This window comes from Peromyscus maniculatus, chromosome 11 (genome assembly GCF_049852395.1).
Source record: "Peromyscus maniculatus bairdii isolate BWxNUB_F1_BW_parent chromosome 11, HU_Pman_BW_mat_3.1, whole genome shotgun sequence".
Lineage (NCBI taxonomy): Eukaryota > Metazoa > Chordata > Mammalia > Rodentia > Cricetidae > Peromyscus > Peromyscus maniculatus.
The window spans coordinates 51,890,910-52,035,088 of record NC_134862.1 but is presented as its reverse complement, the minus strand read 5'-3'; positions in this window follow the sequence as shown (position 1 = coordinate 52,035,088).

The window sequence follows — 144,179 nt, the reverse complement described above, 5'->3', positions numbered from 1 at the left end:
TCAGTCCATATACTGATATGTGTATATATGTTTTCACTATTGATCATTTGGTTAGCCAATCAGTGTGCTCTTCCCTGCAGAAGATTTTTTCCCTAACTCTCAGCATTTCCTAGTTTCCTACAGTTCTTTTTGTAGGGTTGAGGCCTATTGAGCTTCCCCTCTCCACATTAGTATGTCTTGATCCTTTTAACTTTAATATAATTTTCATCATATCAAGTATTACTCAACATGTATTGAAAATCTCCTCACCTTTAAATGTTAATCATTACATTTTTTCCCCTTTTTGTTATTAAACCTTAGGGAACGTTTTGCAAATGTCTTATTCCTTCAAGTATGAAAAAGTACATAATCATTAGATAATCTCCTTTGTCTATACTTCAATAATGTGGGTTCTTCATCATTGGCAAAATAATATTTTCTAAAGAGCTAGTGGCAGTACATGACTACTGGAAGAGAGGACATCTTTACTTTATTGGTGTAGCTCATGCTAGGTTGTCCATGGTTCTCCATGCTGCTGCAAGCAACCCTAATAAAACGCCTGTTGCTAAACAACCATTGGAAATTACAGGGAGAATCTTTAAGAAGAAGGGGCATTCAATGGGAGTGGGGGTGGCATAAGAATATGGTGGTTGAAAATCAAAATACATTGTATATAGTCAAAATACATAGTCAATGAATAATAAAAAAATAAAGTGAAAGTTGAATTTAAAAATACATGAACATACTATAGTATCCATTGAAAGCATCCCTAATAATTGTTATAAGTAATCTAAGAACACAATAATGTCAAATCAAAGATTTTGAACAATAATAATTTTATCTCATGTACAATGTTATGTATGTCCCTCATAGTATGGCTAGAATAGGCTGGACTGGAAGTCTACAGTTTGGGTTAAATCCAGCTCTTTATGTTTCCTTTTCTTTCCTAATAGAATTTTCTTGTAACTTTACTTAGTACATAAATTATGTTTTATGTAACTCAAATTAAATCACTGAACACTAGGTGAAGCTGCCTTGTCTATTTCTGCCTTGCTATCAGGAGATATAACTCAAGGCCTTACTTATACTAAGCTAGCAGCATACCACTTAGCTGAAACCCAAGCCTGGAAGAGTTTTCTTACATCCAATCATCAATGAATAAGACAAGTAACCCCAAATTTGCTTTTTGCAGTTTCCAACAAAGTTGTACTTATTACCATGCTGTTAGTGAATGAAAGTACATGGCCAAACCCAAATCTCATTTTAGGGACACAGAATCAAGTAAAAGGATACAGCAGGAGTATTTACTGCAGTCAAGGGAGGTGGTATCAGCTGTGCCCCTCTTGCCCTTAGGGCTGGCTCACCCATGCCCCTGTCTACAAAGTCATTTCTACTATGCTGCTCAGGCAAGATGGAAGGACTGTATTCCTGAATGCTGCAGCTGGTGGGGAGTGGGGTCAGGTCCCCCATCTGCTGCAGATGTTGAGAGGCAAGGGAATTGGGAATCTTTTCCTCACTCAAGCTACTGAATAACAGAGGAGGGGCATGATCTGCTTTCCCATCCTTACCACCCTCAGCGCCAGCATGCATATGCCCCTTCAAACAAGGTCAGCTCTATTATGCTGTCCAGGTGAGGTGTGGCACCCTCTCTCCTGAGTGTTTCAGTTGCTGAGGGGTGGGACCAAGTCTCTATAGTCCTATTCTATCCCTTGCCCCTCACTGCCTGCTACAGATAAGCAAGTTGACCCTCCCTGTAGGTAGAAGATCCTCTCCCTTCTGCCTGATCCCAAATACTCAGCAGCCACTTCTCAAATAATTGACTCCAAGGCTTAATATTACTTATAAATGCTTAGCTGGTAGCTCAGGCTTATTAATAAATAGCTCTTACACTTAAATTAACCCATAAATCTTATCTGTGTTTAGTGATGTGGCTTGGTACCTTTTATCAAAATGACATCCTCAATTTACTTCCTCTGCATCTGGTTGGTGATACTACCCTTCCTCTTGCCAGAATTCTTCTGCCTGGGTATTGGCTAATCATTGTTTTATTAAACCAATTCTAGTGATGAATCTTTGCAGTGTACAAGAGCATTGTCCCAAAGCACCTCCCCCTCACCAGCTGCATCAGGAAAGTGGGTGTTGCTCCTTGTCTAGGCAGCACAATACAGCTGACCCTAGTGGCAAAGACATGAGTGAGATTGCCCTTAAGGTATGAGAGTGGGATAACTGGCCAGACCACCCTTATCTGCCATGTGGTGGTCAGGACAAGGAAACAATGCCCCCCCGACCCTGCCACCTGTGATGGGCAAGAGAGCTGACCCTCCCCTTTACCTGCTGCAGCACTTGCACTCAGGAAAGTGGACTTTGCACCTTGCCAGAGTAGCACAGCAGAGCTGACCCTGTTGGAGGAGATGTGGGTGAGCCAGCCCTGTTTTTGTGAGCATGGGAGCTGTCCCTGCAGTCCTAAGAGCAGGAGGGCTGTCCCTGCCCCTCATCAGCTATAGTTTTGGGAGACTGGCCACTACATGTGGCCTGGGCAATGAAGTAGAGTTGGCCTTAACGGTGTAGATGTGGAAAAACCAATCCCGAGGATATGAAAGCAGAACTGGCTCTGCCCCTTGCTCATCACTGCAAGTAGTGAACTAGCCAGAGTAATGCTGGAGAGCTCACCCTGGTGGTGAAGAACCAGTAGGGCTGATGGGCTGACCAATTCTGCAACTACCCAAGCCTAGAACTAGAGTTACGTGTTGGCCCAACCCAACATCCACCCCACCTATGATCTGCTGGAGCATGCTGGAACATATGGGTAAGGAGTTGACAGTCCATGGACCCAGGACTGTAGGATCTCCATGACACAGGGCAGCAATGGGATGTCCAGGAAGAGTCCCAATGAGGGCCCAGTGTAGATGGTGTAGCAGAGAATCACTGGCCTTGAACCAAACCAAAGATTCTTTAGGATGAAGGCCTGCATGTAAAAATGTATGGATAAAGGGGTTTATCCACTGTTTCGCACTGCAGTTTCCATGATGAGATTTTCCCTTTCTCCTTTTTCTTTCTTTCTTTTTTTTCTCTTAAATTTCACTTTGTTTTATTGGGGGAAAGGGGAGATGGATGGGATTGGGAGGCATGATATGAAAGATACAAAGGATTAAAAAAAGTTAAAAAAAAGGAGTGTTCACTTATGAAGTTACTCTGAAGAGAGAGAAGTTAATGCCCTTTATTTAGCCTTAACACATGATCTCTTAACTATAGTTCTTCAGAATTAGCTTCTTTTTTGCATGCACTCTTAAGTTACCAATATTCTCCATACTGAATTCAACTGTGCTTATTCCAGACAATAATGGTCAATATTGAGACCATTTCCGAAATACCAAAGTAGGCAAATAACTTTTTGTAACTGGTCAGCATTCAAATTTGGTCATCGAATGTTTTCTCTGCATTTAAAATTGGTATCGTGTGTGTGTGAGTGTGTGTGTGTGTGTGTGCATTTTAAGTGAACTCAATGAGACATTAAAAATATACTGAGAACCTCCATGTTTGAATTTATTTTATTCACTGGCATCTTGGGTTTCCTGTGATTTCATACTTAGCATATGATTGCAATCACATAGTACCATAGTAAATTAAACATAGCTTATATGTTTCTCTGCTTATTTTTATCTGTGCATGAGAATATATTTTAAAATTTCTATATGCATTTAATGCAGATAATATTGACTTAGTAATATTTTTAATATATTAAACCTTTTAGATAAATCATACCCAGTGTCTTGTATATGTCATTACTAAATGTTCTTCACACATTTTTAGTTTTAGTAAAATCATCATGGTTGTTCAATGGCAATAATCCATAAAATGAGAGATCTATTTTTACATTAGCTTTATTCTTATTTAAATGTGGTAAGAGGACTGCATATTTTGAGTGAAGTTGTACAGTATTCACATATCTTAAAATTTTCATTTAATATATTACATGCGGCTATTCTAATAGAGTATCAACATTTGACTTAATGATTTTGTGGAAACAATGTGAAATGAGTCATTTTGGTGATTTTGAATAATGTTTTTTAGCTTAATTCATATGCTATATTCAAATAGGTAATTTTATAATTATCAAAATAGCACTTTATTTTCCATTAAAGTTAATTAGTAGGTTCAATTAATACTTTGGAAAATGTCACTCCATTATAATGAAAGTAGAATGCTTTTAGCATTAAATTTCATGCTGTCTGTCTCACTGAAGCTTCTTAACCTAAGCAGCTCCATTTTAGAAATGAGCTCAAATGTATAAAACATGTATTCATCACGATAGGTGATGGAGATGTGTCCATTTTCATATCTTCTTGCCACGCAGCTGTCAGATTATGGAGTAACTAAGACTACCAGAAAATAGTATGACGATCAAAGAACTACAATTAGAACCAATTATTCTACTTTAGTTTTCCTTAGATGTTTTTTCATTCATATTTCAAATTACAATAAAGACAAATAGGAATTTAATTTTAAATGTATGTGCCATTGTAATTTAGTATAGATCATTTCCCATCTAACAAACTAAAGGACTGAGTACTTTATACAACAGAATACCTTATCATATATAATTTACCAATTGAGATATTACATATGAAAAACAGGTGAAGATTTACCTCTAATTTGGTTTGGTAAAGTGGGTCTATTACATTAGATACAATTATATGATCTTTGGGAAAAGAGTTCAGATGTGATTGAGTGCACAAAATAATGAAGTAATTTAAGATTTACTTAAAGTCATTAATAATAAAAACTAATAGTTAAGGTACAAAGTACATGTCTAGTAGGGATTTATTAATAAAGAAAAGGGAGAGAGGGGGAGAAAGAGAGAGAGAGAGAGAGAGAGAGAGAGAGAGAGAGAGAGAGAGAGAGAGAGAGAGAGAGACAGGTGTATCATGGTTATTAGGTGGGTATGTGATAGCTATAAACTGAAAAGAAAATTTGCATTCAAAGTGAAGGCAAAAGAATATTCCCATTCAAAGATCTGTCATAGTTTAGCAACAGGTATGAGAAAGGCCTGCTTATTATACTGGAGTTCCTACTGTTTCATATCATTCAAGCAAATAAATTTGTAGCACAGGTGATATGAAAGAGAAATGGGAAAAGGAAGACAGGACACACAGACAGTGAGGGAAGATGGTGGGATAAAGAACACTAAAATGCTTGAAAGATAATAGGGTATCATAATATTTTATATTTAGTTAAAGTTACACATATATAAGTGTGTGTGTGTACATACATATCCATTGAAGTTAAACCACTTGGGATAATAATATTCCCCAATGTTCCAGAGGTTGTCAAATAAAGAAAACCCAATGTCAGCTTTAGGAAACCTCTTTTTGAATTCTTGGTCTGGAAAGCTCAAGAGAAATCCCCAATATAGGTGACGGCCATTGCTCTTGGTTGCCTCCCAGAAATAGAAAGTAAGACCCTATTGCTGAGGACACCATAGATTTTTGACACAGGACTTTGAGGAAACAAAGTGGAGCTGCCCTGGAAGCCTCCTCTTTGAGGATGGGCTCTCATAGTATCTGAAGGAGCCATGCAAGCTTCCAAGAGAGAATAGCTAACTACAAACAACAATGGGCAGAATGATAGAAGTTCTTAAAAGGTATAAGAGCGACATTGACATCCTGGAAGCAACTAAGATGTGTCTAATCAGACAGTCAATAGGAGAGAATTCATGTCTGGTACTGTAAACCTAGCCCACTTCCCATGAATAGTAAGGCCCTAGACACTAGAAGAGAACTTAACTACCATTACTTTGCTAAACCAGTATAACTCGTAACTACAATCTACATATTTATCTGTATACCCATAGATAAATATTTTTCTGTGTACTCCTCACCAAAGAAGCTTCTTTTTACAGCATATAGAGACAATTAAAGAAAGACACACTGGTCAAAATGGAGAAAAAAAGTGACTATGTGGAATCCAGATACATCTTATATATCTATAATATAATCTTAGTTACTGTTCTATTTCTGTGATGAAACACCAGACCAAACAACTCACAAAGGAAGGTATTTAATTGGGAACTTGCTTACAAATTCAAAGGATTAGTTTATGAACATTATGGCACAGTAGATGTCTAATAGGCAGACATACAGCTGAATCAGTAGCTGAAAGCTACTGTCTGATCCTTAAGTTCCAGGCAAAGTGACCCAGAGTGAGCTTTTGAAATCTCAAGGTACACCACCAGTGACATACCTCCTCCAATAAGGGCATCCTTCCGAAACAATAACACCAACTGGAGACTAAACATTCCAACATATGAATCTGTGGGACTTGTCTCATTCAAATCACCATACCACTTCTACATATAAGGTGAAGGGAATTGTGGGGAAGATGGCACTGGAAGAGCCACAGGATAAGGCCAGGACATCTGCTACAAGACACTGTCTTTTATATATGACAAAGAAGCTATACCCAGGGAATCACAATCACATGGTTAACTAAACAAGACCTAAAAAATGATATGAACAAGAGTCATGCCAATGGGGATAGGTGAATTCTTACCAGGCTTCACCCCTAGAGTAATAGTTACACGCAAATGCAATTAATGGTTGCTGAAAGAAGGACAGTCAGTCTTTTCTAGGGATGAGCCCCCTGATAGAGTAGACGATACAAAGAGATCATCCCTAAACACTTAAGAACAATACTAAATCATCTCAGAGGTTGTTTGTTAATAAACATATGTATGTATATACTATATAAACATTTATTTATATACAACACTTTTAATTACAAAATAAAAGGCCATGGATTTGGTAAGGATTAGGAAGGGTACAGAGGAAAATTGGAGGGAATGGTATAATTACATATATGCAATTATCAAAAAATAAATATTTAAAATAATAAATTAGAAAGGCATCCAATCTTTTTGTTCAGTTAGTCTTATTCTAGTAAAACCAATTATTTAGATTGTTGTTTGTAAAAATATAACTAAGATAAAAGCAAACAAGACATACTTAAGAGGGAGAATAAATTCATGATCTAGCCTTATCCTTGCTACTAAAGTGTCTGAAGATTTACAGTAGAGGGTGAGGCAGTATTACTTCTTTATTTTACTATTTACTTGAATTCACTCTAATTAAAAGAAGATAAATGCAGTGATGTGCCTTGAGCAAGCACTCATGGACTTTAAAATGCCTTACCAGCAAAGGAAATAACTTAAATGTCCTTGACTGTTCAATATTTAACTTAGGTTGACTGAAAATCTGCTTATATGCAAAGAAACAAACTGAACTATCTGCCAAGTCTATATTAGCTCAATGATTGGTAAGTGCATAAAAATATTTAATGTATTATTGGACTAACTTGCTCAGTTGTCTCCTTAAAAATGAGTTAAGCACATATTTTACACATAAACTGCAAAGCTATCAGCAAAATCTGACTAAATGCTTTGAGGCTACCACAATGGAATACATGGGACAAATTATGCTAAAGGATATAAACAAGAGAAGTCATAGCAGCATTCCTTAACTCCCATTCAGTATTTAAAGATGTCTTTTTAAATGGCTGGGGCATAAAATGGCAATAATGTGAGAGAAGATGATGCAGTTTTATGAGTGTCCTGGTACAAGACACACTAGGCTCACAAAGTGCAGTTACTGGCAGTTATATATTTCCCATGGCTTCCATAAAAGTCTTTGGTTCTATGACTTAAAGTGTTTATTAACATCTGGAGAGTTTTGTACATGAAATGAAATGAATAAATGTGGGATGAGTCAATTACACTGAGTTTATTGGCAGGTGCAACAGAATTATGTATAATCCTCAAAAGGCATCAATATTGCCATTAATAACCATCATCCTTGAAAAGCACAGAAATCAAAAATGAATTAAGAAAAATAAAAAACAAAATTAAAGCAAATTAGTAAATTTAGACACATAAATTTCTTGGCATAATAATCCTATCTATTAAACATAAATTTTTATAGTGTGAAATGTTGAACCATTAGTTATTAAGTATTGATTAATGTGACAGTTTGCAAAATTTATACAGCTTTGTGGCTCTGAGATGCATTTCCTGCACATAATTCTATCTTTGTTCTTTTCAATCTTTCTGTTTTTCTTTCTTGATCACTTCTTTTACTTTAAAATACCACACATTATGTAAGTATTATGTACATCCACTACTAGTAATACAAATATGAAGTTGGTCTATTAATCCTGAACTTCCAAACAGAAATGAACATATACACAAGTGCACTCACACCTTTCCAACATTCCAGCCACTTGTATTTATATATTTAATTTGATAATATTTTTCTGATATTTTATAAACCTTTCTATATTTTAAGAACCCCTTTTCTATGCTCTGACATAAAGTATATGAATCTCAACTATCAGACTCCTTCAAAAATTGTATAATCTTAGCTGTGCTTGATATTTGCATGAAGCCATGCATTAACCAACTTCAACATTCTGTCTACATTTCAATGTTCTACATATTTACTTCTGGTCTTAATTTGCAAACTAACAGGTATTTTGTATATGCTTGCTTAATTTCTTTAGAATTTATGATATATAGTTAAAGTTTAAATAACAGATTTCTAGGCTCACACTTATAATTTTAGCACTTGAGAGGCTGGGGAATGAAGATGTTTTAAGTTTCTGGCCAGCCTAAACTACATAGTAAGTTCCAACTCACCCTGGGTTACAGTATAAGACCCTGTCTCAAAAGTCAAACAAATATCAACAACATAGAAAGTTATATTCTAAGCGTTTGCAATGAAACAACACAGGCCTCTGTGAATTGGAGTAGAATAGGATTTTGTAGCAATATGAAGAATTTGAGTGCTTAAATTATCTGGGTAACAGATTTTCCACACAACATGTGATAACAAGAACCTTGCTAGTATTGGGATACAAATACAAAGAGTTCAAATTTCTTCCATGGGAAGGAAAGCATTTGGTAGATATGCAATTTTATAAATGAAATTCAGCCAGGCAGTAAGTCATACAGTAAAATAAAGATTATCTTCCTCCAGTAAAATTAACAGGGATTCAGTGGATCTCACAGGGGCTTCACATATAACCTTTTGACATTTTTAATTCTATCATACCTCCATTTAGCTGAGGAACTCAATAATTTTGAAGAGTACTATAAATATTACATCAGTTATCTTAAGGACATGAGTCTTCAATATCTGCTGGAAGGACAATTCAATTGCTAGGGGCAAATGAGTGAATAAAGTATTGGGATGCTAAAGTATACAAATTAATTAAAGGAACAGTAAGAAAAACAGAACTATGAATTTTATATTTTGATAATATGAAATTTTGATTTGCATTTTCATTATTTTGATGATGGTAAATTATATATGAATTAATCATTCAGTTAAATCTATACATATTTCCATTTCATAGTCAAATTTATAAATTCAAAGCTTTATAACAATAGTCCTTTGTAAATAAAATCAACTAAGTTGTAACTAAGCATTATCAATGTGCTATGTAAATCTCACTGTAAACATGTAACATAAATTTTATTTTCATTAAAATTTGAGTCAAATGGAGGCTGAAGTGGATGCAGCCACACATCACAATAAAATACAATTGTTGTTGTTATAATCTCAGAGTTACAAGTGAGATTTTCTTATAATCCTGTCTCCTTTCTTCATTCCTACTTTTCATTCACTTAAGGAGAATAATTTGGAAAGGTCACTAAAGAGTACTATGGCTTTGGCAAGAACATTCAGTGCATCAGACACAACAGGAAAACTCTTCTTGCCCAGAGTTTGTAGTCTGTTGTCCTTTCAAACTTGGAAAATCGTCTCAATGAAAGTATTTTGATAGCTGTAGCTATAGATAGAGCACAGATTCTATTGTGACATATAATACATCTTCAGATAATTTGTATTTCTAAAGCTATTACCAGCCATTTACCAATTTTGGGGAAAATCATAGTACCTACACTATAATCAGAGTGCCTTCGGAATCTCAAAGTGATCTTGTTTCCTCTCCATCTGTACCCAGTTAGGCTCTGAAACAATATATGATACCTGAGTGTCTTCTAGTGTGCCTACCACTCCTAAGAAAGCTCATTTCCTACTATAATTTTATGTGAGTGGAAATGCCTAAACATAAACTAACTTTTATGTGAGTTGCTTGCTGTTTACTCTCTGCCCTTTATCTCTCATCTGGGCTGTCCATCCTCCTTCCTCCACTGCTGAGGGTCATACTCAGAGTCTTAGGGATGCTAAATATATATTCTACCACTGTATTATATCTGTACTTCATCAGCTTCAATTTCATATAAGAAAGTGACTATGAAAGACTGAATTGGTAGAGAAAATGAAAGCAAAAGTTTAAAAAAAAAAGAACAATTTTTTGGCACAAGGGAATGTAGTAAGTATTCTGACCGAAGAATTAAACAAATTCCTTGTATTAAGAATAACTGAAATACGTTTGAAAATGGCATTACTTAGAAAGGTGGTTTAATAATTGTTACTAAAGCATTTGTGCCATTGGCAGCAGAATAATAGGTAAAGGATTTGATAATCATGGCATTCTTGAATTCTCAGCAGCTTTGATCACCTGAACAAGATGTACACAGAGCTAGGTTCCTCAGCATTTCCTCAAGATGGAGGGACTCAAAAGCCTCTGTGCCTCCCCAAATATTTATAGGCAGCTCATGTTCAATGAGCAAGGAAGAGACACGTTGTTTAGTAATGTAGGCACTGGTAATTTGATCAAGTTCCTCCAATTAACCTCTTATCCATTCTATTTTGAGAAATCCTAACCAAACAATTTGGTTCAAGCAAACACAAAAAGATACATGAAATTCGAAGGGGAACAAACTGGGAAAATGGACAAAATGGGATAATAATGGGTGAATAAGATGAAAATAAATTATAAACATGTATGAAAATGTCATAATGGAATCATTATGCATAACTAATACATGTTAATAAGATGTGAAAATGAGTATAACTCAGAATTACACCATTTATCTCATTCATGCTTACTAGAAATATGTTTTCATCAAAAATGATTTATATCTATTTCTGAATTCATGCATTTTGTTTAATTTTTATTTTAAACCAATTTATATAATAAACTTAAATATAATCCTCCAGAAAAATTTTATTCATTAATAAAGCAGTAATTTTAATATTTGATATTTTTTAGGTTCTCACACAGATTAATACATCATTTTCTTTATCCTCAGATGTGCTGTGCCATATTGGCAAAAGGAGACAGAAAAAAAATCATACAAAATAAGAAAATAGCATATACAAGTTTTAAAACAGCAATAACCCTTGAAGAGGTGACATTGTAAGAATCTTCTCTTTAGAAAACAGAGTCAAATAAAGCTAGATCAATGCAAGGATGGATATTCTAATATGATTTTTATGAGACCAATATAAGTTGTCTTCGCATTAGAAACAGGAAAATATACCTTGTGTGCTTGAAAAGTTGTTCTTTAGCCTTGGCCAATTTACCAACATGATCTCACTACATTGTTAATTTCTGGGGAAAATATTAAGCCAACAATTTATAAGTTTTTTGATCAGAAACACAAGAGCAAGTCAATGCATGTCTTCTAGGTATGATACACACAAAAAAGGACAATAAACAGAGAAGGGCAAAAGGTTTTTAGATGCTTAAAAGTCCTTCTGAAGTAGAATATTCAATTTATTTAAAAATTATACTTGATAGCCTGGAGAGATGCTCAGGATTTAAAAGCATTTGCTGATCTTCCTAAGAACCTCTGCATGGTTCCCAAAACCCACATGACAGCATACAACAGTCTGTAACTCTACATCCAGACAATCTGATACTCATCATGTTTGAAGATGTGATCTTCTTCTAGTTGAAACCCACCATGCAAACTGGGAATGGTCGATAGCTTTTGAAACTTCAAAGTCCAACTCCAGTGCCATACTTCCCCCAGCAAGGCCACACCTTCTAAACCTACACAAACAGGGCCACTAACTGTGAACCAAGTATTCAAATACCTTGGTGTATTTGGTCATTCTCATTCAAACCACCATACCCTTGAACATTGCTCTTTTTCAGTTATGTCTTGGCTATTCTGAGCCCTTTGCATAATATATGTTAGGATCAGTTTATCAATTTCTTTACAGAGTAAATTGCTGGGTTAAATTAAATGATCATTTGATCACAAGTGCTAGTCAGTAGTTCCAGTTTTTATAGGTCTGAGACCAAACAATCTCTCAAAACAGTAAGCAACATAGCAAGTCTTCCACACAGACACATAGATACACACACAGACACACAGACACAGACAAACACATACACCTTATGCACACAGACAAAGACAGACACACAGACACAGAGGCACCATACATACACATGCATACACATACACACAGACACACACAGACACAAACATACACACAAAAAGTGGAAAATGGCATGTTGCTATCAATAAATATATTTCTATGCATATTGATGAGACTTCCTTAGTGTCTTTCAATAATATAGTTCTCATTGCAAAATATAAAAAATTATTAAAATGGCCTCTCTGATAAAAAAGAAAGAGTCTCATGCTCTACTGACTGATATTGCTTGTTGTATTAAGGCAACACCACATAGTTAAAAAGGGAGGTTTATTTTGTGGGGTAACTTACAATTAAAGGGATAGCTAGCACATCTGGATCTCAGGTCTTAAGGGCTCCTGTCTGGGTGCTGCCTTGTAGAGGTGACAGCTACCAAAGCCTCAATGGAGGTAGTACTTCCAGGTCAAAACTGGAACAGCTACCCACTACAGGATACCATGGTTTAAAGGTAGAATACCATGGTTTAAAGATAGAACTTTCGTAGAACTACAGAAGGCCTATGAACTCATGGAAGCTGAACAACTCTCAACTCAATTACCATTAGGTCAAGGGAGAAATAAAGAAATTAAAGATTTCTTATATACAGCTATAGTAATAAAAACAACATGGTATTGGCATAAAAACTGACATGTGGAACAATGGAATTGAATTGAAGACCCTGATATTAATCTGCACACCTATGAATTCCTGATTTTTGACAAAGAAGCCAAAACTGTACAATGGAAAAAATAAAGCATCTTCAACAAATGATGCTCGCATAACTGGATGTCAACATGCAGAAGATTACAAATAGATCCTTATCTGTCACCATGCACAAAACTTAAAACTTACACAAGGTGTACAGCCTTGATGCACGGGGAGGGGACCTGCCTCAACTGAATGTACCAGGCTTTTCTCTCAGGAGGCCTTTCCTTTACAGAGGAGGAAATGGAAGGGAAAGGCTGGAGGGGGAGCAGGAAGAAGAATTAGAGGAGGATCTGTCTGTGGTTGGTATGTAAAATGAATAAAATATTTCTTAATAAAAAAAAAAGGCCGGGCGGTGGTGACACATGCCTTTAATCCCAGCACTTGGGAGGCAAAGCCAGGCAGATCTCTGTGAGTTCGAGGCCAGCCTGGTCTCCATAGTGAGTTCCAGGAAAGGCGCAAAACTACACAGAGAAACCCTGTCTCAAGAAAACCAAAAAGAAAAGAAAAGAAAATGAATGCATAACATAGACAAATTTATGAGAGACTATGAAAGCAATGCAAAGAGGAAAGTACATGGCACTAAATGCCTGTGTAAGAATCTGGAGAAATCTCACACTAGAGACTTAACAGCATACCTGAAAGCTCTTTAACGAATAAAAGAAACTCATCCAGGAGGAGTAGACAGCAGGAATAATCAAACTCAGGGGTAAAATCAACAAAATAGAAACAAAGAGACCAATACAAAGAACCAATGAAACAAAAGTATCAGTTCTTTGAAAAAAGCAACAAGATAGACAAGATAGACAAATCCTTATCCAAACTAACCCAAATGCAGAGAGAGAGCATCCAAATCAACAAAAGCAGACATGAAAAGGGCGACATAACAACAGACAGTGAGGAAATCCGGAGAATCATTAGGTCATATTTCAAACACCTGTAATCTATAAAATTGTAAACTCTAAAAGAAATGGACAATGGAATTGAATCAAAGACCTTGACATAAATCCACACACCTATGAACACCTGATTTGTGACAAGCCAAAACTGTACAATGGAAAAAATGAAAGCATGTTTAACAAATCATGCTAACATAACTGGAGATCGGCATGTAGAGGGATGCAAATAGATCCATATTTATCAAGTCCAAATAGATTGAAGTCCTCAACATAAATCCAGTTACATTGAACCTGATAGAAGAGATAGTAGGAAGTAGCCTTGAATGAATTGGCATCGGAGACTACCTCCTGAATATAATACCAGTAGCACAGACACTGAGATCAACAATCAATAAATGGGACCTCCTGAAACTGAGAAGCTTCAGTAAGGCAAAGGGTACTGTCAATAAGACAAAACAGCAGCCTACAGAGTGGGAAAGATCCTCACCAACCCTACATCTGACAGAGGATTGATTTCCAAAATATATAAAGAACTCAAGAAACTAGACCTTAAGATACCAAATAATCCAATTAAAAAATGGGGAACAGATCTAAACAGAGATTTCTCAACAGAAGAATTTCAAATGGCCAAAAGACATTTAAGGAACTGCTCAAAAACCTTAGTCACCAGAGAAATGCAAATTAAAATGCTTGTGAGATGCTATCCTACACATATCAGAATGTCTAGGACCAAAACCATTGATGACAGGTTATCTTGGAAAAGATGTGGAGTAAGGAGAACACTCCTCCATGGCTGGTATGAGTGCAAACTTAAACAGCTACTTTGGAAATCTATATGGCAGTTTCTCAGAAAACTGGCAATCAATTTACCTTAAAACCTGGCTATATCAGTCTTGGGCATATATCCAAATGATGCTCAATCATACCAAAAGGACACTTGCTCAAATATGTTCATTGCAGCTATATTCATAATAACCAGAATCTAAAACAACCTAGATGCCCCACAACTGAAGAATGGATAAAGAAAATATATTATACTTATACATGGTCTATTACTCAGCCATAAGAAAAATCTCATGAAATTTGCAGGCAAATGGATTTAACTAGAAAAAAAAAATCATTCTGAGTGAGGTAACCCAGATCCAGAAAGATGAATATGGTATGTACTCACTCATAAAGGACATAAGGAGGAAAGTGTAGGATAACCAACCTACAATCCACAGTCCCAGAGAGAGGCTCAATAACAAAAAGGGCCAAAGAGGGATGCATGGATTTACCTGGGAGGGGGAAATAGAAGAGAACTCCTTGGTAAACTGGCAGCAGGGGCGGGGCCATGGGCAGATGGGAACTTGAGAGAACTGATTGGGCACGTTGAGGGTGGACAGGTGACAGTACTGAAAGAGACAACTTGATTGGTGGGTGGTTCATTTCAGGGATGGGGAGAGACCTGGTGCCAAAGAAACTCCCAGGAATCCTCAAGGATGACCCCAGCTAAGACTCCTAGTAATGGTAGAGAATGTGCCTGTAATTAGCCATCTCCTGTAGTCTGATTGGTGACTACCCTAATTGTCATCAGATGTTGTGGAATAATTCTCTTGTACACTGTAATGATTTGTCACTCAAATTGGTTTAATAAAATGCTGATTGGTCAGTAGCCAGGCAGGAAGTGTAGGTGGGGCAACCAAACTAAGAATGCTAGGAAGAAAAATTGTGGAGTCAGCAGTTTCCAACCAGCCACAGAGGAAGCAAGATGAGTTTGCTGCACTGAGAAAAGGCACCACGCCATGTGGCAAAACATAGATAAGAATTATGGGTTAATTTAAGTGGAAGAGTTAGTCAGTAATAAGTCTGAGCTACTGGTGAGCATTTATGAATTATATTAAGCCTCTGAGTCAATTATTTGGGAAGCGGCTGCTGGGTATTTGGGAACATGTAGGTGGGAGAGAAACTTCTGCCTACAATCAGAGAGACTTTATCCAATAACTGATGGAAGCAGACGCAGGGATCCACAGCTAAGAACTGGACTGAGCTCTGGGAGTCTCCTGAAGAAATATCCTCCACAAGGGTCAAGGTCATGACAGGGGAAATCACAGAGACAGCTGACCTAAGCTTGTGGGATCTCATAGACTCTGGACCAACAGTTTGGGAGCCTGCATGGGACCAAGCTAGGCCCTCTGCATGTGTATAACAGTTGTATAGCTTGATCTATTTGCAATCCTCTTAGCAGGGAGATCAGGACCTGTCCCCTGGCTTTTGAGAACTTGTTTTTCATGCTGGATTACCTAGCCCAGCCTTACTGCAGGGGAGGAGCTTGGTCCTGCCTCAACTTGATGTGCCATGCTTTGTTCAAGTCCATGGGAGTCCTGCCCCTGAACTGGGAAGGAGGATGAATGGATAGAGAAAGGGAAGATGGGAGGCAGGGGTTGTGGGAGGTGGAATGGGGTGGGGGACTTGGGGAGTAGAGGGTGGGGGGCAGGGAGATGGAGGTGAGCATGAAAAGAGGAGGAAGGGGAAACTGTGGTAGTATGTAAAATAAAAAAATGTTAATAAAATTAACAATAAACACTGTATGTGATTTTATTTGTGTATTTATATGGGTAGAGTTGGAAATGCACACACACACACACACACATATAAAATAAAGTATGTCAACTTCACTGGTTACTGCATATTCATGATTTTATTTTTCATTTTTAGGTAGCATTTCACTATTTAGCACAGGCTGTACTCATAATGGTGGTTCTCCTGCCTCTGTCTTTCTCATTCTAGGATTACAGGAATGCACTAGCACAAGTAACTGTGGCCTGCATTATCCTTCTCCTCTGCCTTAACACTCTCTTTAGGAACTCAATTTCACTAGTAAGTGCAGAACTATTTCTAATTTCTGTTCTATGTCTATTAGGAAAAACTGGCCAAGTTACTATAGTAGATTTAAGGCCAAAAAGTTAGAGACTGCATGCACCATGTCTTTCACATCTTGAGAGCTGATTAAATAATATTTAATTTTTTATTTCCGCATATCCCCCATTCTTGCCTCTCAGCCTGCTCAAAACCCCATTATAGCTAGGAAAGCAATTCAGTAATCAACCTACCATCTAACCTCCTTTTGTGGCTTTATTTTTAAATGAGCATGTCTTGATTGAATGATATAGAGGAATTTATGATAATAATAATAATTAAGTACTTAATGTTTGACAGATACTGCCCAATTTTTTGTACATAAAACTATTTAATTCTCTTGGTGACTTCTCTGTATAGATAGTATTATATCTCCTTAGAATAAAAGAAAATTAATACATCAAACAAATAGTTTTTTTTTTCAACCACAGAAACATTGACAGGCAGATCAGACTTTCCTCTGTGAAATTTGCCTTGTGATACATTCTGGCATATGGCCCTGGCTCTTTGAAGGATACATATCACTTGAAGTAGAACCAATATATCCCCTAAAAAGAGAGGATTTTTCATTATATTTGAGTAAAGTTACCTTGATATACCTTTAAAAAAATATAGGGCCATTTCTGTTCATTCTAATTGTAGTCATATTACTCACATGCCATTTACTTATCACTACTGGGATAATTGAAATAAATATTTCATATTTAATCTGTTTTATAGACAATATGATATAGTTTCTCAAAACTAAATGCTATACAAGGACAGTTCTTGGGCATGTTGAATGTGATCGAATTATGTCAGTTATACTGTATCCACTTCTTAGAAGAGATATAGTGTTGGATAAGGAGGGGGATCTCTGTAGTACAGAAAAAGAAAAATCTTACTTCTTTTTAATTATTTTTTAATTTTGGAGATTTTATTCTGAATACTTTTCATGAAACCTATATAGGACCTTTAAAGTTGTTTTAGTTAGTTTATAGTCACAAAAGCCAATTGATAGGCAAAAATAAGATGATTTGCTGAGGAATTTTCCTAAGCTATAGTCTATTGTGAGATCAAATGATGATACTCAGTCTCCATCCCTCAAGATCTGTTCTGCCTTTGTGTTGTGAGCAGCAGTCTTACACTCAAATGAATGAACAATGTCACCATGTCAGGGCAAACACAACTGGTTCTCCCTAATTTTTCCTTCTACAAATCTCAGGTGAAATCAGGTGAAACCATTAGTCCTGGATTTTAGGAAAGTTTGTGGATACTTCAGATTCACAGGCTAAAGCTTCTAGCACACTTTTTTATAGTAGATGTTAATATGAATAGATGGGAGTCAGTACAATTTTCCAATCAGTCACCAGGTTGAACACCTATTTGGAGAAGAGACTGATGCTCACTTTTATTTTGTTTTCACTTATCTTTGGTCTTTTTTTCCATGGGGCAAGATCTCATTTTGTAATTCTCATATAAAACTCATAATGTAGCACAAGCTGGCCTCAACCTCTTTGTGATCCTCTTGCCTTAGCCTCATGAGTGCTGAGATTACAGGCAGGAGGCCACAAGCCAAACTTCATTTCAGCTTTATGTTTAGAGGAATCATAGAGCCAGTGATGATTCAGGATAAGAGTATTCTCATAAATAGCATCAACTTGTTAAAATCAGAAGACAAAATAGATTGGAAGATGAAGTTCATATTTAAGGAGCAATAGCTGGCAAGTTTATTGTGATAACTTCTCAATACCAGAAAACTGAGTTATGATAATCATGGAAGTTGAACTGATTTCACTGTTAAAAACAAACAAACAAAAACAAACAACCCTCCTTCACTTAGAGAAAAGGCTCAGACCAAAGAACAATAAACATATTTGAAAATAATGTCATAGAACCATGCTAGATACTCATTTCCTTGGAGTTGTTCCCTAAGCATGTGAGTGCATAGTCCCTGGATATAGTTATGATTTCCCACTGGGCTATAAGTAATTCTTACTGACCTAATGATAAGTCTCATGGATTTTGAAGTAAATGAAAAGTACTGGATTTGAACAAAACTCATTTCATCTGTACTGCAGTGATCTTCTTCCTTGCAGCTAAAGCAAAGTGTTTATATTTCAGAATAATGAATTAACTTCAGTGACTAACTTGTCACCTCAATTTACCCTACCTTTCAACCCACAATAAGCACAATTCTACCTGTCCGTCTTCTGCAAGACTGACTGTTGTGCATTCCATGTGTAAATGAAAGCATATGGTACTTGTTTACATATTTTGTACCTGATTTATTTTACTTATCATAATGTTCTCTTGATTTATCCTCATGTTCATGGATCACTGTACTTCTCTTTTTGAAGGTTGAACAGAATGCCATTATAGATATATGCCACATTTTCTGTATCTATTTTTACAATTAGACCATAGAAATAAATCATCTGAGAAACTATAATAATTAACTTGGATTAAATCCTGCCAAATTGCATACATATATCATAAAAACAATTTCTACTCCCTAGATATAAGCAATCATAATTTGTCAATATTGAATAAAACAAAAGTGGACAATTAGTTCAATTTTACATGGTCCACCATCAAAATTTAATAGTTACCTTTTATTTAATTTGGTAGATTAGATCATTAGTGGAAAAAGAACAAGTCTGTTATATGATTGACAATAACATAAGATGGAGGAAGGGAATTTCTAGTGTCTCTGTGCTTGGTACCTGAAATGTCATGCCTCCTCTATCTAGTAATGGATCTTAATAGACAATATTCAGAACTTAGCTCTTCAAAGTTAATAAGCCTAGAGATAGGGTTAGGGAAAGTTTCCTTGAGTAAAAGCTACAGGAGGAATACAGTTATTAAATAGGTGGGGTATGTTAAATACATATTAATAAATAAGATACATGGTAAATACATTGTTGGAAATGTCACTAAATAAGCAATGATAGTTTCATGTGAAGACTGAGAAAAGGATCTCAGTCATCAGGTTCAGAAGCAGTGATGTGCTATTAAATACCAGTGCATCATGGTGTGTAGCTGTGTTGCCATTATCCACCATTAATAACATCTTTGTATCCCCTATCACTAGAAGCAAATGATACCTCTCTATCAACTGCAAGAAGCAGGCTAAAATTTACATGATTCACTCACTTGGACCATACAGTGGTAGATATACTATTATTTTTAATTTTCCAGTTAGGCCACGTTCTCATATGACACATAACATCACTTTATCAGTTATTTTTCTAGGGTTCTGTAATGAAAAATGTATTCTTAATTCTTTATCTATTTTATATCACTTTTTTGGGATCTTCCCCTTTTTATCTGCAAAGAGCATGCCTTTGTTTCAGGAATAGATAGATAGGATTTGCAAAATGGCTAAAAAGAGAAAGAAGGAAAACAATGTGCTTTTTGAATCTAGAATTGTTTCAAAACAATACTCTAGAAAATTAAGCATTTTCAGAGTTTCATAATATCACTTCTCGGCCTTTTGGCTAAGATCAAGTGCAGAGTTTCATAATAACTTTATATTCCATTGACATATAAAAAGATTTTTTTGTTATTAAGTCCTGGAAATATGATAAATCCAAGCCATGGTAGTGAGAAAACATGATATGTTTCAAGTTTAATATAAAGAAATAAAAATCAATAGATTTTAGTGTCAGAAGATTTTTGAAAAATGATAAAAATTCAGTAGTAAGATATATGCAGGCTGATCTTGGTATGACTGGAGAATGGGCAGAGTTCAGGGTCATCCATGAACAAGAAGAAAAAAAGAAAAGAAAAGAAGAGGAATTCTGACCTATATCATGCATGGAACCATAGGAAGAACCTTCGGCATGGCTTTATTCTACCATAGGAACCTATCACTTGCTAGCCAATCAACTCCAGCAGCCGAATTTTGGCAGAAGGATAACTATGTAAGTCTGTTGCAGTGCTCAGGTACACAGCAGGCTACTGAGAGAAAAAAGATAATTAGAAGTTGGTCTGTCTTTGAGGCCATGAAAATGAGCCTGATTACTGTGATATGTCAGTTTCTACTAATAGGCAACTGGTTTTGGTTTTCATGGACAAAGTTTTGGTTTCTTAGAGCTATGTGGTAAGACACATGGATCCAGTCCTACCTCCTGTTTCTACTTTTGGGGATCTGAATTGCATGACAAACTGAAGTTACATCACAACTTTGAAACTCTGGATCTCTGTCCTTCAAAGTAATATTTGCTGTTTTGAAACTTCCCCAAAAGCAGGGATTACGAAGCAATGCTCAGAGTTGAGGAGATTTTCTTCCCCAGGGAAGAGCACAATAACTGGTTATCCAATAGCAAATGATTGGCCCTGAAAACAAAGTTAAAAGTAACATTATGCAGACTGAGCAGGTTACACTTAGGAATGTATGTGTGTGTGTGTGTGTGTGTGTGTGTGTGTGTGTGTGTGTGCACGCACACGCGTGCATGTGTGCGTGTGTGTAAGTTAATGCACGCATATGCACACAATAATTTAAGGAATTAAAATTAAAGCCATGAATTTGAAAGAGAACAAGGAGAGGTTATATGGGAAGGTTTGGAGGGAGATAAAGGAAACGAATATAATTATATTTTAATTTCAAAAATTTTAACAAAAAGTGGAGAAAAAAGGAGGAGGAGGGATAGTGTCTGAAAGACTGGCTAGAATTCTGAAGACAAAATGATCCCTAATAAGGAATATTGCCTCAGCTTTTAAACTAGATGACACAAAATACTGTTACCTTTATTTTTATCTAAGTATGTGAAACAGTTGTGTGGCACATTAGCACTAAGGCACAGACATGTACTGAAATGTGATCCAGAGAATCACAGAAAAATTTCCCTTATAAACAAGAAATGGGTGAGGCATGGTGATGAAAGCCTTTATCCCAACACTCAAAAGACAAAGAGGCAGATTTCTGAGTTCCAGACTAACCTGATCTACAAGAGCCTGTTCCAGGATTGGCATTTCTACCCAGAGAATCCCTGTCTTGAAAACTTAAAACAACAACAAAAATATAAACAAAAACAAACAACAAAACAAAAAAGACACAAACACTCTAAGGACAATTTTAATTTATTGAATCTGGGAACATCAGCCAAGAAATTGAGTTTTCAGTTTGGTGATGAAATTTACCTTGGTCATGAGGGTGATGAGGACTATTTCAAAGTTGAGGTAGGAACCATATGGAAGGACTTTGATTGGTTCACTAGAATGCCTCCTGGTTTATTCTTATACCTAATAACTGAATAAGTATGACTAGAACTCTGTTGTGAGGAAGGTATGGTTGCCAAGGGCTCAGAAATAATGAAGCATCTTAGAATCTAATGAATCATTCTCTGTTCTGCATTTATTCTGTCTTCATTGTATTGGAACCTATAATAATGATATCATCAAAGTACCCTTGTAAGAACTGGCAGTTCCTTTTCTTGGCCTAACTACTGCTGATATAGCCATAGAATTTCAGTGCTCTCTAGTAGCACAGTAAACATGACAGGTAAACACTCATCCATTACCTGTTGATCTACTTAAAAAATATGATGAATGTATGGTCCTCTTTCCCCAAGAAATTAAAAACTTTTAAAAAAAATAACCATAGAGGTTTTCTCTTTCCTCTTCCTACCCCACAGTGCCCACATTGTAGCTAAAACCTTTTTTAACCTGTGCACAAAATACTTTTTATCTAATTGCTAAACATCATTTTTATCCCCAGTATAATTTATTTTTTCTTTATTTTTTCATTGAAAATAGATTCTTTTCTCATAAATATACCCTGATTATAGTTTCCCCCACCTCTACTACTCCAAGTTCCTCCCCATCTCATATCCCCTCCCCTCAGAATCCATTCCCTTTTTGTCTCACATTAGAAAAGAACAGGTTTCTAAGGGATAACCAAATGTGACCAAATAAAGTATAAGAAGAAGTAAAAACTTTCACATCTATGTTGGACATGGTAAGCCAACATGACAAAAAGAGTCACAAGAGCTCGCACAGGAATCAGAGACCCACTCTTTCTCAGAGTCAGGAATCTCATAAAATACTAAGCCAATGGTTATAATATTTACTCAGAGGACCTGGTGGTCACCCGCTAGGCCCAGTGCTCGGTGCTTCAGTCTCTGGGAGCTCATCTGCAATTTGTTGTTTCAGAGGGCCTTATTCTCCTTCTGTCCTCCATCCCCTTTGGCTCTTACAGTCTTTCTACATCCTCTTCCATGGGGGCTTCCTGAGCTATGAGGGATTTGATGGAGACCTCGTATTTAAACTCTCTTTCTATGTAATGTCTGCCTGTGACTATCTGTTTCTGTTCTTATCTGCTGCCAGAAAAAGCTTCTCTAATGATAACTGAATAAGGCACTGATCAATGAGTATAGAAAAATATCATTAGGAGTCAATTTATTGATTATGGTTTAGACCATTAATATTTGGTTTTACCCTGTCTCTGGCCTATCTAGTCTTTTGGATATCTAAGCAGTGTCAGGTATGGGTTCATTCTTATGGAGTGGGATTTAAGTCAAATCAGACATTGGTTGGCTACTCCAACAAGTTATATGCCACCATGGCTGCAGCATATATTGCAGGTAGGACAGATTGTTGGTCAAAGGATTCGCAACTGGGTTGGTGTCCATGTTTGTTTTTTGGTAGCCTGCAGAGTATCGTTCTGTACCAAAAAGCCTAAAATGTAGAGATGAAGCCTCCAACATTATATCTCTTTCTTAAAGATTGCTAAATAAAGATGTAGAAGTTCAAGGCCAAAATTATTGATTATAAAAGGCCAATATTTCATAAAACAGGTATTTATTTCTTAGTTTCCAGTTGATGACATCTTCATCTTCATGATAGAATCTAGCTCTACAATGACCCACTGTAGCTGGAGAGCTTCTCTCCAGCCCCGCTAAGCCCTGTCAGTCCAACAACCCACTTATAAAATAAACACACAGATGCTTATATTGTTTAAACTGTTTGGCCTAATGGTTCAGGCTTCTTGTTAGCTGTACTTATATCTTAAATTAACCCATTTCTATTAGTCTATAAGTTGCCACGTGGCTTGTGGCTTACATCTCACTTGTCATGGCAGTGGCTGGTATTGCCTCTCTCCCTCAGCCTTCCACTTCCCAGAATTCTTTCCTCCTCTGCTTGTCCCGCCTATACCTCCTGCATGGCTACTGGCCAATCAGCATTTTATTTATATAGAGCGACATCCACAGCAACCCACTAAATACTCAGGCACAGGTGGTAAGATTTATACAATAGCTAAGTAAATGCCTAGTGTATTCCAGAAAATGTACCTTACACTTATACTCTCTTAAAGAACTTCCTTATATCTGAAAGGATGGCTCAAACAAGAATGAATGAGAGAGACAGATACACACACAAACAGAGTGGGGGGGGGGGGTGTTCAGCCACTTTCTCTCACACCTTGTCTGTCTAGGATGCACTTCCACCTCAAAGGTGAGAACAGATGTAAACCTACCATACATCCAATTTGCTCATGAGGGATCAAAGGAAGACTGTATGATGCTCATGTCCAAAGCACAAAAATGGATGCATCAGTCCTCCCTTGCCACCACTGCAACCCAACAATGTAGACCAATAGGCCTAGTTTAGCCTATGTTATAAGAGAACTGTGTTGTAACTGAAGAACTCAGGACCCGGGATCCTGTGTCATTGCAGCAAGTAACAAACACGTCAACAATGACTCCAGAGAGTATAGAATTAGTTTTAAGTAGCCATGCCACGGACTAAGTTCCCTAAATAATTAGATATAAAACATCTCAAGGTCAGAGAACAATTAGGCTTCCGATTGTACTCACAGATAAAGACATGCAGGGATGCTTGAGACTCGTGGTGAATTACTGCTCCCAATAAACAGTTTTTTCCACCCCTAAATATGAATAGCAAACAGACCTATAGGGCATAAATCATACACTATGGTGGTCTTGTACATATACCATTCTGGGCTTGTCCTTGTGGGCCAGCATTGACAGTTACAGCTGCTTCTCCATCTGCATCCCCTCTCTATGCATAGGCATCGTACCTGTCATACTGCCTGCAGTTCATGAGCAGGCATGTGAGTCACACTCACACAGACACATTCTTAAGAGAAACACAACTCTACCAATGAGAGATTGTGACAGAAAATTTCTCAGAATGACACCACAGTCTGACAGTTTATTTTTTTCTGCCAGCCTCTCCTGCCCTGGTCCTTCAGAAAGATCACACATACACAGCATGGTCTGAAGGCTTACTCTGGATTTTCTGTCTCTCAACTTGTCAATTATGTCTAAAATTTTTTTCCAGAGGATATTTCTATTGAGGAAAAATGTATTTTTATGAAGGTTACAGGGTAGCTTATGTTGTACCAGAAAGTCAGAGCCATTACCAAGATCCATTGACCCTACAGCATGAGGCAAGAGATTGCCTTTAAAAACTGAAATGGCCAAACCAAACCAAACACCCTAAATAGCACCTTTCATGTTTTTGATGCGATTGTAAAAGTATGAGAATTACATTAGCTAGGGCATGTCCAGAGATGTGATCCAGATGTTCTGTCTGTGAGTAGAGGAGACAGTCAGCAATACCTTTCAGTGGTTCCTGTGAACAGAGCACAGTAGAAACAGCATAGCTTCCAAAGCTACAAGGCCATGTTTTTTGCTCAACACACACACACACACACACACACACACACACACACACACACACACACACACGATTGGAGAAGTATAGACTAGAATTTTAAACTGTCATTGAAATTAGTTGTCTTTTCTATACTTCTAGTGTCTTTGTGAATTAGGACTAGTAATTAGGCTGATTGTAGCAATTAGAGAGAGATTTTCTGTTTCCTCTTTAAAATTCTACACCAAATTATTTACTGGAATTGCTGTAGAGTTTAGAAAGTAAAATGTTACATATGCCTTGTGAAGGACATGTATGATAGTCAATGATAATGGAGTCTTATTATCTTATTGTATTGACTTCTAGAACATCTTTTTTTTTTTTTTTTTACTGACTTCATAACCTAATATATACCTTTAACTAGATACCCAATACTTTTATGCTGCTTGATGTATTTTCTCTTTGGCTGAATTGTTGTCCTTGCTGGACTGTGTTTATAGCAATCAAATGATATACAGCCAAGCCATGAACATATATAGTAAATGTTTGGATTTACTTGGAGGAATCAATGTCTAAACCTTATGACCTAGGTCTATCAATCAGTATTTGAGCTTCAAGTTTTTTTAAGTAATATAAAATATTATGCTTACTATATATATTAAATTACAATAAAGAAACAAAAATTGGATATGAAAAAGCACAGCTGAATACAGTGTAAGTGTAAACAGTGTGTAAATGTTACTGTTAAGTATCTTTCTTCTGTTTTTTAAAAGATATAGAATCTCAATCTGTGTTTCATTGCCTACCTCACTTCATTTTACCCATTACCAAAGGTCCCTCCTTCTTCTCTAGACTTACTGGAAGTACCTGGAATGCACCAAAAGCCAACTGTTCTTTGCCACAAACACAGGATTCCTCAAGGAACTTGGGTAGTAGCAATATGACATGGTCCTTATAGTCTACCGGGATTAAAACCACTTAGGATTCATCTCTACCCAGGCAGCACATGGTGATTCATTATAAGTGAAATTTCACACCCCAGCCCTAGACTCCTTGATTTAGACTCTCAGGAGTAAACTCTAGTAGCACAGAACCACAGATCTAGAATTTAACATACAGCCCAGGTGATTGGATACACTCAAGGTGACCAGATACATAATACAGATAGAAAGGCACTGTTATTCAGGACAGTCACTGAAGTGTGCTCTTTACTATGTCTCTTGCACATTAAGCTATAGATGATCTGTTTCAGGATATCAATTAAATGTGTGTGTGTGTGTTTATTTGAAATATATGATGCAATCATCTCTGAATTTTCTTGTGGTCACTGTGTATCACATAGTTTATAAACCCTTTATTACTTTTACTATCCTCAAAAATTTTCTAGGAATAAGATTTTTGTATATGAAAAACAGAAAATATTACCAATAAACTCTAACAAAAGAGAGAAAATTTGATGTTTGTACATGTTGTCATGCCTTAATTATGCCAAAAGATCATGCCAATGTTTTGTCATTAATATGTTCTTAAATATGTTATCATATAATATACGTTTAAATACAATATTATACCATAGTAGATGCTAGGTAGTAATAATTTTTGTTATTGGAGAATCTATTTATTGTAAGTAAAATAGAGAACTTATCTTACAGGAAGAGATGTGTATAAATAACCACTGATATGATTCTTACAGTTAGTGATTAATTACTTTCAGTTAATGATTGGTAAGCATATTTAGATATATTCAAGACTCATGAAAAATTATTTATAATAAAATAGCCAAGCTTCACTTGGTTGTTTAATTGTTGTGTTTGCAGCCATAGAGGTAAAGAAATCTTGCTTCATGTGTATTTATTTCAGATTATGAAGTCAAATCTTAGACATATTATTAGGAAGATTTCCTAGATGATATCAAAGCTATTGGTAGCCCATGCATTTTTATATCAATTAAACTCTACTAGTTCTGTAAAAATATAAAAAACAACATTTTACAGGCAGAAAATTGCTTACACGGTGTCATAATTAAGACTGACATTGGCATCTAAATACCATAATGGTAATTTATATTTTTGTATTTTACATTCAGTGTTAATGATTAAAACTGACATTTGTGTCTGACTATAATTAAATATTTATATTTAAATTTTTCTCTGAACATCTACAGGAGAACTCATGTTTTTCACTTGTCTCATTTAATCAAATAATTATAGATTAGGCTTAGATCAGGTTGCTGTTCAATATGAAGATTTCCTGGCTTCACATTTTGTGAAAACCTGCTTTTTAGTCTGCTGACATTAGAACATAGAGAATACTTTTTCTTTCTGTAATCTAGTGTCAAAATCACCTATTACTTCCAATCAAAGTATTGGACTGGGAGAAGGCATTTTATGTATCCTGGCATTCTTGCCTATTTTATTCATTTCTTTTCCAGGGGAAAATGAATGGAAATTATAGTTCAGAACATCCGAGGTAAAATATTTATATCAAGTGTAAATGTAGACTGCAATATAATATAAGCAGTGGAAAATTTAGTTATGCTCTTTTTATTTCTTGTAAACAGCAGGAGACTATGAGAGAAGAAGCCAAGTTCATCATAAGAGGAAAATGATCCTGCCTGTGCATGCATAAGGCTTGTCATGCCTACCCCAACACTGAGTGTCCTCTCATTCCTGTCCAGCTCTAATCCCTGTTACAAACTTTAAAGGAAAGTCTACAAACTGTCAGAGATTTATTCCTGGAGTGCCATCAAAATTCTTCATTTTTTTTCTTTTATCTTAGGGATTCTAGCATATAAAATCATATACTTTTATTTGTGTGCTCTATTCTTAGCCCTGACAAAACAGATTTGTGAAATCATCAGATATCTCCCCTGGCAATACTGAGACTCCTTTCTGGTGAAGGAGGGTGAAATAGAGCCTGATATTTAAACCATCTTCTTTTTTAAACATTCCTTATAAAGCATATACACACAATTATAGTTTCCTACTAATCTCTTTCCCATAGAGAATTATCTTTTCCTGTTCAAATAATCCTTACACAATATCTAACCAATATGAATTCTCTTTCCCTTTCCATTTATCAGTAATCTGTGTTCTTAAGACAATGTCCTTGAGTTTATACTTACCATTTGAGAGTGGGTATTCTAGGTAACTTAGAAATAACTCAATTGCTTTAACTCTATAATCAAGGATTACATTTATAAATACTCATCACATATTTATTTAATTTACTTTTAACAGTTGTGCTAACACGAAAAAAGGTCCAGCCAAAATATATGCTAATAATATTGAAAACATTTTATAAGAGACTAAATATTAAATTTCATCTTTCAAATGTATTTAGGCAGTGTTCAATAGCCTTCATTGTATTAACACTGTAAAAACACATAAACAAAAGCAAATTCACCAGAAAAACATCTTAAGATGTTACTTTTAGCTTAATAATGAAAGAGGATAGAAAAACGTTATCTGAAATGGTTTCTCTACTGAGAACTAGCCCCAGTGGGCTCTTCTTGGGGACAGACACTCTGTTCCGTATTTGCATATTTACAAAACATATACAAAGACAAAAGAGCACATATCATTAACCTGTTTACCACCCTTCAGTAAAAAATTCTATTAAGGTCTCTTTTCTACAGATTGCCCTGTGAATCATAGGGTCTTAAACAGACTAATGGTGTAGGGGAAGAGTGTTGACCATGGCACAATAAGAAAAGAGTTACCATACTCCAGGTCAATCTGTGTCTCCCTGGAAGCAATTGTTCCTCTATCACCATGGCCATCTTGCCAGAAAGTAGATTTGGGGGCAATCTTCATGGGAGGAGGTAAGAGATGGCAGGTTGATGTGTTTTCTCACAGATGGAGCTTTGTTCTCAAATGGCCCATATTTGATCCCTATCACCTCATCCTGAGGCATTCTTCTGTTCTGTAACCATAAAGAACAAAGGTCATACCACATCTGAACTGGCAACAATTGTCACAGCTTGCACAAGACTTGACATTTAAGTCTATTTAAAAGATTGCAAGCCTTGTAGAAACCCACACAAGAAAAAAAATCATAGTATGGAGAACGGGAAGATAGTCTAGAAGTCTACTCCTAGCTTAGGAGCAATTGGAATTTGATAGATGCTGGGAGAGACAGGATTACTTTTCTTTACCAATGTACCTCCAGTAGGTTGATTTTTACTAAAAGGTCGGCCCCAAACCCGAGAGTCTTTGGAACTCAGTGAGTTGAGAAGGGGAAAGAGGTGGGGGGAGAGAAAACAATGTGACTGGGTAGGAAGCTGTGGATGGACCTTGGGCAGGTTGAAAGGGGAGAAGAAATATAAACAAAGGGCACTGCATGAAATTCTCAAAGAATTAAGAAAAAATAGAAAAGAACAACAATAATTAGTTCCTCAGGATGCTCTTATTGCTCATTAATGTGTCCACCTGCAATCCTTGATGTATTATGGGCTAGATTGGCTATAAGGCTCACTTGTCTTGATGCTCTCATGCTGTTTAACAAATTCATAGTAATGAAAGAAAAGACAATTCACCTGAATATTGTGAACATGAGTCCTATGCCTTTTAATAGGAAGTTAATAGGAGATCTCTCAGTTGTTGGATTCATTCTCTTAGCTTTTTAAAATACATAACAAAATACTTCAGTATATTTATGTCTTTTTTATATTTGGAGGGTTAAATTTTTCCTTGGGTTTTAAGAAGGTATTTCAGAAACACGCAATATTCAGAGTGAGAGACCTAGGAATGTGCAGAAGGCTATGGGGATCAAACCAACAAGGAGTATGCAGCATTCTCCATGGCTTCTGGTTCACTTCCTTCTTCCAGGTTCCTGCTTTGAGTTCCTGCCTTGACAATCTTTGGTGGTGGACTGTATAATATGTAAGATGGAATAAAAATTTCCTGCCTACATTGCATTTGGTCATGCTGATTTATCACAGCAATGGAAAGCCTAAGAAAGAGAGTGGTGGAAGAAAGCACCCAACTCTGACTTCTGTCCTCCACATGTAAGCAAACCAATATGTACATAGAAATGAACAAACATAAAATGCACACATGTGCACACACACACACACACACACACACACACACACACACACACACACAAACACATGCAGAGGTAGAGAGAGAGAGACAGTGACAGAGACAGCGAGACAGAAAGACAGAAAATAATAACCAGTTTCATCTCTATAGCAAGTAAGTACTTTGTGGTATTTTTGTTTACAAATGTGGACTATAAAAAGATCCAACATACAAAGGCACAGGTTTTCTATCCAGCCAGCTCACTCTTTAGTTGTGTCAATGGTTTCTGCAAAGAGATGTAAAAGAGGTGACTTCCAAGGACCAAGTAAACTCATCTAAAATATTAGGTGATGGAAAGGATATACTTATGTCTGATTGCCCATGTCAAAGATAGAGAGAGGAAATCAGAAACACAGTTCTCTTACAAACTCTTCTCAGAATTATCTCCTGACATTTTGTCTTCTGTATTACAGGGTAGATGGGCTTTGCATACCATTGATTACTTGGCTTTTAAATTCTCTGCTCACATATATACTGTAGACAGATGGGTGATTTTTTGTCATGCACATACAGTTTGAGTTTTCAATGTAAAAGCAAATAAATCAAGAAGGTTTCTCTTTTATCTTGTTTGTCATATTATCTTTTTCTTATTTGAAATTTGGACAAATGTTTCTTCCTTCAAGTTAAGGCAACATTCTTAACTTTAGTCTCAAAGGAAATTTAACAAAGCAATATCACTTTCTGACTTTAATTTTTTTTTCTGGTTTTATCAGTCCATTGTGACACAATAGATACTAAAAATGGCAGACAATATATTTTAAATGCTGTTAAATATTTTAAGGATTGTTAAAGCGTTGTTTTGCTATAATAAATAAGCCATTTCTCCAGAGCTTACGTAGGAATTAAAATGTGACACACTCTCTGCTGTGGGATGGTCTTTCTGTACATTGTGAATATGGGTTGCTACTATTGGTTAATAAAGAAGCTGTTTTGGCCTATGGAGTAGAGGGATAAAAGCCAGGCAGGAAATCCAAGGTACAGAGAGAAGAAAGGTGAAGTCAGGGAGACACCAGCCCACTGCCCAAGGAGCAAGATGCCAGCAGACCAGTAATATGAAGGCCATGTGGCAAAATAAATCTTAATAGAAATGCGTTAATTTAAAATGAAGGAGCTAGCTAGCAAGAAGCTGAGCTATTGCTAGAGAATTTCTCTCCAGCTCCTAGTGTCAAGTCCCGCCAATCCCAGAGTCCACTTATAAAATAAACACACAGACTCGTACATTATGTAAACTGCTTGGCCATTAGTTCCGGCCTACCATTATCTAGCTCTTACTCTTATATTTAGCCCATTTCTATTAATCTTTACTTTGCCACATGGCTGTGACTTACTGGTACTTTACATCTTCCTTGTCCTGGTGGCGGCTCCAGGCAGTCTCTCCTATCCTTCCTCCTTTCTTCATTCTCTTCTCTGTTAGTCCCGCCTATACTTCCTGTCTGACTATTGGCCAATCAGGGTTTATTTACATATAGCAATATCCACAGCACTGAGCCATAGGCCAAACAGTCTGAAATTAATATTAAGCCTATAAGTGATTATTTTAAAAGCAGCAATGGGACTGCGGAACTTGAGTGGGACAAAGAAAACTTTCTGGCTACATTCCAAGGAGGGACAGAGAAAAGTCTTCAGCTACATTTAGTGTACCAAATTGGAACTCTCGAATTTCCATAAAGACTAAAAGAGCTTAAAAGGGGCCTTCTAAGCACACAATAATGGAGCTAAAAACAGCTTCCTACTTGTGTCTCTCATGTGGGCCATGGTACAGAGATGCAGTGGCATTCAGGCTTGAGCACAGCATTGTGTATTCCTTCTGCGGTATGCAGAAGTGTCTCCAAGCCACACAGCACACTGCATGGTAGAATTAGCTTTTTCTCATACAGACAAAAAAAAAAAAAAAAAAGATTTGTGGGCTGGCTGCATGCTACCTAGTAGCAGCATGGACTCAAGAGTTTGGGGAGTAAGTGTGATTCTCCTGGGTACCTGCTCCATGTTGGAAAGCTGAATAGGTGGAGTCAGTAGCCAAAGCCACCACTTTGGTCCAGCTAAGTCCACTTAGCAGTTTAAAGCAATGATCAGAACAGGATTACAGATACACAATAAAGACACATTGAGATGGAAAAAAACCTCTAAATGGGTTATAAAATGTTTTTTTAAAAGTATATAGGCTTGAGAGAGAGAGGAGAAAGGATATAGATAGTCATAAAAATAAAATAAAGCCTTAAAAAACAAGATAATATATAAAAAAATAAGCCACATAAAGATGGGAAATACACAGAGTCTGGATTGTATATACCAATTCAGGACTTGACCATAATTCTAAATTTTCTCAGGATTCCTATAAGATTATCATTACCCTCAATCAGCAAGAAGTACTATAGAAAACTATGCCGAAATTCCCAAAATATTGCTTATGAAGGTTTGATTTCATTTAAAGTGGGTTGCTTGTAAATGCTTAATGGCCACAGTAAAACTCTTTCTAAAGAAAAAAGGGGGATATGATATAAAAATGGGAAAAAAGGCAGATTATTGAATCTACTTTAATCCAAAAACAGCAACAACAACTGTTAATCTTAAAATACTTTACATTAGTGTGGGTTTTGGTTTATCAATACAAATTTAGGTCAATTTTGTTATACTATATGTATGTTTCTACTCTTGTTTAAGTATTATGTTTATGTAGCTCATTTAAAAATATAATGCATACTTAAAAACACAAATTAATAGTCATCTTTAATAGTCAAACTTATATTCTTGTTAATTAGCTTTTCTAGATATCCATTATTTCAGTTAGGTAGATAATCTTCAGACACTTCAAAGACCTACAGAATATGCCATTTAAAATGATTTAAGAACTTAGACTTCTCTGGACAGTGAGACACATCTGCTTCTAGCAGCACCATTTACTTCAAAGAGAATGATGGGCATTGAAGAAACTCCTTATGGAGTTTACTTACATTCTAGAAAAGGCTAGCCATTTGGGCAAGAAACTGCTCTTGCCTGGACTGCTTGACAGTGTGTTGTATAAACTGGACATGCAGGACTCATAGGAAAGTGACCACTGAACTTTGCCAAAACAAAATGGGATGGTCCTTCAGGTTTATACTTTGCAAAAGAAACTGCCAGACATTCTTCAGGACACAGAGGAAAGTGACTGACAAACTTTGCCATTAGGTGGGACAGTCCTTCAAGTTTCCTGCTTCACTGAAAAGTATGCCAGAGACTCTAGGACTGTAGGCTGAAGATGGATGCCGTAATGTTACAGAGGAAATCTGAGTGATTGTCCAGGCAGCCAGATATCTCTGTCATTTCTAGAATTTTGGAACTTGCTTACAACATACTTCCTGTTTACTAAGTAACATAATATCCTTCTGGGTCTTTGATGGAATTGAAGACTAGATAGTTATAATTCCAGTTTTCCTTAGTCATAATAAAAGATAAATTAGATATAAAACTTTAGACTAACAAAATAGGATAGATGATTGCATGTTTTCTTTAATTTTGCCAAATACAAATAGACTAGATATTGTAGCTGTAATTCTTGCTTGATAGCTGTTTTGTTATATGCAATTTTGCTATGTTGAAGTTAAAACCTTCCTTTTTAATTAGACAGAAAAAGGGAAAGGGTGTGAAATGGTCTTTCTGTATACTGTGAATATGTGTTGCTACTATTGGTTAATAAAGAAGCTGTTTGGGCCTATGGTAAGGCAAGATAAGAGCCAGGCAAGAAATCCAAGAGAGACACAGGGAGAAGAAAGGCAGAGTGAGGGAGACACCAGCCCATTGCCCAAGGAGCAAGATGTCAGCAGACTGGCAATGCCATGACCACGTGGCAATATATATACATATATTAATAGAAATTATTTAATTTGAGGTGAAAGAGCTAGTTAGCAAACAGTCTGAGCCATAGACCAAATAGTTTGTAATTAATATTAAGCCCCTGAGTGATTATTTTAAAGTAGCTGTGGAACTGTGGGATTGGGAAGGGACAGAGAAAAGTGTCTAGTTACAACATTCTTTCTCCATTTAGTACCTGTGGCAACAGGCTTAGAGAGACTTGTTAGATTTCATGAGTATTTTCATTATGCTAGATATTACCTTCAATGCTGTTTACATTCTGGAGTGTAGGGATGTTCTAGTCTTGTGAAGGTAATAATACATTATTCATTGACATAAAAATAAGTAGACTTAACTTTTGGATACTATAGTTTTTATTCATTATGTTGAACACCAGAAATAATTATGTTTATATGGATAAGGAGCACTCTGAACAACAGAATTTTTAAAGGAATGAATTACAAAGAAATCAGCAAGTACCTTGAATTAATTTGCATTAATAAGTTAATGTTAGAGTAAATATTATTGAAACCACAGAATTCAGACTAGGCATTGTAAGAATATGGTGTATTTGGAATTGGGGAAGGGTGGGTCCAGACAGTGCAGCCACCAGTTTGCTCTCTTATGACCTGTCTACCTTGCATCATCCCTTGCTTATTCTTGCTAGTAACAAAGTTGTCTTCCTATTCTTATTCCTTTGTGAACTTGAATTAATCCAAATTTCCTGCCTACTGAGGGTATTAATTATAGATTACTAAATATTTATTATTTATGGGTACATTTCTAGCAATAATATCTCAATTCCCACATGCAATATCTCTTTTTATTATTTTCCCTTGTCTTTTTCTGCCATCACATATTCTGATAATAAAATATACTACAAAACATTCAAGCTGCTTAGTACTTTCCACAGTGTCTACACACCTTCCTTTTGGGATTTCACAGCAAGCTGTGTCTTATCTTGTCTCTTTTCTCAAGTGTCTGATGAGAGACAGCTTTGCAATTCTCAAGGCACACAAAACTTTATACCATTTTTAGCTCAAAAAAGTTCCTTCTGTAAAACTTAATAGAATATAAAGCCAGCAATTCATTATAATTAAAGTAACCCCCAAAGCTGTAAGGAGTGATTTCTGATTGAAAATGTGTCTGCAGCATTTCAATGTACTTAAGCTTAAATGTCACTGTGGGATTTTGCTATTCATAACCACTTATTCATTTATCCTTTATCATTACCAGTAAAACTAACAAAACGAGAATTTAATACCTGTCTATCTGTAGTCTAACCATAATGGTATATCTATATAAATTTGTTAAATATTCAAAATAAAAGTGTAAAAATTCTATCCCTATAGAGCTTCCATTAATGCAAAATACTAATAATGGAAGACAGTAGTTGTCAATATATTATCAATAAGAAGCTTAAAAAGTCTGTAGCTAGAGTTTTCCTGCCTTGCCCACAGTCAGGACAAATCTTTGTCACCCGCCAGTCCCACAGTCGCTCAGACCCAACCAAGTAAACACAGAGACTTATTATTGCTTACAAACTGTATGGCCATGGCAGGCTTCTTGCTAACTGTTCTTATAGCTTAAATTAATCCATTTCCACAAATCTATACCCTGCCATATGGCTCGTGGCTTACCTGCATCTTCACATGCTTCTTGTCCTGGCTGCAGCTGGCAGTGACTCCTTCTGCCTTCCTTTTCTTTCTTTTCTCCTCTCTGTTAGTCCCACCTATACTTCCTGCCTAGCCACTGGCCAATCAGTGTTTTATTTATTGACCAATCAGAGCAAAGCATTTGCCATACATAATTTGTACTGAAATGTGGTTTTAATTGTATGTTAATAAATAAAGTTGCTTGGGGGTCAGAGCTAATAGCAAGCCATAGTAGAACTGGGCATTTGTGGTGCACACCTTTAATCCCAGCACTTGGTAGAAGAGCTAGGTAGATCTCTGTGTGGTCAAGGATACAGCCAGCATTGGAGATACACGCCTTTAATCTCAATACCATAGAAGACCTGGAGGACTGTACATACAGGCAGTGATGAGGCAGTCATGTATTTGGGTTTACAACCAATGAGAAGGCAGAACAGAAAGACTATATAAAAACAAACACACAGGAAGTAGGCCCCTTTTGGAGAGGTCTCTTGGCTAGCTGCAGCAGGTGGTAAGGCTCTTAGATCTGATCTCTTGGCTTTCTTCTTTGCATTGGTTCTGTGTTTCTTATTTAATAAGACGGTTGGTTACATCTACAAAAGTCTTTAGGTGAAAGAGTAGCACGATATAGAGGAAACTGGGAAGGCAAATAAATAATGGAATTAGAAGGCAAGCAAAGCTACACTGTGGATGAATTGAAATAGGGCTGGAATATCAGAAGAAATTAAATATGAAAGGATCTAAACAAGCTTAGGTAATGTAGAACCTTAGAAGCCAATGGAAAGATTTGAAACCAGTCTGTGAATCTAGAGAGAAGTTTTTCCATCTCTCTTTTGTGGTGTGTGTGTGTGTGTGTGTGTGTGTGTGTGTGTGTGTGTGTGTGTGTGTTTTCTGAGACAAAGTACTATCATATAGCTGAGGTTGGTCTTATACTCATTATGTAGGCCAGTTTGATCTCAAACTCATCTGTTTTGTCTCTGCCTTTCAAGCATTGAATTTACAAGTATAAGCCTTTGACCTATGCGTTCACCAGTTTTAAAAGCGATCATTCTGGCAGTAGAATGAGAGATGGTTTATGGAGGTATACATAACAGATGTGTGGAAGTTTCCTCCAGCCCTAATCTTTGAGTAGACGGTGCCTCAACAAGGAGTGTAGCTATGAGAGTAAAAAGTGGTCAGACTCCTGATGTAATTTGAAGTCAAAGCCAAAGTAATTTTGTAATGGATTAGATGTGTAAGATGAGAGAAACAAAATAACCCAGGGTGATTCATCTTGACTTTAGACCAATTATTTTTATCTACTGAGAAAATGTTTTATATGAAAAAAATTATGACAAAATATAACTGATCTGCAAGGTAATGAAAACATAGCTTGATTTTTTAATCAAGCTTCCAATCCAATTTGAGAAAATAAAACCAAATGAGTAGTAATAGAACCTCAGCTATTGGAGCATCAAAACAATATTTAATGTTGACAGTGAACACAATTGTTCCATGAGAAGGCAAGGACTTCAAATGTCAGGGATAGAATTTGTTAAATTACCATAGTATACTCCATGCTTGGAGTACACAAACCCCTCAATTAACTAAACTTTTGAGAACAGTAGGTTAAAGAATAAATATGCTCAATGGGGAAATGTTTAATTTGTTTTCTTCTGAAAATAAAAGCAGAGTATTTAAGGCTGATATTTCTAATCTAGAAGAGAGGCAATGGGGAATATTAGAAATTAATTTTATTCATTTTATTAAAGTGTTATTTTTTCAAATATATTTTTATTGAGAATCAACTATTCTATGTCAAAGACAAGAAAGAAAAAGGTATAGCATATATACTTTTACTACTATTATAAAATACATCATAAAATGAACACTTTAAAGCAAGATGGCAATCTCTTTGGTTGTTCTACAAGTTCTCATGCATGTATGTGCATACATGTAACTATATTTGTGATTATGTTTTAATTTGTGCCTAGACCTACTGCTTTCACATGTAACTTGCTTCTGTAAAAAAGAGAATCAACTCTCATAATTTCAATAGATTTAAGGCAACATGCAGTGGGTAAGATCAGGAGCTATAAGATATCAAGAAAAATGGAATTATTCTGAATTTGTAAGCAATATTTTATGAATATTAATTATTTTGTATTTCTATTTGATGTCTGCTGTTTGGATTTGAACTCTCTGATACATTTTGGGGTGGTTAACCAATTATCAACTTGACTAAATCTAGAAATCTCTTGGGAGACACACCTCTGAGCATGCTTGTGGAGAATGATCATGATTGTGTTGAGATAGGAAGTCCTTCCCACTGTCGGTAGCACTGTTCCATGGTCAGAATCCTGGACTGTATAGAGGTATGTGGGACTTGATCGTATTTCTATCTCTCTCTGCTTCCTGAATTCAGATTCAATGTGACCAGCCAAATTTCTGCTCCTGCTGTCACACTTTCTCACTTGCTGTCATCCTTCCTCACCAGGACAGACCCGAAGCCAGCGGTGACTCTTTCTCCCTAAGATGCTTCCCTAAAAATATTCTGTAGCAGCAACCAAAAAAGTCCATGGAGTGTACTTCTCAAAATAAAAGCAGGAAAGTGTTCCTTTCTGAGATGTGCTGAAGTGTAGACAAAGGCTTCACTTTCCTCCAATCCCAGTCTCCTCAGTTAAACTCGTAGGAGATAAAAACAACTTCCCCCACATCCCGAGTTCATACTAAAATGTCTGAAGAACTCACTCATGTAGACTGCTCATTTCTGTCCCTGACACATTCAATCTCAAGAACAACTGCTCTTTGGGGAAAATTTTCTCCCACCCTGAGACTAATGATTCAAACCTTGAAACCATTGCACTCAGACTGCCCATAGATATAACCCACCAATACTGCTAATGACCAAGAACATTGCTTTAAACCTTCCCCTCAGTCTCCAGTTTATCTGGCTCATTTCTAGCTCCATTATTTTAGAACTGACACCTTCTGATTCTAACCTAATGGTATTATCTTGACTTCTTAGCTACGGCTCAATGTGCAAACTTCCTAATTTCTTATTATTTATCTTTGTTTTCTTTAGTTTTGTTTAGAAAATGAGCTCCACATGACTCTTATTTTCCTTAGCCAAAGTTTCTATGTGAGCCACATCAGTAATGGGAGTAGAGGAGTAAAAGCACAGAAAAGCAAGCTAAAATACTCCTGGATTTAACATGACTGTAAGTAGATTGTATGTTCTCTAGGTGTCCTTCGAATTTTAGAAGTGTCCATGGTATTCTTTTGTGGGCTTCTATGAATTTAACATTTGTCAAGGAAGATCATTGAAATAGAACTTCAAGAGTTGGGATTTTGTTTTGTTTTTTAATGACAGGGTTTCTCTCTGTAACAGCCCTGGCTGTCCCTGGAACTTGCTTTGTAGATCAGGCTGGTCTTGAACTCATAGAGATTTGCCTGCCTCTGCCTCCAGAGTACTAGCTTTCAGACATGTGCCACCATGCCTAGCTAAGAGATGGGAAATTTAACATACAAAAGAAATGAGTTCATAATTTATTTATTCCACAAATATTCATTTATTAAGCATCACTGTCATTTTTATTCTCACAGAATTCAGGTACCAATATGAATAAAGTATTTCAGACTCTTTTGTCTCCTGTTCTTTTCTGTTTCTCATTTAGTAAAACATTGTAATGGGCTGTATGTAATAGATCTGAAATTTTCCTGAAGTCAAGTTATTGACTTAGATGATATTAAAAAATATCATGGCCAGGCGGTGGTGGCGCATGCCTTTAATCCCAGCACTCGGGAAGCAGAGAAAGGTAGATCTCTGTGAGTTCGAGGCCAGCCTGGGCTATAAAGTGAGTTTCAGGACAGGCGTCAAAGCTACACAGAAAAGACCTGTCTCAAAAAACCAAATATATATATATATGATAACACAATATCAATGTTATATAAAATCTTATTGGATATTTAGATTCCATCTACCAGACATCTTTCCATCTAATTATCATTATTACATTATTTTTCAAAACATTGAATATATTTTAAGAGTAAAGATGATGAAAGAAGCAAATAAAAGCAAGAAGACCCGACATTCTGGAAGGTATGATAAAATGACAGAGTCTTTGGAACATTATGAGGACCACTTATGGGGCTGTATTTCATGAGGAAGAGCTGTTAAAACAGGTCATGATGAAAACTACCAACTAATCGAAAGCTAAATGATCCAATATACCAATGATATATTTATGGCTATCTAAGTTAATAAGGAACTATTAGTTTGGTTCTAAATTGTTATATTCTCTTGTAATTTCCCAAGGGGGAAAAAGTTCTTCAACTTACACAAGCAGGAATCAACTTTTTCAACAGGAAGATCGTGTTAAAAAAAAAAAAAAACTGAAATAAAGCACTGAATATAGATATCACACTGAAAGTCTAAAATTGGAAATGATTTACTTCCTAAAAAAGAAAAGAAAGCTAATTTATTCTTGCACTTCCTTGTTTAGAGACATTGCATCTTACTGATTTATTTATAGTCATATATAAAGTTTCAGGGAGACACAAGAGTTTGCTGTCAGAGAGAAGCAGCCAGCACTTACCCAGAGCTTTCCACGTCCAAAGAGAAAAGTGATAAGTCTTACAAGAAGATAAAAATGATTAAGAGTTGGGCTCTTCTTTCAAGCAGTTCATGGTATAATGTGACAGAGTTTTCAAAATTTACAGCAGTGGGAAATGAGCATTTGATATGTACTCTATGAACAAAATTTTTCATAATGCTTCCGCCACACACACCCTGCAGAAGTAGCAGATAGTTTTTAGAGAGAGAGGTGAATTCTGTATTGTAACTTTAAGAATGTGTGTGAATCCAGAAACATGGCAGTAATCAGAGAGAGGGGACTAGAAAGAGAAAACCGTAAGTTCCTCTGACAAGAATAATGAGGAAAGGTTTAGTGTGACTGGTTTATATGCTGATGGTTGAAAGATTTAAGAACCATGTTAGAGTCGGTCTTTGAAGCTGTCATGTGATTTAGAAAGTCCAAAGTGATGCTTTAGGACAGGAAGAAAAAAAAAACATTTCAAAAGAATGCCCAAAGGGCCAAATTTTTGGATGGAATTATACTAGTAGCTTAGAAACAATAGAATTGCATTTGTTGCTTATTATAATTGATTGGCATCAAAGAAACTATCCTGTGTTTCAAAGAACTCCAACTAGTTGACAGTTATCCTTTTAGCACCCAATGGAAAGAACAACTTAGATGGGGATGCTCCCGAAATCTAAAAGCTAGAATGTCAAACAGGAAGATGTCCAGTGAATACTAAAGGGTTCATTTTGGACACTCTATAGGAAAAGCTTGTACTATTTTAGGAGACACACTTTCTAAATTTAAACTAAATAACTATATGTAAAATATTTACTACACTGCAAATGTGAACATCAAAAGTACAGCAAACTTAGATTTAATACAATTTCCCTTTTGATTTCTCTAAAACATCAATGGACATTTTAAATTGAAAAATGTGTTTTCTGTGGTACCGTATTATCTCAGTCTAGGGGAGGGGAAACATGAAAAAAATATGCTGTTTGAATAAAAAATAATTTAAAAAGTTTAAAAAATAAAGTGTTTGTAAAGAGGACAGGTTCACAGTCAAAATGTCCATCTCCTTCTCTCTACCTTAGAGTCCTCCTATTGGAGCTGCATGGCAGCTACTCTTTATGTGGCTAATAACAACTTGGAAGAATTTTCCTTTCTGTGTTTGTAATGTCTCTTTGTTATCATTATTCTCACTGTCTCATGTATAGCAACTACACTGTCATCAGAAATAAAAATAAAAACAACCATATCCTGATGCTTGAGTTTTAGGTTTCTCAGATCTCACGACAGTAATTTTATGGACTCTGTGATTCAAGTCACTCTACAACTATCTACAGAATATTTACCAAATATTTGTGGTCATTCTCTTCATTGAGGCAGCAGTGATGATGCAGATCAACCAAGTTCATTAATGGAGTTTAAACACTATCAGGAAGAATGGCTTTCTGTTTCATTTTTCAGAGTTTTCTAATTATACATGTTTTAATATTTAGTTTGGTTTTAACCATAACTGTTACTACATTAGATGGTCTTGTGCACTCCTCATGTGTTTCAGTTTAATTCAACTTAGTTATGTTAATGTCTTTCTAGATAAAGTAGTGTTAAAAGTCTGAAAAATAAAAGTAATTTCTCCATATTAATTTAGAATCTATTTTACTTGACTTGTCTCCTTATTACTGTGTGTGAGATGAAATGTCACATGGAACAACATAAGAAACCAGGATGCACCAATTGTAGAATCTGCTTAGGTGCATTTTCCTTTAATTTTGAAGTTCCCCATCCTTTGACTATAATTTAATGAAATATTTATAAATTCTAAGCCAGTTTTAAAATTTATGTTATATTATTTTTTCCTTTATTATCTTAGCTATGACAATGTGAGATGTACCCATTACAAATATTACTGGCATACATCAAAATAAGTTTTCTTACTTTTAAATATCTTTTAAAACTTCCAATTTTGTTTTTAATTTTATGTGGGTGAATGTTTTTCCTGTGTGCATGCTTGCATGCTTGCGTGTGTGTGTGTGTGTGTGTGTGTGTGTATGTTTGTGTGTTTGTTTACATATTTTATACTGAGAACTTGATTCATAGAGAGAAAAAGAAACCTACCTGAAAAGATAAGTGTGGTGATATATTGTGCACCCCAATAAAACTTATCTGGGGGTCATAAGACAGAGCCAGCCACTAGATTAGACATAGAGGACAGACAGTGATGACACACACCCTTAATCCCAACACTTAAGATTTCATGCCTTTGCTTGGGAAGTACACATGCCTTATTCCCAGGAAGAAATATGGCAGGACACAGAAAGGTATATAAGGCATGAGGAAACAGGAACTTGTTCTTTTTTGGTGGTGGATTTCATAGGGGTAAGAAATAGTGGCTCTCTGCCTATCTGTTCTTTCAGCTTTTACCCCAATATCTGGCTCCACCTTTTTTATTATTATTATAAGACATTTTAAAATTCCTGTTTCAGATAAGCCTCAGATTTTTGGAGAGACACTCTCTGGAGTGGATTAGGCAAAAAAAGCGATGGAGAATACTGTGATGTCTTCTTCAGACCCCTACAAATATGCTCACAAACAGAAAGATACACACACATATAAACACACATACACTTTCTTGTAAGTACTGGAGAAAAAAATAAACAGCTGTGATATGTGAACGATAATGCAAGGTGAGAAGTTATTATAAACAACAACAGCTGTTGAAAAAAAAGCATGTTACTTAGTGCTTTGGATAAAGGAGAAGTAGCTTTTCCCAGAACTTACAGATGACAATTAGATGTAGTGACTCTGCCAGAAGATCTGGAATACAGAGAAGTTTCAAGGTCCAGCACAGGATTCCCTAGGAGGAGATGATGAATCACATAGTCAACATCTAGAGATTCTGCCTTCCACTGGCTGCTCTGCATTACAATAAAGAAAATTACTCTGCCTCTCAAGATACTTTGAGGCATCCAAAATTATCTGAGAGTTTTCTCTGAAATTGGTGCTCTAAAAATATGGAAAAAGTCAGATTTTCATTTGGTATTGTCTTCAGTGAAAGGATTTTAGAATCTATTTTTTCCTTTGTTTTAATGCTTTTGCCATTAAGGAAAAGTAAACAAGAATGGTACTCTACTGAAACCAAGGAAGACCATTAACCATTGGATTTACTCAGAGAAAAAGTACTGGGTACAATTTTTAGCTATCATAAACAACATAGTACAATTTTGCATACCATCATAAGGTGTTTCCATGATGCTTTTCTCATTTATGCCTTTGCCATGTACTATCTGAATAACTTTTCAAATCTGCCTATCATTTTATATTTGGTCTTTTTCTAAATCTTTCTAGTCTTTTTTGAACCTGTTATTTTCAAATCTCGTCAGGGAAGTGTTAGGTTTTGGAACAGATAAGCAATTTTAACCGGAAACATTTTCAGTCCTTTACCAGCAACTTAGATTTTTCAGAGATATTCAATGGGTGTTTCATATCAAGGTAACATTTTTAAACCTTGGCTTTTTCTTTAAATGTGTTTTCTAAGAAAGTTTGCTTGTTTTGTTGGTTAATTTTTGATAAAATTTTCACTTAAGGAACTAATCCAGAAACCAACTACTTTAAATTACTTGAGTTGAAATGGACTCACGATGCCTAATCAAGGAAGAGAGTCTAAGAAAACAGAAATTAATGCCACAAGCACCTAAATGACCCCATTTGTAACACAGTCAAATTTCTTCTTTGAGAATTCCGGCTTTTTTAAAAAAGCAGAAAGATATATAGAAATATCTAAATTTACTAACAGTCATTAATCAGATCTAATGACAGACAAAGGGTGATAATTTAACATATTGAACTTGAAGATGTGTCAGCAAACATCAAGAATAACCATGATATTAGCATCCTGTTGTTAAGAAAGTTCTTGAGATTCAGTCTTGAGACAATGTTAGCAGTGTAACTAGAGTTTTCTTGCCTTGCCCACAGTCAGGACAAATCTTTGTCACCCACCAGTCCCACAGCTGCTCAGAGCCAACCAAGTAAACACAGAGACTTATTATTGCTTACAAACTGTATGGCTGTGGCAGGCTTCTTGCTAACTGTTCTTATAGTTTAAATTAATCCATTTCCATAAATCTATACCTTGCCATGTGACTCGTGGCTTACCAGTATCTTCACATGCTGCTTGTCATGGCAGTGGCTGGCAATGGCTCCTTCTGCCTTCCTGTTCTTTCTTTTCTCCTCTGTTAGTCCTGCCTATACTTCCTGCCTAGCCACTGGCCAGTCAGTGTTTTATTTATTGACCAATCAGAGTAATTTGACATACGGACCATCCCACAGCACTAGCAGGCTCTGGAGAGCTGGCCCAGCTGTGAAGGATGTTGAGTAAACCTGCAGAGAACCCAAGTTTAGTTCCCAGCACCCACATGACCACTCATAACCATGTGCAACCCTTGTTCATGGGGTTCTGACAATATAGGACACAAGACATGTTTGTGATGTGTATTTACATATATGCATAGATAGATAGATGATAGATAGATAGATAGATAGATAGATAGATAGATAGATAGATAGATAGATAGAGATAGAGAGATATGGGTATATATGCATGCCTATATTTATACACACACATATAATTTTGTAAGATTTAACTGTTGTGTTTTGAGTATAAAGAGTGAATTAAAACTTCATTTCACTCAGCAAACATTCAATTCAATAGACTACCAGAGTCAAATGGAGCATTAGATGACATTTTCTTATCAGAAAAATAAGTCCCAGGGCTAAGAAAATCATGACCTAGAAATAAATGGCATAGCTGGAACTCTAGGGCAGGTCTCCCAGCTTCCCAGCCAATGTTTACTCTCTCTGAGCAGACTGCCTTTCTGTGGAGCAGTCACACATGTTCTTTTGAGAGCATTTCTGCTCTACTGCAGGTTAAATCGAGCTTTGTTTCATCAGCTCAACAAAGAAGGATCCTGTCCTTCCTTTGATCATGATTCGGGACTGAACACCCTTCCTTACTCTGATTTTATTGGAGAGATTTGCTTTGTAGAAAATGGAAAGTGCAGATGGAATCACAAGCTGCATGTTGTTTGCTTGCTTCCAGCTGAAAAAGAGCTCTGAGGCTTTATTTTTTACAAAACATGTTTCTCAGGGGAGAAAGCAAAGGAATTTGTAATGATTCCATAGCCTTTGCATATACATATATACGTATGTGTGTATATATGTATATGTATATATATTATATATATATATAGTTTGAGACTATGAGGTCAATGCAATTCTTGAATTCAGAATCTTTTGCATTTCTGTTTTTTTGTATAATTCCTATAAACTGATTAGATTCAGTCCTCATGTTCTATTGGTAACCTAGGTTACCAACTCTTAAAGATTCAAAGTTTTATGACTTTTTAAAAGTAAATCATATCTATAAAGGGAAAAGAAATTCTGTCCAAGTGAAGATGACTTCTGCTTCAACACCAGACAGAGGTTAATACCCTGTGGCTAGATGTTGCCCCTGTCTTCTCAACCCCCTTCTCCTAAGTAAAATTTTCCAGGCACAAATTGGAAGCTTTAGGTTCTTATTTTCCTAATGTTTGCAAGACCACATTGGTGCTGATCACACCACTTGCTTTTCTCCCTAGCTCTAAAACATTGCCATGCTTCTTCATGGGTTACATGTGTCCAGCAATTGATTTATTGGCCACTTAAAATGCTTCAGTTTCAGAGACATTCTCTACACGATGCATTACTCTACTGTTCTTCTTTAATTGGTTTCAGTTAAAAAAAAAAAGTATGCATGTCTGTTAAAGGATTTACCCAAAACTTTAGAATTTTACATTCCCTTTGGAGAATCTCTGGTCAAGTTTATTTTTCAAAGATGTATCTGAACATACTTTGAATAATTACATAAACTTCTAGGAAGGTTGTTAATTTAAATTTAACTAGTTACCTCCAAGGGGACATATGGGCAGTACAAGGAGTTCTCAGAAACTGGTTGTAATTTTTTTGTGATTTTTGTCATGTCTCTGCCTCCTTCCATGTATCATCCAGTCTGAATTCCCACTGCAATGGCTCTGTTTCTTCCACTATCATTTTATCTGCATGATACTAATTTATTCCAATGACTACAGTCTTTCTTGATTTCTTTATCTTTCAGCTTTATCTTATAATGAAATGTACACACTTGAGAGTACACCAAGTTACATGCACACATGTTGTTATAGAGGTATGCAGAAATCTCTACATTTATTCATGTGTATTTCATGATCCAATTTCAGAGATTCTTCCCTGAGTTCAGAAGGAGACTGAAGCATTGTTTAGCTACCTACTCCCATGGTTCTTATTTAGAAGCCCAAGAGTGAGCAATACCACGTTCTAGGACCGTAAGATTTCTGTAGACCATAAGTGAGCCCTGAAACTCTTCTCACCAATATCTGCATTCCAGTATACATATCATTTAAATATCATTACCAAAAGTTATTTATCTTTATTCACATATTTTATGTTATAATCTGTCTTGTTTTTATTTTCTTCCTAGAATCTTTTGGGTTTTGAGCAGTACTTCAACTTTCTACCTACAAGTTTGTTAGAGTAAGCTTAGATATCATGATTTTCTTTTTGTTGTTGTTGTTGTTTTATTTTGTTTTTTGATAGGGTTTCTCTGTGTAACAGTTTGGCTGTCCTGGAACTTGTTCTATAGACTAGGCTGGCCTCATACTCATAGAGATCTGCCTGCACCTGCCTCTCGAGTGCTGGGATTAATGGCATGCACCACCACTGCCTGGTTGATATCACCATTTTCCAAAGGATTTTCGTTATTTCCTGAGGCTATCTTCCATATTTCAATGAAAAATGGAGACATGCTAAAAAATGTAGAACTTCCTAGGTGAAAATTTACAATTACCATCTTACTGTTATGTAATTGCAATGACATATGGTATAGCTAGGAGGTAAGAAAGCAATAAACTATTGAAAGATGTAAATGCATGATGTGCAGGTAAGTGTAATAAGTACTTAGCAAAATAATTATGACGAACCAATTATGAACGGGATGAGAAGGAAATTGGATCCATAAGTTTAAGAGGATTTAGAAGAAAAGAGAGGAAGCACAAAAGTCCTCATACCCATAAGATCACTAGGGAAACAAGGAATGTTAATTCTTGCTTAAAAAGAGTAAATACCTATGTTCTGCCCAGAAGAAGGAGAATGGATATTGTTAACAACCTGGTGACCATTGATATCTGTAGAGGCAGACATCACCTACCTATTTCTATTTATAGAAGCAGACCTCACTTACCTATTGCTGTCTGTAGAAGCAGACCTCATTGTAAGTGAATGTTTCTTGTCCCAACCAACAGACTCAGAGGCTGAATACCAATTATAAATATTCAGCTGACAGCTCAGGCTTATTACTAGCTAACTCTTACATTTAATTTAACCCATTTCTATCAATCTATGTATTGCCACATGGCTCATGGCTTTACCTGTCCTTTACTAAGTTTTGCTTCCTGGGCAGCTTGCTGGTATCTCTCCTGACTCCACCCTCTTTCTTCCCAGAGAATTGTGTGTCTGGCTATTCTGTCTATACTTCCTGCCTGGCTACCAGCCTGTCTTCTTTTTATCTAATCAGCTTTTAACCAATGAGAGTAATACATATTCACAGTGTACAGAAGCATTACTCCATAGCACCTCACCTATCTTTTGCTATCTGTAGAGTCAGACCTCACTCAAAGCCCCCAGAATGTTTATCCCAAACTCTCCATCACCAGACCATTATCTTTAGCTCTCAACTAATAAAACTCATCCTTAGGGCAGATGTCACATGTACTTTATAGCTTGCTGATCTCTATGCTTTCGTGGTCAGAGACCACACTAATTTCTAGGCCTATCAACTATAGTGTCTATCTTCATGGTCTCATGTGCTTTGCAAAGGAGTTTCTGTGAAATCATACCTTAAACTTTATTGTGCACTTGGAGTGCACCTCTACACTCCTTCCCAAAGTGTACTATGTTTAAATATACTGGCAATAAACTGCCTGGCACTGGACTCTTTAGAAGTTTGATCCAGTCTGCTAATTAAGTGGAACTTAACCAAGTTTCATTCTCACATCTTTTTTGGTTTGTTTCCCTGCCTGCCTTGACACCTACAGGAACCCCAACAATAAATGATAGCCAGCAAACATTTAAGACTCAAGGAGACTTGGAGATGAGAGACTAAGATGGCTTCTTCTACAAGGTTATGTCAGCAAAGGACCTAGTGGGCCAATAATGTGAAACTATATTCAGGCCTACTATAGACCTGCCAGAAGTGACTACATTTGGGCTTATGATCTATAGGTGATCCTTGAATCTGTACTTCTGGGTGAATGATTGTAAAAATCAGTGATGATCCTCTCTCTTATTCCATTATAAACTGCTTCCTCCCAAACTACAATTTTAGTTGCTCAGAAGCTACCCCTCAGCAACCCCAGGAAGGTTGTTCCCATAACAGATGACCACATTCTTTCAGCCAATCTAGAATAAGTACATTCAATTTCTAACACCTGCATGGAAACTCAGACATAGGCCCACCACTTCACCCAGAGGCCACCTGAAAGAGCTTTGTTTGACCTCTTTATGGAGTAAGTAACGTTTATGTTTCTAAGTATTTAGATCATGGTAATACAATTTTGTTGTTCAAGGTATTCCATGTATTTCATGAGTCAGTCATCTACTTCTCTATCTAACAAAAGCAAATGGCTTTACAGAATGGACTATTTTAATTAAAGGGAGCATCTGGGCCATGTGGATGCTGCAACAAACTAATCTTTGTGTACTGGTAAGGATATAGCCACTCATCTTCCTATTTCTCACACACATTTTTCTAAAGCAAATGTAAAATATATTGTGAATATGAAATCATTACAAAGGAGGGGACTGACCTGTATAGTCAACAGTTTGCCTAGTTCTTGCATAAAGTATGATGGCATTCAGTACTTCAATCCAGGATATTGGCTTTCTGGAGTTCCTCAGAAATAATATAATTGGGAATAAACAGAAAATAATTCATGTTCTCAATTAGATGCTATGATCATTGGAAGTTCAGATATCTATTAGTAATGTCTCATAAATCCCCTTTCACACATGTGAATGTGTGTGTGTGTGTGTGTGTGTGTGTGTGTGTGTGTGTGTGTGTGTGTAGGTGTCTTCTGTTCTGAAAGATTCAAATATTCTGAGGACAAGTGCATAGTGAATCTACCTCCTACACAGCCTAGGAGACTCCAGTGTTAGCAAGTTATGCCAAGTTGGTGACAGTGTGGTACAGATAAATTGCTTCATTGCTTTCAGTTTTTGTGCCCCATGGAATTATTTCAGCTTCTTATGTTCATTAATGGGTGGTTGGTATATCATTAATATTTTAAATGTAAACAAAATATTAGTTCTAGATCTGTTAACATCATAATTCACACTGTATTTTTTTCAATATACCTTTGTATCTTTTCACTTTATATTTTTTCCTTTTATTTTATTTTATAATACCATTCAGTTCTAAATATCAGCCACGGATTCCCTTGTTCTCCCCCAACTGCCCCCCTCCCCTTCCCCCCAGCCCACCCCCTATTCCCACCTTCTCCAGGGCAAAGCCTCCCTCGAGGATTGAGATCAACCTGGTGGACTCAGTCCAGGCAGATCCAGTCCCCTCCTCCCAGATTGAGTCAAGTGTCCCTGCATAAGCCCAAGGTTTAAGAACATTAAAAATAATGGAGATGTGTAGACAAGTTTTTTACTTATTAACTTTCATTTCATATTTATCCCAGGATATAACAGATACACATATGCATAATGGTTACTATGAATTGTCAGATTAACAGGACTAAGAATCACTTGGAAACAATTCTTTGGACACATCCTTGATTAGATTCTCTAGATTTGTATTAATTGAGTGAGGAAGGGCTACCCTAATTATGGACAACTGTAATCCATGCACTAGGGTATCAGACAGCATAAAAAGGAGAAATTAGCTAAGTGTCAGTATTGAATACTCTCTGCTTCCTGCTTTGAATACAATGTGACCACCTGCTGTCTGCTCTAACCATATCGCAGCCTCCACAGGATGACCTCCCCTCTCCACCCTTGAACTGTGAGCTTTTTGTCACTGTCAGACATTTTGTCACAGAAGAGAGAAATCTGACTAATACAGAAAATTGGCGTTGTAAGGTAAATTTGTTGTGATCAACTCAAACATGTGCCTCTGTAGGCTATTGGAATTGGTTTAGAGAAGGGATGAGAAGGTTTTAAGCCCAGCTTTATGGACAATGATGATGAGAGTTTGGAGGACCAGAATTCCTAGAAATATGCTAGTGGAATCCCAGTTCTTTTCCGAACTGGGCTACTTAGCTACATGTTCGGAGATACAAATGAAGCAGAAATCAAAATGAATGAAGTACTTTTTGACAAAAGTAATTTCTAGACAGGATAACATTCAACCTTCAGCATGGGTATGGCTCTCACAATTCTTACATAAAGCTATAGTGAAAGAGAGGATATTCTAAAACTGTGACATTTGGAAAGAAAATCGTTTTAGTGGCCAAAAAGAAGGATGGTAATATTTACTCTGTATTATTAAGTATTGGGCCTATGTACCTTTTTTTTTTTAAATAAGGTGCTCATAATGAAAGTTCATTTGTTTGTTTGCTTGCCTGCTTTGTTTTGTTTTGTTTTTATTTTTTAAAGTTTTTCTTTAGTGGGGACTGCAGGGTGAGGGGAGGATATGGAGTTACTGGGAGTTAAGTATAATTAGAGTGCCTGATGTGAGCAGTCATAATTACTAAAGAGATCAAGGACAGTTAAAGAGAATTGTTTCTTCAGTGTAACAATAAAAAGGTATTGTGAAGTAAGGTACTATCCATCAAATGTTCTACCTTGTGAAAATGCATATTATTATACAGGAGAGTCTAAACTGAGAATGTCACTGATGAGGTTCTCTGCTGTTTTATAACCCCCTAAGAAAGTGTGTTTGCCCAGGCTTTGCACACTAGCTGATGCAACTGTGGTTCCAGAAGGTCAGAATAAACCATGAGCTCATGGCAGAATCTGGCACCATCATCCACATGGCACTGCTTTGCTGGAATGAAAGCTGCAAGATATGGCTACCATGGAACCATTGTATCAAAGTTCCTTACTGAAGGAAGCCTCTGCAGCAGGATCAGTGTCCCTTGTATGAAAACATTAACATGTCATTAAAGGGAGCTGAATGTAAAGGCTACTTTGCAGCAGAGACCCAGGGATGTCAGAGATACCAGGAGCAAAGGAAGCTTCAGGCTTGCCACAATGGAGATCCAGGCAAAGAAAGAAACTTGTATGCTGCAGGGCCACCCAGGACTTTTAGAGGCCATATGATTCCATTAAAGGCCTCATATTTTAGATATGGCGCTGCCAGGTTTGGTGTTTTATTTGCTATGATTATGTTTTGCTTTGATTGATCATTCCTTACTATAACATCATTCTTCTCTTCTTGAGTAAAAATGTTTACTCTGTATTATTGAATATTGGGCCTATGTAACTTTTTAAAAAAAAATAAGGGGCTCATAATGAAAGTTCATTTGTTTGTTTGCTTGCCTGCTTTGTTTTGTTTTGGTTTTATTTTTTTAATGTTTTCCCTTAGGGGGGACTTCAGGGTGAGGGGAAGATATGGGGTTACTGGGAGTTGAGTAAAATTAGGGTGCATTATGTGAAATTCCCAAAGAATCAATAAACAAGTTATATTTAAAAAGATTGCATTGATGGGGTCATCTTTGTGGATTTCTGAGAGCTTCCCTGGCACCCTGCCTCTTCCTATGCCCATGATGTCTTCATTTATCATGGTATCTCTTTCCTTGCTCTCCCACTCTATCCCTGTTCCAGCTCCACCCTCCCACTTCCTTATCTTCTCACCCCCCATTCTTTACCCTCCATTTCCCACCTTCCCACTTCCAGTTTGCTCATGTAGATCTCATCTATTTCTCCTTTGCTGGGTTATCTATGTGTCTCTCTTGGGATCCCTCCTTGTTAGCTAGCTTCTATGGAGCTGTGGGTTATAATCTGGTTATCCTTTGCCTTCCATCTAGTATCTACTTATGAGTGAGTATATCCTATGTTTGTCCTTCTGAGTCTGGGTTACCTCACTCAGGATGATATTTTCTAGTTCTATCCATTTGCCTGAAAATTTCATGGTATCATTGGTTTTTTTTTTTACTCTTGAGTGACACTCCATTGTGTATATGTGCCACATTTTCTTTATCCATTCTTCAGTTGAGGGGCATCTAGTTCGTTTCCAAGTTCTGACTATTATGAATAATGCTGCTGTGAACATAGTTGAGCATGTGACCTTGAGAGGGTACCTGGACTACTCTGCTCTGGTGACTGGTCTAGTGAATACCCTAACAGTCTTCATAGAGCCTTTATCCAGTGACAAACAGAAGTAGATGCAAAGATGCATGGATGGGCCCCAGGCTGAGCTCCGGGAATCCAACCAATGAGAGAGCAGAGGGATATTGTGGGCAGGGGATGTGGAGATCATGGTGGGAAAATGTGAAAAGATGACCAGTCACACTAGTGGAAACCCATCAACTGTGGACTAATAGCTATGGAGCCCCCATAAGACTAGACTAGGCCCTCTGGTTACAGGAGACAGTTGTTTAGCTTGAACTGTTTGGGGAGCCCCTAGGCAGGGGGATGGGGATTTGCCCCTGGTGAATGGGTGGGCTTTTTGGAGCCCAGTGCTTAGGTTGTGACATCTTGCACAGCCTTGGTGCTGAGGGAAAGGGCTTGGACCTGCCTCAGCTGAATGTGCCAGGCTCTACTGACTCCCCATGGGAGACCTCAATTTGGAAAATGTGGGGCTAGGGGGTTAGTTGCAGGGAGGGCTGGGGGTGGAGGAGGGAAGAGGTGGAATCTGTGATTGGTATGTAAAGTGAATAGAAAATTTCTTAATAAAAATGATAAATAAGAATACTTTGAATCTCTGAAGAGACTTTAGACTGTGAACTTTTAAACAGTGTCTGGTAGTGTTAATACTGTGAGGAATTTTGAAATTGTTACATTATAAATTGTCCTTGAGTTTACAGAGGAAGAGAATGAAAGATTATGACTTAAAAGAGAAATATCTGGGCTTTAAATTGACAAGGTTTGGATTTGTGATTGGTAACATTGGCAACTTCACAGTATTTAGAATAACTTAGGAGTCAAATGCCTGGACATGCTTCATGGAATTTTCTATGTTGGGTTCATAGAAAGGAGAAGATTTCCTGTGATGGTTAATATTAATAATTAACTTGAAAAACAAACAAACACACAAACAAGATTTATCTAACTCATAAGCCCCCCAGGCTCATCAGTAAGTGATTTTCTAGATTTGGCTAGACCCTGGGTTTTTCTATTATAAACCATCTAGATTGGTATAGATTGTGGACATTTCTATTAGGGATGATCTAGATTATGTTGAGATGGGAAGACTTGCTCTAAACGTTGGCAGCACCATTCCATAGGCTGAGGTCCTCAGCTACATGACAAAAGATTAAAACTGAGCATCAACATTCATTGCTGTCTGTGGATCAAATCTGTCACCTTCTATTTTAGATACCATAATTTCTCTGACATGGTAGACTGTACCCTCTGGAATTCTAAATTAAAGGGAACTTCCTACCTTCCTCTTTCTTCCTCTTCCTCTTCTCTATCTTGTCTTCCTCTTCTGCCTCCTCCTTTTCTTCTCTCTTCTTTTCCTTCTTATCCTCTTCCTCCTTTTTGTTCTCTTCCTTTTTCTTTTGTCTGAGACAAGGACTCATTATGTATCCCTAGCTGGCCTTGTCCTCATGAAGATTCACCTCTGTCTTTCTCTACAGTGCTGAGATTAATTTTGTGCCATCATGTTAAGCTAATGCTTCTTTCTTCCAGTTCTTCTAAAAAATGTATTTCATCACAAAAATGAGACAACTAATATACCCATCCTCAGTGTGGATGATGCCATTCAATGGAGCAGTGTCTCAGAATTTTCTTGCCTATAAGGAGAAAGCCAGTTGGTTATCAGCCTTCATTTTTTGCTGGTTCCTGACTTGGGGGTGCAATGTGACTAGCTCCCTCATCTTGTTGCCTTCCCATCCCTGAGATGATGTGAAGGATCTCATCAAACTAGGAGCCAAACTAAGCCTTTCCTTCCTTAAAATGCCTTTCTCAGGTATGTGATCTCAGTGAGAAAAATAACTAATACAATATGTTAGAGCTCATTATTGTTATTATTGCCAATCATATGAAACATGATCTCTCATTTCAGCCAGTATGTTCATGTGATTATTTTGTATTTGTTTTTTAGAAGAATGCATCTTGATTCAAATTATAAATTCACGGCTAAATGGTTATTCAATTCTAAATTTATTCTCAGAGGGAAATTATTCATCATAAAGATCATATATGATACATTTTATACTGCATGGACAATGAATGACTTATGAGCCCTATAATGAAAGATAATTATTTTTTAGTCAAGAACCCATCAGTTATTGCATTATAGTGTCTTCATTTAGATTGCTCTTAAAAGTTGAAGAACAAGAGTTAATATTACCTCATTCCACTTTCAGATACAGGTAATTAGAAAAGGCTTATCATTTTGGTTATTACTTTATATTATGAGTATATTATTATTGCTTTCACAAAGTAAAATGCAGCCTGTTGAGATGAATTTATTACACATAACTGAATGCTGGCAAAAAAATGGCCCATAAGCTTTCCTGGAAGCTTGATGTCATTTCTTTATCATTATACTTGACAAGACAATCTTTCGAACAACACTTAACAAATCCATAACACAAAATTGTGTATCTGTGTAGAAGCTCTTCTTAGAAGGTACACTAACAGGATGTGTATCACATACAAGTAAACAGATGAAAAATGGTTTTGGAGTTACCAAACCTGTGCACTCCTTTCTGAAATGAAAAATGTTCTTGAATAAGTCTGTACTGTATCAGCAAATTTTGTTGAGGAGGAAAAAATAAAAACAGCAGCAGCTATAACTGAGTATTATAAATTATAGTTTCTCTTACAAATGAAGAGTAATGAATAATCTTATTTAGGGTGAAATAGAAAAACCTAATTGGAGAGCTTAACTGCTAAGCTAATAGCATTGAAATGAAATGAATAGATTTTCTGTATCTTAAGTTTTTCTTTTATAATAGGCTCATTAAAAATAAAATGCATAAGATTGTTTTAAAACTAAATTTATAAAATGCAATTTTAGGAAGTAGTCTAGTTTAACTTGATTAATGGATTTTCTTCTTCAAAATATGCTTACTTTCCTCAAATCATCTAATGCATGAATAGATACTAAGGTATTATAAATTCACAGTTTTCCAAGTGGGTCAGGACATTTGGAGGGATGATTTTTTGAAGGAATGTTAGGATATCTGAATGTATATCAGAACTTTGTGACTAGATAAATTAATACAAGAAATTAGTGGGAGAGAGATTGAGAGAGAAGGCTGAAAGTCAGTTTTGTACATCACTCCAGTCTTTTTCTACATATACATTTAGACTTAAGATATCCCTTGTACAGGGTGGTAGGGCTTCTCAAGGGAGAACCGCACCCTCTTTTTCCAAAGGAATAACCTGAAAAAGTCTGAGAAGTCTCTGTGAATGGCACAGCAAGAGAAATATTTCTATCACAGAAAGGAGATATGCTGATACGGTCCTTAGGTTTTAGGCAAGAAAATTAATTTGAATGTGTCATATTTAGTTTTAATTCTCAACTTTACACAATAGAATCACCTGGGATGGGGACTGTCTATAAAGGACTGCTTAAGTTAAGTTGTCTATGGCCTTCCTATGGTATAATTCTTAACCAATGGAGGAGACTTTCCCATTGTGGGTGCACGATTTCCTACTCAAGTTATTTTTAACTGTATAAGAATAGTAAAAGTGAGCTGAGTGTAAGCACATGTGCATTTCTGTCTGTTCCTGAAGATGGCTGCAATATGAACAGTCCTTTTGGGTCCCTGGATTGTGATTTCCTTGCAATGAAGGATCATAACCTGGAACTGTGGGCTAAAATATAACCCTTTCTAACCTAAGTTGATTTTGTCAGGGTATTTTATTATAGCTACAGGAAACAAAACCAAGATAGTATGTGATTCTTATCTTCATAAATTTGGTAACTGAATAAATTTTTGTTACTTGTATATGTCTCTTTTGACTGCTATACTGAATAAAATGAGCATTGTCACTTAAAACATACATTTATTCTTTTGTAGTTCTTGGTAACAAACATTGACATGATGATCAGATGGCTAACATTAACGTTTCATCGGGGCTATGAATTTGAATAGATTGTCAAAGAATGTATGCCTTCCATGTGTACTTCAGCTTCCAGTGCCTACCATCCTCTCTTAGATATTGTGTCCCATCTCAAAGGAAACCATCTTCAAACTTTACTTCCTTATGTCTTAAAATACCCCCCATCTTATCATAAAAATACATTGGATTTATTTACAACACCATTATACAATGCGGAATAATCTCCCTACATTTAGATTGCTCATTCTGTTGTACACCAAAATCCCTCTCTATGAGGAATACTTTTTGAGACATTAGCTTTTAACCTACTGGATGGAATCAACATGATGGAATGATTATTCTTGTTGTCAATGTCACTTGGTTAAGAGTTACCATGGAAACAGTGCTGGGGATATTTATGAAGGTGTTGGCAGAAAGAATAGCCTATTCTAAATGAGGGAGACATGATCCCAGGACCTGAGGTTCCAGATGAGCAAAAGGATAAAGACATATGACCACTACCATTTATTTATTTATTTATTTGTTTGTTTATCTATCTATCTATCTATCTATCTATCTATCTATCTATCTATCTATCTATTGATTGATTGCCTGACTGTGGATGCACTTTTGCTCCTGTCAACAGGCCTGCCTTGCTGTGATAGGCTACGCAACTTCCAATTATTAGCTATAATAAACCATTTCTTCTTCAAGTTACTTCCTATCAGTAATTTTGCTCAAAACATTAAAAAAATAGATTGTCAAATAAAATAAAGTGTGACCTAGCACCTATAACAATTCAGATGAAAGAACGGATTTAAAAGGTGTATGGAGGCTGCGTTATTTTTTTTTCTTTGAAGCAAAAAATATTGATATTTGACAAGAGACAGAATTATGAAAACACTCTAGAAGACTAAGTTTGAAGTCACCTCACTTTTAAGGCTTCAATAAATTAGAGTACTATTTGTCATTTGTGTATGTGGTCAAAAATACTAATTATTATTATTGAGTCCACAAATAATGTAAATCATGTGACTTAGATCTGAATAGCTTTGGAGGAGAGCCGATTACTTCCATGTGGGGGGCATTCCTGCCATTAAATGAGTCATCGAATAATTGGTATAAAAGCTGTTCAACATGCAATTTTAAATCAGTGCTTTTAAGACTTATGGAATACAAAGGCTCCTGAGAATTTAATTTATAAGAGTTGTTAGAAATAGGTCCAATTTTAAAAAGATGTAGTGCAGAGGTGAATGAAGACTGATGTTCACCATGTTTGAGAACCTTGACTGGCTCTTCATCATTGCAATAATAATAATAATAATAATAATAATAATAATAAGTCAATTAAACTAAAAAAATCTCAAGAAATGTACTTGAGACAAATGAAAACAGCTTTGTAATATTTAAATAATAAAATATTTGTGTTGTGATAGACTCTGTTCCAGCAAGAGCTGTTATACAGCTGCATTTGAAACATGTGTAAAAGCTCGGTGTGAAACTAAAGACGGTCCAAGATAAAACTGTTTATTTATTTGACAAAGAAATCTCATTTGTAGTATCTCTGCTAAGACAAAGTTTCAAATTTTCATATATGTATTCTATTTCAGAAAGAAATGATAAAAAATACATATAATGAAGTAATTACCTATTGGTAAGATAAAAGAGAATGGAGAGTGTGAAGCACATTGGGTTTTCCACTTGTAACATTCCATGATTTTCACTTTGAAATATGTTAACTATTGACATAATTTAGAAAGTAATACAGGAAAAGAAAAAGACAATTACCAAAATTTGAAGACACACTGAAGCAGACTACATTCCAACAAAATCAGTTATAACAAACAATTTTCAAATCATGCAAGTAGATTGTAACTCTTAACATGGACATAAGTAAATATATACTTATAAAACTTGAACTTCTTTAAGTCTTAGTTTACTATTGAGAGTAATATTACCATTTAAATCTATGACAGCATAACATAAATTAAAAAGGGGAATACTATTTTAAGAACAATATTTTAAGAATGAAATTCAGACCAGAATGAAAATCATTCTAAGTTTAGCTAAATCACTCTAATGTTAAAACTTAAATCCTTTTTAAATTAAGAAATATGTAAACCTCTTGTATATGCATTGAAAATATCTGGAAAGCTGTAAGCAATGATATAATAATAATATAGAATGTAAACATTTAAAATATCATTTCTAAACACAATGTTTCCTAAAAATCATTTTGTCTGGAAGGTGAAATATTTCTGCTACCAAACCAAAAAAAATTGTACACTAAGTTATAGAAAATACTCAAACAGCAAGAACTGTCAGAGATTATGTCAAAAAGGCAGAAGAACAAACAGATGGAATTCTTGCTATCTGAGACCAGAAAAGTTTCAGTATCTTAATGAATAATTACTGATACTTACTGAGATACATAAAATACATGAAGTCTAATGAAATTATTTATATGTGAAAAACAAAAAAAACCTCAGTATATATTCTCTCTGGTTGTTAAAAAATGGTAGATAGAAAAATATCTGGCTATATAGTAAATTAAGGAAAAGGTGTCCTCTAAAATGCAACAGGCCGAGTCAATTATCATAAAGGCATCATGTAACAGACAGGTAAGCCAAATTAATATGTTTTTAGTTGAAATAACATTATATAATTTTCCCCCATCCTTTTCTCCCTTCAACATCTCCTAGCTACCCTTCCTTGAATTCTGTTTGTATCTATATCTGTGCATAAACATACAATTTGCTGAGTTCACTTTTGTTGTTGGTGTGCACATGGCTTCAGGGCAAAGCACTCCACACTGGACAACCACTAAAGGGGCACATCTCTGGAAGAGACCAGTTCTTCTTCCAGCAGTGATTAGGGGTCTATAGTTCTTTGTCTAGAGATGGGACCCTGAATCATTTCCCCTTTCTGTTTCAACATGTACATTAACATTACCACTGTTTCAGTTTTCCATAGACAGATATTTCTAGTGAAGTCTGTTTCATAGCCTGCTTCCTGGTATTTTGGCTCTTACAAATTTTCTGCTTCATCTGTGATATTCCATGTTTCAATGATTCAGGAGCTATGGTGCATAGTTATCTTTTGGGGCTGGACTTCACAGAATCCTTTGATTTCTGCATTGTGTCCAGTTGTGATTGTCTGTGTTGGCCAGCATTTGGTGAAAGGAGAAATTTCTTTCATTAGCCGTTGTAGCTACAGTTATCTGTGGGTATAAGGATAATATTTAGAATGCAATAATGAATTATATTGCTCTATCAAGGTGTAGTAGTAGATTATATTCTAAAGTCCATGATCTCACTAGCCCCAGGATGCTGACTAGGTTTCCAGTATCAGGCATGATTTCTCTCCTATTTAGTAGGTCATAAATTCAAGTATATAGCTGTTGGTTATCACTTACATCCTAGTGTCACTTATTACATACCTGGCCATGCAAGTAGATTCTATTGTTCATAGATATTGCAGGTGAGTAGGACTGTTTAATTACTTCCCTCTCCCTTGGCAAGTTGCATATTATTTTCCAGACACTAGACCACAAAAACAAAATTCTGAGGTCATATGCTGCCAGAATTGGATGAATCCTGGGTCCTAAGTGTTTGGTATCTTCAGCAATAGGGACCCACCTACAATGCCTGAGAGACAACCAAAGACTATAATAGATTATATGAACTGAGAGAATTCAGACTTAGAAAGACAAATGTCCTTGTTTTCCTTCAGATATGAGTATACAATATCAAGAGACCACAGAAAAGACTTATTTTAATAACTTGGTGGAATAGATAGGCATCTAGTGTAAGGCCAAGGAAAGAATGGAGGGAAGAAAAGTTCCCTACATATTTTTCATTCTATTACTGAAAAAATTGCAAGCTAGCAAGCTAATTTCAAAATATAGATTAAACAGTACAAATTTTGAGCTAAATTAACTTGCATAGATGGACAGTATTGCACCATAATACATGGAGTAATAAGTAAAATTTGCAGTACAAGGCATGGAACACATAACTACAAGTTATAGATCAAGGTATACACATAGGTCTCAAAACAATACAGGCTCTTTTTCTCTGTCTTACCATACCTATTTGGTAAGACTCTATTGATGAAGATATCACAAACTTCAACACATGACAGAGATGAATCAATCTTAAACTGAGTGGAAATTTTTCTCCCTGTGGGCTAGCTTTATAATGCCTGAAATTGGTATGAATGCTACTAAGAGAAGAAAAATAACAATGGTCTTATTCTTCACTAGACCCTGCTTGTTGCAATGTCAACACCCAGGACAGATGTTCCTACTGGTACAACAGTGACATGAATGTTATGGAAAAAGCAACCACTTTATAGTTGGACTAGTGATTTTATATACAGCAGAAATTTCACCCCAGGTACTATAATCCTGGCCAAAGGCCCAAAACCTAGGATATCTTAGCCATTAGGGTAGAAACTGCTACTGCTATATAATTATGCTGTCAAATACCCTTAGATATGTTTATGGTTATAGTCATAGACATGATCTACTCTCAACTTTGGTCACAGAAGAGTTTTAGAGTGGGCAACAGTCAATGGAGACATGCATAATTGTTCAGGGTGTTCAGCATAAAAGACAAAGTGCTGACCTCTAAATTGAATATCGAATATCTATGTCAACTAGCACCCAGGCCTGAGATTTACTGTAGACAAGGAAGTAGAAAGTTTATGATTACATAGCCATATCATTTGCTGAGGAGCTACTGTAGGCAGAAGTTTCTGTGCTACCATCACCTGCCAAATGAACACTGCGAGGCTTATATTAATTACAAATTATGAACCAATGGTTTAGGCTTATTTCTAACTAGCTCTTATAGCTTAAATTAACCCATACTTCTTTTCTAACTTCCACCGCGTGCCTCATGGCTTGTTACCTCATTTTGTATATATTCTGTTTCCTCTGCATCTGACTGACAACTACTTTGACTCAGCCCATCTTCCTCCCAGCATTCTCAGTTTGTCTGTCCCACCTATACTTCTTGCCTGGCTACCAGACCGTTAGTTCTTCATTAACCAATGAGAGTAATATATATTCACAGTGTACCAGATCATTCGACAGCAACTGACAGTTGGTAGTTGCTGGGGCAGAGAAAACCATTCTATTTGGAGGATGTGGCCACAGATAGACTTTTTCTTGTTCCAGTAGATTACTTGACACAAGAACTGGATGTAGTAATTTATCAAAACAAATAAAATGGATGTGAAGTGGGGAAGAATTCATGCTGGTGGTATATGAGGGGATTTGGAGAGGTGTTTAGAGCATAAACCGGGTCATATTTAATTCTATAAAATTGTGTGAAATTCTCAAAAGCAGGAAAAATCTTTATAAAAAACGAAGTGTCTGGCCTTCTGTATCTTACAACAGTTCCCAACAGAAAATCCTTCTGTTTTTGTTGAAAGGAAACTCAATCAGTGAGAATTTGAATGGCAGCAGTATTCCTTGATTTACTTTTCTCAACTCATAGTAAAATCTTCAGGTAAAAATTAGGTTTTGAAATAACGACAGACAAAGCAAAAGTGAATGATGGTGAATCAAAAAGAAAGAAAGAAAGAAAGAAAGAAAGAAAGAAAGAAAGAAAGAAAGAAAGAAAGAAAGAAAGAAAGAAAGAAAGAAAAACCAAACCCCCAAACTAAAAGTCTACTCACAAAAGTCTTATATCTTCTATTATTAGGTATGGGAGAAAAATGGAAAAAATAAAATATTTCTAAAATTCTCACATATAGCATTACACAAACGTCTTTATTTCTAGAGTACTTTTTCTAAATGCTTTTGGGTTCATAGTCAAAAAAAAAATCTTTCCACAGCGGAGCCATGCATATTAAGTTTATCTTTTTTCATTTTCTTCAAGTTTTACAACTTTAAGTCTTAAGCTTTTCACTTCATTTTGAGTTGCCTTTTATATATGGTAAGAGATTCCTCAGTTTTTTCAGTAAAGATTTGAGAGTCAAGAAAACACTGTTCTAGGCACTGTGACTATAAGTATAAAGGTGGCCTATTTTCTTAAGACGTTCACAGTCCATTGAAGAGTCTTTTCCCTTAAAAATTAAGGTGAATTTTAGTATTTATTGATAACGTTATGGTACTTATTCTTTCAGTTCTTTACTTTTGATTATCATGTCAATGCTATATCTGATAGAATATTGACTAATGTAGCATTGTTAATTGCATCCATAAAGAGTAAGTCCATTCTTTGGTACAGACTTATACCCACATTTCCCACTACCAGTTAGGTTGTTAGATACTGATGATTGATTCTATAGTAACCTGTAATAAAGTGACATGGGTCACTTCTGAGTAAGTGCATGAAAAATGAAGATGCCAGTACCAAGTCATTTTTCTGCCATTAGTCTCTATTTCATGAAATACTGACTTCACCTGATTTGGAAGTGATTATATGAATCAGCACACATTGTTCTGCACCTATGTTTTTTCTAAAATAAAACAGTCCTTCTGGGAGGTAAGCTCTTTAGGACATAGAAATTGTTAAAAGTTATATGAAACAACAGATTATTCTAAGAAGAGATATAAAATTCTGTCTTGCAGAGAAGCTCCATAACCTCAGGGAGTAACCAACTAAAAATAACTTAGGAAGTACCTGAAACTGACCGGATTCACATCCTTGAACATATATAAGCTATAAGAACTGATTAGAGATACGAGCAGGTGTAGATGTAACCAATCGTATTATTAAAATAAGAAACACAGAGCCAAGGTAAAAGAGAAAAGCCGAGAGGTCAGAGCTCAGAGATAAAATCTTACCTCCTGCAGTGCTCCTAGCTTCCCCGAGAGAGGGAGGTACTTCCTGTGTCCCTGTTTAAATAATCTTTCTGTTCTGCCTTCTCATTGGTTGTAAACCCAACCACATGACTGCCTCATCACTGCCTGTAAGTACCGCCCTCCAGGTCTTAAAGGCATATGTCTCCAATACTGGCTGTATCCCTGAACACACAGAAATCTACCTAGCTCTTCTAACCACCACGCTCTTACTATGGCTCTAATAGCTCTGACCCCAGGGCAACTTTATTTATTAACATAAAATTAAAATAACATTTCAGTACAAATAAAATATCACCACATTTCCCCTTTTCTATTTTAATAAAAAGAAAAAAGGCAAAAGGTTATAACTAACAAAAGAAAAACTATATACAAAAGTACAATAACTATATACAATATATACAAGTAACAAATACCTAAACGATGTCTAGTCCATTTGTATTTGACAAATCAGAGAAAATAATTCCCTTATCTATCCTATTTTAGTAAGTCCAAAATGTATCTAATTCACTTTCTATCCTAATTAATCTTCAACTATAACTAACTAATCTTCAACTCCCTCAGAGACCCAAGAAGGAAATAATATTAGCTAACAAAAATAAAAACAAGAAGTGCACAAAAGCAACTTCCAAAAATTTTGTGAGTTGACAGAAACAGCCAGCTGCCTGGACAGTCACCTGAGGTTTCTCCACAGTGTTGGGGCATCATCTTCAGCCTATAGGCTTAGCGTATCTGACAGACTCATTTGTGAAGTAGGTTGTACACAAGGTCAACAGTTCAACCTCACACTGGGTGAGAGCAGTCCATGTACCAGAAACACCTGAATTCCACTAGTGTCATGTCATGATTCAGGATTTTAAATTCTGGAAATTGTTGATGGTTTTTGAATTCAGCTGTCCATTCTTCTTGGCTGTGTATATATGGCTTCATCTAAGCATGCCCTTCTCCACATCCCTCTATTAAATGCCAGTCTACTATTGAGAGGCGTGAGCTTTCAGTTGCTGTTCCATTGCACAACAGAAGCCATCGGCCCACTGCCTGTTCAGCTGCCTTCAAAGAAAAGGGCACTGTACCTTTTCCAGATTGTGAAGGCCACTTCAGGGATGGTGCCATATTGTCCTGGCCTCAGAAGATGCCTTCTGATAAAGCCATAACCATACTTGTTTTGGCAGGAATCGGTAGTCCTTTGTTTCGTGTTCTGTCTGTCCATTTTGTCCTGTTGATTTGAGGATACTTTGTTGTCCAGTGGCTAACTTTTGCCACAATGAAAATTAACTCCATATGCAGTTTCTTCAATGCCCATATTTTCTCTGAAGTAGATTGGTACTGCCAGGAGCTGACATGTCTCAAAAAAGAAAAATTTCTAAGTTATTAAAATATTTTAAATGCCATATTCGTTAGATCTCTGAAGGGTTTGAAGATGACCTGTCTAAAATATATCTGCTCAATTTTTAAAACATATCTAATATGACTACAATTTCTATTGTAATGTCTAACTACTAACTTTCATTTCTTTATATCCTAATAGTTGGTAATAATGTAAAGTATTTAAAACTAGTAATTGTCTTTTTCTTTTCTTTCTTTTTTTTTTTTTTTAAACAAGAACCTTAAATCTAATCTCCTTTGCTTAGCCTTTTTCCTAACCCTTGACAACAACTTGTAACCAACCCCCCTAAACAATTGAAAATTATCCCAGACCCAAAACCCATTAAAAGAACCAAAAAACCACCCGCCCCACACCACTTCTTTGGCAATGTGGGTGTCATATTCTTAAAATTGCTTCCTGCTGGGTATGGGTGAAGTTATCTTTATCCTGAAAGAAAAATTTAGGTTAATTGTCAAATTCTAGGAAAGGTAACTATATCCTTCATTATTATCCAGTCTGTGTATAAAGCCAAAGTTCAGGGTTTATCTCAAGTCCTTATTCAAGTAGTCTTTGAGACTGGATCATCTCAGCTAGTCATCTCAAAATTGTTCTGAGCACCTTGTAGTTCAAAGCTGATCTGTAGATGATGTTTGTCAGCTTAGTGATATTATTATTGTCCACGTGGAATTGTTGTTGTTGTTGTTGTTGTGGGGCCCCATCTTCTTTCCGGAGACTTCAGTTGATGTTAGGCCTGGCCGTGATTTCCTGCAGAAAACTGATAAGAGACTCGAACACAAAGACATATATATGCAGCTAATTGAAGCCTTTTTTTTTTCTAGAATTAGTTAGTACTCTATATGACCATTCATATCTTAACAAAGTTTAAAATGTATATGTATCTATTAATCTTGTAAATTTTGATATAAAATTTATACTTTAAGAAAAGTTTAAAGAATCAGAATAGAATCAAAGAGTTGAGATTAGTAATAGAATAGTCCCTTAATTAATTTGGCTTTTGTCCTGTCCCATAGCAGAAAATGGCTCTTTTATTCTGTCATGATACAGGGAGTTTGTATTTTCATTTTAACAACATGCTTGAGTTTAAAGAAGGAGAGAGCCATTCTCCAACTCCAAAGTCAGCTTTAAATTTTAATTGAACTGGGACTATTAGAAAACCAATAGTGTTAAATCTTTAGAGAAAAGCAGAAACAAACATTTAAGAAGACATAAAATTTTTTAGATAATATATACCCATATGCCATATACTCCAATATACTCTGTTTCCTGGGATAGATGATTTGTCCCTTTTCTTCAGTTGTCTCATTTGTCTTGTGTCCTTCAGATTCCTTAACCTTCATTCTCCTAAAAGACAAAAACAAAAACCTTCCCCCAAGACTAATTTTGGGGATGTTCCTTTTTGGCAAGTTATTATCTGATGAAATGAAAAGACATGTGTTACAGGTACAAGTTAGTTTAAATTGGATGTTCATGCTGGTTGATGAACTATCACCTCCTCTAATTAAGAGGTTTCTCTTGTTCAAATCGAACCTTTATCAATTTTGATGGTACCCACAGCTTATCTTCTCCTATAGAAACAAAAGCAAAACCTCGTCCCCAACGTAATACATACCCTGGCTTCCATTCTGAGGTCAGCACATCCTTAAAGTATATAGGCTGATTTAATTCTGTAGTTTTTTCTATTACCCAATGTCTCTCTGCAGCTGTTGTTCCTTTCTCATTGGCATTCAGAAAATTCAAAGTTAATAGAGCATTATGCAGTCTATTTCTGGGGCTTTTTGTTACTCCTTTCTGTTTATTTAGCATATCCTTTTGGTAACAGAGTAGGCAAAGGAATTCCAGATTGTAGAGAGCCCATTGGCTGAATTACTTTGTTAATTGCTCTAAGGTCTGTTACCATTCTCCATTTACCAGATTTCTTTTTAATAACAAATACAGGAGAATTCCAAGGGCTGGTTGACTGTTCAATATGCTGAGCATTTAACTGTTCTTCTACCAGCTCTTCTAAAGCCTGGAGTTTCTCTGTTGTTAAAGGCCATTGCTGAACCCATACAGGCTTGTCTGTTAACCATTTTAAAGGTAGAGCTGTTGGTATTTTTGGAAGATTATCAGTTGTTGTGCCCTGTTCCTGTATAATATGGATGGCTGGTGACCACTCAAAATAATGCCTTCTAATATTTCTCTCAGAAACATGTGCTAGTTTATGATTTGTTTCTGAGATTGGAGGGATTTTAATCTGAGTATTCCATTGTTGCAACAAGTCTCGACCCCACAGGTTCATAGCTATGTTAGCAACATATGGTTTTAATTTTCCTCTCTGTCCTTCTGGACCTATACATTCCAGCCATCTTGCACTCTGTTTCACTCCAGATAATGTCCCAATTCCTAACAGTTGAACGTTTACCTCCTGAAGAGGCCAAGCTGGATGCCAAAATTCTGGTGCAATTATGGTAATGTCCGCACCTGTGTCTATCAGACCAGACAACAAAACACCATTTATTTTTATGGTTAATTTTGGTCTCTGTTCATTAATAGAAGTTTGCCAAAAAATTTTCTTTATGTTTTCTCCTGAATTTTCTATTCTCTCTTTTTCATCATCCTGACCAGCCTGATTTATTCCAATAGTCATTTGGTTATTTAATCGCTCAGAGCAGGGATTTCCTCTACAGCTGCAGGAAAGGTTTGAACTGGTTTTGCTATGGGGGCCTGCATGAGGCCCCTCCGGGAGTTTCCCGAAAACTGAGGCAAAGGATTACCCTGTCTGTCCTTTGTTGATCTACATTCGTTGGTCCAGTGTTTTCCCTTACCACACCTTCTGCATACTCCAGAAGGAAGGGGCATTCTGTTGCCATTGTTCCTTGAAGAAACATTGCTTCTAGGATTGACCTGTTTACAGTCCCTTTTAAAATGTCCTTGTTTTCCACACCCAAAACATCTAACACTCCTCAAACCTTTTGAAATTACTTCTCCTACCCACGTATCATGCTCATCAACCTCAACATTAATTGTTTCTCTAATCCAATCTTCCAAAGGTGCAGATCTTGCCCTTAACGGCCTGATTATTCTTTTGCATGCTGCATTCGCATTCTCAAATGCCAAAGCTTCAATTATTGCCTTACTAGCTTCTGATCCTGAGACCATTCTGTTTACTGCTGAAGCCAGTCTTTCTAAAAAATCTGTGAAAGATTCTTTAGGGCCTTGCATAACCTTTGTGAATGACTCATGTTTTTTTCCTGGTTCATCAACTCTGTCCCATGCATTCAAGGCTGCCATTCGACATAAAATTACGGTTTGAACATCATATAAACATTGTGTTTGTATTGAAGCATATTGGCCTTCTCCAATAAGCTGATCCTGACAAACTTGTATTCCTTTATCCCTCCATTGTGTTTCTACGTTTCTAGCTTCCTCCTTAAACCAAGTCAGAAATTGAATTCTCTGGCTGGGTTCCAGAACAGCTTGTGCAAGGTCCCGCCAGTCCTGTGGTATAATTCTATTATATGTTGACCAAGAGTTTAACATTTGCTTTACATATGGGGAATGCATGCCATAAGATACTATTGCCTCCTTAAACCTTTTAAAATCCATCAGTTCAATTGGAGCCCAGATATTTTGTGTAGCCATTTGATCAGGCATCTGCTGTACGGTTACAGGATAAATTAAGGGTGACTGTGTGAAAACAGGCTTTCTTTCTGTAGCCTTATGATCCAAACTTGAACCAACTTCACTGTTAAAATTAACAGGTTTTTCTAAAGCTGTTATCCTGGCACTTAAATCAACTATCTTTTTAAATAGTAAAATGAGAATAAGTATGGTGATTAACTGCATAATTCCCATAATACTAATCTTTTCATATAGTTGTTCCATTGTCAGACTGCCTAAAATTTCAAACAAAACCCAATTTTCTTCCAATGTACACAGGAAACCCATTTTTTTTTAATGTGGAAAAAATTTGTCTTTTAAATAGTTTCCTTTATGACTTACCAAATCTGCGTAGAACAGTAGAAATCCGAGCGAATTTCAAAACAGCCACCTAGAGTCCTAGGTGTAAATCCAGAGAGAGAGAGAGAGAGAGAGAGAGAGAGAGAGAGAGAGAGAAACAGAGAGACAGAGAGAAAGCAAGAGAGAAAGCAAAAGCGAAAGTGAAAGTGAAAGTGAAAGTGAAAGCGAAGGGGTAGCCGGCTAAAGCTTAAAGCCAGCCACTTGTTCCCTCTGAGCCGAGTCAAGGCTTGGCTTTACAGCCAGGGGCCCTGTTTAGCAGGGCAGGCCTGAGCTGTTTGTAGCACTGGCTTTAAGCAAGCAGCTCACAGTCCGGCCTGAGCCCAAGCAGACCTGGGCTGGGGCTAGGGAGCCGGCTGCTCCGGCTAGGGAGCCGGCCCCAAGCAGTTTTTAATGGATTCTTGTCACGTTGGGCGCCAGATGTAGATGTAACCAATCGTATTATTAAAATAAGAAACACAGAGCCAAGGTAAAAGAGAAAAGCCGAGAGGTCAGAGCTCAGAGATAAAATCTTACCTCCTGCAGTGCTCCTAGCTTCCCCGAGAGAGGGAGGTACTTCCTGTGTCCCTGTTTAAATAATCTTTCTGTTCTGCCTTCTCATTGGTTGTAAACCCAACCACATGACTGCCTCATCACTGCCTGTAAGTACCGCCCTCCAGGTCTTAAAGGCGTATGTCTCCAATACTGGCTGTATCCCTGAACACACAGAAATCTACCTAGCTCTTCTAACCACCACGCTCTTACTATGGCTCTAATAGCTCTGACCCCAGGGCAACTTTATTTATTAACATAAAATTAAAATAACATTTCAGTACAAATAAAATATCACCACAAGCAGGTGAGCTAAGCTCCATGGAAGGAGCTCAAACCAGCCAAAAAGATGGGAAAAAATCACAGAGCAGGCCAGATTTCTGTAGAGGAACAGACCATGAGTTGTCTAAAAGAAACACAACTCCAATCTGTTGTTGAAATTTCTTCAAGTTGTGCAGTGAGGTCCAAGTTTCATGAGCCATTATCATTGCTTCAGTATGTTTTGGTGACACCACCGTCTTGGAATCATTTCTGCTCCTATAAGACCATTCACTCATTCTCCTGTAAGTAACTACCCTCTGCAGAAAAGGCAGTGGTTCACTGTGCTTGACCTTGGTGGTATCTTTCATTTGCTCTTTTATATCCTGTCTGAGTGAGTAGAAATCTGTTCACATCTCCCAAGGAAGGATCTCTCAAAACATATATAATTCCAAGAAAATAGTTTCTATGTTGAGCAATTGAGAGTACAGAGGTAATTTGCTAATGTAGTATAACTTAGTTCATTCAATTATATCAATGATCCATTATAGTTTAATTCAGGTAACTGTTCCTTTTTTAATACAATCTTAGTTTCATCATTCACTTAGCCTAGAAAAGATAATTTTCATCTACAATTCTTGGTAAGCTCATCTAGGAATTACTAATATCAATTATGAGTCATAACTTTATCAAAAGTTGAGACACTAACTAGATCTAATTTTCTGATTATCCCTGAGTCCTCTTGCCTACATAGTCATCACAGTCACCAGCCACTTTTATTTCTTCTTTAAGGCCTTGATTAGTTCATCATTCTTACTCAGTCACTGGAAATTATGAGCATCAATTTGCTACTTCCAAAACTTCACTTCCTGTATATGTACTTTGTTTCCTCAGAGATTTAACTTCTTTTACTAACTTCACTTTATATTACTAAGATCTTAGTTCCAAATTTATATATGCATGCATAGATATAGATAGATATATTTGTATCTATGTTCACAACTGCATCTGAAATCCTGATTCCAAATTATCACCTTCCTATCTTGTATTCTATCAAAATAGTTCTAATCCACGTTCCAAGATGCACATAAAATTTTAGACTAAAAAAATGTCATAATAAAATCATAGGATATTTATATTTCTTCACTTTTTGTCCCCTAAATCACACACACACACACACACACACACACACACACACACACACATATATATATATATATATATATATATATATACATATATATATATATATATAGTTGGCAATAGACTATAGAAAAATACATTATCAGATAAAGTTGAAAACAGTCTTTTAGCAAATCCAGACTTGTTAATGGCCCATATAGATCCTAGCCAAATATTTGGAATTAATAGTCTAATTTTGTGTTTGTTAACTTTATTTGAAGATTATCTTCCTGGAAGTGTAAATATACTTCTTCTATTTCCTGGTGAAACTGAATCACAAAACATGTACAATAAGAGCACAGAGAAGCTACAGGAACACCAGAAAGTACAAGTAAAATCCATGGCCAGATTATCATGTTTCTCACAAATATATGTGTTGGAGTATGACTCATTTCTAACTCTGATGAAGTAAATTGATGGCCCTATTTTGAGTGATTTCATATGATGTGATGATGGCTTACCCTAGAATTGAACTGCTGGTCCTTCAGAGACAAAGGCTTCTAGGTTACTGTGACACAAATCCTATTAGTAAAAAGATAATCTCTTGAAGAAATGTATTCTGCCACAGAGATGGATAGAATGAATATGTTAGGTGCTTCATTATGTATAGATTCTAATCACAACACCCCACTAAAGCAGATCATGCACTTTAAATGTTCAGTGACACCAATGTTTGGTCTGTCATCCAAATGCACATTTGGCTATGAAGGAATAGATCACACACAGAGATTCATTTTTAAAATCTAATTTTATATTATATGTATGTCTGTCTTGCCTGCATATGGGTTTGTGTATCATGTTGTGTGCCTGGCACCCATGAAGGCCAGAGGTAGGTATCAGATGTCCTTGAACTGGAGGAAAAAATGAGTAATTCATGGTTTGGGAGCTAGGAACTGAACCTGGGTCCCATGTAAAAACAGCCAGTGCTCTTAACTGCTGAACCATCTCTCCAGTCCCTAGTGACCTTTTTTTTTTTTTTTTAACACAGGCTATTTTATCTGTAGAATCCTGAAGTCTGATGATCTTGAGGTTTTATGACCTTTGGTCATAACATCATCATCTGGATAGCCAAGTGCTCTTACAGCATTAGGGTAAAGTGGGGATTGTGATACATTTTGAATTTGTAGAGTTGAGGCATGAGACTTCTTTTTACTCATTGTACTACCCTTCATTTTTCCCCATGAAAGGCAAAAGAATAATATTCCAATTATACACAGAATATATGAGGAAAGAGAATGATTTTCCTCCACTGCAAGGAGATTGAGATAACAGAAAAGGGCAAAAAGTAAGCGAAACCAGGAGGCAGTCATGGGCAAGAAATAAATAAGATCACTGGCACTGTGAAAAATTGGTCTGTTGCCTTATATTTTATATTAGTTTTATTCCTTTTACCAGTAATAGTGGTATTTGGAAATCACAAGAAATAACCACAGTCGATTTTCCTCAGTCCAAAGCACTATTCATTGAGCTAATACATTTTCCATTTGGTTGACAGAACAAAAATCACAAAGCCAGAACTGAAAGAAATTACAAAAGCATGGTGATAAATAGACACAAGCTGGCTTGCAAGTTAGAGACTTGCAAAGCTTTGTTCAACACTATGGAATCACCATGAGAAATGAACATAAGCTGAAATTGCAGGTAGTAATAAAGCCTAAGACCTTAAAAGGTCTATTCAAGAGACTCTAGCATACCTAAACTTCCCTGATAAAACAGCTGTACATAACTTCTGAATTACAAGAGAGATGCTTTCCTAAACTTAATTCAAGTATATACAAAGACACAAGGGAGAAATGATAAATAATAAGCCAGAGCCAGTAAGCCTTCCATTAATGAGATTAGAAAACACAATAGTGAGTTCATTTCTGCCCAATATTACATTTATTAGGAGGTCATTTGTGAATGCTAAGTTGGAAGAATTCCTCTATACAACGTTTACACATATGATTCTTTTTCTTCCACGAGTATCCTGAGATGATGCAAGCGTTACTCTGTCTTGAATCTTGGCTAGGAAATCCATGGCAATATTAATGTGCAGTACATAAGAAAGTATACAGTAGAGATCTTGTGAACGTGTTCTACTTTGTTGCACTGCTAAGAAGACAGGGGTTATACTGTTATCTTTTATTGTCAGTCTTACCAAGGACACTGTCAACTGGATTATAGTTTCAGTCCATACTTATTTTTAGAAATGGAAAGTGAATCTCATAGAAGATTCAGTTTCAGCATATATCAATTTTCATAGGGTAAATCTGGGCCACAAGAACTGACTAGATTCTGGAATCTTTTCAAAAATGGGTGGAGCTGCAAGGAGGGATAGAGAACAATAATCCCAATGGGCTGCTTTGTAATTTATGTGTCAGAACAATTTTAATCGCTGGCTCCAGAAAACATATGGCATATAATTACTCTTGTGTGTCACACAGTACATTCTGTACAAAAAGAGTCTGATATGAAATAGTCACTCAAATAAGTTTCAAATAATTGGCATATGGGAAACCAAATATAAAATGGGGATAAAGTGAAAACAAAACAAAAATGAGCAGGAAATTTGAAGAAAAATAGAAGAGGCAGAAGGGGAAAGAGACACAGAAAGAGACTTGTGGTAGAAATATTTGATCAAAATATATTTAAAATAAGTATTGTTTACATATGAACTACACTTGTTTGTCAAAGGGATACTCTCTGTATTTGGCTCATTTCATTTTAGTGATCACGTTTACCTTAAAATTTATAGAAAACATCTTTCAAGCTGAGTAAAATGCCTGACATTTATGCTGTATGTTACAGTTGATATAAAAGGATCAAATGTCTTGGATTTAGAAAATCTTTCACCATTTGCTCCTAATCTTAATTAGTTACCTACAGCCTGTACTTTCTACAGTATCTCCTATCTTTTGTACTCTATTGCCTCATAGTGACATGTGCCTGCCCAGAACTTTACTTGTCAAGCTGAAATCACATAAAGCTCCTTGTTTTGGATGAAGCTGGATAAGGTAAATATTGTTTTTTTCTCTCTTTTCTCTGTTAATGTTCAGGGGTGTGGAGGTCATTTTAAAACTGAATACATAAGATAGGAAGTTTATAACTATACTCATTCAGCTTGCAAAGGCTAAAGCTGATTAAATAAGGAATATGTGGTGCATAAGAAATAGCATTCTGGAAGTACAGGGTCTTATTCTCCTGTCCCATTTTTAAAGTTAGGTTATAGATCAAATAATGAATAGAGGTAATAGATATACAGGGAAGAGCCTGGATGCCATAGGTCTCTAATATAAGCATGGCATAGTGCTTAGTAATCTATGCTACAGAGTAGAATTTTAAAAATGAACATCTGTTACTTGGTTAAAATATAACCAATTAGTTGATGTAACACTATCATTAACCAGGGGAAATCCTGGTAGCACTTCCACTTCTACAAATGAATAATGTGAGTACTTTAATATACAGTTCTATAAATATCAATTTACATTTCCACACCAACAGTGTGTATAGGTTTTCCTTTCTCAATATCATCACAGGAATTGGAATCTTCTTTTTATGTATATATGATGTGCATATGCCAACATATGTGTGTGTGCATGGGACTGTGAGGCTTGCAAGAGAGAAAGAGAGGAAGGAGACATTGGGTATCTTCCTTACTCACTCTTCACCTCATTTTGTGAGATGGAACCAGGTAGATAAGCTGGACGATAAACTCCAGGCTCCAGGGATCTGCCTGCCTCTCCTTCCTCAGTACTTGCACTAATGTAGCCCCTACAGCCATGCTTCATTTATTTGTTTTCTGAATGTAGGTCTTTGGGATCTAAACTCTTGTTCTCACACTTGTACAGCAAACACTTTATTACTGAGTCATACCCCCACCCCTATTTTGTCTTCTTGATAATAACCATTCTTATTGAAGTGAAAGGATAGCTTATTGTGGGTTTTATTTCTATTTTCCTGAAAGTTTGTTATGTTGAGTATGTTTTGGACACTTGTTGGGCATTGTGTGTGTGTCATTTTTATAAGCACCTATTCAAATCATTTACCAATGTTTTAAATCTGAGTATGTTCTTTCTCTTCTTTCTTTTACTGGTAAATTGTTTGGGTGCCTAATATGTATTCTAAATGTTAATCCCATGTCAAATGAATAGTTTGCAAATATTTTTCTTCTATTGTGTAGGTCCTCTCTTTACTCTGCCCATTGTTCCTTTGCTGTAGAGAGGCTTTTTAGTTTGATGTAATTCCCTTTGTTTATTTTTGCTTTTGTTTTTTCATGCTTTGAAGTCTTAGCAAAAACTCTTTGTACAGACCAATATCCTGAAGTGTTTCCACTCTGCTTTCTTCTTCTTGTCTATTACTTTGATGACTTGTGTTTAAGGCTTTGATCTTAAAATCCACTTTTCTTCATAATGAATTGTAAAATAGAAAGAACAGAGAAAAGATGTCTGGCCAATTGTTGAAAATAAGAAAAGACTTCCAGGGAAATTTACTTTATTTTTGACCTGAAATCATTAGGCTTTTTTAGGATGGCAGACCGGTGAGGTTTTCATTCAAATGCAATAACACATATGGTAAAGTGTGGAAGGGATACAGAATTGTTCAGTATAAAAACTGGAATAAATGCAGTGTATCTGGAAAGTAGAAAGCAAAGAGAATTGGCTTTGCCACTTTTTCAGACTGTTTCTAACATTTGATTGACACTGAGAGCTGCAGTTGACTGAGGACACAATCCCTAACTAGTGAAAAATGCTTACTTAAATCTTTTATTTATTTATTTATTTATTTTTGTTTTTTTTGAGACAGGGTTTCTCTGTGTAGCTTTGTGCCTTTCCTAGAACTCACTCTTTTTTTTTTTTTTTTTTTTTTTTTTTTAACCAGCCCTGCTTGGTTCTACCCTAGGTCTCTGAACTATTTAGTCTTTGATTCTTATTTCATTCTTCATTCCCCTTTAACTCATTCTTTCATTCTCTGCCTCTTATTTGTTCTCATTTGTATTTTTCTACCCTTTCTTGCCCTTGTTTTTAAGTTTGGTTGAGAGAAAAATAGGCATTCATAGGGCTTTTTTCAAAACCCCTCTATACCCCCACACTTCCATACTTAAACATTTCTATCCCTATTATTCTCTCTCACTTCTTTCATTTAACCTATAATCTACTGTCCTTTATTCCTTTGGACTCCCCCTCAAAACCTCTTTCTATTCTCCTGGCTTCCACTAGTGGTTCAAGTTAAGTACACAAAACAAATGGTTTGAAGCTGAAATCTGCATTTGAGAGTGAACACAAATGTTTGGCTTTCTTTTTTATTATTATTATTTTATTTTATTTTACAATACTATTCAGTTCTACATAACAGCCACAGATTCCTTTGTTCTCCCCCTTCCTGCTCCCCTCCCCTTGCCCCCAGCCCACCCCCCATTCCCACCTCCTCCAGAGCAAGGCCTTCCCTGAGGACTGAGATCGAACTGATAGACTCAGTCCAGGCAGTTCCAGTCCCCTCCTCCCAGATTGAGCCAAGCGTCCCTGCATAAGTCCCAGGTTTCAAACAGCTAACTCATGCATTGAGCCCAGGACCTGGTACCACTGCCTAGATGCCTCCCAAACAGATCAAGCCAATCAACTGTCTCACCTATTCAGAGGGCCTGATCCAGTTGGGGGCCCCTCAGCCTTTGGTTCATAGTTCATATGTTTCCATTCCTTTGGCTATTTGTCCCTGTGCTTTATCCAACCTTGGTTTCAACAATTCTCGCTCATATAGACCCTCCTCTTTCTCGCTTATTAGACTCCCGGCGCTCCACCTGGGGCCTAGCCGTGGATCTCTGCATCCAGATTCCTCAGTCCTTGGATGGGGTTTCTGGCACAACTATTAGGGTGTTTGGCCATCCCATCACCAGAGTAGGTCAGTCTTGGCTGTCTCTCAGCCATTGCCAGCAGTCTTTTTGGGGGGTATCTTTGGCCCAGCCCGGACCCCATCCCTGGGCACCAGCCACTCCAGGAAGACCTGCCCAACTTGGCCCCTGGTTCTAGCCACCAAGCAGGTCCCCTTCTAGCTCCACCGGGAAGGATCTCCTTCTCCAAGCACCCTCCTCCCCGGCAGCCCCTGCAATCTTCATGCCCTGCCCCCATGGCCATCCACCCGAGGCCCCAGACACTTCCTGGGACTTAGAGACTGGCCCCCAGCTCCCATCCTGCCCTGGAATTCCCTTCTGGACCAGAGAGGGCTCCCATCCTGCCCTGGACTTCCCTTCTGGACAAGAGCTCACATCCTGCCCTGGACTTCCCTTCTGGACAAGAGCACACATCCTACCCCTGGATTCCTGTCTGGACAAAAGATCCCATCCTGCCCCAGACTTCCCGTCCAGATAAGAGCTTCCATCCTGCCCCAGAGTTCCCATTTGGACAAGAGAGTTCCCATCTGGACAAGAGAGAGACTTCCTGAATCTGTCAGCTCTGTCTGAACCAAGTGCACTGATAAGACCAAGAATGAACCACAAGGAGATGGGCAGACATCAAGGCAGAAGTACATACAACAAAATGAAGAGCAATACAACAGCATCACCCGAACCTAGCCCGCTTCCAACATCTAGACCTGAACACCAAAAATTGGAAGAAGCAGAAAAAAAAAAAACAGCCTTATGAATAACATCATGAAGAAGGTAGAAGCTTGTGTAGAGGAAAAGACAAAAAAATGGGAAGAATGCTGTAAACAATTAGAGGAAAGGGCAAATTAGAAGAAAACAATAAAGTCCTGGAAGAAAACAATAAAGTACTGGAAGAAAACAATAAAGTACTGAAAGAAAATCATGAAAAAGCAATGAAACAAATAAAGGAAACAGTCCAAGACCTGAAAAAGTAAATAGAATAAATGAAGAAGACACAAACAGAGGGAATGCTGGAAATAGAAAATCTGAGTAAAAGATCGGGAACTTCAGATGCAAGTATAACCAACAGAATGCAAGAGATGGAAGAGAGGATCTCTGGCATTGAAGATACAGTAGAGGAAATAGTTTCATCAGTCAAAGAAAACACTAAAGCCAACAAAGTCATGAACCAAAATGTCCAAGAAATTTGGGACACCATGAAAAGACCAAACCTACAAATTATAGGGATAGAAGAAGGTGAAGAATACCAACTCAAAGGCACAGAAAATATATTCAACAAAATCATAAAAGAAAACTTTCCCAACTTAAAGAAGGAAATGCCTATGAAGATAAAAGAAGCCTATAGAACACCAAACAGACTAGACCCCCCAAAAAAGTCCCCTTGACATATAATAATTAAACAAATAAATGTACAGAATAAAGAAAGAATATTAAGAGCAGCAAAGGAAAAAGGCCAAGTGACCTATAAAGGCAAACCCATCAGAATAACACCCGATTTCTCAATGGAGACTTTGAAAGCCAGAGGGCCTGGACAGATGTAATGCAGACACTAAGAGCCCATGGATGTTAGCCCAGACTAATATACCCAGCAAAACTTTCAATCATCATAGACGGAATGAACAAGACATTCCAAGACAAAGCCAGATTTAAACAATACTTATCCACAAACCCAGCCCTACAGAAATGTTTGGCTTTCTGAGCTTGACTTACCCCAATCAGTAAGAAAAAATTTCTACTTTGATCCATTGACCTGCAGTACTCACAATTTCATTTTCTTTCATAGCTGAGTAATTTCCAATTGTGTTCATGGACTATATTTTTCTTATCCATTAGTCTATTGCTGGCCATCTAGGTTGATTTCATTTCTTAGCTACTGTAAATACAGCAGCAATGAATATGGATGTAAAGGTATTTCTTTAGTAGAATATAAATTTATTTTCAGGTATATGGCCAGATGTACTATATTTGGGTCAGATGTGAGCTCTATTTATACATCTTTCAAAATCTCTGGAGAGATTTTCAAAATGGCTTCACCAGTTTATCCTTCCACCAACACTGTATAGAGATCCCCTCTTCATCATTTACACATTAGAATTAGTTGTAATTCGTGTCCCTGGTGATGGCCATTCTGACTGGGATAAGGTAGAATCGTGGTTTTAATTTGCATTCATCTGTATTCCTATGATGGCTAAGGGTGTCAAGCAAGTGAAGACAATGCCCTTGTTCCTAATCTTAATGGGAACTCTTGAGGTTTTGTCCAGTTAGCATATTGTTGGCTATATATAGGCTTGTGTATAACCTATATCATGCTGAGGTATGTTCCCTCCATCCCTAGACTGTCCATTATTTTATTGTAAAGGGATGGTGAATATTTTTCAAATGTTTTTTCTTTTTATAATGAGATAATAACATGATTTCTGTCTTTTATAATGTTTATATGGTAAAATATATTTATATGTTTTGCCAGTGTTTTACTGAGAATTTTTGCATCTACGTTCATCAGAGAGATACTGGTCTAAAATTATATTTGTGTGTGTTCCTTTATGACATTTATTTATCAGAGTAATACTAGCTCCGTTAAAAGAGATTGTGGTTGTCCTTCCTTATGATGTAATAATTTGAATTTTATCCATGTTAATTCTTTGAAGTTCTAATAGAATTTTGCAGTGAATCTTTCTTGTCCTGGGATGTTTTTGTTGGGAACTTTTTACTATTGCTTCAATCTCACTAATGATATGAATCTATTAAAATTAACTATTTCTTCTTGGGTTATTTTTGATATGTATGATGGATAGGTTTCTGTCAGCTCCATAAAAGCTAGAGTCTATGGGAGTTATGGGTATTCTTGTGCTCATAGACAAGAACAAGGAATACTAAACACACCTGGTTGTCTCTTCAAGGAGTGAGATGTATAATCTGTCTTCTTCCCAGAACACTGGGACTGGATGACATTAATAGCTTGGTGAACTTTGCACTATCTTCTCAGCCAAGACCAAATTCTCCCTCAGACCCCAGCATGAGCTTGCTTATTTATCTCAGTCAATCAATATAACCTATCTTTATGGAAGTTGTCACATGTACTTTACAAAGCACTTAGATGTGGTCATGTCCAATCTTGATTTAGTTTACTTTGTGCTTTATTGTGCACATGAGATTGAGTTAATTGTCACCAGGAAAATTTTCATCAAGTTTTGCTCTGCTTTAATATGCCTAAATTAAACTACTTGGGGACAGACTCCCAAAGTTTAAACCAACACCATCTACTGAGTCATGTTGAACTGAACAACCTTCTTGCCTTCCTCAAATTGTTACTCTGATGGCTGTGGTGGTCACAGAGAGGGGGTCATCTGAGAGGAGGAAATCTCAAATTGTCTCCCTAAGATCAGCACATAGGCATGACTATGGAAGCATTTTTTTTTTTATTATCGATTGATGTGAAAGGACTTAGCCTACTGTGAACGGAGCTACTACTAGGCAGGTGGTCCTGGGTGGTTTAAGAAAGCAGTCTAGGCACTCCATAAGGAACAAGCCAGTAAGCAGCACTCCTCCTCCATCTCTCTTCAGCTCCTATCTCCAGGTTCCTTCCCTGCCTTGAGTTCATGCCTTGGCTTCTCTCAGTGATGGGCTTATGATCATGAAGTTCTAAACACCCTTTTCTCCTCAAGTTGCTTTTTGTGATGGTGTTTGTCACAGTAAAACAAACCCTACTTAATACAATATGATATATGCATCTAGAAATTATTCCATTCCTTAGACTTCTCAAATGTATTGAATGCTGTAGTGGCCCACAGAGGCTTCCTAGTAAAACCTTACTCAGAGTCTGAGCTTGCTTTACCCAGCAGGGCTGCATTAGGAGATGATTTGGCCATGGGTGTGTTATCAGGTGTTTGGAAGGGTGTACAGTGTGTTTTGATTTAGAAAGCGGGAGGACTTTTGCCTGTTCCCTTGGCATATTATAAAAAGCCCATTTGAATAAACCACTGGGCGACTGGGTATTCATCCAGGGCCATCCTGAAGCTCACCTGTGTCTCTGTCTTTCTTCTTTTCAACTTTTTCTGTATTTCTATCTAATATTTTCTCATTCCACTCTCCTCCATCCAAGAAAACTTCAATAAGTGGGAGCAGGTTGGAACTGGCCTCCCACAGACTCCCACAGAATGTAGTTTTTAAAGTATGTATTTCATTATTATTTTCGGAAGTTTATTGGTATCTTTTGTAATGTCTCTTTTTCCTTTCTAATTTTATTAATTTTGCTTATCTTTTCAAACAACCAAGTCTTAATTTCATTTATCCCTTACATTATTGAAAGATGTTTGTTAATTCCTGATGTTTTGTTGATTTTGTTTTTTTATATCACTTTTTATTTAATTTCTCTGTTTTTTTTTTCATTGTTGTTGTTTTTTTGGTTTGCTTTGCTTTTTATTCCCTGTAACATCTTGGGTGCATTTATCCTTTTCAGACTGAAGTATTCCTTCCAGTATCCTTTGTAGAGCTAGCTAAGTGGTCATGAATTATATTTATCTGCATTTATCATGGAAAATTTAATTTCTTATTTAATTATTTTCTTTTTTTAGTTTGTCAAGACAGGGTTTCTCTGTGTAGCTTTCGATTCTGCCCTGGAACTTGCTCTGTAGACCAGGCTGGCCTCGATCTCACAGAGATCTGCCTGCCTCTGCCTCTCAAGTGCTGAGATTAAAGGCTTGTGCCACTACCGCCCAGCTTTTATCTAATTTTTTAAAGGATAGGTTTGCTGTTTATAATAATTTGGGTTGAGAGTTAAGGTCTTTAAGAACTTAGAACGCATCTTTCCAGGCCTAAAAAACATATGCAATCTACAGTTTTCAATACCTTTCTTTAGTGCTTTCTTTCTTTAATACATTTGTTTATACCTTGAAGTTTTCAATACCTTTTTTTTTAGTCTGTATTTATATTAATGTAACTAGAGTAAGTTCTTGTTCTAACTGTCTGGAGTTCTTTGGGCCTCTTGTACCTGGATGGGGATCTGTTTCTCCAGGTTTGAAGTGTTGTTCCTATGATTTTATTGAGAAATACATTTCATGATTTGATTCCATGAAGTGTTCTCCTTTTACAGTGTGCCTAACCCAAAGGTTTGCACTTTTGATGGTATCTAAAACATTCCAACATTTATGTCATGGATATCTATAAATTTAACACTGCCCTTTACTGAGTGATGCAGTTCCTCCAGCTTCCTCCCTTGCCCTGACACCGCTTAGGTTAATACCTTTTCTGACCCTTCTTATGTCTAAAGCATAGCCCTGCCCCACCAACAGTCTCTGTGTTCCTTTAAAGATCCATCAATTTAGGATACAGAAAAAACAGTTAACATAAATATCTACATTGGCATCCTTGAGTTCCTGGAGATTATTCATATGCATATTTTATCCCATATGTAACGTCCTTCACTTCCACAAATGACAATACAATTCATGACAGCTTTGCATTTAGTTATGACTCCAGAGACAGTTTGATTTCCATTATTTGTTTTATAAGCAGTGAGCTTGCCTGCTTCTCCGGTTGTCTGATCACTGAAATGTATGCTCTTTAACAAAACCTTGTTCTAAGATGATCCCCTTCCTCCTGAATGTCCACTCAACCCACATCTTGTATCAGCCTGCATTCCCTCTTTAACAACACTTTCTTAAAAGTAGGCTGGCTTTGGAGTCAAACATTCCCTTATCTATGTGCCCCTTGTGCTACCCCTTTCAGTTTAGTTCACATTGTGTCATTAATTGGGGCTCTGTGTTTGCTACTATAAGGGAAAACTTCTCTCTCCTATTCCTTTATCCACTTTTTCCACACTACAATGACTTTTTAAATGAAATCCCTTTCTTTATTTGAGATTAAAAACGTATGATGGTACTCAATTATTTCCATTTAACTTAAATTGATTATGCATGACAGCTTGGTTCAAGCTTCTCTTGAGAGCTAAATTCTACTTCTGGAGGCTGGAAGTACTGTGTGCTAATATGTGTGATTGAATGATTAGACATTTCCCGGACTGATCCATGTAATGCAACTTTAATCATCCTTCTACACTTCAGGAGAGCTCAAGTACTCTTTCAGTCAATCTTCCCAAATGCAGTAGTAGAGTTGAGGTATATGTAGTATGAAAAGGAAAAAGTTACATAAAATTATAAAGTTCAAAGCTACTTGGAATTCAAAAATGCTAAATTCCTCCTTTCAGAGGAGACCTGGGGAAAGATGTGATAGCACCAGCAAAAACTACTTCTTGTCACACGAACTGTGAAGTGCCTTAAATTCTTTCAGATTCCTTTGCCAATTATACATCTTAAATTTCTCATTTATTTTTATGAAGCTTATCACTGAAATTTACAATACATTTGGAGAAGTTGACTATCAGGAGGGTAAATCTAGTTACATTTTTATGAACTGGATACAGTGGTGGAAAAGCACCCTTTCATCCTGCTGAGTGTCCCTAAGGTAAAAGTCAAGTCTTAAGATTGTCAACTTACAAAGCCTCCAGAAGAGCAAAAGAGCACACTGTCTGGTCCCAGGCTATGACATTCAGAACTTGGGTTGCACTATGATGGGCCACTTAGCAACTGTGTCACATCTGATATGGATTAACCTTTAAAAGGTCAGAATGGCCATTTCTACAGGGGATGATACCCCCTGTGTGAGCTGCTGAAAAGATAAGAAAAAATAATTTAAAATGTGGAAAATAAGCCAAGTATATATTTAAGACTCTAAAGCTTTTTTAGTTATCATTATCACTCTGAAAATCTGTTAACTTGGTTGCTTGAAACATATAAGCTGATTCACTAAAAATAGCTTATCTCACAACACTCTCTTGTCCCTTTCCACCTTAGACCCTTACCACCAAATGTCACTCTGCAGGATAATGCCCATGTTAATTGCCTCATCCCAATATATGATTTATGACCTTGCTTTTGCATTTAGTCCCACTGGATAACCATTTTATTTAGTACTAATTGGCTTCCTTTCACATTTTTTTTTATTGCCAACTATTCTTTTCAACTCTCTGCAAGCCCTTCATCTTCTTTCAGGCACCGTGTATATAGTCTGCAATTGCCTACCAGTTACTGAGAAGATCAAGACAAACATGTCTTTGAAATCCTGCAACCTTTCTGTCCCTGTCTGTTGGATAGCCTAGGTCTACATAAATGACTCTCCATCCGGTCTGTCTGATCATTGGTTTAAAATAACCTTTTGAATTCACGTGATTATGTGTCTTTCTGTTCTTCCTTAGTTATCCCATAGGATTTGTGATGACACACACTTTCTTGGATGTGGTATACCAAAGTCCTTTAATTTCAGTTGACTCACATATCTTGTCTGTTTTATTTTTTTGAAATCTTCTTTTTTTTCCTTCCTCTCTTTCCATTTTTATCTTTTTCAAAATGAATTCAAGCTTAGATAAGTAAAGCCAGACACTTGCAACAAAAGCAGGGTGTTTAAAAAAGAAAAGAAATGAAAATTGGAATGTGCCCTTTGGACTTTTAACAATCAGTTCTTTAACAGATAATATCACAGCTTTCTATTTGACTTGTTTATAAAAACATATGTGAGGAATACTCTGGAGTATGTACTTATTTGAATAAAATCATGTTCATGATTCTGAATTACATTGGTAGCATTACAGAATTTTTAAGTTCTACTGAGTGATCCCAAACTAGAAATAAATTTGCTACTTCCTCTTTTGAGACAGCAAGAACAAGATATTTTCTTGGTGTTGTACAATTTCAGACTGACAATTGATGAAATTGCTAGTGGGTTTTCTGGCTTCCATTATTATTTTTAAGGTATTTCATTCCAGGTGTGAAATATATTTTTCTAACAGAGAATTGAAAAGTGAAAGCCAATTTTATGAAGTCAAAACTTCATAAAGTAATGAAAGAGAATGTAGTTTTCTAAATACATACATATATTTCAATATTCATAGATAATATCTGAAGTGCATTTCAGAAATAAATGAAGCAGAAACTTAGAGTCAAAGTAGGCCACACACAAAAGGGCCTTAAACATTTATAGTGTCTTCGCCATTGCTTTATGTCTGTGAAGAGACACCATGACCAAGGCATTTCTTACAAAAAGAAGCATTTATTTGGGGATTTGTTTACAATTTTCAGAGGCTTAGTCCATTATCATCATGACAGGGAGCATGGCAACAGGTATGCCAGACATTGTACTGGAGAAGTATATGAGAGCCATGTCCTAATCCGTAGGCAAAAACGCTGGGCCTGGCATGGGCTTTTGAAGTCAAAGCCCACCCCCAGTGACATGCTTTCCCCAATGAGGCTACTACTCTAACAAGTACACACCTATTCTAACAAGGCCACTCCTCCTAATCCTGCTAGCCCTTCAAATAGTCACCTTCCTGGTGACTAAGCATTCAATCTATGAGCCTTTGGGAACCATTATTATTCAGACTACCACATTTAGGAACAATGGTATAAGAGAACAATAAATATTGTAAATTTACAAAACCTTACAATACAGAATCAAAGCATATAACTTCTAGTGCATATTAGAATTTTTTCTTAATGTAAAATAAATAAGTAGTAAACAAAATTCTCAAAAATTAAAGCTATTTTTTCTAGTTCTAAAGAGACATAGTTTTTTTTTTTCTTTTTGGTAGTAGATAACTGAATAAAAGTAAGTTGATAATGAAAGTATAGAATTCAGTGTGAAACTCCACAGCTTCTATTCTAAATAGCTACTATAAATGTACAGAAGTACACTGGCTAGTTTTTGACAACTAAACATAAGCTAGAGTTATCTGAAAGATAGAAAACCTCAAATGAAGAAATGCCTCCTTAAGATCTGTCTATAAGGTAATTTCTTAATCAGTGATCAATGAGGGAAGGTCTAGCCATTGTAGGTGGTATCATTGATGACCTAGGGCTTCTGGGTTCTAGAAAAGAGATGACTGAGAAAGCCATGTGGAGCAAGCCAGTAAGCTGCACCCCTCCAGGCCCCTACATCATCTCCCACTTCCACGATCCAGCCCTGTTTGAGTTTCTGTCCTGACTTCCTCCATTGTTGAAAAGATGCTATAGAAGTGTTAAGTCAATGAATGAAGCAGGAGAAGCCACTGTTCCACTGTATGGGCATTGCTCAATGCATTTGTCTTATGGGTGTTGTTTTGTAGTTTTTGTTAGTGAACAAAGCAGACACACCTATTCTTATTAAAATCTTTTCTTCTTATAAAATCTTTTTTTTTTTTTTTTTAAAAGAGAAAACCCGAGAGGTCAGAGCTCAGAGATAAAATCTTACCTCCTGCAGTGCTCCTAGCTTCCCCGAGAGAGGGAGGTACTTCCTGTGTCCCTGTTTAAATAATCTTTCTGTTCTGCCTTCTCATTGGCTGTAAACCCAACCACATGACTGCCTCATCACTGCCTGTAAGTACCGCCCTCCAGGTCTTAAAGGCGTATGTCTCCAATACTGGCTGTATCCCTGAACACACAGAAATCTACCTAGCTCTTCTAACCACCACGCTCTCACTATGGCTCTAATAGCTCTGACCCCAGGGCAACTTTATTTATTAACATAAAATTAAAATAACATTTCAGTACAAATAAAGAAGCCAAACCGCAGAGAGCACACAGTGCCTGTATGCACATATATGAAGTTCAAGAGCAGGTGACCTTAATCAGTGCTGATGGGACTAAGAACAATAGTTTAGGGCATAATGAGGAGAGTGATCATAGAAGAACTCTTTAATCCCAGCACTTAGAAAGCAGAAGCAGATTGATCCCTGTGAGTTCAAGGCCAGCCTCATCGATATAGGCAGTTCTAGGCAGCCATGTCAGTTGATGTTGTCACTGTTCAGGTCTTGTTTAGATAATTATATTGTCTTGGCTTTTGTTTCATATCTAGAAGACAACCTCACAACAGACTCCCTGATCTTCTGTGGTTTACATACTTCCCACCCTGACTTCTGCAATGTTCTCTGAGCCTTAGGTTACAGAGGCTGTGTTGGAAATGCAGCAGGTGGGGGTTGCAATCACCCCATGGTCAGTTGTCCTCTGCATCTTGACCAGGTGTGGCCTTCCGCAATGATCTCCATCTTCTGCAAAAAGAAGCTTCTTTGTTGAAGGGTTCTGGTTATTACGAATAATGCTGCTATGAACCCCACCTGAGACTACTAGCAATAGTTGAGAGGGTGCCTGAACTGGTTTACTCCAGTAACCAGATTAGTGAATACCCTAATTGTCATCATAGAGTCTTCATCCAGTGACTGATGGAAGCAGATACAGATCCAAGGCTGGGCACCAGGCCGAGCTCCAGGAGTCCAATGGATGAGAGAGAGAGGAGGAATTCTATAAGCAAGGGACACCAAAATCATGATGAGAAAACGTACAGAGATGGCCAGCCAAACTAGTGGAAACCTGTGAAGTGTGGACCAATAGCTGTGGAAACCCCATGGGACTGGACTAGGCCCTCTGGATACTCAAGACAGCTGTTTAGCTTAAACTGTTTGGGAGGCCCACAGGCAGGGGGATCAGGATTCATCCCTGGTGCATGAGCAGGCTCTTTGGAGGCCAGTGCCTAAGATGTGACACCTTGCACAGCCTTGGTGCAGCAGGGAGGGGCTTGGACCTGCCTCAACTGAATATACCAGGCTCTGCTGACTCCCCATGGGAGACTTGGAGGAGGTGGGAATGGGGGGTGGGATTGAGGGGGGAAGGCTGTGGGTGGGAAAAGGGAGGAGAGGGGTATCTGTGGTTGGTATGCAAAATGAATAGAAAATTTCTTAATAATAAAAATTTTTAAAAACCAAAAAAAAAAAAAAAAAAAAAAAAGAAGTGTTAAGTCAAATAAACCCTTTCTCCCCAACTTTCTTTTAGTCATGATGTTTCATCAGAACAATAGTAACCATGACTAAGACAAATTGATACCAGGAATTGGGTATTGCTGTGACAGACCTGACCGTGTTTCGGGGAGGATTGTGAAAGTGCTTTGGAATTTTGTGCAAGAATAGTCATGGAATGTTCAATGTTTGGTGTGCTGTTCTGTTGGGGTTTGGAAAATAATGTTAAGGGCAGTGCAGAACATGGAGGCTTGGCTTGTGAGTTTTAAGGAAAGTTTAAATACTCTATTAGGGCCATTTGCTATTTTTAATTAAGATTCTGTGGTTCTTGTCAGTTGGGGCTGAAGCTTCATCTGTTATTAACAAGATATCAAAACAACTAAAGTGAAACCTTTGCTTTACTTGGATACTTGATGCTGGTTGAATGGAGCTGAGAAATTAATGGTGATTAAGACCATCAACATTGTGATTCAATCTCCTGGAAAGTGTTTCCTGAGAGCACACAGACACTGTGTTCCAGAGGTGGCCAAGTTTGTACCTCACACTGGTAGAAGAATTTGGTAGTATAAGTCAACCTGGTGGTACTAGTTTTGAAGGCGTGAAGAACATCTGGGTTGTAAGAGATCACTGGTGAAAGTTCAGCCTCAGTGGCAGTTGAAGGTCCAAGATTAAAGGGGTCATATAGAGAAGTTGAAGCTTGACCATATGAGGAGAGCCTATGAGAAGCTGTTGGTGAATATGCAACCCAGTTGCAGCAAAGACCCCAGCATTTTGGAAATGCCAGTATCAAGGGATGACCATCAAGAACAGAAGCAGCAATGGAGTGGTATAGTAGTACTTTCTCTTGGGTCCCCCATCCTGCAAATAATTACATGGAGACTTCTTACTAATTATGAAAGTTCAGTCATTAGCTTATGCTTGTCCCACTCTCTTTTATGCCTGAAATTAACATGCTTTTTATTAATCTATGTCAATTTGCTTGAACTATTTAGGAGGCCCCAGACAGTAGGACCTGAACCCGTCCTTAGTGCATGAGCTGGCTTTTTGGAACCTAGGGCCTATGCTAGGACACTTTGCTTAGACTAGGTGAAGGGAGGAGGGGACTGGACCTGCCTCAACTAAATCTACCATGCTGAGCTGTATCCCTAGGGGAGTCCTTGCCTTGGAGGAGGTGGGAATGGTGGGAGGATTGGGGAGAAGGCAGAGGGGGTGCGGGAGGAGGGAGGACAGGGGAATCCGTGGCTGATATGTAAAATTAAATTAATTATATATTTTTTTAAATGTGAAAAGAAGAGCCTGGATTTTTAAAAAGAAAATGAATTTTAAAGTATTTGAATCTATAAATATTGTGGGACTTTTAAACTTTGTAAAATGTTTAGATTTGTACCCCATTTTTAAATTGGATTATTTGTTTTGTTGATGTCTAATTTCTTGAGTTCTTTATGTATTTTGGAAAGTAGGCCTCTGTCAGATGGGGGTTGGTGAGGAGGATCTTTTCCTTTTGTAGGCTGCTGTTTTGTTCTATTGAAGGTATCCTTTACCTTATAGAAGATTTTCAGTTTCATGAGGTCTCATTTATTAGTTGCTGAACTTAGTGTCTGCACTCAGTAGTTCTGCTCAAGAAGTTGTCTCCTGTGCCAGTGTATTCAAGCTATTTCCCACTTTCTTTTCTATCAGGTTAAGTGTATCTGGATTTATGTTGATGTCTTTGATCCACTTGGACTTGAGTTTTGTGCAGAGTGATAGATATGGATCTATTTGCATTTTTCTACATGCCTACATCCAGTTATAACAGCACCATTTGTTTAAGATTCTTTGTAACAGGAATCTTAAAGAGTCTTATTAATAAAATCAAACCTGTGGCCAGTTATTGGGATGAATGCTGGAAGGTTAGAGAAGCAGAACAAGCCACAGTTAACCTCAACTTCTCTTCTGGTCTTGTCTCCTCAGACTGGAAGCTTCTGTGTCCTCATCCCAATAGCTCTCAGCTGAACTGCTGCTCGAAAGCCTGAAGCTTAGCCAGCTAAAAGCTTCTAGTTTCTGGTCCTCACGCCTTATATACCTTTCTGCTTTCTACCACCACTCCCTGGGATTAAAGGCTTGCTGTCTGGGATTAAAGGCGTGAGTCACCATGCTTGGCTGTATCCTTGAACACAAGGATTTCTGCCTCTGGAATGCTAGGATTAAAGGCGTGTGCTACCACTGACTATCCTAAGTATCTAGTGGCTTTTCTGTTCTCTGACCCCAGATAAGTTTATTAGGGTACACAATATTTTGGGGAACACAATACCACCACAATTTTTTTTCTCTTTTTCATTGTATAATTTTGGTTTTTTGGTGGAAAACCAGGTGTTAATAAGTGTGTAGATTTACATCTGAGTCTTCAATTCTATTCCATTGGCCCACTTGTTTGTTTTTATGCAAATACCATGCTATTTTTCTTTTTATAACTATAGAGTAGAGCTTGAAGTCAGGAATGGTGATACCTCCAGAAGTTCGTTTATTGTACAGGATTGTTTTATCTCTCCTGTTTTTTTTCCCATATAAAGTTGAATTTTATTTTATTCTTCATACTGTGTTGCCTTGCCAAGCCTGACTACAAAGGGAGGTTCTTAGTCTTACTGCAACTCGATATGCCATATTTTGTTGATACCCATGGGAAGTATGCCCTTTCTGAACAGAAATGGAGTAGGAGTGGAATGGAGGGCAAAGAAAAGAGGTGGTGGGAGGGATGGGAGGAGAGGAGGGAGATGAAATTGTGGTCTGGATGTAAAATAAATAAATAAGAAAAACTAGAGATTAAAAAAATCAAAAGTAAAATATTTGTGAAATAGTTTATATTGTGATTTTGACATTAATATGTGATCTTGAGGATGGAAAAAGAAGAGAAAGTTATGTCTTAACTGTGGTATGTTTGTGTGTCAAGTTGACAAGGGGTCAATTTTTTTTTTTTAGGTAGGTATATACCACCTGGACACAAGCTAGAATTATATGAAAGCAGGGACTGCAATTGAGAAAACACCTCCATGAAATCCGGATATAAGGCATTTTCTTAATTAATGATCGGCATGGGCAGGCCCAACTCGTTGTGGGTGGTGCCATTACTGGGTTGGTAGTTCTGGGCCCTAGGAGAGAGCAGGCTAGGCAAGCCAAGGAGAGTAAGCCAGTCAGTGTCACCCCTCCATGGCCTCTGCCTCAGCTCCTGCCTGCAGGTTCCTTCTCTGTCTGTGTTCCTGTCCTGACGCTGATGATGCACAACTGCAGTGGAAGTATAAAGCCAAATGTCCCCTTTTCTCCCCAACTTCCTTTTGATCATAGTGTTTTATCACAGTAATAGTATTTTTGCAACTTTCTTTCCATGATAAACTTTAGAATAAAATTTTTAAAGTGAAAAAAAAGAAAAGACCATAATAGGAACCTTGGGTCTGGTGCAGGGCTTTTGTTACTTGCTGAACCGTTTGTTCATGAAACTTATGAGGTAGAAGAGAACTGCTGGACTTAAAGGCCTTATCCTGTCCTTTAATTAAGGTCCATAAAATGTTGTCAACCAAGGAGAAATGAGAGAAGGGCAAAGAAAATAAAGTTATCTATCAAGGTTGTTCTAAGATAAATGTGGTAAGATTTGTGTTGTGAGCTTCTACGATGATTTAAAGACTCTATCAGAAGAGGCATGGTAAACAATGCAGAAGAAAAAAATCAAGCTTTATACAAAGATGAATAGTTATAACACAAAGTAATCTGTATATATTTCTCATACATAACATTATGCTGTAGAGGAAACTCTTCTTGCCTGGGACTCTCATAGGAGCCAACTTAAAGAAAACAGGAAAAGCTGTGATTTAGTTCTGGCCCAGAGCCTGTCCAGCTCAGCTTGAATATTGTCCAAGTCAGCTTGAGTATCAGGTGAAGTATACAGGAGGGCATCCTCCCTCCTTGGTCCTGGGACAGACAATGTTGATCACATACCACTCATTTTGTTAAGAGTAATGATATGCCCACTAGTCCCATAGCAGTGGCCCAAGATGCAAATGGAGAGTGGTTCATGAAAAATAATCATGGACCATAGAGTATAAGTACAGTAGGGCATCCCACTCATGTTGTTTTACTCCACATCACTCTTTTGAAAACAAATGATAAAGTAAGTGGAGTATTTTCATGTAATATTGGATCTTGCTAACATTTTTCTTTGGTATTCCATTAGTTGCTAACTCCTGAAATCAATGAACAGCTGCTGAGAATGGGATACAGTGGGTCTGCAAAGCTCCTGCCCATCCTCTATAATTACGATAGTGATACATTATTTATTTTACTTTTCTTCAAAATTTATTTATTCAGTTCATATATATGTATGTTGTCCTCTGAGAGCCTGTTCTCTCCTTTTTCCTTTCAGGTATTGGCCTGAGGTTGCCAGCCTTACTATAAATTACCTGTACTTAATGAGCCATGTGAATGTCTTACTGATTTAGAAAAAAATAACTACAAGGGTACCAAAGTGGCTTCTAGAGTGCTTTTTTTTTTAAAATTTACTCTTTATGGATGAAAAAAATGTGTGTCCAGAAACCATATGGGTAGTAAATAAAAATCTTAGTACCAGGAGGCATGTATTATCTCCCTATGAATTTTTGGTTAGGGAGGTACCCAAGGCTCCCAAAATATGTAAGGTTACTGCTACTTCCCCTGGCTGAGTGACATAATTAAATGTTAAGACTCTGTTGCAGAAAACATCCCATAATTTAGTGTTATGATGTGGAGAAATTATTCAAGAACCAGTTCAGATAGTCCATTCTTATTGGCTGGCCTTTTTATGGGAAGAAGTCACTATAAAAGATGATGTGAGGAGATCTGTACTCAATAGTTCTACTCATTATGAAGCTTCCGTGAAGTCATCATTCCATGATGGGATGGGAAGTATGATTGATACAGTTGTTTTAGAGTCACCCATGTTCCTTTGAATAACTCCTCTTTACCTGCACTCTATAAGCCATTCTAACAAACTCCTGGATTCTTGATGGACTCTGGTGGAATCCTATGTTCCTCTGTCATTTGTACCCATTATGAGGTGAACAGACATTGTTCATGTCTCCTTAGTAAATGTTAATTTGACACTTAGAAAAATCTTCCTACAGAAACATGGAATTGAAAAAAGGTATTTTACTGTTTTGTATGGAAATATGAATGAAGTAAATACATTTTGTAATTGATAAGCAGGCATGCAATATAAGGAAGTGAAAACATTGCAATTTATTCAATTGCATTTAATGAACTTCATGTAACAGTAGATGCGACTCACAACTGGACAGTGCAAGGAGAGTGATAGACTTTAGAATACTCAGTTCTAAATGGGAGGTCTTCATCACACCCCTTCTCAGGGCTCAGGGAACTATGCAGGAGAGGAGGCACAAATATAGTAAGAACCAGAGGGGGTGGAGGACACCAAGGAATCAGTATCTTTCAGACACAACAAGACTGACTCACATATCAACTCACAGAGACCATGGTAGCATATATAAGGTCTATACAGGTTCAGGCCAGAAGGAGTCTGAGTGCTGAGAGGAGAAAATATACATGAAGTCCCTTCCCTAACTGTGAAGTTATCTCCAATTTGTAGCAGTTTGCAAAGGAAAAATAACTTTCTCTAATGGAGTCTCAGTGAGTATATAAACTATACTTCAGGGTAGGCCCCATGCCCAGCAATAGATGGACAATACAAAATGAACTCAATTGTAATGTTACAATTTTTTTTTCTCTAATATTGCTTTGTTTTCAAATTTTTAAAAAATCTTCTGGTCATGTCTGGGGACTGTGCCAATACCTAAGGCCATGTTGGTGCCTGGTGTTCATGCTGCCTCTAGGACCATACAGATTGGGATGGCCTATGCTGCCACCAAAGGCAGCGGTTTCACGATCCCACTACAGTCAGGGTCTATGTTGATGTCCGTGACTTCTGTTACCATCAAAGGCCTTATGACTGCTTGGGGTCTGGGCACCTGGGGCCATGATGGAGTCCAGGGACCTTGTTGCTGCTAAGCCCATAGGGATCTGAAAGGCCTGCATTGTTACCTGCATTGTTACCAAGCTGCTTCTGGCAGTCTTGTCTGGATCTCTGGTCCTGCTGAGGCTGAGGTCTGCATTGATGTCCATTGCCTGTGTTACCACAGGGATCCATGTTAACCATGTGTTGAATCATGTGTTATTTTTAGGGCCATGATAAGATGGCCCCTTCCCTCACTGGCCAGGGAGAGCTGCCCCCCCTCCTGCTGTGGGATGGTCTATATGTCAAATTGCTCTGATTGGTGAATAAATAAAACACTGATTGGCCAGTGGCCAGGCAGGAAGTAGGTGGGACAAGGAGAGAGGAGAATTCTGGGAAGCAGAAGGCTGAGGTAGAGAGACTGCCAGCTGCCGCCATGATCAGCAGCATGTAAAGACGCCGGTAAGCCACCAGCCACGTGGCAAGGTATAGATTTATGGAAATGGATTAATTTAAGCTATAAGAACAGTTAGCAAGAAGCCTGCCACGGCCATACAGTTTGTAAGCAATATAAGTCTCTGTGTTTACTTGGTTGGGTCTGAGTGGCTGTGGGACTGGCGGGTGACAAAGATTTGTCCTGACTGTGAGCAAGGCAGGGAAACTCTAGCTACACCCCCCCCACACCCCCCACTCACCAGACAGCTGTCCCTTCCCCTTGCCAGCCTGGTGAACCTATAGCCACATGATCTCCATGAATCAGGGCAACAGCAAGATATCCAAGAGGAGTTTCTGTGAGGGTCCAGCATTGGTGGTAAACTAGAAGACAAAGGTCTTGAACCTGACCAACAACACATTAAACAATGAACATGTGCAAGTTAAACTGTCTGGACAAAAGTGTATACTGCATGATACACAGCAGCTCCCCATGGCACTAAGGTGAATGAAGACCTGATGGAGGAAATATGGAAGAGAGAAGTGAGGGGTTTTTTTGTTCAGTTTTTCCTTTTTAGTAAATATTCTTGTTTGTATTTGTTATTTATTTTATTTCATGTTTTTGTTTTATTTTGATTATTTCTTTTTATGTTTTCCTTTGTTGGGGGATGCTAAAAGAGTGAAGGGCAGATAGGAAGGGACTGATAAATGAGTGGGATTGGCATGTATGATATGAAATTCACAAAGAATCAATAAAAATTATGTTTGAAAAATCTTCCTGGTCTTTTACTTGGATAATATGCTTTCCAATTTTTTATTTTTATGTTATCTTTGTTTGTTTGTTTTTTGTGTGCATGTATGTATGTTTCTTGTGCTTTTTTTATCATTTTTAAAATTCTTGCTGGTTTTAATTATCTGTTTGTTTCCTAAACAGAGAGAGAAAGAAGTAGAGTTGAATAGAGGTGAGGTGGGAAAGATCAGGGAGGAGATTGGGAAGAGAAACCATGGTCTCAATATATTGTATGAAAAAATTGCTTTCAATAAAAAGACTTTAAATAACAAAAAACTTTATGCAACAATATTTTAAAATACTAGAAAAGGTATGAAAGTATAGAGGGAGGGAGCCTTAATTATAAACTTCATGTAGTGGAGCCTGATGTAATCTGGAGTCCCTTGGGTGTTGACAGTATGCAGGAATATATGCAAAGCTCACTCTTTTCCCAGTGTGTTTGAGTGACATTGGATCTTCTTCAATCCCCCAAATAGCACACACACACAAGCACAAACACACATGTGCTCAAATACACATATGCTCATACGCACAATACAAACATACAATACACAGGTGTTGTATTTGCCTGTTATTAAGCTAGACATTAGAGAAATTTACATATATATATATATATATATATATATATATATATAGAGAGAGAGAGAGAGAGAGAGAGAGAGAGAGAGACTATTTTATCTAAGTTTAGAAAATATCCTTATTTCTTATAAAGTTGTTCTTATCTATGAAACAGTATATTGATATTATTATATACTAAATATTATTTTCAGTTTTAACTTCTTCAACTTAACATCAAGTGGAGCCTACTCTAATGAAAGATTTTTAGAGAGCTTGAAAATATTGGATTGGGATATAAACATTTAAATGATGTCACAAACTACTTAAATAATCAACTTATAAATATATTGAAGGTAGAACATGAAAAAAGACAATAATAAGATGACAATAAGTGATATTACTAGGAGTGAGCATGAGCAATGGAGATCCTGATCAGAAAACTACTGTGATAAGCTCTTAGATGGCAAATTTCAGAACTTGGAGACAGGGCAGGGAGTATGCTATAGCATATAAAAGTGATCTATCAGCATCCACCTTAAATATAATATTCTAATGCTGCATTTCTAGACAGGAAAATGCTGCGATTGTTATCATGATGGACTGAAAGACTAAATCCTATTTCTAGAAGGGCTCATGAGTCCTGTCATGGAGTAAGGAAGGTTATTCAAATCATTCTGTGGAAAAATGCCGTCGAATGACTGAACAGGGTTAAGTCGTAATGAGATTAGAAGAGCAGGGAATCATTTTAGACATATGCAAATGTGAATTTGCTTAAATGCTTCTGTGTATGGTGAATTTGAAGTAAATATCAAAACTGAAATACCAAAACATGATTCTTGATATTGACAGTAGGAATGGACATGACTGAACTTCTCTTATTCTGTACAACTTTCAAAATAATTCACAAAATTTACACTTTATTAATTCAAGAGTTACTATTGAATTTGTCTTTGAACTTTTACTAGACATTTTACTATACTTTTGCCGAAGGACATAAAAGTTCAAGGATGTTGATTACAGTTTTCTCTTCAAAGAGTAATACGTCTGCATTTTATATAGCAATTCAAAGATATTTCAGTGTATAAAAATTGACAATGAAAAGAATACAAAATATCTCAATCACTGGAGTTAAACCTAAAATTGTAATAAAAATTATTTAACACTTTCTGAAACTTGGTACTGAAAGATAAGAACAAAGTTGGCTTAAAGGTATCTGCATGAATTTCCCCTTCCCAGGGTGATCCATGAGATCTCCATGAGTAAACTGGGGATGAGGGGGGCAATGGAGAGTAGGGGATGGGGGATGAAAACATAAGGAATGGGATGCTGGAACAGAGATGGAATGGAAGAACAATGAAAGAGATACCATGATAGAGGGAGACATCATGAAGATAGGGAGAAATTGGGTGCTAGGGAAGTCCCCAGAAATCCACAAAGATGACTCCAGCTTAGACTACTAGCAATAGTGGAGAGGGTGTCTGAACTGGCTTACCCCAGTAATCAGATAGGTGAATATCCTAATTGTCATCACAGAGCCTTGATCCAATAACTGATAGAAGCAGATGTAGAGATCCACAGCCAAGCACCAAGCCGATCTCTAGTCCAGTTGAAGAGAGGGAAGAGGGATTCAATGAACAATGGGCATCAAAATCATGATGGGGAAACCTACAGAGACAATAATACCAAATTAGTGGGAACCTATGAACTTTTGACCAAAAGCTGTGAGCCTCCATGGGACTGGACTAAGGCCCTCTGCATAAGTGAGACAGTTGTGTAGTTTGATCTGATTAAGGGGCCCCCTGGCAGTAGGATCATGATCCATTCCTGCTGCATTTGTTGGCTTTTTTGGAGCCTACTCCCTATGATGGAACATTTTGCACAGCCTTGCTGCAGGAGGAGGGGCTTGGACCTGCCTCTACTGCATGTACCAGGCTCTGCTGACTCTCAGTGGGAGGCCTTACCTTGTTGGAGGAGGTAATGGAGGGGTAGGCTGTGGGAGAGGCAGAAGACTGGAGGGGCAGGAGGAAGAGAGTGGAATCTGTGGTTGGTATGTAAAATGAGTAAAAAAATCCATTAATAAAAAGAATATAGACAGAAGGTTACTCTCTGTAAATCAAGAATTAACCAACACTGAATCTACCAGCTATTTACATTCCCAGTCACTAGAACTATAAAAATTATGTTATCTAAGCCATTCCGTCTATGTAATTTGTTGTATTACCTAGAATGATTAAGACATTCAGTTTTGGGGAATGCAGATGTGACAGCTGGATGTGGAGTAACCATTCTGGGCATAGGTATAGAAGCTTATTTGAGGTGTCAGGAAATGTAAATTGTATTGCTGCCAATGTAGAAGTGTTTTATTAGTTGTGTATGTCCTAAATTTCTTTCACTTACTAAAAGACACAAAAATCGGAAATAAAAAGTACTTGCATGCGTGTGTCAGAGCCATCTAGCTGAAGGTCCTCGGCCCTATCAACAGTGGCAGATATGGGTTCCATTTGATAAATTGGGCTTTATACCCATTCAGAATGTGGCTGGTTGCTCTCATACCTGTGGCCACATCTTGTCAGTGCAGACACTGTTGTAGCTTGCAGAGTTCACTGCTGGGTGATTGAAGATTACTTTTCTCCCCTGATAATGTGCATACATTTTGCATCATCATGAAAGATGTCTATTAAGCTCTCAGATGAGTGCCATCTTGATTTCTCCATGATCTATAAGACTCAAGTATGGTCAGCAATAGAGCTTTACTGTAAAGTTCTGGAGGTTAGCCAAGACGGTTGGAAATCATCTGTAATGTTTGGGAATGGTTGATGTGACCCTATTGGTAAATAACTCAAGAAGAGTTAGTCTATTCTTGGTATTTGGGTTTTTATCTGCTACAATGCATGTCTAGTTAGGGAAGTCCCCTTGTAGCATAATTCCATTAAACATATCTTATATAGCATATGTACATATTTGAAAGCTTCCCTGGTAGTTGGTTTCCATGTGTCTTTTTTAAAATGCCTATAGTGTTAGTTAACCCAATGCTTTGTACATTACCAAAAATTAATTTTAAAGGGGGAAAAGGGAATTCATAACTTCTGTTTAGGAAATAATGGTATATATTAATGGAATTCAAAATTATTTACACATTTTGTTTGTGAAGAACAAATCTTGTATATTTTAGGAACAACACTTTAATATACAACTGATATTAAGGCCTCAATTCCATTCTGATAAAGATATCAGGAAACAGTCTGATGAAACATAAAATTACAAAAAGTAAATCAATGTGCTCATGTACATATGAGAACTGACTTTGAAACTCTTCTGGTGCCTTTAACATCTCATTTGATACTATCAGTTAAAAATGCCTGATCTTAAAAGAATAAAATCCAATTATGGTAATATTTGTTATAATAATACTTCAGTTTATATTTTGTGCAATTTATGTTTCATATAATCTTACATGCATGGTTCATAAAATATTTTTAAATGTAAGAATTGCTTTGATACATTTCTGGTATAGGAATGTTATTATTGTGTCTATATTACAGAGGAGGGATAGTGCCATGAATAGAAATAGTAAGCATATTAATTTAATTGAATCAGGCACACAAAAGTTCATTGTTTTGTGTCTTGTCACTAGATGATTATATTATATGAATTTCTTAACTACAAAAATAGTCTTGAATAGTAGAATTCAATACATTTGTTAAGAAAAGTGTTTCACAACTTGAACTGGGTGTCATTTAGGGGCAAGGTAGAAACCTGGTGTGATGGAAACTCCATGGAATCCACAAAAGTAACCCTAGCAAAGACTCCTAGTAACGGGGGACACAGAGTCTGAAGCAGCCATCTGCTATAACCAGGCAAGACCTCAAGTGGAGGGATTGGGACACCAACCCAGCCACAAAACCTTCAACCTAGTTTGTCCTGCCTTCAGAGTATTCTGGGACTGGAGCCTAGCAAAATTAAAAAGACCAGAGAGCCTTCATCCAGTAACTGATAGGAGCAGAGGAAAAGTCCCACAGCCAAGCATTAGGCAGAGCTCTGGAATCCTGTGGAGGAGAGGGAGGAGGGATTGGAGAAACAAGCGGAGATAGGGGCACCATGAGAACAGGGTCTACATATGCAATTGACCTGGACACATGGGGGCTCACAGAGATCAGGGAGACTGTAGAAGTCTATCCTAGACCCTCTACATACATGTTAGGGCTGAGCAGTTTTTAGTTCTTGTGGGACTCCCAGCAGTGTGAGCAGGGGCTGTCTCTGACTCTTTTGCCTGCTTGTGGGACCCTTTTCTTGCTTGGGTCGCCTTGTCGAGCCTTGATATGGTGGCATTTGCCTGGAATTTTTGTAGCATATTGTGCCGTATTTGGTTGATGTTCCTGGGACGCCTTCTCTTTACTGAGGGAGATAGAGCAGGGGTGGATATGGGGGAGAGGGGCGGTGCGCTGGGGTGACTCAGGGGGAAGAGTGAGAGGGAGAACCGCAGTTGGGATTTAATATATATGAGAAGATTAAAAAATAATAAAAAGAAAATATTTTTTCTATAATAATATATTTACTAAGGACATACTACCAAACTAAAAATAGTTTATTATACACTTAGAGCTATAAATTAAGCAACTGCAGTCCCTTTTTGCTCAAATATTTCAAAATGTCCAGAGTAACTGTACATTTAAAGGCATTGATTTTAGAGCTGATATGTCAAACCCTTAGCTCATATAAAAAGACTACATATATTTGAATGTGGGAGAGACTATTCTCTTTTATAAATTTCATAGTGATTTGGGCACAGAAAACACATTCAAATATAATTGGTATTTAGGCTTCCATCCTATTTGGAGTTGAGACAAATAGTCATAGTTTCTAGTACTTCAGAAGATTATTTTGTTCAGAAACATACTGCGTTTGATACTTATTTACAGCGGCTTATCTGAATCCTTTTCATTGTAGCTGTTTCCTGTTATAGCTGTGTAGGAGCAAGAGTGGAAGGTACAGATCAAATGCTTCTGCTGACATTGGCGATGGGCAAGCGGCTGTGGAGGTTCTTCTCATTTAAAAATCTATACCTTCACTGGAAAATGCCTTAAGCAAACTTACAAATGTCAAAAAAGCCTATGTAAAAGGAAATTGGGATGCTGGAGTTATCAGAATCCTCCTTAGGTCCATTCATGTGGGAAGAGAGGATGTGACCCAAATGATAAAACCAAAAGGTTCCAGTGACTGCTTCTCAAAGTTAAATAGAGTGACTACTTTAGAAGTTAAGGATTTCTTTCCTATGTAAATTTTACATAATATTAGAATACCTTGTGTGTGTGTGTGTGTGTGTGTGTGTGTGTGTGTGTGTGTGTGTTTATGAACCAACTAATAAATAAGAAAGCAAATGGGAAACACACTTTCCTTTGTGTCTTAGTGATGCTTCTGAACTCCATAGCTCAAGGGTTCAAGTACATCAAAGTCACCCATGCAATACTCAGGGAGCTCAGGCTCAATCTCTATTCTGTTTGGTCCAAGCCTGGTGGGGAATTCATTTTGGCATAAGAATGAGTATTTGTACTTTCATTACAGTCAAAAGCCAGTGGCTGGAAAAACAATTTTATCCTTATCTTTTTTTTGTTTCTCTGAGGCTGTGTAGATACCAGTATAAATTTGGTAATTTTTTTATCCTACATTTTCCATTTATTGACAAAAATTACAGAAATTTAGTAACAGATTTTCATCGTGTAGAAAGAAACAAAAGTATCAAAGACATTTAATTATATATAAAGAAATAATCCATGCACTCCTGGTCTTACAAGAGAATTTATGTGTTATAGACTTGAAATCCAGTATCAAGAAACATGACAGAAAAGTTACAATGGTACATATTTTATAATTTATTTGAGTGCTTTATGGCAATAGACTAAAATGTTTATTTCAGCACTTCTGTTCATCTTCATTAAGGATCTGACTCAGTTTACCTCACAAGTTTGATTTCTACTTTAGTTGCTTTACACAGTATACAATGTTACATCCGTGGTGCATTACTACTGTAGTTTCTAGTGTGATGTATATATAACCATCAAACAGAATATTGCTCATGCTTGAAAGCTTCTTACCACATGGGTTTGGAGTAAATGAGAAATAATGGTGGTCTTCTTATCCCAGGCTGGAAGAACACACTGGCCCTCAGCCTCTTCCTCCTGAATTGAAGGTTCTGACATAGAAAGCTCCTTGTAAAATAGAAATGGAAGGTACTGTTTGGGTTTCAATGTCACAGATTCTCATTGTGGATACATAAATGTAGTGGGGATTTTTGTTTGTTTGTTTTGCTTTTAGTTTTTTGAGACATGGATAATTGTTTGGCCCTGGCTTTCCTGGAACTCACTCTGTAGACTAGGCTGGCCTCGAACTCACAGAGATCCCCTACCTCTGCCTTCCAAGTGCTGGGATTAAAAGTGTGAGCCACCACTGCTTGACAATTTGGCCAATTTCTATGAGCAACTGTTTACATGAACACAGCTTGCAGAGATTTTTCATGGTCATTTTCAGTATCTGGAGGTACAAGCAATGTTTGTTTGTAAGAATGCATATGCCATACATACACTCTGGAAATTCTTTCCTTATCCATCTGTTTTGTAATTCTCTCACACATTCAATTTTGTCTCACCTTCCAGCTGCAACACCACCAAATTAAACCTGTATTTAAATAGAAAGTAACATTTTAAAAGTAAGAATATGTTTGTAGACGAATTTCTAAATGGTCTTATTAAAATACAAAACATGGAGCCAAATATAGGGATGAAAGCTTTAGATCAGGGAAATAGGAAAAGCCACGTCAACCTTACCTCACCAACTCTGCAGCTTCCACATGCAAGTTACTTGCTTTCTACCCATGCCTTTATTGCCTTGCTGTTCTGTCCTCTCATTGGCTATTTTAGCCCAACGACCTCACTTCTTCTTCCTACACAGCTGTGTCACTGTCTGTCTGTCTGTCTGTGCAGACCTCCAGGTCTCTATGGTTGGTACTGGGATTAAAGGCATGTGTCACCACGCTTGGCTCTGTTCCCTAGTGTGGCCTCGAAGACACAGAGACTCTGCCTGCTAAGTGATAGGATTAGGGGCATGTGCTACCACTGCCCGACATCTTTGTTTACTTAAAATGGCTTGATTTTTCCTCTGATCTCCAGGCAAACTTTATTAAAGCACAAATAAAATAGCACCACATTTCATCATAAATAAACATTACCAGATATGTTTGTATGTATGGCACGGTGCATTGTAATTTGTAATTAGGACTCTGTTATTTCTATCAACTTGTTTGTACTATCACTCACACTTTTTATTTTATTAACACATATTAAGTATACAAAATAATAATTCTCATTATGGTATGCTAAAATTCCATATGTAACAGAAATATGATTTGCTTGTTCTGAATCTGGCTTATTTTTCTTCACAACATATCTTTAGTACCATCTACTTTTTTGAAAACATCATTTTGTTCTTTATGGTTAAAAATACCATATATATATAATTTTTTTATTCTGCATTCATCTGTTCATAGGCATCAAATAAGAGGCTGAAACACAATTATGAATAGTGTAGTGCTAAATGTGGGTATATAGCTGTTTCTCTTTATTATATTATTATATGCTGATTTTGATACTTTGAGTATACATCCAGAAATAATATACTTGTATGATATAAATTTGAATATTTTTTTTCCTGAACCTTCTTATTGATTGTTATATTACCTGAAAAAATTACAGTTGCATACAGAGTTTGCTGTTCCTTTCTGCTTCTACATTTTATTTTTGTTTGTATTTTCCTGATGGCTGCCATTTCTGCTATAATAAGAGAAAATCTCAATATAGTTTTTGCTTCATTCTCTTTAGGATGAGGAAACTTCCTTTTGTAGTTTGCGCTGGTCTGGAACTATGCAGCCAAGGCTGGTCTCGGTTTCTGTAGTGTTGTGACTTCACAGGGTAAGAACCTTTTCTCTAACAAAGCTTGACACACATGTCACATTATTTTTTTTTTGTTTTTTTTAAATTATTTTCTGTAATTTTGCAAATTTCAAAATTCTGTTAACTCTGGGCCCTGCTAGACTTTCATTCTTTCTTATGCCCACAGCCTCACTAAGAAGAACTTCTCATTCATTGGAACAGGGGACCCCTGCTGTTAGATCTTACATTTCTCTAGTCCAGTGTTTCTAGATTTCACCCAGTTGTCAACCCTCTTATTTGCTTCCTAGTACCTTGCAGCAATTTAATCTCTATAAACCATGTACCCTTTTCCCCCTTCTTCAGTCTTTTGACAGGTAATTGGATAGATACTTTTGTCTTCTCCAGCTATTTGCAATTTATATTCTCAATTGTATTGTAATAGTGATATTTTACAAGAAGTAGTATTTGGGGGCTGGGTATATGGCTTAGCAGTTTTGAGAACTTGTTGCTTCTTGTGAGGATCGAGGTTTGGTTTTGACACCCACATAGCAGCTCACAACCATTAGTAATTCCAGTTCCAGGGGTTTGATGCCCTTTTCTGGCTTACATGAACACCAGACACATACCTGGCACACATACATAGATGAAAGCAAAATGGTCATGCATAAAATGTAAAATTTAATTTAAAAGAATAGTGGTTTTAAAAGTTAAATAAAAACTTACTGTGAGCAAGAAAAATAGCCAAATATTTTTTTCACAAAGTTACAGTTTTCTTGTATAGAATTTCGCTGAGTTGATTAATCATTTCTTGTAAAATGCATTTTGTATAGAAATATGGTAGTGGAGTGTGAATGTTGCTATAACAGCTGTTTAAATATGTATAATTGTCATTGAATGTGGGTAATAAATATAATATAAAAGAAGCTAGAAAGAGGAAAAAAAGAAATTACCTCAGATAAGTGGTGAAATATGGATAATAAAGCAGGTTTTTTTTCTTTGAGGGCTCCTAAAAATTGGAAACTAGAGAAGATAAAGTAACCATGGACATGCACATTGGAGTGGTATAGACCCAAACAAATTTCTGGGTGGATGTACGCAGGAGGAAAGAAAGAACCCTGGAACTCCTTCACCTTCTGCTCTTGAGGACAACAAGGCTCTGCTTGCACCTTGATCATTAGTTCATTTTCAGTGATGTCAGATTCTCAGTCTCTGAAGCTTAAGTTTAAGTACAATATTTGTGGTTTCAAACCTCCAAGATGGTAGTGATTTGTGGTTTCAGTCACAGGAAACTAGCCCAGACCTGACATGGTGAATTCATTTTCCTCATCTCTGAAAGGCAGTAAGGAATCAGTGTTTTTTTAAATTTGTTTATTTGTTTTTTGTTGATGATCCTCCTTAGTATTTTTTGATGAAGATGATAACTAGTAAAGGATACATCATGTCATTGAAAAAGTTCATTTGTTCATTCACTCATTTTAACCATTTAAAAATTAAGTTCAATTAACTGATTTAATAAGGTTACTTTGATACATTGTATTTGTCAGTTGTGTGATATAAGCTTAGGACACAGAGGAATATTAGTAATGATTTCATATCATAAATTTCATTTCTGGTATGGGGAATTAACATGTACAGAGAAATATATCCCTGAAGAGTGCCATAAAGAAGTCAGCCTTTTAAAGTATTGCTTGATGTCTCTTAGCTCTGGCTGATTTCTGAGCATTACTGGGGTTTAGGGTGGTGATATGGAGGCAGAAACTTCTTTTTATAGGAATCATTAACCAAAATATTTGAGCCATTTACACAAAGTAATCAAAGAAGGCCAATATAAAGCATAAGGAAGAACATAGGGTGAGGGAGAGTGGGAAATGAAAGAAGGACAGAGAGTAAAATTAGGAAGAAAGGAAAAATAGAAGGAGGGAGTGAAAGAAGGAAAAGAAGGAAGGAAGGATAAGAAGGAAGGAAAGAAGGAGGGAGGGAGGGAGAGAAGGAAGAAAGGAAGGAAGGGGAGGGAAGGAAGTAAGGAGGGAGAAAAGGAAGGAGGGAGGGAGGGAAAGAGGGAGAGTGAGAAAGAAGGAAGGAAAGGAGGGAAGGAAGGAAGAAGAGAAGGAAGGAAATGAAGGAAGGAGGGAAGGGAGAAAGGAAGGGAGGAAGGGAAGGAGGGAGGAAGGAAGGGAGGAGAAGTGAGAGAGTACAATAATTACAAAAGGACAGTTCTGTGTTTTAGAGTCAGACCACTGGTCTTATGGGGGCCTATGGGAAATAATTAATAGCTAGATGTGTGTGTGTGTGTGTGTGTGTGTGTGTGTGTGTGTGTGTGTGTGTGTGTAATATTTACTCATTCTGTAACTTAGAGCAAAATACTTAATTTGGGTGATCAAAAACTAAAATATTGTGCATGGATGCAAAGACATAATATATCCATGTTATATTTTACATAGCTCATCTTTTAAATTTCAAAATATGAATAAATTAACTGTGGTAGACCTAAAATCTGAGAGAAAATGAGCCCATGTAGGTATATCCTAACATTTCTTTCACACTCAAACTATTTCTCCCACTAAGAATAAAATCATGGCTGAAAATAAACTCTTCTGCTCAGGGCTTCAAGGCTGGGAAATCTGGAGGAATCACGGTGCCTTTAGAGAGAAAAGATCCAAGTTTAAATGTTGCATGACAGTGTCTACTGTCCCCGAGGACTCCTCTTTCTATTCAGGAAATCAAAATTCAATAGTGATACTGCTCTTTTAATACCTTGGAGGACAAGAGACTAGGACATCAAATCAAAATTGTCTTCACCTTTCATGATTACAATAAAGTTATTAAGAATGCTTTTAAAGTTCAATTCCCTCATTCAAATATTTAGAGCATCCTAAATGATCCTGTGGATTTTAAAACCATGAAGCAGAACTGAAAGTCTGACTCATTGGTGTACCCAGCTGGGACACTTGATGCAGTCACTTATTTGTTTCATTGTTTGGTTTAAAAATAACAGCATGTCTTCATTTAAAGTATTTCTATTGAAACCAAGACTTTCCTTTTCCCTCCTACATATTTAAGGGAAATAACATATATTCTATGATAGTGTCATGCTTTCCTCTGTGGTTTGTTAACTCATCTGCTTCACCCTGTGTTAATGAGGACATCTGTAATTTAGCCTGCCAGTATCAGATAATTGGTCATCTCTTTCTTGTTCATTATTCTCAGATTGAAAGCAAACCCTGCCTGGAAATCAGGCTAAGCAATGCAGCTCTAAGCATTTTGTAATATTTTAAGAATGTTGAACTTGTCTGTCTTTCATTTGGGCATTTAAAGCAAGCTGCTGTATCCACAGTAGTAGAAATGTGGCTTATATAGGAGTCTTTCTCATTTTCCCCATAGTCCTCTTCTCTCCATAGTCAAAGGACATTCTATAATTTTTGTTTTATTAAAAAAAATCTTATCTCTGCTGTGGGATGTTCTGTATGGCAAATGTGTTGCTCTGATTGGTCAATAAATAAAACACTGATTGGCCAGTGGCTAGGCAGGAAATATAGGCGGGGCTAACAGAGAGGAGAAAAGAAAGAACAGGAAGGCAGAAGGAGACACTGCCAGCTGCCACCATGACAAGCCACATATGAAGACGCCGGTAAGCCGCGAGTCACGTGGCAAGGTGTAGATTTATGGAAATGGATCAATTTAAGCTATAAGAATAGTTAGCAAGAAGCCTGCCATGGCTATACAGTTTGTAAGCAATATAAGTCTCTGTGTTTACTTGGTTGGATCTGAGCGGCTGTGGGACTGGCAGGTGACAAAGATTTGTCCTGACTGTGGGCAAGGCAGGAAAACTCTAGCTACATATCTCTTCACAGTTTTTTAATTATTATGAATAAGCAGTGTTTTGTAGTAAAGAAAGGCTACTTTGTGAAGGAATAGGAGATCTTGTTTTAAAGGTTGTTGATGCATGAGCTTTTAGAAAAATGAGTTATGTGTTGTTAGGCAATATCTCCAGCCAATAAAATGCAATAGAGACCAAGAAATGACAATATTTGTTGATGATTATTTAAAATAGATGAGTACCATTAGTAGTGACAGGGCATTGACTCACAATTTTTCACTTGTAATATTGAAATTTTGAATTGTTTTACACATTAAAGAATGTGAAACTATCATTCAGTAGAATGTAAATTACATGTCATTTACACATTACTTACATTTATTTATTTGTTTAATATCTATTATGTTGAAGTACTTGAGTCAAGAGGTCTTCCACTTAATCTTCATAAATATAATTTAAATATAAAAGAGAGAGTATGTCTATCTCTTTCTTTGTGTGTGAAAGTGTGTGTACACTATGGGCTTCATTGTATTTTATTGCAAGAGCAAACATTAGGAAAGAACAATTGGACATCAATCTTACAGACTTGGCAGATTGTAGAAATTTCAACATAAGTTTAGGAATGAGAAATAATAGTGTAAGGAGGAACAAGAACCATGGCTTGAGTCTAGAAAAAGCAATTCTGTATGTTTGAGAAATCAGTGCTTCAAAAGAATGAATATTGAAAGGAATTGATTAAATCAATAATAGAAGCAAATTTCAGAAAAAGGCTTGCATACAAATGTGAGAAGAAATTCTGGAGGTATAAATCTGAGTGTCATGAGAGAGAGAGTTAGCCTCCTCAACATTCAGTGAAGGTAAGTTGCAATTGAGGAAATTAACTAGTTAAAAAACTAAGCTAAAAAGCTGAGTGACACTAGTCTACTCTGCACCTCCACATATTCAAGCCTTAGAGTCCAGTGCTTGGTTACACCAGGAGAAGAATTGATATCATTTTGAGATTTTAGAGGCAAAAGGTTATAGATTAAGAACAAGATTCATCTATTTCTTGTAACCACAATCTTTGAACTCCAAGGGGAAGTCCTAGTGATTTTGCCATGCTTGAAGTTCCATAGACCTCGATTTCAGGTTCTGAAAAGGATTTCAGATATAATATATCACTAGATGATAAATGTATTATTTTATTACTTGCTGTAGGGAGTGATAACCAAGCAGAAGTGTCTGCCACTGAAAAGAAAATTAAGGCAGTATTTCTAATAAGACTGTGATATGAGAAACTTAATTGGTGGACAGTAATTCTGGATGACATATGCTCTGTGCAATGAATAACAGATGATATATCCCAATGCTACGAAATAGGAAGACTATTTATCTGCTACTCTTCCCTCAATAAGAAGCATTGATTGGAGTCACCATGACTCATTCTGAAACAGCTCCATTAAATTGTTGCAATGAGCTGGAAGTAGTGTGAACACTATAGGCTGAGTAGTCTATAAAATCAAATTTTCTTTCGACTTTGATATCTGGCAAGAATTCAAACCAAAGCTCCAGGAGGGTCAATTTCTTATGAGGATGTAATGCTGACCAAGATATTTAAAAGTATCAATGGCTAATGATGTGTGCCACAACTCTTAATGAGACACTATTCCTGGTGGGTATAATGGGTGATAAAACTATTTGTTCATCACATAAGGCCAAGTAGCCAGTGCTATGAAGGAGAAGTTTGAAGTTCAGTTGGTTAATCTACTTTCTTTGGACAAAGCAGAACAAACTATAAACTACACTTAACTATCTTGTGTCCACGAAGCAAGAATTTGTGCTGAGCATTTCAGTTTGATATATATTCTTTAACATAAAGTGGCAACATAACATCTAGCTCCTGTTCATGTGAATTGACACAAGGCTGTTTAAATAATTTCACTCAGTAAATAGCCATAGTTTTGTGGTTTGTCTTTACTCTTATAAAAGAGAACTTTGGATATATATCAATATGACCTTAGTCATCAATCTTACAATTTTCAGCCATGCCTCCACCAACATCAGCTTGTGTTTTCATTGTTATTTGAGACTTAAATGTCATATTTATCTACCAGAGGACCATTTTTGATAATGTTGGAGGAGCCAAGAGATGAGGGCTAACTTGTGCAGGACTCACTCCTGCAGTTTGACTAGCCTACTGTAAAAGCAAATAGTACACAATAATCAAAGGCTTCTGGTAACTCAGTTGACTAGAACTTTGTGGGGAATGCCATTGGAACTTATAGGGCTTAACAACTTGACGCTGAAGGGATCTAAAATTACATGCCAGAAAAATGATCTAGTTTACCCTTCACAGATACAATTGGATGTGCAAAAACAGAAATCGTGTTTGTACTTCATCATATTTGTGCAAACACAGATCTGATCTCCAGCCCTCTGCATACTTGGGATGAAAGGAGGCATAATTCTCCAGTTGTGATGTGTGTGAACACACAAACCGAGGACCATGGTACATTTCCCCAAGAATGTAATGAGGATTTGGAGTTCAGACATTTGTTATTTCTCTGGTTTCTGTACTTTCTCATCAAAATGATTCCCGGGGGAAAGACACAGTAAGAATAAACAAAGAAAGCAAGCACATAAGATAAAGTGCAAGGTTGCATAGAAGCGTAATAAAATGCAACTGTGACTCATTACTTAACTTTGATTCAAATAGTAATCATTATCAAATGCAAAATCAGTTTTTCACACTACTAGATGAGTATTAAATGGACAAAATAAGAAAACTGTGATTTAAACAAAAAGTTGACTTATAGAACATCTTCTAGCTTTTTCTTTCAGAAAACAAAGAAAAATTTCAGTTTTAATACTGGAAAACATTTTAAAGAATTATACTTTGGATTTTAGAAACAAATGTGAGACAGCTAATATTCCTATTAAACAGCCAAAGGAAGTGTAAATAGGGACAATAATTTTGGTGAAAAGATAATACATTTCAAACTGATAAAAATTTCTTCCCATATGTATTCTTTGTATGTAGCTCGAGTTTTCCGCCTTGCCCACAGTCAGGACAAATCTTTGTCACCCGCCAGTCCCACAGCCGCTCAGACCCAACCAAGTAAACACAGAGACTTATATTGCTTACAAACTGTATGGCCGTGGCAGGCTTCTTGCTAACTGTTCTTTTATCTTAAATTAATCATTTCCATAAATCTATACCTTGCCACATGGCTGGTGGCTTACCGGCGTCTTCACATGCTGCTGGTCATGGCGGCGGCTGCAGTGTCTCTCCGCCTCTGCCTTCCGCTTCCCAGAATTCTCCTCTCCTGGTCCCACCTACTTCCTGCCTGGCCACTGGCCAATCAGTGTTTTATTTATTGACCAATCAGAGCAATTTGACATACAGACCATCCCACAGCATTTGTATAAATTATTTCAGATTAAAATTGATACTAATTTGATACCTGTATCTGTAGCTGAAAGTTTTTCTGTGTCCTGGCTGGATGGCAGTTGGGACAAATCTCTCTTACCCATGGTCCTGAAGCTGCTTATAAAATAATCACTCAGAAGCTTATATTAATTAAAACTGCTTGGCCATTAGCTCAGGCTTACTACTGACTAGCTCTTACACTTAAACTCAGCCCATTTCTGTTAATCTACATGATGCCATGTGTTCTGTGGCTTTACCTGTGTGCCATTACATGCTGCTCCCTGGACAGCAGACTGGCATCACTTGACTCAGCCTTCCTCTTCCCAGAATTCTCCTTGTCTGCTTATCCCACCTTTACTTCCTGCCTGACTACTGGCCAATTGGCATTTTATTAAACCAGTGTACGAAAGCATTATTCCATAGCATGTATCCTATGCAAACATACTTGTATTATTCTGCATAATCTTGTTTTGAATGATATGCTAGTGTCTCTTACTATGTTGATTTATACATCTCATTTAAATTTTATCAATTTATATTTTGTCATTCTTTTTGCTAATTCCCTTTGTTCTTAGATGTGTGTTTTTTCATTACATTTATCAAATTAAATTTTATGCATTATCTGTGATATAACTTTAGAATTCTTCTAGAAGTGGCACAAAACTGGGAAACAGTCTATGTAATTTTAGGATTTAGGGTTTTTGTGTATTTGGGATACTTCATATTAATGTTTATTCATAGTTTAACATAATGCTACTTTATTTGATGTTTTTGTTTATAAACCTCTGCTACTCTTTATTCTCTTATTTCTACTAATTATTATATTGATCTAATATTTATATTTTCTATTTTTCTTCTAATATTTAAGGAAGTATATATATTTCTTTTCTTTCTTTTTAATTTACTATGAAGGCTATAGTAATTAGCTCTTAATGGTGGTTAGTGCCTACATAATGAGAGTTCTCACATATGAATATGTTTTTATGTATATATGGTTTATATGTGTGTATGTTTATATATGCATATCAATTAAATGACATAAAACCTCTGATGATTTCAAGATTGTAGAATGTCTTGTTCACATAAATCTTTTAAGTTTTTCTTCATAAAGATACTTGATCAATTCTATTCTATATTTCCTTTGGAAAAAGAAATGTCTTCGTATAATTATATAACCAATTTAGCACTTCAAATACTTGCAGTTTTGTCTAATTTGCATAAGAGTGAATGAGAGTCCTGGGTGTCCTGGGAGAAGAACCCCAGGGTCTCTTTCTCAGGGAAGGTTTTCCCTGTTTTATTCTGAGTCTGCAACAGAAGTATCCTTTCTGTCCACCTTTCTCTCTGACTCAACAATACTCTTTTTCATATCATCATAAACTTTAGAATTTTTTACATATGTTTAAAAAGCATAACTTTAAACTTATACTTTCACTGAAAGTTAAGTATCTTTTATCTCCTTCTATATTCATTTTGCTTTGAAATTTCTTACTTGCTTAAATATATTTTTCCATTAAAAGTCTTGAAGTAAAACCCTCTTGTAAGTCTGACCACGTCCTTTTTGCCTTGCACACAGTCCAGTTGGCAAGAGACTTGTAACTTACTCTTTTCATTTCCTTTTTAATCAAAATTTGAATAAAATGGGTATAGTGTTTAGTTTTATATCATGTGGCCAGATGAGGTCTTCTCTTTTATCTCAGTCCTGTTCCCCTCTGTGTCTTCTTATCTAACTTCCCTGTCTAGAGTTTGGGATTCTTTTTACTCTAGTGGCAGCATCTTAAAATTTAATGACTCACTTCTAACTTGCACAGTTCTCTGAAGAATGTTACCCTTACACCTTTATTAATTTTTTAGAACAATCTACTTCTCACTTTGTTTTCATTTGATCTCTGTTTCTATTTATCATCAAGTCTAGAAATTCTATGTCAATTTATTCAATTTTATTCATTCATTTCAAATACATTTATTACCCTTTCCCCTGTAATATTTGTCACATATACCTTTCAACTTAAATTCCTAATTTAGAGCTGTGTACACTTATCTTCTCTTTTCCTTAATTTTTCATAATGCCTCTTGAAAAAAATGTGGGGATTATATTTTGAATTTAATAGGTACTCAGTAACTGTCTCTGAATACTTATTATTTTCAGCTGTCTTATATTATATGTGTGTATGAATATATATGGCATCTAAATTTACTGACTGGACTTACATACTTCATATATTTCAATAAAAATTACTTTGTCGATCCTTAATTAACATTTCCAACTTCACCAACTTATCTTTATTTATGTTTTAAGTTTCCACATCTTCAGAAATTAATAGTTTTATTTGCTTAAACTTGTCTTAAGATTGTATAATGTTGTGTGTTCAAATATATCATTTAATTTTAATTTTTTCTTCATAAAGATACTTGGTCAATTTTATTCTATATTACTTTTGACACATGAAATGTCTTTAGAGTTATCTAAACTATTTAGTACTTCAATCACTTGCAGTTTTGTCTAATTTGCATGAGAGTGAATGAGAGTCCAGGGTGTCCTGGGAGAAGAGCCCCAGTGTCTCTTTCTCAGGGAGGGAATTCCCTGTTGTTATATTCCGAGTTTGCAGCAGAAGTTTCCTGAGTGACATTTGAGTACAATAAACATACTATAATACACTTAATTTTCTTTGTTATTTTTATTTTGGGGATTTCCATGTCTTCTTCCATTTATAATTTTATGCATATATTTTTTAATTTGGTGCTTGCCTGTAAAGCATGACCCCATTTCTATTATTATTTTTTAAAAGGAAAATACCATTCAATAACTTAAATGAGAGTTTCAATTACTACTAAAATGAAGTCATTTAATAATGCAGTCATAACTAGGTAAATTGATAAGGGATCATTTCTTAGTTATAAATAATTATTTTATTAAAAAGAAAAGTACCTTAAGTACTATGAAAGCAGTATATTGCAATTCATATTATTCAGACAGGAACATCTGAAGCTTCTTTTCACCCACTCAGTATCCCCTATAGTAATATTGAATGTTTTTTCATCATTATGTGATGAGAAAGAGCATTATATCCAACTACCAGTATGTGAGTCTCTGATGTCATTACAAAGAAATAATAAATGTGTGATTACAGTAGGAGTTGAGCTTAGCAATATTTTCCTCGTCCTTACTATTTTTAGTGACTGACTTAGCCTATCACAGGTAGGGTAGGAAAATACACATTAATTATTTTTCAATTCTGCATCAAATATTATTTCACATAGGATACGCAAACATATTAATGTTACTTACTAAAAGAAGCATAATGTTTTTATTATCAGTACCTAGTATTTCAATGAGTTATTTTAGATGAGATGTCATTTTTTTTGTAGCATGAGTTGGCTTTCTCCAGTATTACAGCATTTATATTTTAATAGATGATAGACAGACGGTGGGCTGGGAGGCAATTTTGATGGTTTTATTGTCATGAATTCACAAAGGCTACTTGGTACTTAGAATTTTAAACTAGAAGATTTGTTGGTCCTCTCTTGCCTTCAGGATGCTGTAAGAGGAAGCAGTCTTATCATTAGACTTTCCCCACTTGGTATCCTGAGGGTTATATCATGAGACCAACACTAACAGTAGGGGATAATGATAACCTTTCTTTGAAGGAGCATAAATCTCAAGAATGTATAAAAAGTTCAACTTTCTTCCATCAAAGGTTGAAAACGCAGAAGTTTACTTGAAATTACTCAGGACTGAATACCCCAAATCGTAGCACCTTAGATTAATATTGGATGTGACATTCTGATTATTCTCTTATTTCTATCTATAGTGAAAAGATTAGAGGAAGATATTTAGGAAACATTCAAAACTTTTATTAGTCAACAAAAGCATAGAGAGTTCACAAATCTCTCTCTCTCTCTCTCTCTCTCTCTCTCTCTCTCTCTCTCACACACACACACACACACACACACACACACACACACACAATGTTGTTTTATGGAAAGACAAACACACAAACATTTTCTAGTTTAAACAAGCGTGTATAATACTGTATCTGGATTTTTCCCTCCACATCAGTAGCTTTGGTTGTCTCAAAATACAAGTACAGTGACTTGTTGATCAACACTAGGCACTTGTTTCATTGTCTATGTTCACTATCAGTGAAACATTTGACCTTAGTGTATAATCCAGAAACACACACACACACACACACACACGCACGCACGCACACACGCACGCACACACACATGCGCACACACACAAACACACATACAGATCAGCATTGTTTATGGTGAGAAAAACTGATTAAATTAAAATTTATTTACAATAGATTTACCATTTAAAGTAAATGGCAGCACTTTACTAAGTTCCCCAAAACATTGCTTTGTGCAATATAGACTTGTAAAAATATAACAGCTAATATTTGCATGCTTATGTTGTCCTAAATGAATGATGATATTGCTGTCACAGCTAGACTATTGCAATGATCTGGTGGAATATGAAGTATCCTAAATTCTAAAACAAAGTAGAATATACTCATAAAATTTTGTGTTTTCAATTTTATTGTCTTTAAGTTTAGTCGATAAAATACTCTAATAAAAGTAGGTGAGGTAATACATATAAATAATTAAAAAAGAAAGTCTCCTTAGGATGGGAAACACTCAGGGAAATAAAACACCAGTACTGGTTCTTGTGATAGATGTAGAAATATTGCCTCTTTGTGAAACCTGACCTCTCCTTTTAGATGATAACAACATACAAATTTCTTCAGTTCACTAGCATATCTTCATTTATCCTGTGAATCAGCTGTTTATGTTTTAAAACCGAGGTCATGAGAATAAAAAGTACCTAGAGTCTGTTATGGCTATTTTTGTTTATATACCTGATCACATCTGGAATAAATTAAAAGCCCAAGTGTCTGGGCACACTTGTGAGGGATTTTTAGTTAATTAGATCATTTGGGGTAGAAAGACCACCTTATGTCCAGATCACTCCAGGTCAGAAGACTCCAGGTCTGAACCACACATTCTCATGGCAGCCCAGATAAAGGACAGGAAGAAAGAAGTTATTGTTCTTTACTTCTTTGACTCACTGATATTAGAGCCTACTTCTGCAGGATTTCTGCATTGTGAAGACCAGCTGAACCATCCAGTTAATGGACTGAACAACTACTGGATTCTTGGACTTTCTGTTAGTAGACATGCATTGTCAGGCTAGCTGGACCACAGCCTGTAAGCAACTCTAATAAATATATTATTTTTATATTATACTCTTTATTTTGTATCACATGATTTATAATTATATATTCTTATTCTATCATTCTTTTCTCTAGAGAACTCTGACTAATAATTTTTCTGGAGAAAATATCTGGAAAAGTCAAGGTTATATTGTCTCATTTGAATGGTTCAGAGAATATGAGCAGAAGGTAGATAATATTAAGAAACAAAAAGAAAACAAGCCATGAACACTTTAATAATAATAAACCTGAAATCTTACTACTTTAGGAATGTTTTTCTTTGATAATTTCATTCAAGGTACTTTGAACATATTCATCATTCTCTTACTCAACTCCCCCTTCCTCCCATTCTGTTCTCCTATTTATTCTCACCAAACTTTGTGTTTCTTCATTTCCCCTTCTTCACTGTGGAGACACAGAAATTTCCTAGTGAGAACTTACTCAGGGTCTGAGAATCTGAGCTGGCATAAGGGGATGATTTGACTAAGGGTGTGGTTACCAGGTGTTTGGAAGGATATACAATTGGCTGTGAAGTTTTCTTTGATCTTGCGAGGGGGAGATCTTTTTCCCCAACCCTTGGCATTGTTATAAAAAGCATTTTTGAATAAATGGAAAAGGCCATTGGGCCAGGCCCTCCAGAAGTTATCCCATGTTTCTGTCATTCTTCTCATCAACTCTCTTTCTATCTAATATTTTCTTATCCCTCTCTCATAAGAAGCCTTCAAAAGGTGGGAACTGGCCTCCCACATTTCCTTATTCCAGTTTTCTTTGCCCATATGTTGGGGCCTGCCGACAGTCAGCTGCGTAGCTGGGTAGAGGCGTGTGGATTGAAGAGACAATGAAGAAGACAGAAAAGAGTTGAGAGGTCTGCCGGTCAATGTCAGACAGCCCCAAGTTTATTTCACAGCTAGCTTATATAGAATTTTGAAGGACAGAGGTAGAACAATGCATACAACAGACATTCAACCACTACCTACCCTGCCTTGCATCAAGGAACAGGCAGTTTCATTTTCTATTTCAATGTACCTCTGGCTGGCATTGGTAGCCTGCATCTAGCTAGATAGTGTGTTCCTTCTTGTGGGCTAATCAGGACTTTCTCACAATCCTTCAAGGAGGCTCTGTGGGCTAATCAGAACTTTCTCACAGCTTTGGAGCAAACAAGCTTGAACTCTATTGCCTCAGAATAGACTTCAGATTCAAACTGGGAAACTGAGTCAGTTGTGGGCTCCCACACCCATCTAGTCTTGAGAATGGGTCTACCTTACTGTGTAGTCAACATACCAGAGGACACATCATTGAAGAACAGCAACTCTCTGCCTTCTAGCAGCTATCAAATGCCAATAATTCCTCAGCTAGTGATAAGATTTAATTTTTGTCTTTCCTCTTTTTTGTGGAATTTTGTCTGGCTAGAACCTGAAGAGGTTTTTGTCATACTTTCACAACTGCTGTAAGGTCATATGTGCATCTATTCCAGAGTGTCTGTAAAATACTGTTTCTTTGATATTATCTGCTGCCTTTGGCTTTTACAATCTTCCCACCCCTACATTCTTCAAATATTCCTGAGCTTTGTGGGGAAGGGTGTGAAGTGATCATCTCATTTAGGGTTGAGAACTGAAGTCTTTATTCTCTGCATGTTAACCATTTGTGGATCTGTGATAATTGTCAGGTACTGCAAGAAGAAGCCTCTCTGATGAGGGCTGAGAGATTTTCTGGTCTAGGAATATAAAAAAAGACATTAGGATGCAATTTAATTCTGTGGCCAGTTAGCAGAGGAGTAGTACTGAGTTTTCTCTCAGAGCTCACAGGTTCTTGGTCCTTTTGATAATGCCAGATATAGATGCAACCTCTTAGAGCAGGCCTTATGTCCAATCAGAAAGTTACTGGTTACTCCCATAGAATTCTGAAAACTATTACAAACGTGAGCTTATCTTATCTTGGTCATTGTTTTGCCTTGCAGGTTTCACAGCTAGGTAAGATTGTTGGTTACATTAATCCCCCTGCAGCATGCGTAGCACCTTACAGCATCATGAATACTAACCAACGGGTATAAGACATTCAGGCTAGTATTAGCTTGATTTTTCCATGTGCTATATCTCAAGTATGCAGTGTCTTAAGCAATAGCATCATATTCTGGAAGGTAGCTGAGAGTATTGGCAATAAACTGTAATGCTTGTGGAGGGGAAGTTTATGAGAACTGGTTGGCCAACAAATCAAAATGAGGTAACTCATTTCGTGTACTGGGGATTTTCTTGTATACCATGGGTGCCTAGTTGGGATATTTTCTGCCTGTGATAGGGTAATTCTATTAAATCTCTTTTCATATATGTACATGTATGCATTTTATGAAGCTTCTATAGTAGTAGGTTTCCATATTGCCTTTGTTTGTTTGTTTGTTTGTTTGTTTGTTTGTTTGTTTGTTTGTTTGTTTGTTTTTCGAGACAGGATATCTCTTTGTAGTTTTGTGCCTTTCCTGGAACTCGCTCTGTAGACCAGGCTGGCCTTGAACTCACAGAGATCCGTCTGCCTCTGCCTCCCAACTGCTGGGATTAAAGGAGTGTGCCCCCACCGCTCGGCTCATATTGCCTTTTTAAATGGCCTTTATTGTTGCTTGACCCTCTCCAAGTTGACTCCTCTATTGTCCCAACAAATTCCCCATCCCAGTTATTTTTTAATTGGTCAAGGTGGTCCATGGATATGATCACAGTGCTAGAAAGACTAATGCAGGATGATCAGCACAAATTTGAAGCTAGGGTGAATTACATATTGAATTCTCAACCTACTCTCCAAAACACACAGACAATAATATATCATATCTTCTGAATCAAAGAATGAAATATTAAATAGTGATTATAAGGGGTAGGACATAGCTTTTTGAAAGAATTTGCTCACCATGCTTGGCCTCCTGCTTAATTTAATCTCTAGTACCCTCAGCAGAAAAAACAAAAGAAAAAGTAGTAATGACAAAAATAGTAAGACTCTAATGAGAAAGAAATATTCATGTAGCATTATATTATTAATTGTTATAATTTATTCATAAATAAATGTTAATTCATCTGTATTATTTGATTTTAACTTGACAACTTTATTTATAGTAGTGCTTTCCTCAGGAAATATTCTAAAGCAATATTTTTGTGAGATTAATTTCATTTCAAATGTGCTTTAAATAGCACTGTATATGATCACATCTATGAAATTATTAAAAGATATTAAGTAGCCACAAAACTGTGCAAAAAAACAATGAAATACAAGCTTGCTTGTATGAGAATATTGAATGCAGAGGAGTTCTATAAAAATGATGCTGTTATATAAAGACATGATCACATTAGTGTAAAGCAACTGACCTAACAGAGAATAAGTATTATCTTAGAAATGAAAACAAGGACATTTACTTTTTATCCTGAGTCATTACTATCATTCTTTTTCTTAAAATGACAATTATAATTTCTATGGACATTATTATCACTTTGTCTATTTATAAACTACCCACCCTAGTATTGTTATGTAATGAAGAGCTATAAAAATAAAAGCAAAAATTACAGAGTAAGACTTAACGAACTAATAGGAATATAAAAGGAAGTAACAGTGACCTCAGGAGCAGTGTGATGTAGTGTGCATGGACGGAGATCACAGAGCAGCAGATGCTGAAGAACATGATGAGCTTAGGCTGTCACAAAGGCCAAGGAAAGGTGGAATGAAATTTCTAAAGCCCGCTGTGTGCTTTGAAGTCCAATGTATCGTTTTCTCTTTCCTCAGCTTTTGCCAGCCTTGATCAACTTTAAAATAAATATTTGCTTTGTTTGTTTTCCATATTTCCCAGGATTTCCAATAGATAATCCACCGTCTGTCTTATTTGTATGAGCTCTTCCTTAATACCCTGAATGTGATTGCCTCTCAGATTTCTCTGCTGAAAGTGGAGGCTACTTTTTCCATCTGTGCACTGGGGGATACTTATGACAATTGGAAAGACTTTGCTTACTGATCTAATGAGTAAAGAATGTCTTTTTTTAATTTCTATTCTGGGGGCTAATAATGTTAATTTTATATTTTTACATTAAGCTTAAAGTTGGCATTCCCAAGAAAATCTTAAAATAATGCTATTGGACCTAAAGATATAGAATAATTATTATCATTCCCCTTTAATTATGGTGCATGTTCTCATTCATAGGAATGAGCAACAAAGTAATTCTTGGCACATACATATGAAGAAAATTTTATTTAATACTTTTGGGGGAAGTAATGCATTTATCCAAAAATAAAAAATCGCTTACTTATACCTAAAAACTTTAGTATTCTGCTACTTAAAATATTCAGCATGTGATGCAATCATATTTGTCATGGCCACATGAAATTTCAAATCCAGTTATGTGTGATTCATATCTTCTATAACAGTGAATGGAGATAGCTTCAAATATCTTACAAAATAATAGCATCTACTCACTTTCAAATAGTCACTGGAAGTATAAATAAAATTGTGTTTTTTAGCTAAAATATGAATGAATTGAAGTTGTTGAAGTCTATAAATCCAAGTGTTTTAATGATGCTCACAGAATATTATTTTTTCATATAACCCACATAATTAATTTCATAACCCCCAGCTGTGGAATATTGTTATTAGGAGTTTTCATAATCATGAGTATTTTTCAACTTATGTAAAATAGAAATTGTGACTAAATAAACTTTGAAGACAATATTTTATGTACCACTACTTCCATACTGATTATATCATGTAAAGGATAAGCTAAGAGGTACAGTATGGTGGTCTATACCTATAATCCTAGCTCTTGGTATTCAGAAGCAGGCAGTCAAAGATCTTTCAGAGATGCATAGAGTTACCCTAAAACAAACCAAAGGGGAAAAATACACAAAAAGATAAGCTACAAAGGTTTTTTTTTATATTTTAAAACCACCAAAATCTAAAGAATTCATAAGCTAAATTAATGATAGGTATGATCCATCCACAGCAAAGAGGACCATGTCTGCTTTCATACATAGTAAAATGATTGTGGTAAAAGATCATCACAGGCAGGAAAAAAAAAAACTCCTCAATCATGGAAAAGAACAACAATCACCTAATTAAATTAACATAATTAATAACTACATTCTATGTATTTATTTTATAGTCACAGATAAGTATAATCCTTGACCCTATCAAAGAAACCTCTCTTTGCAACAGGTGGGAACCATTACAGAAAACCACAGTCAATCAAAATGCAGAGTTGTGGAGACCAGTCTCAACAGATTACTGATAACAATATAACAGATAACAAAATAACTGCAATACTTAAGGTTCAGGAAACATTGTGGAATAGGGGGCAGAGAAATTCTAAGAGCCAGAGGATATTTGTGAAACTATGTTTCCTAGTAATGCTGGACACTATACTCATAAAGTCTCACCAACATGACTGCTGAAACATGAGCTGAACCAGGAAAACAGCAATTGACATGTCAGAGTAGACAGGGAAAAGACTACGTGGCCTTAACCCTACACAAAGGACTACAGGCCTGTAAGGAATGCTGAGAGCAGGTAAAACAAACTCTCCCATAAGAGAGCACACCAACTGGTTATCCAATGCCATATTGTCATCCCTGAAAAAGCATGTACAAATAGCATTACATAGATTGAACAAACTCTATTTCTGAATGGATGTCTATGTAAATATGCATGCATGCACAAAATAACAATAAAAGAAGAAGCTGTGAATTTGAAAAAAGCCAAGAGTAGTATATAGAAAGGTTTGGGAGGAGAAATTGGAAGAGTATAATTTTTTTTAAACTTCAAAGTAATTATTTTCATTATGCTTTTAATTTATAATTTATTATAATTATGATTTCATTATAACATCAAAGTAAGATAAATAATTAAAAAAAAGTAATTGTTATTTTCACTGAGTTTTATCAGTATCATGAAGGCTACAATTGCAAAGATCCTTCATGTCCTTAGTTACCATACTATGTCTAAATTCACCCACTAATATTTTTCTGTGTACATTCCCTACACAAAGAATCCTGTCAAAGGCTACAGTAGCACAGGAAAGTGGAGTTAATTTTGCCTGGGTTGCATGGAGTCTTCTCTAAGTTCTAATCATTGACATCTGAAAAGCTTTCAGAAGTCTTGACAACCCAAGTACTGCAGGGATGATCTAATGAGTATGACAGAACTGAACTGTGTGAATCTCACACCAAGTGACAAAAGAAGTGCCTTATTCTGTAGCCAAGTATGAGTGAAGATGCCCAGGAACACAGATTTAATCTTCTCTAAATTCCATGTTCCAGTGAGGTAGCAAATTTAATGAACTTTTTATAGAAACAGAACAAAGGTCATAAATAAAAGCTCGTGCCTAGAGGCAGCAGATAGGTGTACTGCAGCAATGCAGGGGAAACTTTTATAGGCTTAGATGCTATCTGATGACTTTCTTATATTTTTGGATGATGGACCCTAGTGATGTGCTAAGTTAACCCACTTCAAAAGTTTCTAACTGATAGTCACAAGTAGTTAGGTCAAACATAGTGATGGGAAAGGAATAACTAATTAGGAGCATAAAGACAAAATTTAATTTTGGTCCTCACACAAAGTATCTTAACCTCTCCACAGTCTTGCAAGTTCTAATCTAATAGTTTTTGTGAAATTTCAATGGAAAATATGGCTTCTTTCGAGGAACTTTTCTTCATAATTGTTAAGAGAGATAAATCCCTGTAATACATTACAAGCCTTTGTTAGGTGGGTTGTGGTGGTTTTCCAAATGCTAAAATGAGGACAACTATATTTGAGCTTTACAAACATATCTGTTGAGCTCTGGGAAACTAAACTGTGGAACCTAGACTATAATAGAATAATCAGTTGGGTGGTTAAGTTGTAAGATGTAAAGGGTTCTTCACAATTCATGGGTTTTAATATTCCATGTTCTGATCAAAGAAACTTCACTGTTCAAACATTTGAAGCAGAAAGTAGATAGGCTCTCACATTAGAACAGAGGTTAGATGCTTCTTGATTTCAGACTTGTCTCTCCTGTTATAAGCCCTCACTGAACATCATGTATAAGTCTCATTTACATTTATCTTTGTGATTCTTACACACAGTTTATAATATGAAATGAAAATAATGTTGAGGAGTTCAGAGGAAGATCAGGCCCTCAAAATAAATATTGTTTTTCATGTAGAATGTACTAATTAGTTTTCAAATGTTCACAAAAATACACATATTAACCAATAATTTTAGAAAAATTGCTTCTATTAATAATCATAGTATAAACATTGAAAAGCAGAGGGTTGCATAGTGTGACATTGAATTATTCTTTTAAATTATGAAAGCAAAATGCACCAAAATTAAAGTCTAAATATGTCAGTTCAAAGTGTATACAAAATGTTTCACTTTTCAATAGTTTGTATTGCATGTGGTAAATGGAAATATACTTACATTTCTTTTGCATACCAAAAGGAACACCTAAAATTTATTTTAAGCATGAGAATATGAGATAAAATCACTCTCTATTTTCAATACCTGACAAAAGGCTAGCAATCTCAGAGGCCATAAAATGATTTTTGCATGATTTGAATCCACGTGGTTCTTACCATATACTGTGGAAAGAATGTGAACTTGGTGTCTTTGGCAAATTTTGGTTGTTTCCTTGAAAACTTCCCTCTGTGAGTCCAGGTATCTTGATAATGAGAGGCAAGTTTATTTGTTCTATAATTGTCAAAATTTCTTTCAGCTGGTAAAAATTAATATTTCTTCAAAAAGAGAAGTTTTTCGAGTAGAGCCTTCATGGATAATATCGGTCATACATGCTTGCACCTGCAGTTTCGAAGGCAGTAATGGATGGGTCCACACAGGATATTTAGAAGACACAGGATGAGCAAGCTATTTGATCTTGTTACTTACAAATTTTCAAGCTTTACTCTGGTTTGGTTTTGGTCTGAAAATAGAAACACTTGTATAATGAGGCAGTTTTTGGAGGTTGATATGATGGTGACAGCTTTTCTTATTCTGAAGAGAAGTGGAAGAAGCTTGAGAGAGTCTTGCCTGTTAAAGCATCCCTCCATATCTGTTTCCCTTAAGAGATATATGCAACTGAAAATCACTATAGTGAAGTGGTTTAGAAAGGTAGTAAAAAAATCACAATAAACTTAAAATATCCCTCTACCCTTTCTTCCTTTCATTACACAATATTAAAAAGAAGTAGTGAATTAAGAATAAGGTTAATTATTGAAGAATTCACTTTAATATTAGGAATTATTCTTAGCATGTCTTTTGCTGGTCCTGAGGCTTTTATTCTTTCTATATAGTCATCAAATTATCCAAGTAGTAGAGCTATCTTGGACACAGAATTAGCCTTGTCTGTCTACAAAATTAATAACTATGTCTTTTAAACTTGAAGAATTGAATTTATTCTACAAAATAACTACTAAGTTCATTATAGGGACAACAAAAATATGGTATTCATAAATGACTAGATTCTCTTTGCATAAATTAAAATATTTTTTAAAAAATGCTGAAAGCATGCATTAATAGAATGAATCATTTGCTGTACACATAGCATACTGGATGCAAAGGAGAAAAGATTTAGGAAAGTAGAAGATGAATTAATAAACATTCAAAATAGGCACAAGTAGAGAAACATGATGGAAACATGCAGAGCAAAGCAACTGAGATTTGCATGTCAAATAGCTTCACATTGAAGTCTCCCCTGAAAAGGCTCTCTCATTTATTACAGCACTTATCATTTTGTCCTCTTTGTTATATTTTTTCAACACTGTCTCCCCACTATCAGATTGGTGCAGTGGAACCCAAGATAAAATATATTGGCACTACAAAGGTGCCAACCACTTATAAGTTCCTTTTGTTCCAGACAGAGCATTACTAGCTTTGTCACACCCAAAATAAAACAGAAAATACAAAAAAGTCCAAAAACACTTTTTCAAGATCTTGGATGTGGCAATAAATATTTCTCATCTTCTCCGTTCAGTTCATAAATACTTCTTGGACCTTTTCCTTCATGCTTGTATTCATGGTTTTTTGAAGAAGATTTGCCCTGTGGTTGATTACACAGGTAGAAGGCTAGGTAGACACTATCTGGCTGGAGATCATTGAAGATGGATTCTTCCCTCCTGATCATCTTGGGACCCCATCTCCTTTTCCCTGATAACACACTAACCTCAGACAAGGAACCAGTCACAAATACCTTTTGGGGAGACTTAAAATAATGTGTTAAAGGAGTCACAAAATGTCATATTTCTCCTTTTACTTTAAGATGTTGTATGAAGGGGTAAGGTGTGTCATTAAGGAAAACTGTTTTGTCCTGATAAAAGATGGTTACAGACATCTCATTTCTAAGACACAGGGAAGAACCCTGTCACTTTGTCCTGACACTTCAGGCATCTGCACTTTCTCCAAAGCGTGCCTTGTTCCCTCTCTTTCCAGTGCAGCTCCTTTGGAGTTCCATTGCTGAGCCAAATCTTACAGAGTGTCTAAAATGAAGGTATTAGGTAACCAGTTAATATTATAAAAATTCACTGAGTTTCCACTATGTGCCAGTGACTCAGAAGCCCAGAGTCATCCCCCAAAACTTGGAACAGATGAGGCAGCATGAGTGGAATTATACTGTTTTCAAGTTGGTAGTTCCTGGGTTAGCATCCAGGTCTGTGATTCTCCCTGAGTTTGGCTACATTTCTGACAGAGTTAACTGCATATGAAGCACAAGGATGTTTGCCATATGTCCTTTAGCATGTCACATGTGCTTATAGTTCTTTAATGGTCAGCTCCCTCTAACCCACTTCAATTGTAAAATTGAGCTAAGAAAACTAAATTGTATTGCATAACATATTGTGTTGTAAAGCTCAGGTCAATTTCAGAAGGGCATTAGAAAATTTATCTTATCTTTGTGCCCACTTCTTGAATATTTACAGTCAATATACTTCAAATTTTCTTTATGTCTTATTAACTGACTGAAACCTATACCAAGGTCTAATGTCTCCATTTTCTGTATGAAATTTGAACGTCTCAGAGGATCTGTGTTTGGTAATGACATAAATTAAGAGGGGGGGGTATTGACTTTAGCTCAGATAAAATTTTGGATGATGACATCATGAATTACAAAATAAGAAACTTGAAGTGATTTCCAATATTATTATGTCTTTAAGTAGGAGTATTTTGAGCAAAAAAGGAGAAACAATAGATAGGAGTTTGTATAAAAGATAATATTCTACAATTTAACATTTACTAACAAATTTTGATAAAATCATTTTTCTCATGATCTGAAATAAAAAAATGTTGCTTGAAAGTATAAGGAAGTCAGCTGTAAAATTCAGCTGTGTGTGCTTCATAACATTTGTATGGCCTAAAGTCAATGGTATTTTTAGGATGCCCTTTAGAAACACAAACTGGATAAAGCAGCAATTTCTGTTGGAAGGAAAATCAAATTCTCTGACTCTAATACAAATGAGTGGAGGATTTCTCTGAAAGCTTTTAATCCACTCTACCAGTCAATCTTCTTACAGAGAGAGCTGCCCCACTGTTTAGATATTCTAAGAAAAATTCCACCTGAAACAATAATGAATGCATTATTATAAAATTAAAGAGTTAGTTTATATGTGTAAATTTTGCACCGATTATTGTGGGGAAAGTGGATGCTATTGTGTAATATAACATACAAAACTCTGCTGACAATGGGCCGGTTCTGAGCAGAGTACACAAACTGATTTTTATTGGAATTTAACTCTACCAGCTGAACTCACATAGCGGGTGGGTGACATTTGACATTGGCTCTTCTTTCTGCTCAAGTTGCATAGATCAATGGTAAAATGAACTGTAAATCACAGGTCCACCTTATACATCTTCACTAGACTTTAATTCTGGATCATGCAACAGCAGTGGCCTTTTGAATTTCTCTTTCTAATACTCTTTTTTATTATTCTATAGTATCAATCATTTCATTTTCTTCACCTAGAACTGTGGCAGAGTTGTACTTAATTGAGTGCTTGATAATTTTGGATATGTTCATAGTTTTGAGTGGATGATAAAAGGGTTTTAGAAGGGCCTTTGATATTGTTCAACATCAGGTGACTGACTTACACAGAGGAATAATATGCTACATTACTTCACCCAACTTCCTGATATATAATTTATCTGTATGGTATTACTATAAACTTGTCATTATTGGGTATTCATCTTCCAGAGAAAGTATTTTCAAGGTATAATTTACACTGCCTCTTAGCTTAAGGCAGTTTGTAAAACAGCTGTCTTGCCAATGTTTTGCTTAAGATGAATTGGAACAACTGTGTTTATGAAAAGAACAATATTCTGATATATCAGAAATATATTTTTCCTCAACATTTATGTGTAATATTTCCCAATGATTTATTGTAACAGCTATATCGACATATACTAACTTTTAAACATCTGTGAGACTAAGTAAGATTTTAACAATTGCCTTCATATACATTTCATAGTAGAAAGATAACTGGAGATAATAACTGACAGCTCAAAACCTTGATTTTTTCCCTTGATTCTTACTTAGAGATACAGGAGCAATAGGTTAAGATTTAACTAAATTAATGTAAACCTCCTTTAGCTACTTGATATAGTAAAACAGCCAATTAAATTTAAGTGACATCAATCAGGAAAAGAAAATATCCAATGGTCATCTATGTGTAATGGAAGTTTGAATGCAGAAGAAACAAGTGAATCAATGAAGAAAAAGGGGAGGCTGGGAGGAAGAGAGGAGATCAGTAGGAAGAAAGAAATAGGGGTAAGAGGAGAGGGAGGGTAGAGTGAAGGAATCCATTCACTGCTCTACAAATATTAATAAACCCTGATTATTATCATCCAGATGCCTATTATAATCCAGATGTTCACTCCTGATTACAACTAAACCTCATAATTGCTAGATTAGCACAAGGAAATGCTTGGTCTGGGTTCTGACAAAAACACCAATCAGTCCTGAGTAGATGTCACAAAGGATCATTTCTTTTTCATGCCAAGATTCTCCAGCTTTTGAATAATAACATTTTTTATTTAAGAAAATTTTTTTTATTCATTTTGTATACCAACCACAGATTGCCCTCTCATCGTTACTCCTGCTCCCTCCCCTAGCCTTCCTTCTGCCATGGTCAGCTCTCCCATCCCCTCCTCTGACAGGGTAAGGCCTAACATGCAGAATCAGCAAAGCATGGTATATTCAGTTGATGCTGGCCCAAGATCCTCCCCCTTGTATCAAGAGTAAGCAAGGTTTCTGACTATAGAAAATGAGCTCCAAAAAGCCAGCTCATGCACCAGGGATAGATCCTGATCCCACTGCCAGGGGCCCACCAAACAGACCAAGCTACACAACTGTCTACTGTATGTAGTCCAGTCCAATGCATACTCCATTGCTGTTGGTCTAAAGTTTGTGAATTCCCATGAGCTTGGTTCAGTTGTCTCTGTAGATATAAGAATAGCAATAGTTTTTATGGTCCCAGTAATAGTCATTTCTGGGAACTACTTTTGGCCTCCGTTATGATTAAGATGATGCCTGATGCATCTGTTTCTCACCCTAGAGAATTATAAACCTATGAGTCCTCTTGGTATCACAGCTCTGATTTTCCTTCCTTCCAGTGTCCTGTTTAGAACCTACAAGTTGAATGGGTTTCTTATGTCTGCTTTTATTATGCTTCATTAACCAGAGGGAGGAAACTTATAAAATCATGTGATCAACACAAATCATCCATTATTGTGGGTGGACTGGATATAACACAGACAGTGTCCAAAACATATTTCTTTCTAGTTACATTAAAGCCCACAAGTTCTGAAAGAACATCACCTATTTGAGTTTGAGATATGTAATTTCTTTAAAGACACAGTAAGGGTGCTTATATATTCAGCACCAGTTTGTCTGTTCTTTACTATCAGCATCACTTCCAAAGGTTTTACTCCTTGGTCATAATCTCACTTTATTATAATAAAATTTCTTTTTGGGCAGCATATCATGCCTTCTCTACCCTTACTCCACCAACTCTTGCAGAACAGAATGTTTAACTATGTAAAGATGTGTTGCATTTGTTTGTGTTACAGAATGATTGTTTGTGTATGTAAAGATGCATTTAATTTGTTTATCCTGCATTTGTTTAACTATGTAAAGATGTGTTGCTATTTCACCTTTCCTGCCTAAGGTACCTGTGTAACTGGAGATTTTCTGTGTCCACCTGGCTCCTGCAGCTGCTCAGACCCAAGTAAACACATAAAGACTTATATTACTTATAAACTGTATGGCCATGGCAGGCTTCGTGCTATCTAGTTCTTATATCTTAAATTTACTCATTTCTATAAATCTATAACTTGCCATGTGGCTTGTGGCTTACCGGTATCCTTACATCTTGATTCTCATGGTGGTGTTGGCTGTAAGCATCTCCTGACTCAGCCTTCCACTTCCTGGCATTCTCCTCTCTCTTTGTCCCACCTATACTTCCTGCCTGGCTACTGGCCAATCAGCATTTTATTTACTCACCAATCAGAGCAACATATTCACAGCATATAGAACAATATCCATAGCACACCTGATTGATCTAATAAAAAGCTGAATAGCCCATAGCTAGGCAGAAAAGGGATAGGTGGGACTGGTGGCCAGAGAGAAAAGTGGGGACAGATATATATATATATATATATATATATATATATATATATATATATATATATATATATATATATATATATATATTGATTTAACTTAGCAGCCTTTACAATCAAATGTCTTTCTGCAGTTAAAAATCCCAAAGACAGTATCATCCATACTCTCTGTGTAATTTCCATCTTTATGTGGCTTATTACATTATTTTTACTGTTTCCTTAGAGACTTTATATTTTACAACTATTTCCTTATTTAATTGTCTAGCCTCCTTTTCCTCTGTCTTCGATGCCTACATACATTTTTACATACAATGTAAACCACTTAGAGTTTTATTCCATCTGAATCTGTCCCATTGTGAATTTATAATTCTTCTCTGACCAGAAGGGATTTTTTTTTTTTTTTTGATTTTTCGAGACAGGGTTTCTCTTGTGTAGCTTTGCGCCTTTCCTGGAACTCACTTGGTAGCCCAGGCTGGCCTCGAACTCACAGAGATCTGCCTGCCTCTGCCTCCCTAGTGCTGGGATTAAAGGCATGCACCACCGCCGCCCGGCACCAAAAGAGATTTTAAATTGCTAAACTGCATGGCTAGGAGCAACACAGCAGTCTTGGCTGCTGACTCTGCCCACCTCAGTTTCCCAACATAGCTGAGGTATGCCTACCACAAACTCTGGGAAGCCACTGCTTCCAATAAGCACCATGTAGCCCAGAAACCATTTTTATTTTTATTTATTTATTTACGTCTGTACTAGCAAAAGCTAAATCCACACAGCGTGCTGCATGGTATCGAGACACCTCACCTCTGTGTACTGCAGTGGTAATCTGCCATGCTGTAGGTCAAGCCACATGCCTCTGTGATCCCAAGGTACTGTAGCTCATGACTTGCCTGAAAGACACAACTAGGAAGCTGTTTTTAGCTCTGTTTTAGAATATTTTTTTTAACGCTTTCTCAGGTTTTGGGTGGAAATTCTTGCTACCACACTGAGCATCAAATGTAGTGGTAAGTTTTCTCCAGTCCTGCCTGGCCTGATGGTCTCACAGACACTTATAAAATAATCACTTAGAGGCTTAATATTATTTATATACTGTATGGCCTATGGCAGGCTTCTTGCTAGCTAGCTCTTTCATCTTAAATTAACCCCTATTAATCTGTGTTTTGCCATGCATTGTGGCTTTACCAGTCTGCTGGCATGATGCCCCTTGCACAGTAGACTGGTGTCTCTCTAGACTCCCCTTTCTCTTTCTTTCTCTGTATATCTGCTTGGATTTCCTGCCTGCTTCTAAGCTACCTTGCCATAGGCCAATGCAGATTTATTTGACAACCAATCAGAGCTACACATATTCACAGCATACAGAAAGACATCCCACAGTAGAGTGCATAGGATGTTTGTCATTCTGGGTCTGGGTTATACCATTCAGAATGAATTTTTTCTAGTTCCATCTATTTACCTGTAAATTTCATGATGTTATTATTTTTAACACTGAGTAAGACTCTATTGTACAAATACACTACACTTTCATAATCCATTCTTTGGTTGAAGGACATCTGTGCTATTTTCAGCTTCTGGCTATTACGAATAAAGCTACTATGAACATAATTGAGCAAGTGTCCTTGTGGTAGGAAGGAATGTCTTTTGGGTACTTGCAAATGAGTCATATAGCTGGGTCTTGAGGTAGATCTTTTCCCAATTTTTTTGATAAACTACCATATTGATTTCTAAAGTGGCTGTACAAGTTTGCACTCCTACCAGGAATGGAGAAGTGGTCCCCTTTGCTCTACATCCTTATCTTTGTCAGGTTGAGCTGTCACTTGTGGTTTTGACCTTAGCCATTTTGACAGGTGTAAGATGGAATCTCAGAATCATTTTGAAATCAGGGATGGTGATACCACTGAAAGTTCTTTCATTTTTACAGGATTTAGCCTCCCAGGTTTTTTGTTTTAATTTATTTTTCCATATGAAGTTAATTGTTGTTCATTCAAGGTCTGTAAATAATTGTGTTGGTTTTTGATGGGGATTGCATTGAATCTGTTGATTGCTTTTGACAAAATGACCTCTTTTACTCTGTTAATATTACCTATCAATGATCATGGAAAATCTCTCCATCTTCTGATATCTTTTCAAATTTTTTTCTTCAAAGACTTGAAATTATTTTCATACATGTGTTTTACCTGCTTGGTTAGAGGTACTGCCAGATATTTTATACTATCTGTGGATATTTTCAAGAGTGTTGTTTCCCTGATTATTTTCTCGGCCCATCTGTCATTTGCATATAGAAGGGCTACTGATATTTTTTTCTTTTTCAGTTCACTTTGTATCCAGCCACATTGCTGAAGATGATTATCAGCTATAGGACTCCCCTGGTAGAATTTTTGCAGTCACGTATAAATACTATCATGTCAGCTGTGAACAGCAATGCTTTGAAGTTTCCAATTTGTATCTCCTTGATCTTCTTTAGTGGATCTCCTTTATTCTTCTAGCTAAAACTTCAAGTACTATATTAAATAGATATGGAGAGAGTGGACAGCCTTGCCTTGTAGCTGGTTTTGCTGTAATCACTTTGAGTTTCTCTCCGTGTAATTTGTTGTTTGCTATAGGCTTGCTGTATATTGCTTTTATTTTATTTAGATATGTCCCTTGTATCCCTGATTTCTCCAAGACTTTTATCATGAAGGGGTGGTGGATTTTTTTCAAAGACTTTTTTTAGCATCTAATGAGATTATCTTCTTTTTGGTTCAGTTTGATAATATGATGGATTACTTTGATAGATTTTCATATGTTGATGTATCTTTGCATCTCTGTGATGAAGTCTATTTGATCATAGTATATGATCTTTTAGACATGTTCATGGATTTGGTCTGTGAGTATTTTAAAGCTGGTTTGTGCTTTGATTGGTAAAGGAGGGAGTAGGAGGCAAAAAATTACTAGTCAATATCAGGAGTCCATAAGTTGAATTTTACTCACCAAGATGATAAGATTCATAAATACAGCATGCTCTTCATCTTTATATCCATAGTTCCTAGCAAGGTGTGAAAACCGCCATGTATTCATTTTCCCAAAGCAAAGTATATATTCATTACTAATACATATTTTATAGTTAACAAGTTCAAAATAAGTGAGCTTTACAATTGCAAAGAAATAATATCTACAATATATATCACATAAAACTTGAAATTATCTATTCTGCAGCAACTTTGCAAACTCATGAAAATAATTGTCTGTCAAAACTGTGTATTATGCTCACAAATTATTTATATTCCCCAAACAAATACCTTATTATTACAATAGTAATAATCCACCACCAGTTTAGTGATTCAGCCAGACAGTATTTTGAGTGCTCAGAGAAGATTTATAATAATAAAGTTGCTAAAATAAAATTTACCTTTTTTCTGAGAAGCATGCCTGAAAATCACTCTGTCATTGCTCAAGGGTGTACGGAAAAGAGGAATCTGATTATGACAGCATGTGGTAGGAAAAAAAGTTTCAAGTTAGATAAAAATGATTCAAAATATTAAAGTGACTCTTATGTCTGTCTCCCTTTTACTTGGGAATGTACTCATATGTTTTCCTATTGCTGTGCTAAAACATCATGACAAAAAAAGCAACATGGGGAGAAAAAGGTTTATTTCAGCCTAAATTTCTTTTCTAGCATAAAGAGGTGTCAGGGGAGGAATAGAAGGCAGGAACCTGAAAACAAGAACTGAAACTGGTTTAAAAGGGGTGCTGTTTATTTGCTTGTTTCCTATGGCTTGCTCAATTTGATAACCTATGCAATCCAGAACCATCAGCATAGGAATGGAACCATCCACAGTAGGCTGGTTTTTTCACATCAATCATCAATGAAGAAAATGTGCTACATATAGGCTAATCTGCTAGGTGGTAGGCTAATTTTCCTAACCAAAGTTTCCTCTTTCTAAATGACTCTAGCTTTGTCAACTTGACAAGAAATAAACAAACAAACCAGAAAACTAACCAGCCCAGAGAGGAAATAGGAAATGCTTAGTCTTACTCCATATGGGATTGCTGAATAATACTGCCTCTTAAGTGTTTTACACACACACACACAAACACACACGAGACACACACATGAGACACACACACACACGAGACACACACACAAACACATACACACATACAAATAGAGAGACAGAAAGAGAGACACAGAGACACAGAGATAAACACAGAGAGAGAGAGAGAAAGAGAGAGAGAGAGAGAGAGAGAGAGAGAGAGAGAGAGAGAGAGAGAGAGAGAGAGAGAGAGAGAGAGAAGAGAGAGAGAGACTGGGAAACCAAACAACCAGTTAGGGTTTTCTTAGTTAGGCATATAGATATGTTTAATTGATCACTTGCACATGGTCTCTGAGAGCACATGCTAGAGCTAAATTATTGTCTTGAGGGTTAACTGAAAAGTTTTGGTCTCAATCTCAGGTTAACACCTTGAGAACTGTGAAATGGAATTTCTAGCAAAAGTTAAAATTCTTTAAAAGGATTCTGAAAAAGAGATAAACTATAGTTTTCTTAAATGAGAGAAAGGAGGCATATGCTTTTATGCTAATATATCAGTTATTAGAGATATGCCTCCTAGAGAAAGAAACATACTCTCTGATGAAAGAAAATAATTTTTACAAAAGAGACAGTTATCAAAGGCCAGGGCATCATCAGCAAGATCTTCATAAACAGGTGTATTCAGCTAAATGACAATATGCACGGAGAAAGCAAGAGGATAGTTTAAAAAATACATTGACACCCAGTAAATTGCTGACACATCAATTATTTGTCCAAATTACACAATATAACAAATTATAAAATTTATTTATATTGTTAAGACATAGAGGCCTAGATCATCTATCAGTGGGCTATGATATTCATTTACCTCAATAACACTTTTATAGTACAGACACATTCTTCTTGGAAGGTTTTATGTGAATGGTTCTACATGGGCTGGCCAAGTTAATGGCTTTGTCCATTTTTACTAAAGGTAATGGACTGATATCAAATTAATAAATACACAGATCCCTAGTAAATTGCTGAAGCATCTATTATTTGTCTTTTTCTGCAATATAACAGATTAAAGTGTGTTTATATTGATAAGATAGATGCTTAGATCATCTATCAGTGGGTTATGATATTCATTTACCTCACTAACACACTCATACTACAAATACTTTCTTCTTGGTAGGTTTTATGTGAAGGGTTCTATGTGGGCTGACCAAGTTAATGGGTTTGACATTCTTACTAAAGGTAATGGACTGATATCAAAGCTTAAGTGGAATGAAAATGTAAATGTATATGTGAAGTACAAACTTGAATATCCAGCTGGCGATAATATCACTTTGTGTTAAAATTAGTTTTAGCTCTTCAAAATGTATGATTTTGACCTTCTTCAAAGTTCCCATATGTGATTTATTTTATCTTTAATAAAAGAATGTTAGATACTTTTTAACATTTAAGAATTATAGATTTTTGTCTAATATACAATTTACTTTATACCAAGTTAATGGGTTTGACATTCTTACTAAAGGTAAGCTTTGGTAATTATATTGAACATATTTTATGTGTAGCCCTTTGTGTTTCCTGTTTGTTTATAATCAGTAGAACACACTGATAAGAAAATACTATTATTCATATTAAGATAATTTAAATTCTAATAATTACTCATGGAATTCTTGTTAATTTTGGTAGGAAAGCTGATTTATATGTCATATCTGCCGAGAAAATTGTATTTTAATAGTGTAATGTTGAAATGCTATCACTTAAGTATTGATTCAGACATGTTTTGTGCTTGGCATGGTTTGTTCTTAACAAAACTCATGTTGATAATCTACTCCAGGATGGTTCTGGCTTGTTCAGGTACCTTTAAAAGGAGAGCAGGTAAGAAGATGTAGGGGAGTGTGGAGGGAGGAAAGGGAAGGGAGAAATAAATATTATAATCTTAAAATCAAAATAAAAAGTATTATAATAAAAAAGAAGTCATTGGTTTTTGTAAGACACACAAGAGCTTTCCAAATGGATAAAAATTGATATTCTTATTCTTTAGGGGGCAGACTGGTGTAAACAACTGTGGGCTGCTATGCCATGAAGTTGTATCTTTGCCTTTTTTCTCTCATGGACCACCTTTTTCATACAGATGTGCTTCCATTTTGTGCTCCCCTTCTGTGGCGTGCTTTAACCTGCCAACAGTTCACAGGATGCTGGTGCCTTGTTTTTGGGCTTCCAGAAGGAGAAGCTACACAGCTCTATTTTCTTTGTTAACTGGTCACCCAATATTTATAACACTAACAGGAATTGTATTAAGAACAAAGACAACAAAGCAACAGTAATAAGTGATAGTTACTCCACAAAAAGGATGGCTTAGAATGATACTAGAGCTAATATAATATAAAAATTCACTGAGTTAAATATAAAGGTAATTTTTCCTTGGCATTCCTATTTCAGAAACTGATATTTATAACTGTGGATAAAATAATATTCTTTAAAACTCTCTTGGTTTTCATTCAACAATAAAGAATAAGGCATGATTTTTCTCTTCAAATTCCAAAAAAAAAACATGTCTGGCATTTCTGCCAGCTCAAACAAAAATTGGAAAACATACAAACTCACACAGAAAGGTATTTATAAAATGAACATGTTCTAAAGCTTTTCTGTTGCCTTTTGCCAATTTGTATTCATTTTTATACCTATTTGTAATTTACTTTGCATGCAAAATTTAAAATTAGTTGAGGAGAAATAGAGTATGTAATAATATTTCTATGAAAATTATTGTAAAAAGCCTTTATTACATGGCAAAAAAAACAGAGTTAGTTTATGCTACTAATTATTGGAAAAAATAATGGTCATATAATTATGTTAAAAGGATCAATGTGGAATATTCTAAAGATATTGAAGTGCTTAATATATGAGGCAAAACATTTTATAAAATGAGATTTGTGCAGAATGGGGCACTTTTTTCATTTGATATTTTATTGACAATAATGGATGAAATTTCTTTAAGACTCTATATGTTTAAACATTACTATATAATCTTCAAGTACATAAATTTGTGACAATGCTCTCATAAGTTCAGACATTAAATTTATATTACTTAAAAACTATATTAAAATAAAAATACATTTGTATAAGAGGATATATTCAGCATTTGTTATCAATAATCATCTTTATGTGACATGCAGGAAATTAATAAGAGTAAAAACATACTATTTTATACAAAATAAACATTATTTTGTAATTTACTAATTTTCAAGTTATTTCCAAGACTTGTTTCACAGTCTATTGATGTTTATCCTAAACTACAAATTAAAATGTTTTCCATCACTGACATTTTTAAAAAGAGTTGCAATTAACATGCAGAGATGATTGGACAAAATAAATTGCTGCTACTGCAAATCAATTGAAAAGGTGTTTTGTTTGTCTTTTATTTTATTAAGAAACTTTTATTCATTTTACATGCCACCCACAGATCTTGCTCTCTGACCTCCTCCTACCCCCGCCCAGACTTCTCCTCCAACTCACCCCTCCCATACCCACTCTGACAAGGTAAGGCCTCCTATTGGAAGTCAGCAGAGCCTGTTACATTCAGTTGAGGCAGGTCTAAGCCCCTACCTCTGCCTCATGGCTGTGCAAGGAGTCCCACCACAGGCAGTGTGCTCCAAAAGGCCAGCTTGTGAGCCATGGATAGATTTTGATCCTAATGCCAGGGGGGCCCTTAAGCAGATCAAGCTACACAACTATGCAGAGGGACTAGTCAGGTCCCAGGGAGGCTCTATAGCTGTTATTCTAAAGTTCATGAGTTCCCACATGCTTGGTTTGATTGTCTCTGTAGGTTTCCCCATCATGATCTATGCTCCTTGGTGTTTTGTTTTCCATTTTTCAGTAGTCAACATCCACATATATTCATGTGCTGCACAGGATTTCAGACAGTGAAATACATACAAGGGTGGCTCCATAGGCTTCTAAGAGAGCTGAAAATTTACCATTGACAAATGTAATTACTGTAGGATATGTATACTTTCATATATTTGTTAAAGTCAAGGGCAAAAAAAACCTTACTTGACTTCTAGTTATAGAAAAGCAGCACATCATGTGTCTAATATGGAATATTTAATAATGAGAACAAATGATTTTGTTATCTATACATGAGTCTACTAAATATAGTTTATTTACATCGAAAGGACATGTCTACTTACTGACCTATACTATCTACATTTACATTCTGTCTTACATTGCATTTTCTGATGCTGTGAAAAACATCTTAATCAAAGGCAACTTGGCGGAGAAAGAGTTTCTTATATCATAGAGGGTAGAGTCCACCCTTAAGAGAAACTAGGGCAGGATCTATACTAATTCTTCTGATAAATGAACATGGGCTATATTTTACTTTATTTGAAGTATTCTAGTTATTTTTTTTCAAAATTTCAGAGTTTTAATGTGTAAATATTTTAATCTTTCCTTAAATTTATACACAGGTATTATGACATTTACTTTATTATTGCAATTTGAATTTCTTTTTGAAACCCTATTTCAAATAGTTCATTTATTGTTCTCTTAAATAATGGTTTATTTTCATTTAAATTAGTTTACTTTTTAAACTATGTGTATTTATGTGATACAGTCTGAAATACACATGCAAGGTATAATTAACAGGTCAAGATACTTTGCCTTTTCATTTCCTTAAATATTTATCAGCCCTGGTTTGGGAATCTTCAAACTCCTTTCTTCTAGTTCTTTAGATAATTGATAATATTACAGTCATTTCCCCATGATGTGGAAAACTAACATTTATTCCTCATGTTTACCGGCACAGTTTCAGTCTCTACTCTTTGCCTTCATTCTACAAAGAAAGATAGAGATGATAGTGGTGTCATAACATATCCATAACTTCTTTATTTTAATACTTTAAAGTAATCTCACAGAACAATGAGCTTTGCTGTGGTAATTCTCTGTATACCTATACTATGCTTTGGTCATATTCTTTGTCCCTACTAGTACCTGTGCCACCCTAAGAAACTGATCACACATTTTATGTATCTGACTGTTATTTATGTACTTATTAATCTGTGAGTTTTCTTCTTTCACATTTTCTCAAATCTGTCTCTCATTACCATTCTCTCCTCACTTTGTTCAAGATCTATCTTCAAATTTTCTGCTTGTCAGTTTTAAATTTAGTTTTTATATAAGAGATAAAATATGCAATACATGTATATCTTCACCACAAATTATATACCTTATTTCTGGTTCTGACAGGGGTATTATACTTAGGATCATTTGCATGCTACATAAAAGATCATTGAGCTGTATCATCAACATTTTTACCTATGATTTTAAAAGTGGACTCTTGTTAAAGTTTGCAGGTAATTTGCTCTGTGGCATAGAAATCTCTTAACTGTGTAATTCTCTTCTGACAGCCTCCTAGGTAGGTGATGAGACAGGCTGAAAACACCAGGCTTAGCTTGTGTTTTCCTCTATGGGTAAGGACATCTACATTATCTACATACAATGTTTTTAAGTATTCACTATGTTTGGCATCTATAATGGTTCTATATTTTTGAAATATTTAATACTGCTATAATAATGAAGGGTGAGAAATTCTAAGTTGACTTTATTTTTTAATGTTGAATATTTTTTTTTAATTTTCTTTCAATAACGCCTGTCAGAACGGCTAAGATCAAAAGCACTGAAGACACTTTATGCTGGAGAGGATGTGCAACTAGGGAAACTCTCCTCCACTGCTGGTGGGAATGCAAGCTTGTACAACCACTTTGGAAATCAATATGGTGCTTTCTTAGAAAATTGGGAATCAATCTCCCCCAAGATCCAGCTATACCACTCCTGGACATATACCCAAGAAATGCTCAATCATACCACAAGAGCACTTGCTCAGCTATGTTTATATCAGCATTGTTTGTAATAGCCAAAACCTGGAAACAACCTAGATGCCCTTCAACTGAAGAATGGATAAATAAATTGTGGCACCTATACACAATGGAATACTACTCAGCAGAGAAAAACAATGACATCATGAGGTTTGCAGGCAAATGGATGGATCTAGAAAAAATCATCCTGAGTGAGGTAACCCAGACTCAGAAAGACAAATATGGTATGTACTCACTCATAGGAGGATATTAGATGTGGAACAAGGATGACTGGACTGCTACTCACATCACCAGTGAGACTCCCTGGAAAACAGGACCCCAAGAAAGACACGAGGATTACCAAATGACGGAGAAATGGCTGAGATCTACATGAACAACCTGGACAAGAGTGGGAGCAATGAAGGGCGAGGTTCGAGGGAAAGAGATCCTGTGGGAATGGGAGATCCCAGCTGGATCAAGAACAGAGAGGGAGAACAAGGAATAGGAAACCATGGTAAATGAAGACCACATGATAAAAGGAAGAAACAAAGTGCTAAAAAGGCCCACAGAAATCCACAAAGACAACCCCACAAAAGCCTGCTGGCAATGGTCGAGAGGCAGCTAGGACTGACCTACTCTGGTGATGGGATGGCCAAACACCCTAATAGTTGTGCCAGAAACCCCATCCAAGTACTGAGGAATCTGGATGCAGACATCCATGGCTAGGCCCCAGGTGGAGCACTGGGAGTCTAATTAGCGAGAAAGAGGAGGGTTTATATGAGTGGGAATTGTGGTGGTATTCTAATTGTACTGAAATGTGATTTTGATTGTATGTTAATAAATAAAGTTGCCTGGGGGTCAGAGCTATTAGAGCCATAGACAGAGTGTGGCGGTGGTGGCACACGCCTTTAATCCCATAGATCTCTGTGTGTTCAGGGATACAGCCAACATTGGAGACATATGCCTTTAAGACCTAGGGGACTGTACATTCAGACAGTGACGAGGCAGTCACGTGTTGGGTTTACAACCAATGAGAAGGCAGAACAATAATACTATAAAAAAGACGTACAGACAGGAAGTAGCTCTCTTTTGGGAAGCTGGGACACCGCAGGCGGAAGGGTGAGATTTTAGCTCTGAGCTCTGACCTCTCGGCTTTTTCTTTTACATTGTTTCTGTGTTTCTTATTTAATAAGATGGTTGGTTACATCAATAGGGAATTGTTGAAACCAAGGTTGGATAAAGCACAGGGACAAATAGCCAAACGAATGGAAACACATGAACTATGAACCAAAGGCTGAGGGGCCCCCAACTGGATCAGGCCCTCTGAATAGGTGAGACAGTTGATTGGCTTGATCTGTTTGGGAGGCATCTAGGCAGTGGTACCAGGTCCTGGGCTCATTGCATGAGTTAGCTGTTTGAAACCTGGGACTTATGCATGGACGCTTGGCTCAATCAGGGAGGAGGGGCTGGACCTGCCTGGACTGAGTCTACCAGGTCTATCTCAGTCCTCAGGGGAGGCTTTGTCCTGGAGGAGATGGGAATGGGAGATGGGCTGGGGGGAAGGGGAGGGAGGCAGGAAGGGGGAGAACAAGGGAATCTGTGGCTGTTATGTAGAACTGAATGGTATTGTAAAATAAAATAAAAGGAAAAAACAATTTTAAGTGTTAGCTATTCTAACTTGATAGAGATGAAATTAGAATGAAAATTTCATTGCCCTAATGACTAATATTTTCACCCATTTATATAGGCATTAACTCTTGTTTCTTCTTGGGGAAGTTTTTATTTAGATCGTTAGCCGGTTTATTAATTGGCTTACTTGCACTGATCTGTTCTTGTTAAGTTTATTGGGTTCTAGATTTCTGGATATTAACTCTCTATAAGAGGAAGAGCTGAGAATCATTTTGACCTTCCCTTTAAAATTTTTATTTTACTTCTCTGTGCATTTACTTTTGTCTGTGTGCAAGTTTCTGAGTATATACACGTGTTCGCAGGTGCTCACTATAAACAAAGGTATCAGATGCTTTGGTACTGGAGTTACAGGCTTTTGTAAATTTCCTGAGCCACTTAATTCAGGTGCTGGAACCTGAACTGCAGTTATCAGGATTGAGCAACAAGTGGGCTTTTTTCCTTCTTAAATTTATTTGTTTTTATAGCTAAATTTTAGTTGAAATATAATTACATCACATTCCCTATTGCTTTTTTCTTGCCTGCTCCTCCCAGGTAATTACCCCTCTTCCTTCCCTTCTATTCCCTTCTATGCCTCCCACTACTCCCAAGTTGAAAGCCTTTTAGCTATGATTATTACGAATGTTGTGTGTGTGTGTGTGTGTGTGTGTGTGTGTGTGTGTGTGTAAATACAATCAGCTAAGTCTGTTTTTGTTGTTTGTGTGTAATGTTTTCAGGGCTGATCACTCTGCATTGGGCAATTAATAAGGAGGTTAATCCTTGAGAGAGGGTATTTCTTTTGCCAATTAGTTGCCTGTGGTTTATTGTCTCTGGGTAAGACCCCGTGAAAATTTCCCCTTTCCATGTTAGTATGTCAATTGATATAGATACTGTTGTGATCATGTTATGCAGCCATCTTTGGGAGAAACTGTATCATGGCAGATTTCTTAGTTTTCTGACTCTGACAATCTTTCTCTCTGCCCTTATTCCAAAGCCATAGATGTAGGAGCTGTGGTGTAGACATATTGGTTGGGGCTGGGCTCACCAAGACACTGTGATCTCTGTATTGTTTTCAGCTGTGGTTTTTTTCTGTGGTATCTATTTTCCTTAATATGAGGCTTCTTTGATGAAAGGCTGTAAGTACACCTAACTTTGACATAGGAGCAATATTTATAATGTAGTAAGGAATCTTGCTCCTCTATAAAAATGATGGTAATAGATTATTTGCTAAATCTCAAGATCTCATTAGCCCTGGGAAGCTCTCTAGATTTCCAATTCTAGGCACAATTCCCTCCTATTGACTTGACTTTAAGTCCTATGAGACAGATGTTACAGATGTTGATTACCACTAATGTGTCCATACCACCCTAAATCAGGGGTGCACATGGGTAGGACTGTTTGTTTCCCTTTTTTAGCACCTGGCATACTATTTTATGGAACCAAGGAAGCTAAACCAAAGGAAGGGGCTTCGAGGTCAGATCCAGCCCGAATATAATCCAAACCCTGGGTACTAAGTGTGTGGGATCTTCATCAAAAGAAGTTTACCATCAACCTCTGACAGGCAACTAAGAGTTAAAAGTTAAATCAATACTCCATCTTGTTTAGGGACTCACTTGAACTATGCTCACTCATCATTCAACCAAGAAAGACAGCAGAAACCATGAAAGGAGACTACTTGTTGTCCCAATGGCAACTCATGATTATCTAATTTTTAATATGACCCACAGCCACCAAGCACAGTGGAATAGGCTCTCCTACATTAATTAACATTCAACACACACACCCCAAACATGCTTATAGTGCACTCCTTCAAATGAGTCTCTCTTTTCAGGTGACAATTGGCTGCATCAAGTTGACAGTTAAAGGTAATTAGAATAATACAAAATACAATCTGTCATATTTTTCTTTACAGCAAAAGCTACTCTTTAACTTCTTTAATTGAAATTATAGTTCTGTTTTTAATGAACATAGCTGGTTAGCTAGAGACTACGTTTCACATCTTCATTTCCTTTTGGATGTGACCATGAGACTATAATTTCCTCATGGGGTCATGAGCAGGATTGAGTTCACCATCATCTTTTTTATTGTTTGAAAATATTTTCCTTGAGTCATGTTCTCCTTTATTAACCTGGGTGCTTCACACTAAGCTAATAAAGATCTCTGTCAACCCCTGCTCCCTCAGCTGCCTGGATTTTGTAAAATAGAGATTACATGTCCATTCTGATATACTACTAAGAGAGAATTAAAAGTCTATCCTTTTTGAAGTAGAGTACTTAGGTATGGTTTATGGGCACGGCAAAGGCAAACGTTAGGAATTATTCTCACGAACATGCCCAAATCCACTAATCTCTTCAGAGATTTCTACACTTGAAAATGTTTCCTTGTCCTTGAAAACAAAGCAAAGCAGCAGTAAGAAAGGGTCCATCAGAGCAGAGAGAAACATGCAGGGCCTCAAGAGTGCTTGTCAAAGGAGTCCATTTATTACTTCATTATTGTGAAGTTTGATTTCAATTATGCACTGTAATGTCTGCAATTGTCCTAATTGGTATTGTGTATAGATTTAAGATGGGATTTCAATTGTTCTTTTTTGAGGTTGTATTCATTAACTAGAAGTTCAGTATCATGTTTCTTTTTTGGTTGTCTCACACTAAATTATATTGCAATTTTAAAAATGAGTGGGTTTTATTTAAAAGGATCACAATGCATTGAAAGAAAAGCATTATAATAAGAAAATTAAATTACATTCTATATAATGCATTTTCTTAATTTTAAAAAAAATATTTGTGAATGTCATACTATGTGTTTTAATCATATTTACCTGTGAGAGGACCTACCCATTTCCCTGTGGAAGGCTTGTTTCCATTTTTTCCCCAGGGTATTCGAGGAGGGAGGAGGGAGAAATATTTAAATAGAAAGATAGAGGGGGAGAGAAACAGATGGAAACAGGGGATAGCTTTGTGAGGGGCTGGATCAATATCCACCAGGCCCTTCTGTCTCTTATAAGGACTTTTTATTATTTGTTTTCATTTTTTATTTTTTTAAGAAATTTTACATTCATTTTACATATCAACCACATATCCCGTCCCCCCACGCTCTCCCAGCCTCTTCCCCCCCATCCAAACTCCCATTCTCACCTCCTGCAAAGCAAGGCCTCCCATGTGGAGTCAGCAGAGCCTGATACATTCAGGTGAGGCAGGTCCAAGCCCCTCCCCCTACACCAAGGCTGTGTTAATTGTCTCACTATGGACAGTGGGCTCCAAAATGCCCATTCATTTTCTAGAGATGGTTCCTGATCCCAC